Genomic DNA, 133,051 nt, shown 5'->3' on the forward strand with positions numbered 1-133,051 from the left:
ATCCAGCCAGCCATCTGCATTAACAGGGCCCCTCCGTGCGTCAGGCATGGGGCCAGCCTCCATGAGGGGGCGCCACTGCTCAGAAAGGTGTGCACACGTGAGCAACCGGGTAAGAACAGGAGGATGGCGAGCTGGGCTCTCTGCCACGGGGCCTCGAAGCCGGGGGCCGTGAGAACAGCGCCTGTCGGCCGCGCAGGGCACCGCCTGCTCTCCTGAATGGTGAGCTGAGCCGGGCTCAGAGGCGGTGTGCAGTGAGGGCTGCAGGGTTGGCTGCCCACGTGGGTGCCCACACGTGAGTGTGCCACGGGGCTCTGACTCTCTGGGGAGCAGGTGGCAGGAGTCTGGAGGCCCTCTAGTAATTGCCACGAAGCAAATGAATGTGCTCAGGAGGTAATGCCATGGCCTGGTCGGGTAGCCGTGGCCATGGAGACTGGGGCGACTGCACGGCAACTGTCGGCCGCCCAGAGCAGTGGGAGACACGGTGGGACGGGTTTCGGCTGCTCTGCCCGCTCAGCTGCGTTTCAGTTCCTGGCCTCCGGCACCCGAGTCTCAGGGTCCAGCACACACCACATGGCCCCGTCGCAGAGCCTTCCTGGCCGCCTCTCCATGGCCCCACTACAGCCTCCTGGGATAGATGGGGAAACTGAGGCTCAGGGGAAGGCTGTCTAGAGCACACAGGTAGAAAGCGCACCCCGGGCCCCAACACAGGTTTGCCTCCAGGTGTCCCCCGCAGAGTGCGTGCCTCCCCATTTCCCTGGCTTCACACAGGACGCAGAATGGGCTGCGGGGGAGGAGCCCTGCGTAGGGGGTCAGGAGACCCTGGCTCGAGGAGGAGGTAAAGGTGACCAGTGCGGGCAAAGCCTGCACCACAGTCTCCAGGCCTGGCATCCCAGGCCAGCACTCCCCCTGAGACCGCACCTGCGGCCTGTGAGCCCTGTCCCCCAGGTGGCACGCAGCACAGCACCCGCACGATGAGCACTTTGCTGCAGCGCAGCTTTTGCTGGCTGGGCCTTGATCTGCCCTGGAAGACCCGGGCGGTGCCTCTCTGCAGCTCACTCTGCACAGCTGGCTGAGTGACCTGAGCTCAGGTTCTCGACCTCTCCGGACAGGGTGTGTCCCTCTGACCGGTGGTCCCCTCTCCCAGGTCCCAGGGAAATGAGAGAAGAGACTTTCGATCTCAGCACAGGAACCGGGAAAGAAAATAGGTCGGGGAGGGGGCGGCCCAGGAACTTCCCTCGAGCTGACTGACTGCAGCCTGCAGGGTGGCACACGGCCCCGCCAGCCCTTCTCCTTTAGACCCATCCACGGAGGTGGCAGCAGCAGCCCCCGGGCAGCGGGGACAGTGCGTCTGCCTCGCCTGACCCCTCTGAGCCTTGCTGTACACCCCGCTGTGTCCATCCAGTTCCCCTGCCCGTTGCTTCTGGGGCAAGGCTGGCCTAACTGCCCCCCAGCTCCCGTGCCTGGTGCCCTGCCCCCATCTCTGCTTTCAGCAGAGGAGGGTGCACCCCAGCCCTTCCCTCATGCTGTTCCCCAGGCCTGGACCATGCACCCCAACTTCACTCAGCCCGCAGATCCTCGCCTCTGGGGAGCGTTCCAGGGCCACCCCAGCCAGACCTGGCCCCACTCTGTGCACCAGAGACTGCCCTGTGGGTGTGCTTTGCCCAGGTCCGGTGTCCCTTCTGGGAGGGGGCACTCCCCAGGGACGGGCCCCGGCCCTCAGCCTCCTCTGGTCTTAGTGTCTCCTTTGCCATGTCTACTCCTGAATGAAGTCCAGGTCTTATTCCCTGGAGGAGCCAGAAGGGGGAGCCGGCCACTTCACCACCCCCCACACCTCTCGGACCCCCCTTTCTAGGTCCTTGCCCCTCCCTCAGAAGCTCACCCATCCCCACAGGCTCCAGGCTCCCACATCTTCTCTCCCGGAGCTGCCTGCAGCAGGAGAGACGGCATGCAGGAAGGGTCTGGGACAGGACGGTGGGCTTCAGGGGGGTCCCTGGCAGACACGCCCCGCCCCAGCTCTCCGTGTCTGAGGTGCAGTGGGGGATGGAGGCACAGTGGGGGTGGGGCAGTGGCAGCGGCTGGTCCTCTGTCCAAATCCAGGTCACTGCCAGCCTGCTCAGCAGCCGTCGGTAATTAGGGACCAGCAGGACGTGGGCCGGCTGGTGGCAGGAGGCCTAATTGTCTGATTTTTCAGGTAATTAACGGGAGGCTGTCTGGCCTGTCCCCATGGGGCCCAGCATCCGCCACCCCATCCCCTGGGCAGTCCCAGCCGCCTAATGAGGCCAATTACCGAGTGGTGCCCGGGCCCTCATTAGCCACCGGAAAGGTCGAGTGGGAAAGGCCCGGGCTGGGGCCCGGCCGGCTGGGCGGGGGCTGGGCCGCCCTCCACAAAGCGGGGGCGTGCTGGCTGCCGGCCTCTGCTGCTGCCCGGGGGGGGGGGCACCCCGCCTCGGGGCCGCCCTTCTTGCCTCACCTCTCAGGTCAGCAGCTTCAGGCCAGATCCTTCTGGGGCCACGTCCTGGCTTTGTGGCCTCGGGCATGTCGCCTGACCCTCCGTTCCTGAATCGGAGATGATGGCCGTCAAATGGCCGAGGGTCTGTGGGCGCCCAGCACACGGGCTCACCCTCTTCCTACAGGGCCTCCCTCTCGAGGAGAAGGAGGCTCCGAGGGGCCTGGGCCTGCGGTCACCAGGCTGCCCAGTGCCCACTCTGTAGGGTACTGGAGTCTGAGGCCAGCGGGGACCGTCCCCTTGATTCACCCCACAGGACACTGGCAGCTGGGCCCTGGTCCTGAGAGGGGACCATCAAGGCCATCATGTCAGGGAGGGGTTGTCTAGGAGTGGCCAGACCTTTGGGACACCCAAGCCGAGTGGAAGTGGGAAGCAGGACACCCCAGGAAATGGGGGTTTGGAGCCTGTAGTGGAGCTGGAGGGCCCCCCTCTGGAGGTTCCGGGACACACGGGTGGAGTCACGCTGGCACCCAGCCTGCCGTCCGTCTGGCCGGGGCAGGAGCCCATCCTTCCTGGGCTGCTCCACGCCACCCTGGCCCAGGGAGTTGGGGGAGCGCTGTGCCTTCAGACACTGGGGTTTTTTGGCTTCTGTGGCTCCTCTTAAGGATTCTGTGACCTAATTCCGCGCTGACAAATCGCACGCTGTCCCGGCCCCTGTCATTGTCAGCTAATGCTCCTTTTGGTCCCTCTGGCAGCCTGGAATCTAGGTCAAGGGTTCCCAAACTGTGTCCCCCAGAGCCGGGTGTGGAAGCAGGAGAGGGAAGTCCCCGCCCCTCCAGCGGAGCAGCCGGACAGTGCTCTGTGACCAGACATCAGCAGCCTCTCCTGTGCGCATCGGGCCGGGTGCCAGGTGCCAGGCACGAGCAGGGGGCCCTGCCTCACAACCACATTCTGTCCGCACGACCCCCCGAGAGGAAGGGAGCATCACATTCCCCTTCCCGACGAGGATGCCGAGGCTCCCGGAGGCAGAGGCTGAGGTCAAGGCTGAGCAGCATGTCCCGGTCACACTGCTTGCGGGAAAGACCCTGGACCTGCGTTGAGCTGCTGGGGACTCGCATTCCGCAGCCAGAAAGAAAGTGAGGTGCAGGAGCTGGGGCAGTGCCACATGGATGGTGACTTGTGTCCTCCGGGCCGGGCTGTGTGGACACGGCGGCCTCTCCGCCCCCAAGGGGCGTGGGGGGGTCTGTCTGCCCGTGTGTTTCCTCCCTTCTGCCGTGGGCTCTGCTTCCCCCTTGGTTGGTCCAAACCAACAAGATCTAGCCCAGAAAGAGCATGTTTCCAGCCCCTGCTCGCCCAAGTGCTGCACTGCCCGCTGTGACACACTCCTCACGCACACTCCACACTCAGGGTCGAGGTGGCTGAGTGTGTGCGAGCCGCACGTGGGGCCTCCTCCAGGTGGCAGCCGGGGAGTCTAGGCCCCGGGCTCAGGCAGGGAAGGAGGTCCAGTCTCGCTAGGCCTGGGGCTGGCTTGGGACTCAGCCTGCGGTAGGAGTCGGGGGATGTGGCCCAGGTTCAACCTGGGCCTAAGGCTTGAGCTGGGCTCCCAGGTCAGAGGGGCGGGTTTCCATCCCGTCCAGCAGTCAGAGGTTCAGACTTGGCTTGGGGTCAGGGGTCCGAGGGCAAGGCCCCTTGCTCAGAACCTGATAAGGATAGAAAGCCAAGCTTGGTCTGGGGTCAGGGTCAGGACCAGACTGAGGTAGGATCAAAGGTCAAAGGTCAGGATCAGACTTCCTGTTCCCTGGAAGTGAGTTGGGGCAGGACCAGGGACAGAGGGTGCCGATGACACATTCCTGGGGACTGAACATGACTATGACAAGGACCGGGGGCAGAGCTGGAGCCCAAAGCCACCAGGGTGGGACTGGGGGCCTGGCTGCTCTCGGGACGAGGGCCTCAACTGCTGGGCTGTGACCCCTGGGTGACACTGGCACCAACTCCGTCTGCATCTCACTCCATGAACGCGGCCTCTGTCTGCCCTTGAGGCCGTGGGCTCAAGGTGGGCCAATGAGCTAAGGCTGTGGGGGTGGATGGTCAAGGCAAGGGTGCAGGACACCTGGCGTGGACTCGCATCCCTTCCCTGCCTTCATGGCATGGGGGTGGGGCTCGGCGGAAGAACGGCACTGTTATGGTACCCGATCACCACCCAGTCCGCTTCCCAAGCTGCCCCTGCGAGGTGGCAGTGTGGTCCACCCACGGGTGTGCAGCGCTATCCGGGGCACCCTTCCAGGCCTTGACTCTGCCAGCTAGGCTTGCTGCCTCTCCTTCCTGGGCCCAGCGTGCACAGGTATTTGGGGACAAGCCCACAGAGCAGCCAGCAGGGGAGCTGGGGGCGGAGCAGGCCAGCAGGAACGAGGCTCAGGGTGCCAGGGACGAAGCTTATCACAGGCCTCTCTGTTCTCATCTCCCCCGGGCCCCGGGCCTGGGCCAGCCTCAGGCCACCCACCCACCACTGGCGCCCCGACCCCAGAGGCCACCCTTCCACGGGGGCTTCGAGGGAACCCAGCCGAGGCAGGAACCAGGTGTGTGGGAAGGGCTGCAGGCCGGAGGGAGTGCGAGAGCCCCTGGGGGCTGGGCAGGGGGAGAGCCAGCAGAGGCCTTGTGGACAGAGGGCTGCCCTGTCCTCCCGGGACACGAAGCCTCCAGGGTTTGGCTGTGAAAGTCTCGGTCACCTCCTCCAGCTGAGCTATTAATACCCGGCTGCTCCCCACGCACCCCTGCTGGGAGGACTCCGAGTTCCTCTGGGGCTAAAAACGTCCGCGGTGGGGGTGGGCAGGCTCGCTCCTTCCCTTCTGGTTGGGGCAGCCTGGCAGGGGCTGGGGCGGGGGGTGGGGGTGGTTCCCAGGGGGGCAGCCCTGGGGGTCTCACGTAGGAGCAAGGAAGCACTCTGCTGCGTGAAGACCCGGGGAGGGGCGCTCAGCCCTGCCCGGGGGGCACCTCCGCCCAGCTGGCCCAGCTCCACGCCTCTACCCCGAAGACCCCAGCTGGGCCTGCCCCAGGTTGCAGTGGGGCCGGGGGCTGAGGGCCACTGTCTCCTCTTGCCAGGGGAGCCCTCCAGGGGTCAGTTTGGAGCCTCGGTGGGGGCTGACCTTTCCAAAGTACGGATGTGCGGCAGGGCAGGGACGCCAGCAGTCACTGCAGAAATTTGGAACGGGGGCTCAGCCGTTGGGGCCACCTGGACCGCGGGCCTGAGCTGGCTGGGTCCGGGTTGTCAGGCTCCGAACCCTCCCCTGGGTCGCCACATCATTACAAAAGGGGGTTTTGCGGTTGGTTTGGGGAACCCATGAAGCAGGTGTTTCACACACATTGTCCCAGTCAGCCGAGTGCCCTGCCCCCCCCCCCCCGGGGCAGCTGGACCAGGAAGGAGCAGCCTGCACAAGTTCTCCCTGCACCCGTGAACCCTCTCCTGGGGGGCCGCTTCCTCCCCACTTCCTGGGGCTCCAGGGCACATCATGGGGGCCTGTGCTGGTCGCCTGGGCTCAAAGCCACCTAAGGCCACCTGCTTCCTGCTGTCTGTCCCTCCTTTCCCTTGACAGACGCTCCAGGACCCAGACACAGGGCCCAGCGGAGCGCAGACGTGGCAGGGAGAGTCTAGACGAGGAGGTCTGAGCTGTCAGCCCCAGGGCCCCCTGGGCCGGAAATCCTGACAGCTGCCTGGCTCACGGCTCCTGGGCACTGGGCCCTGGCCCAGGGCAGGCGGCGGACGGGTCGGGTGTCCAGAGGAGCCAGGGACTGTCTGCACCTCCTGAGCTGCCAGGGCAGAGCAGGCCCGGTGGCTGGGGCCTGGCCTGGCCTGGCCTGGGGCGTCTTTCAGGGGCAGTCCCCGCTGTCCTGGGGGTCTGGGGGCAGATGGGTAGTCCAGTCTGAGGCTAAGAAACCTGCCCAAGAAGACTGAGGGTGTGGGGCAGACCCTTGGCCTTGGGAGCTGCTAGGGAGGATGTATTTTCTAATGGCTGGTGGGGTGTGGGATTTGTCTCACAACAGATAGGGCTCCCCAATATCCTGATCTCAGGGGAGCTCTGGACCTGCCCCCCCCCCCACAGGTAACTGCACAAGCAGCCAGGGGGCTGGTGGCTCTGCAGCACCCGGCAGGAGTCCTCTGGCCTCAGGCCGGTGACACAAACGGCCCTTCCTCGTCCAGGAAAGCCATGGCCTAGCAGCTGCCCGGGTCTTCCTCTGGTTCCCTGGCTGGACCAGCGCCTCCGCCACACCAGGGCTGGAGCTCTGGCCGCCTCTCTTTGCTCAGCCCTCCACCCCGTGCCCCTGTCTCCTCTCTGGGTCTGTCTCCATCCTTTGGTCTCCGACTCTCTCTGTTCCTCTGTCCCGCTCTCTCTGGTCAGTTCTCAGGTTATCTCAGCCTTTCTGGCACTGTTGCTCCGGGACCCTGTCCTGGTGGTGTCCTCTCTCCCCATGGGACACCTGCTCAGCCATCTGCTCCGACGCCTGCTCGCCGGGCCCATGAGGCACTCAGCACCTGCAGTCTCTGCCCTGGCCCAGGCCCAGGGGGACTGCTGTCACTCCGCAGGCAGGAGGGGGGGTGGTGCTGACGGAGGGCTGCGTGTTCGCCCTCCCCAGAGGTTCCAATGGCCCTGGGCCCTCCCTCTGCTCCAGCCTCTGGCCCCGGGCCTCCGCGGGCTCCCAACTCCAGCACTGTGGGCTTCACTCTGCACCCATCTTAGGTGGCTGGTGGCTATGCGACCCTGTGATTCCGGCAAGTGCTACACTTGGGTCCCTTCTGGTACAGAGTGGGGCCAGCAGAGTCTGCAGCGGTGGTGTTGGAGGGTGAAGTGTCAGCGTGCTTGCTGAGCTCTTGGCACTGAGCCCGGCCCAGAGGAGTGCTCGGCAGAGTCCCCGTGACTGGGACTATACTTCCCCACAGCCCCAGGGCACAGTGGGTGGGGTGGGGGCTGGGCCCAGCCCTGCGTCCCACTCTCGACACCCCCACACCTGGGACCTTCCTGTCCTCAGAGTCAGCCTGAACCCCACACTGTGAAGCTCACCAAATTAATTACAGCCGGCTTGGGGGTATATTTTTTAAGACGATTTTCCAGGGGGAAAAACACGCAGGAGCTATAATTAGTTGGGAAGAGGAAAGGAGGGCGAGTGTGTGAATCACCAGCCCCGGTGACAGACGTTAGAGCCGAGCAGAAGTCGGGGGGGCAGGGCAAGCGGCTGGGGTGTGGGTGCAGCCCCCCCCCCCGCAGGCTGGGGCCCCAAACTTCACCTGTTGCCATGAAGCTTTGACACCTCCCCTGAGACCCCATCACCCGTCCCCTTATCAAGGTCCCAGCTTGTCAGCCTCCCTTCATTTCCTGGCTGTTGTGACCGCCCCCTGGGCCTGCCCCCGTGGTCCGAAGCCCCTGAAGCTCCTGAAGCTCCTGAAGCCCCTGAAGCCCCTGAAGCCCCGCGCTGGTCCCTGCTTTCTCGCCGCTGGGCAGACGGCCTTGCAGCCTGAGGAGCAAGGCCCTGCAGAGGATTTTGTGTAGCCAGGGGCTTGGCTACACCTCCTGCAGTCGTTCTCCTGCTCCTCCAGGGAGGGCGGGGGGAGGCTCAGACTGGCTGAGGCCCAGGGACAGGCTGCCCGGCGACCCCCACAGCCCGAGTGCCTGTCCTGTCTTGGCAGCTGTGCTGAGCAGACCCTGGGCAGGGCGAGGGGCCACCAAGGCCACCGTGAGCAGGCCCCACTCTCACTGAGCCCACACCCTGACCCTGATGGGGGTGTCACCAAGCGGGAGGCACAGGACGTGGGACACAGAAGCAGCTCTTCGTCCAGCCTGGTGGTCACACAGGGCTTCACGGGGGAGCAGGTGAAAGGTGATCAGAGGCTGGAAAGGCCCGATGGCCCATCCTGCTGGGGCTGGGGCTGGGGCTGGGCGCAGGCAGCAGCAGGCACGGGGGTGGGGGTGGGGCGTGAAACTGCTGGGGGGGGGCGGTCATGACAGCAGCCACTTCCCCAGGGTTTCTCCCAAACAGCTGGAAGGGCCAGGCTTGCTGGCAGGGGTACCCTGGGGAACAGTTCACCATGTGGCCCTGGTGCTTGGGGGCCCACACCAGTTCTTTGTGCTGTTTGGGTTCTACTGACCCAAGGTCACGTCGTTTGGGCAATCAGTGCCAAGGAAGCTGGACCCCAGGCTTGCCCCCACCCCCTCTCCCCTGGTATGGACTGGTCCCCATGTTCCCTGGGGACCCCAGCCCAGGCCTGAGGGGCTACCCTGGAGCAGTGTGGCCTGTGCTGAGAGCAGAGACTCCAGACCCCCAGGGAGGGGACACTTCCTCCCAAGAGAGTATGGCGTCATTCAGCACACAGAGCCCCCTCCCAACCCCAGACCAAACTAGCCTCCCAAACCACAGGCTTCCTGTCCTCCCTTCCTCCCTTCCTGTCCTTCCTGTCCTTCCTGTCCTTCCTGGGGACCTGGAGGGAGGACGGAGGCCCAGCTCCTCTCCCTGCTCCCAGCTCACGAGGGCTTCCGGTGGGGCTGTCCCCAAACCACAGGACCGTGTTCAGAAAGGATTCTTGGCACAGACACTCTTTTGCCCTGGGGTGCAGGGATCCGCTGGTCCCAGGCTCCAGACCAGAATCCAGGCTTACGGTTGTGCCCTCCTGGGGTTTGACAATGAGCTTGGAACAGACAATGAGAAGGCCCAGTCTAGGCCAGCCCAGAGTTCTGAGGGCATGTTGGGGGTCATTCACTCACTCAACAAACACTTTCTAGGCACATGATCTCTGCCAGGTGTTGCTCTGGGCCCTGAGACACTGAGGTGACTCAGGAATGAAGGTGACAGACATGTGACCAGGCAGGGTCAGGAGTGGGTGGCGGGGGTCTGCGGGAGCCCCTGGTGAGGTCAGCGAGAGCTCCCAAAGGATGAAGGTGCCCTTAGCCAGGGAAGAGAGGGGAACTGCTCCAGGAGGAAAGAACAGACGCAAAGGCCAGGAGCAGAGAGCGGGGGTGGGTGTCCAGAAGGGGGTGGGGTGCTGGTTCCTTCAGACCTGGGGCCTGGGCAGCAGGTCAAGGGAACTTGACTTCCTCAGGGGAACAAGGGGGTGGGGAGCAGGGCAGTGGGGGAGGGTGGGGTATGTGTGTAGCAGCAGAGCTGGGCCCATAGCCCTACCTGAGGGCTCCTGGTACATTAAAAAAATGTAGGGGGCGGTGCACAGAGGAGGGGCCCCCTTCCCGACGGCCTCAGGCCTTTGGAGAAATCACCCAGCTTCCTGCGAGGAAAACATGGGGGTGTGCTGATGTTTCCGTGTGTCCTGGAACCGAGGTGACTTCCCAGGCTCTTTGCTAATTGGCTTAGGACTTTTTGTGTTTTTGTTTTTGAAGAAAATTACTGCAGATGTTGCGAATAAACACAATCATTGTATGGTGCCGAGTGCAGAGAACGGCATGCAAGCTTTACTTCCTGAGCTCAGCGGTCTGTGTCACAGACGAGGCCGTGCGTTTGGCGGGTGGACGACACAGCCCAGGAACGGGAGCGGGTGGCTTTTGGGGTTCAGGGGAGCAAGGGGTGCTGGGTGGGGGGTTTGCAGCCAGTGGAGGAGAGGACCCGGGAGCTCCTCCAGTGTCTGTTCTTGCTGGCACACTCCTGACACGGGGAACCCCCTCCTTCCCTGCTGTCTGTGGTGAGTCTGGGCAGCCCTTCCTGGGAAGGGGGAGGCGCTGCTGCCCTCCAGCCCTGCCCACCCTGGGGGTCTCTGCATAGCAATCCCTACTCTGCCCTTGACTGCTTTTCTTTACTTCCTCTGCCTGAGGTGAGGCTGGGGCCAGAGTGAACTCCGCTGGGCAGGGCCCTGGGTCTGACCTGTCCCAGGTGGGTAGCACCTGATAGTCTGTGCCTGATGGCGGGGAGGGGCAGGCATTGTCCAGCCAGCGGCCAGCATGGGAGTGTGAGGAGAGGACCCACCTGCCTCCTGGACACCTGGCCTGCTGTCCAGCATGCCCCACATGGCCCAGCCTGGCTGAGGATGCGAGCCAGTGGGCAGGGCCAACAGGTCGTTCTTTGGGCATCGATGCACAGGGGGCTGGCCCTCTGATCCGGGTGCCCCTTTGCTCGGCAGGTTTCTGCGTAGCCCCCGCCATGGGTCTGGCCCTGTGATGGCCGCTTCGCCCTCAGAAACGAATCAGACACAGACCCGATTAGCCTGTGGTCTGAATGGGGACGGGGATGACAGCAGGAAACAAAGCCCCTGCATCCTTGGCTGTCCCAGCAAACTCAGCTCCAGATTTTGGGAGCAAAATCCCATACAATCCACCTTCCATCCGGCCTCGGTGGAGGGCCCACTCGAGGTTCCCTGTGGGCCCCGCTCCTGGGGCTTGACCCGCCTGGCCCCCCGGCCCTCCAGCCTCTCCAGACCTCAACTCCCCCCACCGGCCTGCACTGAGCACTCTCGGGCTCCAGTGGTCTCTCTGGCCACCTGCACTTTTCCCACGTGGTCCTCTCTGCCGGGGAACGGACCTCTTCCCTTCCACTTGCTACCTCCTACTCAGTCTTTGGATCCGTTTTCCCAGCCTCCAGACCGTGCCGGACTCCGGTCCCTGTGTCTGCAGCCTCCCACGCTGCTCAAGGTGACAGCAACAGGCACAGCGCTGCCCATGTGTTGGGAGCCACCTCGGCACCAAACGATGGAACATACTTGGATTGGAAACCTAGGGTATCAAAGACACATGGGGAGCCGAGATTCATTCATCAGCAGACATGTCTTTAGTGCCCACTATGGGCCAGGGGTGGCTGAGTCACTAAGGAACTGACTGTGGACAGATGGACAGACGGTGCCCGTATTGGCATCAGGACAGATGAACTGCCTGTGGTAAGGCTAAGACAGGGAGGAAAGCAGGATCGACAGACTGAAAACTGACCCCTGGCCTTGAGCTAAAGGAAGGGAGGACACTGCATCCTGGGTGACGTGTGACGCCGGGCCTGCGAGCGCAGCCGCTCTCCACAGAGGCCTGGGTCGCACCTGGCCTCCGAGGCCCTGGAGGCTCCTGCCTTCCGCTGGGCCCCGGGCCGGTCACTGTGGCTCTGGGGCCAGTGTTCAAGCCGCTGCTGTTAGAGCTGGGAAGGGACAGCTCACCACCTAGCCCGCCCACTCCGACTGTGAAACCCAGCCCCTGACAGGCGCTGTCCAGGTTCACCTTGCGTCCTGCGCAGGTCACAGCTCAAAGCAGCCCCTCCTTGCTGCCAGGCCAAGGCCCAGCGTGCCCTGGTGCAGGTGTGTGTCCTGGTGGGGGTGGGCGGGGGTGAGGGCTCTGGGAGAAGACCATGAGCATCCTGTGAGAACGAGTCCTTGCCGTCCCCTCAGGGTCCCCGAGACAGGGCCAGAGCGCCAAGGGCCTGAAGCAGGAGGATGCCCGGCAGTGAGCCAGCGGGCTGCCCTGGGCCCAGACCCCTCTCCCCACCCAGCCAGACTCAGGGCAGCGGCCTGGCCAACATGAGGAGGCCCGAGTCAGCCGGCTGTGCCCTGCTGGCAGGGAGGGCTCCGAAGGACACTCAGCTCTTCCTCTGATAGGACAGTGGGCCATTTATCAGGGAGATAAGCAGTGGCCAGAGGGCAGCGCTGGCGGAAGGAGCTGTCTGTAAGAGATAACCTCTGGTCACTTGGGGGCAATGGCACAGAGGGCTCGTGTCCCCACCTTGGGCCACCCAGGCCCTGCCCCAGACCCTGCTGGGACACCCTGCCTGCTGACCTCAGGTATTTCACCTCCCTGCTGCCAGGCCAAGGCCCAGCGTGCCCTGGTGCGGGCGTGTGTCCAGGTGGGGGTGGGCGGGGGTGAGGGCTCTGGGAGAAGACGATGAGCATCCTGTGAGAACGAGTCCTGGTGGTCTCTGGGACGAGGGGCTCCTGCTTCTCTGGCGCCTCCCAGGGGTGTCCAGCCTGCAGCCGCGGGCCACATGCAGCCCAGGATGGCTGTGAGTGAGGCCCAACACAAAATCGTAAACTTATGTAAAACATTATTAGATTTTTTTTTGTCATGATGTGTCCCAGTGTATTTAATGTGCGGCCCAAGACAACTCTTCTTCCACTGTGGCCCAGAGACACCAAAATGTTGGCTGCCCCTGGAAGCCTCTATGATTCCACCTCACCATTACAGATGGGAGACTGAGGCCCAGGGGAGCGGCCTTTGGGCCGCTCTCGTCAGAGGGAGCCAGCACTGGGTCCTGATCCTGCCCTTGGCCCCCCCGCCCAGGGAGGGAGGGGAAAGCTTCGCAGAGCCGCAGTGCCGGGCCGGCCACGCCTGCGCGGCTGCCGTGCTGTCCTCCCTCCCTGTGGCCCAGACACTGCGTTGTCCTCCTTTTCCTGGTGGAGGTTCCCAGAGCCTGGACAGGCCCCGGCCCCCTACCACTCAGGGCAGCACCGCCCTGTGTGCCCGCTGCCATCACTCTGGCAGAGAACAGGGAGTGTCTGCCTCTCTATGGGGTGGGAGCCTGACAAGTGTGCAGTGAGACAGGCGGACAGAGTGCTTGCCGAGGGGCTATGCAGAGCAAAGCCGCATGAAAGGGGCTGTTCCCGGTACCGCCCGCCCGCACTGCCCCTCTGCCCCTCTGAGGCCCTGCTCCGACGTCCCGCATTTTCCTGGAGAGGAATTGGGCTTTGCATGGTTATCCCCATGCCCAGGGTCACACAGCTGTGGGCGGCAGAGCCAGGGCTCGGCCCGGCTGTCCTCTACCTTGGGACACCGCTCCACCACGAGGGCCTGCCCTGCACACACGCGGAGGCCCCTGGGGCCCTCGGCACCCCCCGACACCCCCACCCTGAGCACGAGCAGGGCAGCTTCTGGAAGGGCAGTTTTCTTCTCCTGGCAGACCTGCTGCACCCCACCTGCCTATAGCCCCGAAGAGGCCTTCATCTGCTGCGCCCCCAAATGTTCCTAGACCCCACGCTCACCCCAGCTGGAGGGCACCGGAGGGACCATCCTGAAACTAGGGGGTTCTGCTCCACTGGGAGAGGTCATGGGCGCGTTAGAAGACAGGATTCAGGCCACTGGGAGAGCCCGTGACCAGGTAGCCACGGCGCCGAGGGTGGTACGTGGGGCGGAGGAGGGGTGAAGGCCAGACGGTGCCCGTCCTGTGCTGTATGGACAGACAGACTGGGAGGCTTGAGTAACTCCCCTCAGAACCCCAGCCAGCTGTGCCTCCCCCTCAGGCCTGGCTGACCCGTCTACTTTCCTTCAAGGGGTGATTTTCCGAGGGCAGATTCCCAGGGACGAGACTGCAGGGTTAAAGGTTACCCATATTTTTAGGCCTTTTGACTCAAGTTGCCAAATGGCCTCCAGAAAGCTTCTCTGGGTCCCACGCCCTTGGTGGGGTGCGAGGCAGTTATGGGGGGAGCTGTCCCACCCCCGCTCTGGAAGTGCTGGGATACCTGGGCCCCCGACGAGACAGCCTGGACTCCCCGCGGGAGAAGGCTGCCCAGGCCTCACCCCACCCATTCCCCCCGTGGGGACACAGCAGTGTGCGTGCCAGCCCCGCCCTCCCAGAGTCTCCCGGGGAGCCCTTGAAGCCCTAATGAGCAGGGTGGGGGCGCAGCTTGGGCGAGGATGGCTTACTGGAAGGACAATGGTGGACAGAGGTGGAGGCGGCTGGCTGGGGACAGAAGGCAGAGTCAGTGGGGAGCCTTGGGGGAGCCTGTCCCTCAGCCTTCCTGGCGCTGGGCCTGACCGGGGAAGAAGCACCCCCATACCACCCACCTCGCCTACCTAGACGAGGGCTGGGGGGCCCCTCACCCAACCCAGAGAGGCCTCAGTTCCCCCACACAGTACAACTTGAACCTGGTAGAGGAGGCTGGAGAGCGTGTGTGAAGGGCTCGGCTTTGAGTGGCCGCCGCCGCCGGCCCCTGGCACCCAGGAGGCAGGATCCTCCAGGAGTGGAGCGTGGCCGGGGCCCCAGGAACCTCTCCACCCAGAGTCCAGGCCCAGATCACAGCACATGGAGCCCTGCCCTCCGAGGAGAGGCTCTCGAGACCACTGTCCTTGAGGACTTGACCCTTCCTCTCTCTCTGCTCTCCGTCCCCTGAGACCTGGCCCCAGGTGCATTGGCTCAGAACCCTGCTCCTCTGCCCACATGCAGGGTCACCAGGCTGGGTCCCCGCCGTCAGGGCTGCCTTTACTCCCCTCGGTCCTCCAGCTGGGGGCGCACTCAGCAGTGTGGCTGCTTGGACAGTGCCTGATGCATCCTGGGGCCCACCCTGGGAGTGGGGGCCCTTGGAACCCCCACAGCCCAGGGCCAGCAGGACACTGAGGGGTATCTGAGAGCGCCTGCACCCCACTCCTAACCCAATAGTGGCCCCCAACCTGGCCAGTGGCCCACCCCACCCCACGCTCCTGGGAGCCCAGACAAGGGGGAGCAAGGCCAGCGGGCTCAGGGGAGCCCTGGGCCGGGTGTTTCCTACTGATGGTGCCAGGCTCCGTCCGGTCCCCTGAAGGGCAGTGCTTTGGTCTGAGTCAGAGGAGGTGGGGCAGGGACAGTGGGCAGTGCGCGTGCAGCGCCTCTGGGCCGGCAGGGCTGGGAGGACGGGCCACAGCGGGACACAGGGAGCGGTCCCCTGAAGCCACACCTGACAGCCAGCCGGGGCGCTCGCCCTGAGCGCAGGCCCCAGTGGTGACAGTTCCAGCCCCTGGCTTCCTCCTGCCCACTGCTGTGTCTCCGCCCTGCCACTCGCCTGCTGGGCATCTTTGACTGCGCCTCGGAGTTGTCACCTGTGAAGCAGGAAAACTGTGGAACCCACCTGCCCCTGGCTTTCCCCCACCCCCATGTCAGGAACCTACCCTCCCCATTTGGCCCGTTCCTGGGGTCCAGAAAAGAGAGCCTAACGGAGCAGAGCTTCTGCCACCCTCAAGCAGAAGTGCTGACCCAGGCCCACAGGGCAGCGCCCTCCTGAGCTGGCCACGCGGACTGTTCACTGCGCAGCTCTGCCCAGCGGCGACCCCCAGGCCCTTGGTCTAACTCTCTGGGAGGGGCCCAGTCGGTTGAGCCACCTGCCATCTACCAGGTGGTGAATCATCAACCCCATGGCTGCCCGCAGGCCATGGCTGTGGGCATCCGCCACCAGGCCGCCACCCCGCCCACAGCCTCTGCTTCCTGTGCCCTGACATCCACATTCCCAGGTTTCTCCCTGACCCAGCTCTGCCCAAAGGGGGTAGGAGGCAGAGCTTCTGCCTTGGACCCCAGACTGGAGCCACCCCCTCACTCTTGGAAAGCTCCAGTGCACCCTTGCCAAATGGCCAACGGAAGGGGCATGGGGTTCAGGGTCCCTGCTGCCTGCCTTTCTAATGAAGGCGGTGGGGGTGGGTCATGTGGGGGGGGGCATCAGTCTGGGCAGAGCCCCGCCATCCCAGCCTCTGGGCAGCCAGGTGCTCGTGGAGGGCTGAGGCTGACCCCAGGACGAGCACAGAGGGCCTTGAGCTGGCTCACGCTATGGAATGACACCAGGAGCAGGGGCAGGGGCCTGAGGAGGACTGGGCTAAGGGGCCTCCTCTGCTTCCCCCACCCCTTGGGCCAGGCCCCCCTCAACCTCTGCTCTCATGGGGGCCGGCCACGGCTGGGGGCAGGAGCCCAAGTGGAAAGCCTTCCTCCTCAGGGTTGTGGCCGGGAGTGGAGCCAGGGAGGCCACCGACCTGGCCCCTCCCCTCAGACGGGGAGACTGAGGCTGGAAGGGAAGGATGGGGAGGGGGGCAGAGCTCACATCCTCATGGTGGACCCGGTTTCGGCTGTGCCTAGTGGGGAAGGTGAGGAAGGGGACAGAAACGGCCTAACCAGATGGGGAGAGGTGCTGGGTTCTGGTGGGGTTGGGCGGGCAGCCTTTGTGCCCAGGCTGGGCCGGGAGGGGGCCGAGGGGCTCCAGTGGGCGGGCAGGCGGCTGTTGATCCAACCCAACAACGATGAAACAGCCCCTTTGTCCTGCGGCGCCAAAGTTGCTATGACTGGAGGAGGCGTGACATGAAAGGGTCCTTGTTCCCACTTGGGCAGCCACTCAGGAGCTGGAGGACCAACCCAGGGCAGGCTTCGTGCCACGGCTGCGGCCCGGCCTGCCGCCCGTGGTGGTCAGAGTGGCCTGGGTTCCCAGCTCCCGCCCATGGCCAGTGCCCCCTTCCTGGGACAGCCTCAGCCCAGGGATCCTCCCACCGTGGTGCCCAGTGCCCCCCGGAGCTCCCCGGTCTCCAGTCTAGCCTCAGGGTATCACAGAGCCCAAATGGGGAGCCTCGTGTTGGGGCCAGGCTCTGCTCCCGTACACACATGTGAACCTCAGAGGCCCGGTGCCTTCGCACGGGGAGTTTGGGGGTAAAGCAGGTGCTTTGTCCTGGGGCGAGGAAACAAGTTGGGGGGCGGGGGTGACTCGGCAACATGCCCCTCTGGAGACTGGAGCCTCAGGAAACTTCCCCCACCTTGCAGATGAGCAGAGAGAGGCCCAGCCTGGGGAACTGCGCGGGCCCAGGCCACACAGCACTGGCAGGCCTGCCGATTCCTAGGCTAGACAGCCCCTCCCACAAGCCCCCTCACCAAATGGACCTCGGTTCTTTCTAGACACCCAAAGCACCCTCCTCACCAGCTCCCACCCTGATCCTGCACCGCCCCCCCCCTCCAAAATATCCTGCCCTGAGCAGCTGCCCCCTCAGACCTTTCCAAAGCCCAAACCTGATTAGGTCCCTCCTCGGCCTCAAACTGGCCGTGGCCTCCCACGTCCGGAGGAAGCCTGAGGTCTGTGCCCCTGCCCTTTGAGGCCCTCGCCATCCGGGTCTCCCCACTGAAGAGTGCTCCGCCTTCCCGGGTCCAGTCTCCACTCCTTTGCTCCCACACACCCTGCGCCCCGTCCTTCCCACCCGGGGGTGGCCCGGGTGGCTCTGGCGTCTACAACTGTTCTCCACGCCCCACCACACCCCTCCACGCTCCCCGTCCCCCTCCCTACACCTGGCACCAGGCTCAGCCTGACCCGGGCTAATTAAACCCTCCCCCCTCCCAAGGCTCTGGCTCCAGCTCCAGCTTTTTTCCCTGAAGGGATAGAGCTAATTAACCGAGAGGGCTTAATTAATCAATTAGCGTGGCCTCCAGACCCCTCCACTTAGCAGTGGCAGTGGCAGATATTTATAAACAGGACCCGCCAGGCTCTTCTCTGCAACCCAAGGGGAGGGCAGGTGGTCACAGTGGGCGCAGAGGCAGTGGGCAGGGTGGCCGGTGCCCCCTCCTGGGCACCACCCAGGCCTGAGCAGGTACAGAATCAGCAACACCTGGGCATGTGAGGACACACACAACACCTCCATGGGAACAGGTCACGGGCCTGACATCCGGAGCTGGGCAAGTGCCCAGAGGTGGCCCAGGCGGTGGCCAGGGGTTGATGATGCCCAGCTAAACCCAGCGCCCTGGCTGGCAGGGCCTCCTTGGGGGTGGGGCTGTGCGGAGAAGGCACCAGAGCCCTGGCTGGGGAAGGAGGGTGGAGGAAGAAGCATTTAAGTTAGACCACACAGGGCAAACACAAGGCCCGTAGGCCGAACCTGGCCCTCTACGTTGTTTTATCTGGACCGGCACCTCGCTTCCACCTGGGGGCAGCCCCCAGCTCTCACTTAACTGTTACATTTATACAGTCCTAAAGTTACATTTGGCCCTTTGAAGGCAACCACGAGGCTGCTGTGGCCCCCGGTGAAAATGAGTCTGACACCCCTGAGCTGGACAGAGGCGGCCACTAGCAGGAGGCGGTAGTGAAGTGCAGAAGCAGTTCTGGGAGGAGGGAGGAGCTTATGCAAGGGCCTAGAGGCAGGAACGGCAGGGGCTTTTCTCCGAAAGATGCCCCCTCCTCTGGAAGGCCTCCCGGAGCCCCCTACCTGTCAGAACCAGTGACCCTGAGTCTCTGCCCCTCTGGCCTGTGCACTCCAGGACAGCCTTGACTGGACATCCCCTCCCAAGCCACCCCCTCCACCCGAGCGGCTACCAGCTCTCTGCCTCCCTGTCTGGTCCAGGGGTGCAGCCCAATCCCTCCAAAAAAGGGGGCTGTAACTGCCTCTCTCAGACTCTGCTTTCCTGGGGAGGGAGCCCAAGTGGCGTCAGGACTGGGTGGAGTCACAGGATCCATCAGCCTCTCAGGCTGGGCAGTGAGCTGTGAGCAGGGGCTCAGGAGTCAGCCAGCCCTGCACAGGTCCCAGTCCTGCCCCTCCCTGGCTTGGTGCTCCTTGTCTGCTGGTTGGGGTAACCCAGCTCCTGCTCCAAGGACTGCTGGGACGGTGACGTGAGCTTATCATGTCAAGCCAGCAGGACTCGGGCCCCGAGCTAGGGCCGTGTGTGTGATTATTACTCTTCTGTGTGTGTTATTATTACTGTTACGTGTGTGCACGTGCTATTATTACTCTTGTGTTATTAGTTACATGCGTGCACGTGTTACTGTTACTCTTACGTATGTGTGCTATCAGTGTGGCGTGTGCGCACACGCTATCCTCACTCTTACTACATACACTCAGAGTTGCCAGGGGATCAGACGAGTCAGCAGCATTCCCAGGCAGGGCGGCCATGAGGGGCGTCTCCGTACCCCCCACAGTGACAGCCAAATGGAAAGACCAAGGGTCCTGCTTCCCTTTTGGCAACCACCTGGAAAAATGGAGCCCAGGTGTTTGCCGCAGAAAGGCCACCTCTGGGCACAAGGGCCAGACCTGCAAAGAACGCTCCACCCGGAGTAGCAGACCAGGGGTGGTGATGGCTGGGGAAGAATGCAGGCAGCCCGAGTGCCAGGTGACCAAGAGGGGCCGTGGTGTCCAGCTGCCCTCCCTCCCAGGGGCAGGGGAGAGCACTTCAGGGGCCTGCCTCCAGGACCTGAGGACAGTATGACAGGCCTTTGCTGCTGCCACTCCCGGACCAGGAGCCCCATCCCCTGCCCCAGAGAAGGGCAGCAGCCCCCAGACAGCCTCAGTTCCCGGCTCACCTAGGTCGGGGGGCAAGGAGGGCAGGGCTAAGGGATTCAGAGGGCTAGTGGGGGACTTGGGACAAGCAGTGGAGGAAGACTGAGCAAAGACACAGAGTGAGAGGGAGCAGACCTGGGCCCGGCCTGGTTGGCAGCCCTGGGAGGACACCTTGAACTCATGCTCAGACGGTCCCCAGACAGGGGCCAGCAGCATAGAAGGGTAGCTGGCGCCACTGTGACCAGGGGCCAGGGCTTGCCTGAGGGCCTCTGGCTTGTCAGGGCTCTAAATTTCTCTGAGCCTCGAGAACAAGGGCCCCTACGGGGCAGTTCCCTGGGCAGGCAATGCAAGGACAAATGTCCTCAGGGGGCCGTGCCTGCCCCCACCCCTAGCCAGGCCCCCAGCCCTTGACCCCAGCCTCCTCCGCTCAGGCAGCACTGGCTCCCGGGCTACGCCATGCCAGGCTGTCCAACCCTTGCGACAGAGCCAGGCCCTCCATCTGGGGGCCAGGTTGCTCAGGGCCGTTGCTCAGGGACATCGCTCTTCTTGCCTGTGCAAATGGGGAACCTGAGGACTGCACGAGGGAGGAGGCTTGTCTAAGTTCACGGGGCGAAGCGGCAATGGCCATCTGGCCACAGAGGGGCCGGTCACAGTTAAATGAGCATCAGCAGGATTCCCGCTCCCAAGGCCTCTGCTTCTTCCTTCTTCCTCCTGTAGGAGCCACAGTTCTTATCCCACTGCACTGATGAGGAAACCGAGGTTCGGAGAGCGGACACCTGGGCTCTGCTCTCCTGGGAAAGTCTCCGGGAGGAGGGAGGACTGTGGTGGTCTGGCTTCTCTCTGGGTGTTTGGCACGTGGGTACATAGGAGGGGTGGGGCAGATGAGCGGGGACTCCCTCACCGGCGGCCAGGGCGCCACCCTGAACTCACGCAGGCCCTGGCTAAGACTCACCGTCCTCCTTGGCTTGGTGTCTGGCCTTCGCACAGGGAGTCAGGCAAGCTGGGGCCCTCTGCTCCCACCACAAGCCCCGCTTCCCAGAGGCTCTGGGCCTGCTGGTCCTCATCTCTCCTGGCCCTCCCATGCCACAGAGGCCAGTACTCACCATCCACCTGAAGGGACCATCCTTGCCTCCTGACTGTCCCCTGTCCTGCACCCTTGCCCCTCAGTCTATTCTCCACGTAACAGCAGGGGATCTTTCGAGTGACAGCCAGACTCAGCCAACCCTGTGCCCTGGACCATGACCTGGCTCTCCCTGGACCGTCCAGCCCCAGAGAAGGGGCTTCAGCTGCCCCTTTGCCTGCAGCAGGGGCGGCAGGATCCGGGTCAGAGGAGAGAGTATGGGCATGGAGGGGCCGAGGGGATGATGGGGAGGTGTCTGCCCCTGCGTGTGTGCAGCGGGGCAGCTCCAGGGAAGGGCTGGCTGCCTGAGCCTGGGCAAATTTCTGGCGGTGGCCAGCATTCCATGTGGCCTGTCAGGGCTCACCTGGCCCAGCCAAAGACAATGGGACTGAGGGCCCATCTTCCCTCGGGAGTTCGGTGATGATGGTCTTTCACGGCCATGCTGTGGGGGAGGTGACCTCACTTAGGCTGCACCCTGGAGACGGGAGGCTGGAGTCAGAGGTTGGTGGCTCCTCCGTCCCTGGGAGACCTGTGTGGGCTTGTTCTGTCTCAGAAATGAGGGCACTGTGTGGGTGGGTGCAGTGCATGGCCACACATGTGTCTCTGGTCCTTCCCAGGACTGAGGCAGGGGCCCAGCCTGATGGAGGAGACAGGATGTGGGGAAGCCTCACTCTGCCGTCTCACCCTGTGACACCCCTCTGCACCTCGCTCTTCCCATCATCATGGGCTGGGGGAGCAGGAGGATTCTGACCACCCCCTGGACTCAGGTCTGCTGGGTACTGGGAGTCGGGTGGGCTGATCGGGCAGGCCTCTAGGGGGCAGTGAGAGGGCTGTGCCCAGCTGAGGCCCAGAACAAGCAAGGTAAACGTGTCAAAGGGCAGACCCCCCCCCAACATGCTACCCAGGCTCCTGGGGTGCCCAGAGATTATGTTGGCATCTTCCCTCCAGACACACCTGGGTCCCCATCAGGCTTTGGTGAAGGGCTGTGTGCGGGGGCTGCTGTTGCCCCCACACCTGTCTAGATGCAGACAGGCAGCCCAGCGCAGACAGGGTCAGGGCAGGCCTGAGTGTGCCAGGCAGTGGCAGCAGCCAGGGAGGGGCCGGGGCCATCTCGGGCTTGCTGCCGCTGCCCGCCCCCACCTGCCCCTTCACGAGGGATGGCTGTGTTTGCGCTCTGGGAGGGGCCTCGGGGGTGGTGGCTCTCCTAAGGGCTGCCCCCCAGGCTCCAAACAGGCCCGCCCCAAGGAAGTGTTCCCATCTTCTGTGGTCTTTTCATCACCTCCTGCAAGGTGACTGGCCCGCAGTGCTGCAAGCCCCTTCTTGTACCTGGCTTAGTCACCGCTGCTTGGCACCTGATTCATTTCTCAGAGGACGAGGGAGGACCCTGCCCCCCAGCATGACATCACTGAGCTTCCCTCAGGCACGCACCCACTCCTGGGCCGGCCCAGCCAGCACCGGAAATGGCTGTGGCCTCAGCCAGAGGTGTCCTGGGCTGCACAGGGGAACAGCAGAGCCAGAAGGAGTGGGGCACAAGCTCGGAGATGACCATGAGCCAGACCAGAGGGACCCCGAAGAAGTGAGAAGCTGGGCCCCAGGGAGAGAACAGCAGTCCGGAATAGGTGTGGCCTAGCCCCAGGTCCCAGTGAGCTCCAGCCACAGCCTGGCCCTCTGTTCCCACTCGACCAGAGCCGCAGCTAGGCACAGGGCTGAGGTGCAGGTTTCTACAGTGAGGACACCGAGGGTCAGAGAGGCCACCCGGCCTGGCAAGGCCCCTGTGAAGGTGGCCTCACTCCTGGGGCTGCCTCCCTCCTTCTGTGCTGGGGCACGCTGGCACTGCCAGGCACTTACTCAGCCCGCCCAGGCTCAGCTCCAGCCGGCGCCGGAGGGCTTCCCCAGCCCTGGCCCAAGGCGGTGAGAGGGAACAAAGGCCCAGTCTCTGCCTGCCCAGCCTCCCGCCCCCTTGCTTGCCCCTGGCACAGAAGGACCAGGGCCCTCAGGAAGCGCAAGAGCAGAAGTAGCCCTGGCCCCTCTGCCAACACTGCAAGCACCCCCTCCTCCCCCAGGCCTGCTGGCTGCACAGCAGGCTCCCCCTTCTGAGCAGGAGGGGCGAGGGGCCGGCAACCACATGGCTGGGACTCAGACCTAGGTCCCTTTGCTCACCGCCCTTCCCTCTCCCTGCCTCCTGTGCTCAGAGGTGTGGCTGGTGTGGTCCGGTAGCTCCAGGCAGAGGGGCAGGGACAGAGAAGGTAGAGCCTGGACAGCTCAACAAGCGAGTCCCAGGAAAGGGGCCAGGGGGCCCTCACCCTTCCAGCCCTGCCTACTGACTCACCTGCCGCTCCGGGGCCAGTCTGGTGCTGGCCACGAGGAAAGGATCAAGTCAGGCGAGAGGCAGAGACGGGGAAACTACCCACGCCTCCCAGTCCCTGACTGGGGTCACTCATTCCAACTACAGATGAAGGAGCCAAAGGCCCCTCCGGAGCCTCCCAGTCCGTCTGTGACACGGGGCTGCCAGCCCCTGGGGGCCTCACACCCCCAGGCCCCTTCCCTGCTCCTCCCAGGGCTGGCAAGGAGCCCCCAGAGGGGCCGCTTGGGTGCCAGCTCCCCCTGGGAGGCCCAGGCCGACCAGAAAGTGAACACGGAAAGCACTGGGTGGGCGTGTGCAACTGGCCCCACTGACAGACGGAAACAGGCTCAGGATGGGGGCTGTTGGAGGCCACCTTGCCCCAAAGGGGCAAAGCAGGCTGACCTGTCCCAGACCAGGTTCCATGTCCCTCTGGTGTCCCAGAGGCTGCAGGGGTGGGGGAAGAGGGTGATGAATATGCACCCCTACCCGTGCACAGGAGCAGTGGAAGGTCAGGTCCCGGGGGTTCTGGGGCACAGAGTGCTGCGGCAGCCTGGGCCCGAGCTGGGCGACGTATAAGCAGCCAGCCTTCGGTGCCTCTGAGTGAGCAGGGGCTTGTCCTTGAGAACTCAGTCCATGAAATCTCTCCAAGCTCCTCCTGTCCACCGATCAGCAGAGCCCACAGAGAAAGCCGGTGGCCTGGCTGGGCGTGCCTGGGGGCCGGAGGAACGCCCACATCAGCTTCACCAAGAGGGGTGGCAGCTCCTCTGGCTGTGGGCACCTCTGACCGGTCAAAGCAGGTGCCTGGCAGGCCCTTGGCACCACCTCACACAGAACAGGTGCTGGGATGTGGGCCCCAGCATCCCGGCCCCCGGCGGACACCACAACTCACTTTAAAGAAAAAATAATATTTATTTGCAATATAAACAAAGTCCCGTTGCTGGTCCGGGATATATATATATATATATGTGTGTGTGTATACATAAGCAGGGTCACAAATTTTCCTTCATAACACATCATAAAGCAAAACTGGCCGCCCTCTTGGCATACTCTCATTTACACAAAGCGGATGCATCTTTCTGGGTTTTTTTTTTTTTTTTGAAAGTAAAAAAGAGAGAGAAAGAGAACCATGTACAGCACGGACGCTTTTGTCGGTTTCTCGAGTGTGGCAAGGTGTGGACCCGCTGCCTGGAAGAATCCCTGAAAACAACCCCGTGAGGTAAGATGCAGCGGTGCTGAGCGCCGGCTCGCGCAGGGGCCCGGCCGGCCGCGCCCGCCCCGCAGGCCTGACGCCTGGTAGAGCTGCGGCTGGAGAAGGAACGCAACTGGAGGAGGGTAACGGAGTCCGTGGCTTTGTTCTGTAGGTGTTGGCGGCAGGCTGCGGGGGACAGAGCCTCACACCCTCTTGCAGGTCCATTTTCGCCCTCTGAGCCTGCCCCGGGCTTGCATGGGGATGAAGGTCCTGGTGGCAGAAGGCATGGGTGACGGGACGGCTGGGCAGGCTTCCACTGGGTGAGGGGGCCAGGAGTGGCAGCAGAACCAAAGAAACAGCCAGGGCGAGGGAGAGAAACTTGGGGGTCAGGGCTGGACCCCCACCCCTGGAGCTTCCCCCGACACTGCGTCTCCACTCTCAGTCACAAACAAACAGAGAAAGAGACAGAAGTAGTGGGTTTGTATAGAGAAGGGCCCCCGAAGGGCCGAGCCCAGAAGGCCAACGCTGCTGCTTGACAGCCCCCTGCGGCCCTGCGCCAGCAGGACAGCTGCAGGGCCTCCCGACTCCTCCGCGGGGAGTCTGCAGGGACCACTGGAGGGGCTGGGCAGGGCGGAGAATGCAAAGACCACTCGTCCGGCCTGCCTGGCAGAACCTGCAGATGTCACCACAGGCCACTGCAGGTCACATCGGTGCCGGGCCAGGAGACTGGGCACGACAGAGGTCCCACGAGGAGATGGTGCAGGCCACCCCTCCGAGAAGGGCCTGCTGCAGACACAGAGGCTTCACACATGTGCAAAACGCATTTGGTCAAGATCAACACCGGGTTTGTCTTTCCCATTAAAAAAAGGAAACAAACAAACAAAAAAAAACCCAACAGTAATTGCTTTTTGAAAAACAGAACTGAGAACACTTCTCTCTCTCTCAGGATCAAGAAAGGGATGAAATACTGGTTTATACAATTCACTGTTGCATGTCACCTGAAAATAACACTTTTCATTAAAAAAAAAAAAGATTGAGAGGCCCACTGTCTGTGACCACTGTCTGTGCTCCAGGAGGCTTGGGTTCACCTGCCAAAAGGAAAAGTGAACTCGGGTCCGTGGAGGTCTTTAAAAAACCGCCAGACTGGCCGGGCATCAGCAGGAAGGAGAGTCCCGGGGGTGGGATGAGCCGTTCCGGAGCCCCGCACAGGGCGGCCGGCTGTGGGCTCTGCCTGCCCGCCCTGGGACGGTGGGGCGGCCCAGCCGCCTGTCAGCCTGGGCCCCTGGGCACAGGCGATGTCCGGGTTCCTCAGGCCTCCTGCGAGGGCCCGGCCCCCTGCCCACCCGTGCCCCTGGCCTCACGTGGACTCCAGGGTGTTGAGTGGGAACAGGTTGTGGTTGGTGGGTGTGGAGAAGTAGAGCTGCTCACTGGGGGTGTGGTTGTCACACGGGCTGCTCAGCCCCAGCGTCCGCTCGAAGTCCAGCAGTTGCCCCATGAAGTTGAAATTGGGTGAGATGTTGGACTTTTTCCTCTTGACAAAGTCGTAGGCATCATTGAGTGACAGGTTCATCTTCTGCATCAGGTAGGCCACCGTGACGGTCACCGAGCGGCTGATGCCTGCCAGGCAGTGCACCAGGACACCGCACTTCTTGGAGCGCGCCTCGTCTGGAACACACAGGTCAGGGACACATGGGTCAGGGAGGAACCTCCTCTAAAGAACCATGGGCAGGGTTGGGACACAGATGGCGGCGGGTCACTGGCTGGTGCTGCCTGACTCCTGAGAGACCTGGTGAAGTCCCCCACAGGGGTGGGACAGCACCCTGAAGTGAAGGTCAAGGGCATGACTGTGGAGACCCCACATTAGTGCCGTCATTGGACATCCTTGTGCTTCCACCTACTCATCTACAGAATGGGCCCTCTATTCCCAGAGGTCTTGTAGGGACCCGAGTGACAGCTACGACCACTGCTAGTCCTAACGCTGCTACGGTGGTGTGTGCCTGAGAGCTGAGGGTGTCCCTGGCAGCCTCTCAGGACGTCTGCACCATGACTCGTAAGCTGATTTTATAAATGAGGAAAGGGACACAGAGGCAAAGTGACAAGCCCAAGGCCACACAGTTCTCCTAAGTCATGGCACCCACCATAGCCAGCTCATGATGTGGGGGTGGGGACTGAGCTCATCCTCCTGGGGCCCCACGGGCACCCCCTCCCCAAGGGGACATGGCCAGGCCTGCCCAGCAGTCAGTGCCGCTCCTGAGCAGCCGGGCCCTGGGACGAGGGCCACACCAGGGCTGCCGCAAGTGGGGTGTGCCTAAGTGGGCCCAGTCCCGCACTTCCTGGTCCCCCCAGCAGGCCCAGAGGCCCACCCCATTTGGCCGACCCTGCCCCGCCTGGCCCCCCAGATCTCTGCCTCGCACACAGTAGAGCTCAACAGCTCTGGCTGACCCACAACACCTCCATCTTGTCATCTCTCCTTCCCTCTGTGCCACAGCTACAAGAGGGACACGGATTAACAAGAGGTGGCCCTGGGCCCTCCAGGTCCCCACCTCCCTGCCTGTGAGCCCTCTGGGAGCCAGGCATACAGCTGGCACTCAATTGGTGTACTCCTACACACTGACCCATGGGTTCTCAGATGGTCCCTCCTCTGGTGCTCACGCCTGCGCCGGGCAGAGCCTCCCCTGTGTCCCCACTGGAGGGTACCCAGGACTTAGCATGCAGTAGGTGCTTCATCCAGACTCAGGGACTAAGCAGGGAGAGACCAGCAGGGGAAGGCAGATGTTGCGGCTTCAAGTGGAACTGTGTGGTCTGACCTTGAGATCTGGGGCAGAAGCGGGTGGTAGAAACGAGCCCCTGGTGATGACACATCAGGATACAGCAACGCCTGGCCCCCAAACCCACTCCCGTGTGATCCAAAGCAAAACCGCTTCCTCTGGCTTTATTTTTAGTTCTCTCAGGGTGTGGCTGAGCAGTGGGGGGCTGGTGTTGGGTCTGGTCCCACTGAGTGCTATGATGTGTGGGCCTCAAGTCCTCCACTTGCCAACTGGGGACTAATGTTCCCCCTGCCCTTACACCCTGTTCTGTCCCCATCCCAGGTGTAGAGGGGTCTTCAAGAAGGATAAAGACACCCACAAGCCAGGCTCAGCCCTGGGGGATCCGGGATCTCCCTCCACTCCCCTCCCTCACTGGGGGAGAGGACAGTACTGAGGCAGGCCACAGCCCCAGGGGCCGGGTCCTCCTGCTCAGGACTGGGAAGCTCCCAGCAGCCCCAGCCCTGGCCCCAGCCCCTCCCCCAAGCCTTGGCTTCCTTCCTTCCTCCCTCCCAGCCAGGCACCTAGTTTTGGTTCCCAGTAAGCGGATGAGGCAGCGAAGCCTCCCACTTCCTGTTATTAAAGCTAGCCCAGCCCAGCTGACACCAAAACGCCCTCCGCGGAACAGGACTGCCAGCAGGAGATTCTGCCCTGGCCACTGCCACCCTGCCATCGGAGGCTGGGCAGAAACACCAGGCTCCAGGAACCCACGGTCTCCATTCACCCTGTATCCCTTCCCTATCGTCTGGGTGAAAGGGGAGCCCAGGGAAGATGACCTGCAGGCCAAGAGCCTCCAGCTGGCTGAGGAGGAAGCAGGGTGGGGGGGTCAGAGATAAGCCGGAGTCAGCTGAGGCAGGGCTGGAGGGGCTCCGAGGGCTCTAAGCCAGAGAGCAGAACTCGCTGCTCCGGGGGAGGCCTTCCTCAGCCTCCTCCTACATCCTCTCTGCACCCCCCTACACTCCGAACAGGCGCCACCGGCTGTGGGGACCATCTGGGGCCCCACCAGGCACTCTGGGGCCCCTCATTCCAACAGCTGCCTGTCTCGAGTAGGCCTTTGGCTCCAGGCCACACTTCAGCCCCCTCAGGTACACTGTAAAGCCCAAACGGGCTCCGTGACAGCCCATCCTGAAGAGACACGTGTGCTGAGGCGTGATGCAGAGCCAGCAAGGCCCGTGGGAGGTCTGGGAGCTGTGATGTTCCAGCTTGCTCAGCCCCAAACAGCAGAGCCGGGAAAACCCAAGCTGGACAGTAGAGCCCACAACGTGCCCAGGACTCAGGGGGCTGACTGCTCGACCCCAAGGGCCTGGTGACTCACAGCAAGCACGGGTACACCCATGGGCACATGCTGGCACATGCAGGGCGCACACAGGCCTTGACAGGCCCAGAGGTACCCAGTCAAGTGAAGACGACACACCTGGACACGCCCACCCACCCCACCCTGAGCACAGCCACACCTACCGATGAAGCTAATGGCCTCAGGGAAGAACTGGGAGAGGTTCTGGCTCCAGTGGTCAGAGATGGGGATCTGCTTGTAGGTGAACTCGCCGCCGTGCTCAAAGGCGTTGGGCAGGTTGGGTGTGACATTGAGGATGTACTTGATGCCGTACTTGCCAAGCACGTCCAGGTTGGTGGAGTCCTTGGCGCAGCCGAGGTAGAGGTAGGGCAGGATCTGGACAGGGAAGGCTGGCTGGCTGGACGGCACTGGGCTGCCGTCAGACTCAGTGGCACTGCTGGGTAGCTCTCGGTCGGACTCGCCATCTGAGCAGTCCGAGCTGATGCGCAGGCCCCCCAGGCCCAGCACGGAAGTGGGCGGTGAGCTGCTTGGCGAGGACGAGCTGTCCACGTTGGTCTCGCAGTGCTCTGAGTACTCTGTCTGGAACTTGTTGAAACCACCTGTGGCCGGGGCAAGACAGGGCCTGGGTGAGGGGCTGCTGATGCCACCGGCCCATGCCCCAGGCCCAAACGGGCTGCCATAGACTGACGGTGGCCATGGGTCCGAGTGTCAAGCACCATAACCATCAACATGGGCCACACCATGTACATTACATGTGCACCTTCTCCATTTTCTCCCCATCTATCCAATGACCCACTTCACAGATGTGAAAGCTGAGGCCCCAGGAGGTGAAGTCACGTGCCTGAGCTCCAGGCCATTACTCATGAGGTTTCAGGGCCCAGCCACAGCACTGCCCTCAGGGCGCTTGAGGACAAGCTCTAGCTTATTCCTCTGCCGCAGCTTCTTTGTGCAGCTGGCACCCAGGGGTGCCCAATAATGGCTCAGTGATAAAGGAAGGCAGACAATCCCACCGCAGGCCAGCACCTGTGGGTTTGCAAACCTCTGTTACAGATGAGACTGCAGAGGCCAGAGGTGTGTCTGGGTCAGAGACAGAGAAGGCATGGCCTCCTGACCGGGAGTCCACAGCTTGTCCCCCACCCTCAACCAGAGTCAGGAAGAGCAGAGTGAGAGTATTGGCTGGTCCTTTCCCCCAGCCAGCAGGGACAGGTTCATAAAAGAGGCCCCAGCTTCACAGAATTCCCCCCACTTAGAACCCAAGACTCCCCCTCCAAGCCTGGGACTCACGGAGTAGGAGGGCCACTGGGGGCTTTACAGGGACAAGAAGTGGGGAATGCCTTGCAGCAAAGCATGGGCCCTGCGCCCGAGGGTGCCGCAGGCCTCCCCTCCCTGCCCCTCCCTTCCCTGCCCGCCCCGCTGCCAGCGAGAGGCCATTTTGGAATGTTAATTGGAAACACCGGCTGCAGCCACTCGACCCCCCCCCCCAGTGTTGCCTCCCCCTTTTGCAAGCTCTAAGCAGTAGGCTGGGGACAGGGCCCGGGGAAACCAGGGCTGGAGCAAAGGATACTACTCACAGCCAGGCCCACATGCCTCCAAAAGGCGATGATCCCCAACCAGGGAGATACATGCGGGAATGCTCAGAGTCCCCCAACTCAAACAGTCCCTATGCCCTGGGGGTGGTGCTGAGAAAGGATCCTGTCTGAACCCTGGACTTTCAGGGACGTGCATTCCAGGCTGGAGGAGCTGGACTTGGGTGCCCTGTCGCCTTTGGGGGGTGGTGCCCTAGGAGGGGCCCCTCCCTCCTCTGAGGGGCTCAGCTGGAAGCTGAGCGCTGCCATGGCGCCAGCAACAGTTAAAAAGGAAAGCCCAGAAGGGGAAAAGTTTGTTCAGCCCTCTGGAATCGTACCCGGAAAGGGATGCAGAGGGGGTCCCCGACCGGGATAAACCTCTGCGGCAGGGCTCCCGGGAGAGGCGGATGTGGGCCGGGGGCGACGTGGCGCCTAAGGGACAGGCTGGGCGCGCGGACAGAAAGCGGCCTCTCGCAGAGGCGTCGGGAGCCGCAGAGGATCCCTAATCCAGGACGGGGTCTCAGTGCTGCCCTCACCTTGGAGGTAGTAGGCCTGGCAGCCGTCGTCGCGCAGCTTTTGCAGGAGCAGGCCAAGCACTGAGGCGGGAGCGCCAGGCTCTGGTTGCCACTCGGCCGTGGCCTCGTCGTAGAGCAGCACGGTGGCCGCCTTGCAGCGCGTGGCGAAGCGCTCCTTGTCGGCGTGGTTAGGGATGATGGAGCGGATGGGCAGGTTGCCCTTGCGCAGGCGGCGCAGCATGAGGCCCGGGATGGCCAGGTTGATGGCCGTCTCGATGTGCGACGACTCGAAGAGCTCGTGCGGCCGGCAGTCAAGCAGCAGCAGGGACGCGCCGCCCCGCACCTCCAGCTCCTCCTGCAGCCACTCGGCGCTCTTGCACGGCATGGCTCCCGCACCCGTCGTTGTGCCTGTCCCGGTGCCCGCGCCAGACCCCGCACCGGGCTCGGACCCCGCCCCGGTGTCCCCAGCCGCCGACGTCCCCGAGGCCGACATGTGCGCCCGCGCTGGGGGGCCGCGGAGCTGGTTTTTCATGGGGAGTGCGGGTGGCCCGGGGCCGGGGCCGGGCAGCCCTGTCCAGGGACAGTGCCCCGGCCGCGCGGGCCCCAGCCGCGTCTCCGGGCGCCCGCCTCCCGCCGAGCTGCGTACCCGCCGCCCCGGCCTCCCGGCCTCCGTCCCGCCCGGCCCTCCGCGCGCGCCGCGGCCTGACAGCCCCAATTAAACGGCGGCTCGGGCAGCCGCGCGCTGAGGCGTCCTCCAGGGGGCGGGGCTGCGGGGCCGGCGCCCCGGCTTAAAGGAGCCGCGCTTCCGCCGTCCCTCCCCACGGGAAACGAGGGCGCGCTCCCGACCCCGTTTGCCCGGGCCTTCGCCCCGACTCAGTGCCGCCGCGGTCTCGCCTCTCCTGGAACTGAATATGACCCGCCTAGAGGGCCGGGTCAAGACGCCCTCCCGGGTCTCCTATAACCTGTTAGGTCGCTCGACTCTAACGGCGCTACAGGGAGTGTTCTGAGCCTGACCTCCCCTCGCCACATTCATTAAGAGAAGCAGAGTTCCACGAGGACTGGGCGGTCACGCTGAGCCCACCTCCCCTCTTCCTACCTGTCACCCCATTCATTCATTTTTCTCAGCGTGTTCATTCAACAAAAGGAAATTGACCATTTACTACGTGCCAAGCACTGTGTTTAGGCGGTCACTATTTCAGGTGACTGCAGTGTGCTTGTGACGGCTACGGGCTTCGAGACCTGTGTGAGAGGTCTCACCCCACCTAGCCTGATCGGAAATCAGCACCCGGGCGACTGGCAGAGTAGGACGGCCCAGGCCCGTGCCACCCACAGTGGGCAGGGGTGGAGAAATCCTGGAAAGGACCAGCCCTGGGAGGAGAGAGGGAGCTCTTTAAGAAAGCTTTTCAAGCTGGGTGGTGACAGACGCGGAGTGAAGCGCCACGTGACTTTTCCACAGGGGCGGGAGGGCAGAGGAGCTCCCCTTTACAGTCAACTCTCTTTCTCCTACCTCCTTCCCAAAGCACCAATCAGCTTTCGAGATAGGCGGGAGTGCGCGGCGCAGATGGCCAATTACGGCCGAAGAAGAGTGTAAAGGAGGGGGCGGGGCTCGCCTCGGGTTCCACCCAGCTCGGGAATGGGCTGGGTCTCCGTAGCCGCTCTCTAGCGGGCGGGGCAGAGGAGGTGAATGGAGCCTCAGGTAGCGCTGGAACAAAGCGGCTGGACTAGAGCGGCGCGCGTGCGCAGAGCCTGCCGCGCTTTTTTGCAGAGGCTGGAAGGTAGCGGCTGGACTCGGTGGTTGGTCTAGTCCGTCCCCTGTTCGGCAAAGGGCCCCCACTTCCTTCGGGCTTACCCCTCCCACTCTGCTCAAGGCTAGTCGGCTCACCAACACCTCGTCTCCACCTCCCTCTGGAGGGAATGGGGTCCCTGCAACACGGGGGGCTTGAGCTTTCTGCGGACCCGAAGGCACAGAGAAGGGCGGCCCTGGATGAGTTCCGCTCCCGGACAGCCGTGTTCCCTGCAAAGAACAGTCTACCTGAAGCGTTCCATCCCGGGCCACAGGGCTGGATCACAAAGAAGCAGGGGTCTCTCCCGCCGTCACAGCCCCAGAAAGACCACAGCATCCCGGCGATGCTGGGCAGAGCCTAGGTCCCTGGGGTCCTGGGACCCGTGGAAAGAGCTTGCAGGGGTGAGGGGCCCAGACCCAGGGTCTGCACTGCCACTTGCTGTCCCGCTCTGTGGTCCTCACCTCTCTGGGCGTCGGTGGCCCAGGTGTAGGAGAGTGCTGGCCTGGACAGCCCCCAGCCAATCCATCACGAACCTTGCGATTTAGGAGGGGGCCTTTCCGAGGCTAGACCCCTTGGCTGGCAGCCCAGGAGCTGGTTGTCAGGGAGGGAGGCAGTACTCAAAGAAGAGGCATGAGCAGCAACCCCCCCACCTTCCCCCGCCCCCAGGGGAGAGAGCCTGCTGGCCAGGGAATCCTTCCTCAGGAGCTGGCCACTGCTCTCACTAGCTGGGGCACAACGGAACTGGAATCTCCCCTGCACCCCCACAGTCCCCTCCCCCACACATAGGAAGAACCACATACCCGGAGAGGGGAAAGGATTCCCTGCCACCTTCGAGTGAGCTGGGGCGGCTCTCTGGTCTCCACTCTGCACTCAGCCTGGCCCCCATCTCCTGCGGTTCCAAGTGAAACCCTTCCTGCAGCCTTAAACAGCTAGACACAATGCGTAAAATAGACCATGGAAAGCCACCCTTAGGTGTGTGGGGCCCGGGGTCTGGGGTGGGCACAGAACCCTCTGACTTACATGGCCTAGAGCACAGCAGGAACCTGCCTGTGGTCAGACAGCAAGAGGCTAGTGCTGTTCCTGCCCAGGGCCTTGCCCTGCAATGGTGAGCCTCCCTCCAGGATGCTGGATGAGGGAACCTGGGGCCCCGTGGGGCCTTGGGGTCAAAGACACGCCCCCTTTTCAGGATTGTGGTCTTTCCTGCAGGGGGGTGGGGGGGTTCAGACCCTTTCTCACCTGCAGCCACTAGGAGAGGAGCCTGCTCAGCAGGCCCCTTCCCCGTCCTGCCATCTGTTTCCTCCTGGCTCACCCAGGAGCCAGGCTCAAACCCAGAGGCCTGTTAGGAGTGGCCCTCCCTGTCTGCACACATCCAGCCCTGGAACCACCAGAAGGGGCTGTCCCTGCAGGGTGAGGTGTGGCCGTGATGGTGGGACATTTGATGTGGACCGAGCAGATGTGAACTGGGCTGCACCCCCATGCACGTGTCTACGTGGTTTAGTGACCCAGCAGCTATGTCACAAAAAGAGTAGAAGCAGACTTTCCTTTTCCCGCTGGTGTCCGGGGACTTCTTAGAGATGGGCCACCATGTTTTGAGTGGCGTTTGCCCGAGGAAGAGGAGAGGAGGAGGGTTGTCAGTTCCCTGCCCGTCTGTGCTGAGATACTACCACAAACTTAGGGTGTCAGCTTCCAGGAAGGCAGGTGCCCAGTAGGAGTCTATTTCCCATCCCACCATGAGTGCAGAGCAGGGGCTGGGGCAGGCCGAGCCCTGCAGCCTGTGGTGCCAGCCTCTGCCCAGGGCAGCTGCACCTTGCTGGGGGAGACGTCATCAGAGCCCTGCTCCAGGCCCAGACCAGGAATCATTCTTCTTGCTCCTGAACCTTGGGACAGCTTCTTTCCTGCCCTTTGGTGAGGTGCTTGCCTGGGTTGCAGTCAGAACAGGTGATATCTGAGAAAGGCCAGGTGGACTGTGGAAGGCCTGATGTGTCCTCTGCCCTGAACAGGAGCCCTGGCTGTACACACCCATACACACACGTGAGGACACACACAATACATAGACCTACCTGTCTCTCCATAGGTGCTTGCAGACATGTGCGGGTAGACAGAAACACACAGACACAGAGCTGTGCTCAAGGGTGGAAATGCACAGCACATAGGTGCATGCGCACAGACCCCGTGTGTCTGGGCACTTGCTGCTCTCTCTGGAGGCGTGCCCACAGAGGGTGGTTATTGACAGGCAGGAGCCATGCTCCCCTTCCCCCGCCCTCCCGGGCTCACTCCGCCCTATTAGCTGGTGTTGGGGTCTCAGGGTGACAAGCTCTGGGTGAAACACAGTGGAGCTGCCAGGCTCTGGGGAGTGGCCGTATGGCATGGGGAAGCTGTTGCCAGCCTGGGTGCCAGGGAGCCATGTGCCTGTTCATCCTCTCCATGTGCTGCCCAGGTGCATGGGGCGGAAGAACAGGGAGATGGGGTCCTGCGGAGCAAGTGGCAGACAGGGTCACACCCAGAAACATCAGAGAACAAGCCCCGGCAGGATGGCAGCCAGGGCCTGGGAGATCTGGGAACTCTCCACAGGTACCAGAGAAGGTAGAGGGAGAGGAAGACAGCCTCCCTCCACTGGTGTTCAGGCCTTTCCCGAGCACCTGCCCCAGGCCAGGCAATGTGTAGGGCAGTGAGTGGGACCTCAGAGGGCCGACATAATTCCTCCTTCCCCCATCTCCCCACGGGGTGGCGGCAGCAGGCCCTTGGCCAACGTCCCCTCATGGGTCCCTGCAGCCACTCTCCCAGCCACATACCCAGCCCACTGGGGCCAGCCTAAAAATAGAAAATAGAACATGGAAAACAGGGCTAATGTTCACTAGGCTGTGGTGCTTTGTCCCTGGCAGACATTACTAGTCAATCACAGCACTTTCTCACTGAGCCAAGTTCTGGCTTCAAAACCCTTTGAAGCAGGCCTGACCAGTGACTGGCTGTGGTAGACCAGGGGCTTCGGACCTCAATCATCAGACCTGTTCCCTACGGCCTCAGTTCGTAGCCAGACCAGCTGTGGCTCCTTTACGCTCGCCCCTAGCTCACTGCACCGGACCTTCTCCTGCTGCCTCCTCCTCGCCCCAGACACAGCACTTCCTCATTCCCTGCCCCCACCCTCTGGAACTAGCTTCTCCCACCCCAGAAGGACTGCCCTGCCTGACCTCAGCTGAGTCGCTCCTTCTCCTGATCCTCCCCCGTGGGTCCCCAGGTGCCCCCTCTACCCACCTCAGGGCAGTTCAGCCTGCAGGAGTCTGGGGAGGGTCAAGGCCTTCCTTACTACCCCACTCTCCCTCCGTTCCATGCTCCTGTTGGTAGGGGTTCCCCTAAGAGGGATGGGGGAGCCCTGGCCGCATAGTTCAGTTGGCTGGGGCATTGTACCAATATGCCAAGGTCTCAGGTTCGATCCCCAGTCAGGGCACATACAAGAATCCACCGATGAATGAATGCATCGATAAGTGGAACAGCAAGTTCACATTTCCCTCTCTCTCAAATCAATAGATTTTAAAAACAGAAATTTAAAAGATAATAAGTAAACAGGAGAGATGGGAGTCTGCTGGGTTGGTCGTCAGGGACCAGCACGCCTTCCCAGCTCTGCTCAGGGCTGGCTTGGGACTGAGAGCAGGTGGGCCTGGCTTCCGTCCTGGCACAAGGGTCACGCGCTGCGCTGCCGTTTTCACATGCTCAGTCCTGCCTTTGCCCTGTTTCCCCAGCGAGGCGAAAAGAGCAGGGCTTGTCTGTTCCACAGATGGGAAAGCTGAGGCCTGAGAAGGGAAATGTCTGTTCTGAGGGCCTGGCTCCAGCCCCAGCCAGTTACTCACTCACCCACTGGGCTGGGCTGAGTCATGGTGGCCCAGGTGATGGGAAGGAAACATAAACACAAGCAAGTGGAAGGAGTGGTCTGGGGGAGGGTGGGCGGCCCTGCCTGGGGCTGCCCGCCATGAACTTCCCACCAGAGGCTCTGGACTGCCCAGGCTCAGTTCACGCTCCCTTCCGGCCCCGTCAGGGCTTCCCATCAGCCCTGGGAGGGATGTCAACCCATTTGATGAACGGGAAACTGAGGCTCGTGGTTACAAATCAAGCTGTGACAAGGGGCTGGGGCCCGGACTCTTGCAGGAGGAGGTCCAAGCACAGTCCACAGGGAGCTGCTGTTCTACCAGCTGTCCCCATGCCCGGGGCAGCGGGGGCCACCAACGCAGGGGAACACACCAGAGGCGCGGGCAGCCACTCCCCCCACACAAGGGGCCACTTGTGCCCAGCTTAGGCACTGTCAAATGCCCTTTCCGCACCCGTCTGCCTGACCCTTTGCAGGACCCAGTTTCAGTCCATCTTCTCTCTGCCTCCTGACCAGGCCAGGCCCTCTCCCCTGCTCCTCAGCCATCTCCCCAGCCTCCTTTCAGCTCACCACTCCATACAACAGTCCCCTGCCCCCAACCCCAGCTCCAGGGGTCTGTGAGAATGTGAATCGGCCCTGGCCCTCCCCTGCGCCAAAGCCTCCCACGGTTCCGGCATGGAGTCCCCCTCTGTGGCCAGTGTGGCTCTTGGGGACCTGGCCCTGTTCCTCCCCTGAGTGGTCCCCCAGCCCCACCCCTCCGATGTCCTCCCTGCTGTCTCTTCAGGGTCTTTGCACACACTGGCTCCTCTCCCGGAATCTTCCTCTCCCAGCTCTCTCCTCTGCCTCTTTGTCCTTCCCCAAACACACCGTGCCCCAGAGCCAGAGCAGGCACCTGGGAAGTGGCCCAGCCAAAACCGGAACTGGCCTCTTTCCAGACTCCGGCAGTCAGCATGTGTCCAGCGTGTGACTTACACCTCCGTGGGCTCTCCCTGCCTCAGGGGTGGTGCCCGCAGCCTCTCACTGCGTCCCCACCTGGGCCTTGCCGACCCTGCATGACCCGCCCTCTCCAGCAGCGATGTTCGCTGTTGCCAGAGGTCTCCCCCCATGTCTCATCCCGGCCTCACACGGTAGGTAGGCCGCTGTTTCTGGTTCAGCGAGGGCTCCCCTCCCCTGTCCAGGAGCTGCTGATCCTCAGGGGTCCCTGAGGCCCAAGCAAGTCTGGGGCCCAGTCCTGCACACTACCACCCGGCAGGGCGGGGGGCTGCACTGGGTGGGAGGCTCCGACTCGGCTGGGAGCCCCTTTTGCTAGCACTGAGGCCTCGGAGGGCCAGGAGAGGCTGATCGACAGCCCCTAGGAGATTTCTGTGGGGCTCAGAGGAAGGTGGAGTGAAGGCAGAAAGGATCCAGGTAAGTGCAGGTAGGCCAGTTCCCTGCCCCCAAGCCGCAGGTGAGGGCCAGAGCCCTTTGCTCATATCACCTCCCCAGAATATTTATCTAGGTGATGTCCCCTCCCTCTTAGGACACTGCAGGCCTTCTGGCCAGCACCCCATGAGCCCACATGGGGCTCTGAAGGACTGAAGGTGGGGCTTTGGGCGGGGAGCGGGTGTCCTTAGCTGCCTGCCCATCTGGCCACCAGATCACCCTTGGCCTCCTGCTCCGAGCTTCTGATCCTTCTGAGGCCGCCTCTGCCAGGAAGGGCCTGGAGGCTTGGTGGTTGGGGCAGGGGTGGGACGCAGGAGGGCATCCCAGGCAAGCCGGCCCCACCAGGGAAAAGGTAAGGAGCTGTGGTGGGGTCGGGAGAAGGGGACCCCAGGTCTGGCTTTGCCCAGCCAGCCTGCAGGTTGGGAGTTAGGGGGGCCAGCTGCGGCAGGCTCTGAACTGCACAGCCGGTCCGACCTGTGAGGCTGGGCGGGTGGAAGAAGAAGGCTGGGAATTCCTGGGGCGCCTGGCGGGCGGATGTGCCAGAGGCCTGGGCTGGCTCTGCTGCGGGGGTGCCGAGAGGCGGGTGCTGGTAAGTCTCTCTGTAGCTGCCAGGCCTAATTGCCTCATTAGCTTCTGCCTGCTGCCCAGGCCTGTCTGATCCTTTCCCCATCGGCCCACACAGCCCTGTCTTTCAGGAATCCCTCCTACGAGGCACTGATGGTGACAGTGACAGTAATGATGTGACCACGATGAGGCTGGGGAAGTGTCCTGGGAGCCAGCTGGCCTGGTCTAGGCACGAGGTTGCTAGATTGAGGCCTCAGCGCCCAGCCCCGCTGCAGGTGGTGGGCCCGGGGCCAGCCTATACAGGCTCAGCTGTTCGCACCTGCCTGGCACTGGACGGGCGGCGTGTCAGTTCCCAGGCAGGCGAGCCTGGTGGCAGGAAACAGTCTGGGGATTCTCCTTCCTGGCCTGGCCCTGCCCAGACCTATTCCTGCCATAGAGGCACATGCCCCAAGACCTTGGAGACTTGTTCCCACAAAGAGAAGGGTCTCCTGGGAGAGAGAGGGGCTCCAATGGCCTCTGAGTCTCAGGGCATCCAGCAGCCCCCTGAGGTGGGGATTGGGTGGACCAGGGGCCAGCTCTGCCTGAGGTCCCCGTCCCTTTGCCCCACCTCAGCCATGGCGTCTATATTCTCCTGTCAGGAGGCAGCTCTGTCCTGACCCCACCTCCACATGGGACAGCCTCTGGCCTGCGCCCAAGGGGCGGTGCCGAGCCTGGGGTGGTGGGGGTGAGGTGTGCCAGAGCCCTCCCTAGAAATCTTCTCAGGAGCCTCCGCAGCTTCCCCAGAAGCACCGGGCCTGGTCCACCAACACCGGCTGGGGTACCGGCTGGAGTCCCCGGCCACGGCACCGCAGGAAGTGGAGCCCCAGCAGAGTGGGGGACACAGTCTGCTGCCTACCGCGGAACCAGGTGGCCCCTGGAGGTGCCCCAGACTCCCCATCCACAGAGTGGGGCAACACCTTCTGCCCACCTAACTCCTGGGGTGCAAGGCAGTCGACAGGGTCTACACTGGAACTGGAAGGGGGAGGAGCTCTTTGGCCTAAGGTGCTGGGCATGGGGCCCCAACCACCATGCGCTGCTTGGCCTGGCTCAAGGCCAAGTGCTGACCACCTGCTGCGTACTGACCTGGGCACAGCTGGATAGTCCGCTGTAGCCCTCAGATGCCCAGGGTATGAGCACGACATGTGTGTTGGTGTTGGGAACCGCTCTGCCTGGTTTCAGGAGTTGTAACCGCCCTCCATGGATAAGGCTGAGTGAGTGACCTCTGGACTGAGTCACAAGGAGACGAAGCTTGTCTTCCTGGCAGGAGCGCTGCTTCTGCTTCATCCATCTCTGCCCCCAACACTTGGTGGGCTAGTCAATGACGGGTATGACCCCTCAGAGGGGGGGCAATCTAAGCCAGACACAATCACTTGGGAGGCCCTCAAGGAAGGACTTGGGGGGCTGCAGCAAAGAGCAGGTGATGGACCCTCACCCCCCACTGGCTATTCTGACATAGCCTGAGTCTCCATTTCCACCTGGGAGAAGCACTTCCTGGCTCTAACCCACTTAAGCCTAAAAACCTATGATGGGGAAGGCGGTGCATCCCTCTGCAGGCTAGAGTGGGATCTGGGGTGATCAGGCATAAGAAAGAATTCACAAAGTCCTGTGAAGCCTGGTTTACTGAGTGCTTTCATTCATATGATAAGGGTCTGAGCAGGAAATGAGTATGTCTCCCAAAGGTTCTGCAACCTCCTTACCTGACAGACACTGACTCAGATTAAGCCCTCAGATTTCTTTGAAATGCTATCCACTGTTTGATCCTTGCCGCCTGACATTGATTGATGAGCTTCACCTGTGTTTCTGTGCGTTCCAAACCTAATAAAAGTCCTTGAGGAAGGGGCTCTTGGTCCTTTTCCTGTGAGACCGACCACCTTTCCTCCCCGAGCAGATCATGTCTTGGTAGTATTATTTTCATCCGTGGCGGATGGGGGCACTTTCGGGGACATGTGGGGCAAAGTTTCCCCCACGTGTTGGGGCAGGCAGGGCATAGGTAAGATATGGGGGCAGCGGGGTGAAGATTGGGCAGCTTGACTGGGAGACCTGGCTCTAACATTGACTCAATCACCAGCCTCCCGCCTCGGGGGCTCAGTTTCCACTTATGATGAAGTGGGTGCGGTGTATCGAGCAAGACTCTGGTGAGCCGAGAGGAAACAGCCCTTGTGCCTGGAAAGTGGGGAGAAGGCCCTGGGGGCAGGCGGTGACCCCCACCCCATGGGAAAGCCACAGAGTGTGGGGGATGGAGACAGGAGACAGCTGCGTTTCTGAACCTAGAGCCGGTGGTGGCCCTGTCCTGAGGATCTCGTGGTGGGGGCAGTGCCGTGGACTCTCCCGACACCCAGGGCCTGCCCACGCAGGTCCCATCCTGTGGGCAAGGCTCTGCCTCTGTGCCCACACCTGGCCACCCACCCAGCTGCCCTCCCACGAGGAAGGGTAGGGAGGAAATCGGTTGCCAGCGCCCTGGTGTGGCTCCGGCACGTCTCCACCCCTCAGCCCCTGCTGCCTCCTGCCCACCCTTCCTTAGTCGTCACCCCTTCAGTCCCCACCCTCTGCTCAGCCCCAGCCGGAACAGCGCCTGCTCCGACCTCGGTGGGCCTTTCCCAGGAGGCCGTGTGGGCCCAGGCCTCCTGCCTCCTGGGGGCTCTCGCTGCAGAGTTGTCCTAAGTGGGCTCTGGAGGGCCCGCCAGGCACACCTCCAGGAAAAGGCTCCTGTGTGGCCAGATGCCCGGGAAGGTTGGTGAAGTCTGCGGCTCCAGCTGCCCTGCCCGGGACTGCGTTCAAGGCCCTGACAAGGCCCGCGGGCACACCGCTGGCTTTGCTTTGTTAACCTGGCCCTTCCCAGACTCTGCGACCGACCGCAGCATCAGTTCCTTACATGACCTCCACAACCAGCTCACGGGACCGTGCCCTGTGCATGTCCTTCTAGGGAAAAGACCGCCTCATGTTGCCCAGTAGCCACCCACACCACATTCTCTTCTCTGCCCCGGGGTTTCAGGTGGAAAGCTGGGGGCCGTCAAGGTCGCAGCTCAGGGCCCCTGAGGCACTCCAGGTGCCCCGAGGTCTGCTGTGCCGCTCTGTGGGATCTGCAGGGCTCCCAGCCTGGCTCCCGGGGAGGCTTCTGTGGCGGAGTGGATGCCAGGGAGCAGGCTGGGGAGGAGGGAGCCGAGCCCGCCGCCCCGCCAGCCTCAGCCAGCTCTGGCCATGCTGGACTCCCGTTCTCCAGCATGCGGCTGCACAGGGCCACACAGGGGCCACACAGGGGCCACACAGGGTGTCCCCCATCCCCGCACCGCCCTCTAAATGGGGGCTGTGGAGAGGGCCCCTCCCCACGCCCAGGCTGGAGTTGGGTTACAAGCCCTGAGGGTCTCCTAATGAGTTCCACATGCAGGGATGAACGGCTTGGAGAGGAAACGAGCTGGGGAGGGAAGAGGGGCCTGAGTGGGGATTAGAAACACGTGTTCTGGAGGAAGCCGGGGGAGGGAAGGGAGGGGAAAGGGCAGGAGAAGCAAGAGCTGGGGAAGACCTTACCCCCCAGGTCCTGGCGCCACCCCTCCCCTGCAAGGTTGATTCCAGGCTCCCAGGCCCCCGCAGGAGACCCCAGGCCAGTGGTCTGCGGGGCGGCTGGTGGTGGTGGGAAAGACCCCTTAGAAGGCCCAGTCTTCTGCTTGAGACAGAAAAGCCCCAAATCCTTGGCCCCACTCTGCTGGGGTTCTGAGCCATTTGGGCAGGACGGAGCCAGGCCGGTGGGAGGGGCCGTGGCTGAGGAAGCCCCACCACAGCCAGCCAGCAGTGACATGCTTATTCAGGTCCAGCCTCACTTCCCCGCCCCCCCAGAGACCCTGGGCACACTCACCCCGCCAGCCCACACCCTCGCCTTTGCCCCCATCGGCTAGAAGGTGGGCGGGGAGGCCTGGCGTGCGGTTGGCTTCCCCACCCTCCCTCCCTGTCCAGTGGGGGCTGTGCACAGGCCCTGAGGTCGGCCGGGCGGCTGGAAGCCCCACTAGGGAAAGGCTGTGTGGGGAGCCCTGCTGCCAAGTGGGAGGGCACTTGGTTGGGGAGCAGAGCCTGAGGGCCCCTCACAGGAGCCCCCGCTGAGCCCGGAGTGGGCCTTGGAGCCATCAGGGCTCTGGTGCTGGGGGCCCAGCCCTGCGCCCCACCTCCCAGGTCATGCGTTGGAACACAGCAGGGACAAAGCCTACCCTTCAGTTCGGTGTGTGATGTGTCTGATCGAGTCTCCCCCACAGCCCCACGAGGCCACTCCTGCTCACTCCATGTTATGGGTCAGGAGGCTGAGGCACAAAGGGGGAAGTCAGAGCATCCCTGTCAGCAGGAATGGCTGATGCAAAGGCCCTGGGGCCCGAATTTGCCTGGTGAGGTGGCTGATGTGGCTGGAGAGGAATGAGGGGAGAGTGGCAGGTGACAGGAGGTGGGGGTGGGGGCAGGCAGGACCCAGGAAGAGGGCGCCACAGCTGTGGTGGGCGCTGCAGCCCCTGGTGGGCACAGTGGCCTGTACTGGGAGGGGGCTGGGGAGCCATGGGGAGGTGCGGAGCAGGGATGGTATAAGCTGTCTTACAAGTTTTCTTTTTATCATTTGTTTTAATCTTACAGACTCAGGCTGCAATGGAGAACAGATGGGGCGGGCCCAGGGCCAAGCGGGGGCCAGTTGCAGGGGAGCCCTGGCTCCCTGTGGGGGCAGACCCAAGCCCCCGGGGGGTGTTGGAAGGGCCCGCACCTGGCCTGCCCCAGCCCGAGGCTCTCTTCCCTCACCAGAGGGGCCCACAGGGTTGAAGGTCTCCAAACCAGAGGCATGTGTCCCCAGCAGGAGGGCTCAGGACATCTCGAAGGGCACGGGTGGCCTCACAAATGGCCCTATTTCAGAGCACACGCCAACTACTGGGGAGTTGGAGCCCATCCCAGGGCCAGGGCAACCCTGGGAGCAGAGGCCAGTGTCACGGCTCCAGCCAAGAAGCCACCCCTGCAGGGCGGGGACAGGGGCGAGGCCAGAGGCCAGCCCACGCCCTCGGCAGGAAGTGCCTGCCCAGTTCCCAGTGAGCGGCAGCGGGCCGCCGCTGGGGGGCCTGGAGGGCCAGAGATGCTGCTTCTGTCTGGGTTTGGGGGCGCCTGCAGGGCAGCCCAGGAGTGGCTGTCATGGTGGGGAGAGGCTGGGCGCCGAGCTGGCTGGGGGTGGGAAACATGCTGCCTTGGGGAGCATGCAAAGTGCTTCCACCCTGACCCTGGGCACCAGGGCCTGGCTTTGCAGTGGCTCTGGCCAGGGTCAGAGTTTGAGGGGCTAAGGGCAGAGGTGGGGTGGGGCACCGCAGCTGCTCCTGGGAAAGCTGGATAGTTCTGGACTCTAGAACTTCCCACAAGGGTGTTGAACTCATTTTCACCGGGGGCCACATCAGCCTCGAGGTTGCCTTCAAAGGACCAAATGTGATTGGAGGACGGTATAAATGTAACTACACCTTAACTAGGGGCAAGGAGTTCGGTGTTGCTGCCAGGTTGGGTAAAACAAGGTGGAGGGCTGGATTTGGCCTGCAGGCCTTGTGTTTGTCCCTGGTGTTCTAGAGAGATCTGCCAGGTCAAGGTGAGGTCCTGGCCCTGGGTGGAGGCTGGCCAGGGGAGGCCAGAGGGCCAGAGGCCAGCTGAGCAGAGGGCCTGTGCCCTCGGCCAGGCCTGAGCCAGAGTAACAGGAACTAGGCTGATATGGGCCAAGGTGCTCAGGGGTGTCCATGGCTCTGGTCAGTCTCCATCCACAGGCTGAGTGCAGGTGCCCAGCTGGGGAAGGATGGTGATGGACAGGGCCTGAGACGCACACAGCACTGGCCAGTGCCCGCAGGCCAGGGCTCTGCTCACTAGGTGTCCACAGGTGGTGGCCGGATCCCCTTCCGGGCACACACACTCGTGCCTGAGAGAAGCTTAGGGCCGAGAAGGATGCCGCAGGAGGCTGCGAGGTCCAGTCCTGCCCGGGTTCCTTGCCCCGGGAAGGGGTGTGGGTGGCCAGCCAGAGGCAGCCTCGCACAGTGGGAGCGCCCCTGGCCTTGCTCTCTGTGGTTCTGCTGGTCGGTCGGCTGCGGTGGGCTGCGATGCTCCCAGAAAGTGGGATGATGCCCGAGACACCGCCAGCCGCCCCTGCCGCCCCGGTGGGGTGGTTCCCCCTTGCGGGGGCAGGGGTGCTCGGCAAGAACCCCAGGGGTTTTGTCCCATTGAATGATCACATGCCAATTAAGGCGGGAGTCATTAGGGACCGTCCCAAGCCACTCATGTAGGACCAGGAGGGTGATGACAGGGAGCCGGGAGGACAGGCTGGGATGACTCAACGGGGCAGGGTTTCCGGGATTCCGGGCAGTCACACCCCTACCCCAAGCCCGCGGCAGCCTCACTGAGAAGAGGTGGGCCTGCTCCTTCGGGTGTGGGGGGCTGTCCTGAGCCCCTGCCTCAGGCTCAACCCCTCCTCACCTCAGGACACCCATGGCTGGGACCAAGGGGTCAAGTGGACATAACTGGCCACCTCAAATCTCACAGCCAAGGAGCCCTCGGAACCAGCCCCCATCCCCATTGGCACAGGGGCCAAGTTCCAGGAAGGGGGCCCACAGGACAAGGTGGCTGGCGTGTGGTGGGGGCGCCCCTCAGGACAGTTCACACGGGGTGACTGGAGGGGGTTCCAGGCACAACTGCCACCGCCCGGCCCCCTCCCGGAGTCCACGCGCTCTCCCTGGGCCGCCGGCTCCCATCACCAGAGCCCCAACTCCAGGGAGCCCCAGCCCCAGGCCCGGCACCACCACAGGCTGGCCTGGGCGTTCTGGAGTCCGGAGAGCCAGCATGGGGTGGGACACCAAGGCTGGCCCCTGAAGCTGTGTCCCCTCTGAGCAGACTTGGGGCTGCCAGAACTCTTTCCCTAAAAGCCCCCAGGGACATGGGACCATGACCCGCCATGGCACCTGAAGGCCTCATCTGCCAATTCAGACAGAGGCCCACCAGCTCATGTGCACACCGGCAGGGCCACATAAAGGACTGTAGCAGGGCCCTGGGGCCTCCGCAACTGACTGAGGCCGCAGCCTCATCCTCACCTGCCCACAGCAGGCCCTGCTGTCCTAGCGGGACAGGTGGTGGACGGCACAGGGCCTGCTACAGCACCTGGCTTGTCATCACCTGGAGGGGGCTTGTCACCACCTGTCACCACAAGAACCGGAGGCCACGTCACCAGTGGAGACCACACAGAGGGACAACGGCAGCGCCTGACCCTTGACCCCCGCCTGCGGCCTTCCCCCGACCCAGCTGGGAGAGGCAGCGGGCATCTTCTGGTCACTCGCCAGGACCTGGCACAGGCGTTCGGCCCTGTTCCCACCTGGGAGCCGCGGAGGCCACAAACTTATCAGGGAGTGGCACTGACAGCTCCCGGGAAGTCCAAGCGCCCCAGCCCCGGCAGGTGTGTGGGGGAACGGAACCCTCCCGGCTGCCTGGGCCCAGGGCCAAATGCCGAAGGCTTGGACACCCAGACACGTGGAAAACATTTGCCTGGCCTTCCCACGTGGGAGCAGAGGGAGCCCGGCCGGGGCCAGCCAGGAGCAGGAGGAGGGATGCAGGGGCTCTGGCTGTCCCCGGCCCCGACACCCACAAAGGTGTTCTGGGCTTCAGAGGGGATCCCGGCAGGGGCCTCCCAAGTGGCCATTTTCATTTTTGCTTTGTGGGCCCTGGGGAAGGGGGCTGATTAGGCCGCACTCAGGAGCCATTTATGACAGCTTCCATAAAATGCGTTTTAATGTTGAGACTCATTCCCCCCTGTGCACGCAGAGGAAGCCAGCAGGTCCCGAGTAGAGCGGAAGTCACAGCCGCTGCGAAGCCAGAGTGTGGGCTTCTGGGTAAACCCGAGGGCCCGGGCCCACGCGGGGGCTCTGTGGGGGGTCGGCTTTCCAGGAGCAGCCCGGGTCTCGGCTGAGTGGCGAGTGGATTAAGGCGGCTTGGGGCTCCCTCCCCTGGGGAAGCTGGAGTCCCAGGGCTGCTTAGAACTCTGGGTGGCAAACATTTTCAAGTGGCTTTGTGCACGGGTGGCCGTGCCGATGGGGCCTCCTGTGCCAGGCGGAGCGCCTCTGGGTGCAGGCCACAGGGCAGGCGGAATGGCACGGCCCCCAGGCTCCACAGGGACACCATTCCCACAGTGCGGAATCCCCTCCGTTTATTCACCCGAGTGCCACAGTACCAACCCCCGCCTACCCGCCCCCCCAAATCAAGTTCCTGATTCCTGCTCCCCCGATCACGGTGTTGCTCTCTGCATGATTAGCTGCTGGTTCTCCAGGCACTGCTTCAGCTTGTCCTCTGTCAGCGTCAGCCGCTGCTCCAGGATGGAGACCGTCTGAAAAACAGCAGGTGCGCAGGCTCAGGAGGTGCAGGGGCCGCACGCCGCCCTGGGGATCCCCTCTGCCGGTCCTGCTCTGCCCACACTCCCAAGGCCAGCTGTTGGCTCTTCCTGCCCAGGGTCCTGCCTGCCCCGCACCTCTGGTGGCTCTTGGGACAGCTCCTGCCTTCACATCCACCCACCCTCCCGCCACACTGGTGGTTGTTCTCGGGTGTTTGTAGGCAGGGGGAAGACACAGTGAGAGAAAGGCGGCAGCAGGTACCAGAACCCTGCTCTGGGTTGGTAACCCCCAACACAGCCGAGGCCGGGGTCCCCAGGCCTGGCGGTCTGGAGTTCTGGAGCAGAACCACCTCCACCCCAGGGCCAGGCTGCCCATGAATAACCAGACACCACCAGCCACGGTCATTCCAAAGGTGAGAGCACCGCCCCCTCTGAGGAAGGCACCCCACCTGGGTGCTCAGGGCCCACGGCGCAACCCTCCCCCTCCACACCAGGAGGCCTCTGCCCTTCCCAGTCCAGTGAGAACCCCCCGCAGGACCGTGCCACTTGGGGTCAGGCCCCAGCTCCCCATCTCTGAGCCCGTGTCTCCCTTGGGGACGGGAAGGGCGCCGCTGAGCTCACAGCTCCCCTGGAGACCGGGAGGGAACTGAGCACAGGCCCAGCTGCTCTGCCGACCTGCGCTGGCCACTGGGACCACACCTGTCATCCCCGTGGCTTCCGGAGGCCGAGGTTTTGCTAGAGGGGCTAGTCCGAGGCCCCCAAGCCCTCTCCCCATGGGCTTGCCCCACCTGTCACGCCCACCCTGCCCCTTGCTGGTGGACGGCTGGGCTCACCATTTGCTCCCCTTGCCAAGGGCTGGCCGAGCGCCCATGCGTCAGCTGAGAAACAATCTCCTAATTCTCCCCATTTGCCTGGGGCTTTCCTGGGAGGTTTCGCCACCTCCCCCGAGGGCTCCTTGGAGGCCCTTGGCCTCCGTCCAGGGGACAAGCACCTTCCCTTTCACACACCGAGTGAAACGCTGAAGTCCTAGGGCGGGAGTCTCCACTGGGGCTGCTAGTCCTACACGAGGCCAGCCACTTGTGGAGGCTGCTCCTCCCAGTGGCCAGCCCCTCTGACTGAGCTGGCGGGGCCACAGCACAGGCTGAGGAGTCCCTGCCTGTGGACTAGGAACTGTGCTCTGAGGGGCAGAGCTGGGCTGAGATGGTCCCAGCCCCCCCCCCCCCGCCCCGCTATGCTGGCTGCTGGCCGTGAAGGGGTCTGCATCTGGTGAAAGCGGCAGCGGAAACAGCCCCGGGCCGGCCGACAGTGCATTCCTGGAAGTTTCCACTGGCTGCTGAGACGCTCGCACTGAGCCAAGCGCCAAAACCATTCTTCATCCAGACGTTTTCCGATGGCCCCGGACACCAGACCACGGCAGGGGAGCATTTTCCTTTACTGCCTCCTCCTAAGCTCTTCCCGGGGACCCACTGTCCTAATGCAGAGGCTGTGGGTGTGGGGCCACATCAGCAGCAGGGGTACCGTGCATTTTCAGAGGCCCCCACTTTGTTCCATGGGGCCCCCCACTTCGTCGCAGTGGAAATACGGCCACTACATTTGTCAATAGTGAATTTCTTGAAATAGAAAAACACTGCCTACTTCCCATCCAGCCCCGAACCAACCGAGGCCGCCCAGTCGGGGGCCCTTTCTTTGGGAGGTTTGGGGGTGCTCCGCAGCATGTTATAGACAACCAGGTTTAAAAAGAGTCCAGCACCTCTCAGCCCTGCAGCTCTCAGGCTCCGCCCTCCCCAGCCAGGCTTCTAGGTTTGGGCTCCGCCTCTCCGCTCCCCCCTCTGCCCCCAGCCCACTCTGGCAGCCACCACGCGGGGACCCTGCCCACCAGGCTCCCCCGCAGGCTGGATGGACAGGCCAGGGAGAGGAGGGTGCGTGTTAGGATTTCTGTGTTAGCGCTGCATTCTCTGCTTCGCAATTGTTCTTTTTTAGTTTTTTAAAACCCCACTTGAGGACATTTTTTCACTGCTTTTTAGAGAGAGAGGAAGAGGGGTGGGAAAGAGAGTGAAAGAAACACCAATCAGTTGCCTTTTTGCAGGCACCTGGACGGGGGAATGGAACTTGCAATCTGCGTATGTGCCCTGCTGGGACTCAAACCCATGACCCTTTGGCCTATGGGACGATGCTCCAATCAGCTGAGCCGCACTGCCCAGGGCCAGAACTGTCTTAGCAACCTCACTCCAGCCCCAGCCATATGGAGAATGGTGCGAAGCAAGTCCTGGAAACGCTGGCCCGTGAGCGTGCAGATCGACATGCCTTCTCTCCACCAGGGAGAGTATCCCAGGGCTGGGCAGGCTCAGGGCTGCTGGTGCCCAGGACACCACCGCGCCACCGCACTGACCGGCTGCCGGGGCCAGGGTGGGGGGGAGAAGGGAGAGCATCCGTGAGAGGTTCGGGCTGTCTGGCATCCCCAATAGCATCTCGTGGCCTTGTTCACAGCGGGACCTTCGCTGGTCGGCTCAGAGCCACAGCCCCACCCCACGTGCCTGGCGCAGGGACCTGTGGCCTCAGCCTGCCTGGGCACGCTGGGCGGCAGGAAGGAGGGCGAGGAGCACTACCGGGCCAGCACCCCGCGGCCCTAAGCCCGTGTGGCCTGCCAGGCGGCTCGCCTTCCTCCTACTCCAGAGCAGCAGAGAACCGGCCTTCCCAGCAGCCCCGACCCATACACCCTCTTACCTTACCCTGTCCAGAGAAACAGGGGCCAGAGGTCCCGGCCTCTCAGGAAGGCCCCAAGGAGGGGCAGGCTGGTGACAGGTGCCAATAAAGGAAATGGCTCTGCCTGACGTGGGCTGACAAGTCCAGGGTCCTGGCCACAGTTCAGACCTGTCTGGGCAAGGTGGCCAGGCAAGATGGCCCGTCCCCAAGGCCTCCTGGCTGCTGGGCTGGGGCCGCTTGCTCAGCTGTCTTCCAGCAGCCAGGCCTGGGTGCCCTCATACCTGGGCAGTGGGACTCAGGCTTGAGGGGAGACCAGTGGGACGACCCAAGGCCGACCTCTGGGGGGCGCTCTAACGCTCTGCTCCAGGGGCTGCTCCCAACACACTGAGTACCCCTCAGCAGCCCCAGTGCCATGGCCTTCATCACCCCCATTTCAGGGTGGAAACTGAGGCACGGGGACATTGAGCAACTTGCCTGAAGTCACACTGCCACAGGTGACGAACATGAGCCGCAATCTCCAGTGGCCTGGCTTCAGAGTGTGGGAACCCTGTGCCTCCTTGTCCCCACTGAGCACGTGTAAGGACAGGCCTGGCGACTGCCTTGCCATCACCTGCTCTGGCCATGCGGCCTCAGGAGACTGGCCTGTCCCCCCGACCCCATGCCAGGACGGCTGGGCCGGCACGGGCTCCAGACAGGGCAGTCTCAGTGTGAGGCCCTTCTGAGCGGGTCAGGCACCAGGCGGCCGGGGAAGGAGCCAGGGCTGGCACCACGGTGACTGTGCTGGAATTCCCAGGGGTCTTCGGAAGGCCAGCTACAGGCCTATGGGGCCTGGGACGGGGAACCCTGCTCCCACCCCCTCCCATGGCCACCAGAGGCCCGGACGGGCCACTGCGGGTGCCCTGTGTGGGCCGAGGCATGTGCATCCCCATTGGCCTCCACTCCTGACGTGTGCGGCAGGGACTCTGGTGTCTGTGGTGCCGTGGGGCCCAAGTGGGGCTGCAGGCCCCACCGCGGGGAGGGTCCCAGCGGCATGGCCTGGCCGGGACCCTCTCTGAGGTCTGCGTGGGTCAAGGGCAGAGATGCGCAGGCAGTAGGGCGCTCCCCGCGGGGAGGAGTCTCCCGAGAAGGGGTGCATCAGTCGGCACCCCCCTGGGCTGGGCCACCCTCTCCTCGCATCCTCACAGCCCAACCCCCCCACCTTGTACACCCACAGCACTCGTTCCGGCCTGGTCTCCTCCGGAGGGGGGCTTGTCCTGCACCTTCTCATGGCCTTCCCCCAGGTCTCACTTCTGCCTCCTCTTCAGGCCCCTTTCTTGCCCCCTCTCACTCTGTGTTTGGGGACAGATGTCAGTGTGGCCCCCCTCACTCCAGGGCCGGTGTGGCTGACAGGCCTGGGGAGGAGCGCTCCAGTGGGGCCGGGGGGACCAGAGGTCTTTACTCACAATGTTTCGTTAATATTTTTCTAAGTAAAAAAAAAAAAAAAAAAACCCATGGCATCATATTTGTTTCTGGTGCTAGTAAATTTTTAAAAATGCTTTTAAAGGAGCCCTGGCTGGTGTAGCTCAGTGAATTGAGCACGGGCCTGTGAAGCAAAGGGTCGCTGGTTCGATTCCCAGTCAGGGCACATGAGAGGCAACCACACACTGACGTTTCTCTTCCACTCTTTCTCCTTCCCTTCCCCTCTCTCTAAAAATAAATAAATAAAATACTTTAGATAAAATACTTTAAAAAATGCTTTTAAAGAAAATGCAAATGGCAAGTTAAATTAGAAAAAGAGAAGACAACTCAAGATGGGTCAGGGAAATGCGTTCCCAGTACAAGCTACAGCAGGCCCCACTCGGAGGCAGAGAAGAGCGTGGCCTACTCCTGGAAGCACCAGGTGGCCAGAAGGGTAGGTGTGGGGTAGCTGGGCAGGGAAGAGAGTGTGCCGGCCACAAAGGAGGTGGAGGAGGGGCCTGGGGCCCGTAGCCAAAGAGAGAGAGGACCAGGGAAGCCTCGTGTCCCTGGCACCGCCTTGCCAGACTCCCAGGTCCGAGCAGGCAGAGCCAGGGGAGGGGGGCCCTTCTCAGCCTGCTGGCTCCAGAGGGAGGCCCCGGGGGAAGAGGCTTGGCCTGGGGCTGCCCATGGCTGCCTGGTCCTCCCGTCGGCAGTGAACGGAAGGGAGTGAACGGGCACTTCTGAGCAAACCACCAGCCGCCCTCCAAGCCAGGTCCCTCCCAGCAGTAGCCTCAGCTCCCATATGTGCCCCAAGAGCCGATGTAGTGGAGAAACCAGAGCCATAGTTTCTACCAAGCCCCAAGGGCCAGAGCACAGCCACGGCCCTCCCGACACCGTCCACTCCCACGGTCGCTCAGGTGCCTGCCTCGTGCGGTAAAGAGACTGGCCCCTAGGGGCTTCCACGCACTGACGGGGCCCACAGCCGGTCCTGTTTGCACTGGCTTCGGTCCTGGCCTACAAGACTGACAGAAAACACCGTTTTATAGGAAAGCAAGAACGAGGGTGAGCAGCCAGCCACTCCAGCTGCACCCCTCAGGGGTCTAACCAGTCACTCACAAAACACTCCAAAGGCGCAGGTTTCCCCCCTGCACACCCCCCACCCCGCCCCACTCCAGGCCCACAGCCTACTCCGGTCAGGGCCCCGCTCAGACAGTGTTGGTTCTGTGGACAGAAGTCCCTCCTGGGCCTCTCTGGACACCGAAGGCGGGTGGCACTGAGGTTCAAAGGACAGCTGGGCCAGAGGGCCTCTTTCTGGCCACACAACCCCCCCCCCCAAGCACCCTTCCTGGGCTGGGGCGCACAGCAGGAAGGGGACCTAAAACTGCCCTGGATGGTGGCTTGGCAGGCAGCCGGGAGGCCAGGGTGGTGGTGTCTGAACGGAGAAGATTGGGAGTGGAACACGAAGGCCCGAATGTTTGGCCGGGGGGGGGGGGGGGCTGCTGGGGCAGGAGGCTGTGCGTGGGCAGAAACTCCAGCCCAGAGAAGCGTGTCTGGCAGAGGTGGCCTCTGGGCAGGGGGACGGGGAGCACGGTAGGGGCTGCCGGGGAGCTGCAGACAATCTGTGGTCGGATCTGCACCCAAGACCCCTGGCCGCTGCACCGGGCCAGCCAGGGCACTGCCTGAGGCGTCTCTGCACAGGCCCGGGCAGCCCACACTGCCCCAGCACGCGTCTCCGGCCCGGGTGCTGCCCTCTCCATCCCTGTCCCTGTGCTTTGCCTTCCCGGTGATGCCAGGGCCCCTCTGCATCGCCTCTGCCAGGCCCTGTCCTGGCCGACAAACCCGGGGCTCGGGCACTCACACGAGGCACAAGGCCTCTGTGCCTGTGATGATGCTCTTCCTGCCCAAGCACACCCCCCAAGCTTTATTCCAGCCCTCATCCCCCAAGAAGCAACCCCAGCCCCAGCCCCTGTGCTCAGGAACCTGCCCTTGCCCCCCAGCGTATTGTGGCTGGAGCACGGGTGTGGGTCCTTGGAAAATGCTGCCACTGTGTCTCCTCGCCCCTGCCTTGTCATGTATGGGAAACCGCAGGTTCCAGAGCTGCACAGCCTGGGTTCAAATCGAACTTGACCACTGACCTGCTGACAGACTTGGATGAGTTATCTGACTCGGGCTTCAGACTCCTCACCTATACACGGAGTCTCTCGTAGAGGTGCCGCAACACTGTATTAACGGCCAGTACTTCTGTGGCACTTGTTCTGTGCCCAGCTGGGCCCAGGGCTGGACTGCCAGCAACATGGCTCCCCCAGCTCTTACCTTCATGGGGGCCGGGTCTGAGCTGGGCTTTTGGGGTAGTCCTGGGCACTGGGTGGGGGGGGCTTGATGAGGCCCTGAACAAACCAGCCTGGGGTCAGGTCCAGGAGTCTGAGCCACCGGGGCAGGTGGCGGTCTGGTTGCCCCTCCTGTGATGGAAGCTTTCCTTCTGCTCACTTCCAGCCTGCAGTTGAGGTGGGCTCCCCCAGGCAGATTCCCCAGGGGGCTTGGGTGCCTCAGTAGCCAGATCAACACAGAATCCAGATTACTGGGGGACAGAGGGTCCCAGCTGCCCTGGGCCTCAAGAAGAGGGCACAGTCACCCAGCAAGGTCACTGGGGCACCAGTGCCAGGCGGCAGGCAACCTCCTGGGGTTGGCCACCGGCTTGGTGCCCGCCTCGGCTGTGCCACACAGGACGTCGACTTGCCTTTGGCTTCGTTGCAAAGATGGAAAAATGTGGAATTAATCTTCCCTGTAGCGTGGTTTGACTTCACTCAGACTCGAAAGATCTAAAACAGATGCGACCGAAGGGGCTCTCTGCTGTGGGGCCTGGTGCGCTACCAAAGCAGCGGGGCTGCTGGGACCAGTGCCTGCTGGCTCTGCCCTGTCTCCTGCCGGCTCCATCTCTGTCCCTCACCGTCTGCGTGCGTGAGTGGGTGCGTGTCTGTGAGTGCTCGCACATGCATGTGTCCACATGTGCAGGGCCAGCCAGCCTTCCTGCACCAAGGCCCTGTGTCGGCCCCTGCCTGCGTCTACGCTGACGGCTCCAGGCCGGGGAGAAGGCCAGCCCTCCGAGTAGCCTTCCGGCGCTGCATGGATCTGATGCTGCATGGACCCGACGCTGCACGGGGACAGGGGTTTGCCTCCTGCTTCCAGGCACGGCCCCTGGCTCATGAGAGGGGCAGGCTGGGTGCTGAAGGGACACGTACTGTGAGCACTGGGGAAGCAGAGCGCAGGCCTGCGCCAGCCAGCCCAGCTGCTAAAGGCAGCCCTCGTCTGCAATGCCACCCCCGCCCAGGCCTTGGATCTTGTGGGCTTGAGGGGACAGAGGGGAGGGAGGCGAGGGTGGGCAGGCTGGAGGGGCCCTGCCAGCTGGCTTTGGAGGGAGGAGATCTCCAGGCCTCAGCGGGAAGTGGAGGTGTACCCCTTCCCACCTTTCATTCTGATGTGATGAGCACCAAAAGCTCCGTGTCCTCAACTTCCGAGGGGAAGGGGCGGGGACGCCCTCCTGTGTAGGCGTCTGCCACGCTAACCTGCCCAGGATCGCGCACACAGCTGAATCCCCCACACACTGAGTTTCTGGAGCAGCGCCTCCCAGTCTCTTCGGCCCGGCGACGACCTGTTTAACAGCTCTTCTCACCCCCAGCCTGCCGCTAATGCACCGCGATCGTCTGTCCTGGGGCCTGCAGTCCGACTGTGTGCTGTTCTGCCTTGTCTAGGGGCCAGGGCCTCTCTGCGCCTGCACCCCCGCCTCGCCCCACTGAGGGCCCGCTCTCTGTGGGAAGTACGTGAAACATGGTTTTCCATCGCTGGATTAGCCGTGTGACCAAGGAACCCTGGTCGTGATTTACTTTCCTTGTGGTTTTACAGCAACTCCTTTTACATAAACATGGGCTTTTCCACATTACCCCCAAAGGAGAAGCAATAAAAAGTGAGTTCTCTCACCACCACCCAGAAAACCGGATGCTCCCGTGACCTGCAGGGCGCTAACCCCCCGCACCAGGCTGAGGGGGTGGGTTGAGCCACACACCCACTGACACTGGCCTGCGTCCAAACTCTTCTCTTCGCCAGCCCTGGGCAGACCCCACGAAAGCCAGTGCCTGACAGAGACAGGCCACAGGTGCTGAGGGCTGGTCCCTGCTGAGCCACAGGCCCTGCTGTGCTCTGACCCCAGGGGCCGAGCACAGGGCGGGAACCTTGGCCTCGGCTGCCTTCTGTGCCCCATTTCTGCAGAGGCCGACTTGTCCGACAATCCGTGTGAAGGAACTGACCTACCGAGGCCTGACAACACAGCGGCCCCGTGCCAGTGGGGCGGCTCCCGAGCTCACTGGAGGCCTGGCTGACCTCGGGTTGCTGCCCCACTGACAGGACCCACTCAGGGACAAGAGGTCTCATGGTGCCCCTGTCCTGGAGAGCACATGCCTCTCATCGCAGCCAGTGTCTGGGCTCACTGGTCCACCAGCCGGACCCAGACCGCTCCCCAGACAACGCGTCCTGCTGAGCTCGAAGCTCCACTCTGCCTTTTCTCCACCGGCCATGACCGCAGTTGGGGCCGCAACAGCCCCCGCAGAGGGCAGCTGGCCAGCTCTGCTCTAGCAGTGCCTTCTCTGCAAGGGGCCAAGGGCCACAGGCCGGCTGCGCCGTCGTCACCGGCAGAGCCGCACAAGCCCGTTGGGAGCTGCCCGTCCCAGCCACAATACTCACACGGGCCCTTCCTTGTGGTCTGGGCTTGACTCTTCCTTGGAGAGTGCTTGGGCCCCCAGAAGAGCGAGAGCAAACCTCCTGAGTCCCCTTCATTCCCCTCTCAGAGTGAGGCCCTGCTCCCTTCCCCTCACTCCAGGCCCGTCAAGCCTCACAGGAAAGCCCACTCAACCTCGGCCATTCCCAGGCCCCAGGGGAAACCGCAGCCGCCCGGAGCCCATCTAGCTGACGGCAGCCTTCCAACTGCAGCTTCTCTGGGAGGGGGTGCTTTCCGGCACAGCCACAGAGGGATGGAAGACCAGGATCCTGTTGGCCCCCGTGCAGGGACACACATGAGCTGTCCTGGTCCCAGCCCGGCCCCGGGGAGACACACCCTGCCCACGCCCCCGTGTGCAGGCTCCGGGGAGCTGGGGGGTGGTGAACTGCCCAGAAGAGCGGCAGGCCTGGGGAAGGGCCGAGGCCCAGTGTCTCTGGCACAGACCAGAGGGTGCCGCATCCCTGCCCCCAGGAGGCAGCCTCTCAACGGAAGAAACAAGTCTCTCATCACCCAGTCCCACGGCAAGGGCTCGGCTGTCCTGAGCTCGACTCTGGCCCAAGGGCAGCCCCTCACCGTCTACGACTCCAGAGAGGACAGCCAAACCCACTGGGAGGAGGCAAGCTGGGGGGCTGCATGTGCTGATCTGGGGGGTGGGGCACACCGGTGACTTGCAGCTTCCCCTCCACTGCAGGCCAGGCACTCCTGGGAGGATGCCCGGGGAGAGGCAGCTCGGACCCCCAGGGTGGCAGGCAGCTCGGTGCCCCTTCCCCACCAGCATGGAACTACACACCTCCCCTGAGCAGCCCATCAGACAGGACCCTGCATGCGGTGCGGCAGGGCGTCTCGAAGAAGACGAGCCGTCCTCTCCGACCCCCCCTCCCCCCCCCCGCAGCGAATAGGAGAAACCCCTCGGCCTCGCTGAGTGGGCGGTGCAGTCACCCCAGCCTGCGAGGGCAACCAGCGCCCACCCCCACTCCGCACACGGAGGAGCCCAGCGGCCCCCCGTGAGTCACAGAACCTGAACACGACGACACAGCAGGACTGCGGCCGCCCAAGCCGGGGGTATAAGAACCAGTGGGAGCAAGGATGCCACAGCTCGCTCCTCAGAAAAGGCAGCAAGATGTGAAATTGGAGCCAGAAGTGACTCTGCTGTAGATTTCCGAGCCAAACCCCCAGCTGCTTCGGTGGTCCCGGGCCCCGTCTCCATCCCCGCACCCTGCCAGGCTGTACGAAGACCCAGAGTCAACCACCCGAACCTCTGTCCCTCAGGAGTCTGGAGGCAGCGGAGGGAGCCCGGCAGGAGCCGGGCGGGAGCCGGGCAGGAGCACTCCAGCTGTGGGAGACGGCCCCTCCCTGATCACTGGTGGTTTTCTAGCTTCTGGCAAAGGGACTCATGTGTCACTCAGCAACATCCCCACGAGAACACGAAGGGGAATGTCGGGACTGTCTGGGTACCCACTGAACGCTCATCTCAACCAAGCAGACAGGCCTGGCAGCCACGGGGGCCTCGCGTGGGTGGGAGAGGAAGCTCCAGGGAAGAAGGCCTGAAGGGAGTGCCAGCCCCCACCGTGGGACAGACAGGTGGGCGGTCCTCAGGCCTTCCCTCTGTAGAGGACACCCAGCTGGGCCCAGGTCCATGTGGCAGGAGGAGACAAGGCCAGGCCAGAGCAGCCGAGGCTTCTGGCTCCTGGTCCCCGTGAGCCTCAGGGGTTGACTGCCTTGCCCAGGAAGAGGGCACCTGGGGACCACAGCACAGTGTGCGTTCTCTCCGGGGGGAGGGCTCCGAGAGGAAGCAGGGGGCGTACCCATGATACACAGCCCCCGCCCCAGGAATGGCATGAAGGGTTGTGAGGAACGGAAAGTCTCCCCAGGGAGAACCCAGGCTCCACGGTCCGGAGACGGCACCCAGAGGACGGCTGCCGCAACAGCATGTCTCCTTGCAGGGCTCCCGCCTCGGCCTGACACCTGGTCTGGGTTCACGGCTCCCATCTAACAGGGCTGTGACCCATCCCCAGTTTTCAACAGTACCCCGGACTCCTGTCCCCGTCACCTCCTGGGCCAGACTCTTTCCTGGACCTGGGGGCAGCCTCCTCCTCACCCCCGCGTCTGCCACCAGCCAGACACTAGCACCTTGCCGGCGGCTCACAGTGGCCCTTGGCCTTGAGCCCAGCAGTTACAGGGTTAGTGGGGCACCCACTCCTGCCACTGCCGGGTCCCCCGGCCACACCACCCCTCGGGGGAGGTGGACTTACTGCTCTGCTTCCGAACAGCCAGCACCCGTCCAGCACACTCCAGTCACCGGGCAGGCCCACTGTCCCACCCCACCCTGGAGGAAACAGGCTCTGGGGGTGACGTCGACTGCCCAGGCTGTGAATGGTGAACTTGGCCCTCAAATCCAGGAGGGCAGCTGTGCCCAGGCTCTCTCCAGAGGGGGCTCACTGGGCTGAGCAGCGCAGCCTGAAACCCAAAAGGGGACCTCTGTTCCCCACAGCTGCCAGGGACATGCAGGGCCGACTGAATCCTGGCTGCTTAGAATGTGGTGCTGAGCTGGGGTCAGCGTCCCAGGGCTCAGTTCAGGGACCAGGGACGTCCCAACCTGCAGCCACACACAGAAGGGCCAGGGCAAAGAGCGTGCTCTCTGGCCACCACCTTGGGGGCCCGGCTTGCTGGCTGTGATCCCCGAGTGCCACACAAGAACCCCTGGGAGGCGAGGTTTGGTTGGCAGGCGGACTTCCCGATGGAGCCATCCTGGGGTGGGTGGCAGGGGACAGAGTGCCAGAGAGGCCCCAGCCACAGGTCAGGCCGCCAGAGAACCTTCACCTACTCTGTGGATCCAGTTTCTCCCCCAGCTGCTAACACATAAACTTCCATGAGCACTCCAAAAATGGGGATGGGAAACATTTTGTTACACTCTTCGGGACCCAAGGGCACTATTTTTAACCGTCTTCTCAGACTTAGTTTTACTTTATCCCATGCGGTCCTCGTTGGCCCCACCCTGACGTCTCCCTGGGTGAGCCCGTGAAGAACGCGGGGCAGGTGCGGCTGCTCCTGCCAGGACTGAGGGGGATTCTTAGCACACCGCTCCTCTCTTAGCACAAGTCTTAGCACACTGCTCCTCTCTCTCTCTCAGCATGCGCCCGCTCCGGGTGACCAGGTGACCGGTTCGAAAAAATGTCCGCACGATGCGCCACAGTCCAGCTGGCCCCCAGGCACAGACGCAAGACCTGTCCCGCAAGGGTCCTGCTTTCAGTGGGCCAAGCGTGCGCCCCAGCTGGGACACCAGGACTCGCTGTGAGCCACGTGATGTCGGGGCTTCTCCCACTCAGCCCAAACCCAGAGGTGGGGAAAGGCCGCCACGCCGTGTCCACTGCTGTCACAGACTAAGGGCTTCTTTGCGTCCCCCCACACCCTCGCTCTACCCATGAGTGGGGCTGGGAGATGGCCGTCTGCCTGCCAAAGCCAAGGAAGGAGGGGCCTGAGGACTTTGAATCCCGCCTTGTCCGCCCCCCATCTTGCCACTGCCCCCTAGATGTTCCCGGCACCTCAGCCAGAGCAGCCCCTCTGCCCCAGAAGAAACGCCCCCCAACACGCCTGCCAGGCTGGCGCCACCTCCGGTCATGGTCATTTACCTGGACACTGCCACCCCGACGTCTGCTCTGCACCTCGAACCCATACACACTCCACAGGGCCAACGAGGGTCAGCCCTGGGTGGGCACGCCCTGGCAGGATCTGGCACTGGTCATCTGGGGGTCCAGTGGCTTGTCAGGACTCAGGCAGCTCTGAGAGCCAGGGTCCCAGGCAGGCACTGCCGTTTCAACCACTTGGGCTGGAAATGGGTCCGTCACAGTCACGATTCTGAGTGTGGACGGCGGGCGGAGCTGCGCGTGGCCTACCTGGGTGAGGATGTCCAGCTGGCCCACAATGTGCTCTAGCGTGCTGGTCAGTGCCTGCGGCACGCTGCTGGGCTCTGGCGGCGGGCTCCGCACCGACTCCTGGCTCCTACCTTCGCCCGCGGGGACGGGGAAATCCACTTCCGGCTAAAGATAATGAGAGAAAAGGGGGCCTCAGGCCTGAGCGAGTGCTCGAGGGGGCACTGGCAGGAGCAGCCCCTCCAAGGGGCTGGGTGGAAAATCACCAGCAACGGTGAGAACAAAGGCTCCAAAGGTCAGGGAGAAAAGGCCACAGCGGGGACCCCCAGTCCAGGCCTGCACGCCCTCTTCCAGGCCTTCCCCGCAGAGCAAAGGCCCTGAGTGAGGGGGGTCAAGCGCCTAGCAGTTGGGACTGAGGGGTTGGGGAGTAGGTGGGCCAGAGAGCACTCTCAGCCGTGGGCTAGAGGCCCCGGCTGCTTCCAACGAGGCTTGGAGTTCCTGCCAGAGATCCTTCGGTCTCCAAATGTAGAAGCCAGTCCCCCAACTCTCCACCACCAAGGACCGTGACTTCATAAGGGGACTCATGCTGGCCCCATGTGTCCCCCAAGTGGGGCACCCACAACCCCCCTGTGGACTTGTTCCCTGTGGGAGTGACGTGCTAGGTGAGGCCCAAGCTCTCGGCTGGCCCTGGAGCCCTGGAGCCCACCATGGTGGCCGCCCTGGGCTCAGGGGCCTTCCAAATGCTGCCACGTCACGCCCGGCTTCACCAGGCCCCCAGGGCTCTCCACCAGCTCCGGAAGCCAACTCCAGCCCTGACCAGGCATCCAGCTCCAGCCTGCCTCCCCTGCCTCTGCACTGGGAAGACGCCCCACAGTGGTGGGCGGCCCCACCCCAGCCGGCTCCTCCAGCCACTGCATCTCAGGACCTGGGCAGGACAAAGCAATCCCAGCTCTCCCCAGGCCCGCCACCCACCCATGTCTGTGTCCCTGCCCTGTCTCTCGCCTGCACTCATCATCCCTCTGCCCTCTGAACCCAGGAGAACCCTGGGCTCGAAGCTTGCCAGCTACCCATGCACCACAGAACAGCGGTGGCCTGCATGTTTTCCTATATTAGGAAAGTGTTCTAATCTCCTGGATAACAAACTCTTGAGTGTACATCAGCTTGAACTTGGAAAAATGCGGGCCCTGGTGGTTCGAGACCTGAAGCCAGAGGGGATTCCTGAAAACAGAGCCTCGCCACCAGGATGTGTGCTGCGGTGCGGGGCCCCTCTGTGAGACCCCACCCACAGCGCGGGGCTCTACGTGTCCGGGGGGGGGGGGGGGGGGTCAGTGCGCTTCAGCTGTGAACACCAGAGGCCCAGCCCGAAGGGGAGCGTTTCAGAGGAGGCCTCCCAGGCCTGCACCTCCCAGCCACGGCCCTCAGGCCCAGAGGCTCTCTCGGGAGGCTGCGGGGCGGAGGCGAGAGCAGCAGCTTGGCCCACGCCGAGCCCCAGCAGTGAGAGCCCCAGCAGTGAACGGCTGAGAGACCTCCACCCCTCCTCTGTGAAGTGGGGGTGACGACCCCCGCCCTTCAAGGAGCTGGGATGGGGAAGTGCTCGTCTGAGACCGCCAGCAGGCCTTTCTGCAGAAGGGACACGTTCACAGTCCTGTGCCCACTAGGCCCAAGGACCCCAATTTCAGACCCTGTCCTCTCGGCTCCCTCAGGAAAAGCCCCCAGAGGAAGGGTGGGAGCCAGGCACCCTGTACCCTGACAGTCACACCCTCAAGCAGCGGGCAGATCCTGCTGCCTGCTGTGCAGGAAGGAGGTGATGGAGGCTCTGAGTGTTTCTGCAGAACGGTCCAGAAACCGCACAGGGGCTCTTGAGGCAGAGGGGGGTGGGGGGCTGTGGGGAGGCGCTGGCCTCAAGCCCCACTCTTGAGGGCAGGGCCCTGCCGCTGGGCTGCACCTCTGGCTGGGCACACAGTCTCCGTGTCACCCTCACCAAGACACAGTGCCCCCCCCCCTCCCTGTGCACTCTCCTCAGCAGATGGCACAGCACAGAGAAATGGCACTCACCGCCGTGAACTTGTCACCTGGGTGCCAGCAATTTGAATGTGTCACTTTGTTCCCCTCTACCCACAGTCCTTCACAGCAGGCACCACTAACCTGCTTCGTAGGAGGGGGGCAGGTTCAAGGGGGTTGAGTGGCTCACTCTGAGTCACCCGGGATGGGCGGTTCCTGGGCGTGGGGCAGCCTCTGACAGGGCCCACCACCTGTGGTTTTGCCTCCACGGGCCCGGCTGCTCTTCCGTCCCCACAGACACCCCCAGCCGCTCAGCGTGACACTTTCTGGGCCATTCCCCTGCCCTCCTGCCCCGGAATGCCTTCGGGCACAGAACTGAACATAGAACAGGCCCTCTGCAAACAACCAATGCCACAAAGAGCCAGCCCCACCGTGGCGACATCCCTGTGCAGCGACACCTTCCCAGGACCGGGCCGGCAGCCCCAACCCACCCCATACTGCAGCCCCGCACCGGCACTCCGGGGCTCTCTGGAGACGTGGTATTTCCCTGAGAGCTGGGCAAGTAAGCGATAAAGCGGAAATGAGGTGACGGGCGAGACTGGGAAGACATGTGCACAGGGCTGTGAGCAGTAACGGCGGCAGGACGTGCAGAGCAGCGTTTAAAGGGAAAAACCGTAGACACTGAAATAGAGAACAAGGGGACAGTGACCAGAGGGGAGAGGGAAGGGAATTTAAGGGGGGCAGGGGAGAGGGATTTGGAGGAATAAATGTGAAGGACACAGGGACGAGAGCTGGGGGGGTGGAGATGGGAGGGAAGTGGGGAGCACAGGACGGGGGGGATTGGGATGGGAGAAATAGACAAAAAACTGTACTTGAAAAATAACTAAATAAAACTAAAGAATAAAATAAAGAGAAAACCGTATCAGCACTTTGCCAATTATCGAAGGGTCCCAGGGGCCGCCTGGCGGCTCTCGGTGCCTCACAACATTCACCCCCACACACACCTGTGGGGCTGCACCAAGTTGACAACTGACTTCCTTTATTTTTCTCTTAAAGGTTTTATTTCTTTAGAGGGGAGGGGAAGGAGAGAGGGAGAGAATATCAATGTATGGTTGCCTCTCATGTGTCCCCTGCTGGGAACTGGCCTGCAACCCAGGCATGTGCCCTGACTGGGAATCAAACCGCGATCGTGTGGTTCGCAGGCCCATGCTCAATCCACTGAGCTACACCAGCCAGGGCCCTTCCTTCCTTTTAAAAAAATGTTTTGGTGCTCTATTTACAGTTGTTAGAAAAAAAAAGATTGTATTTATTTTTAGAGAAAGGAGAAGGGAAGGAGAAAGAGAGGAAGAGAAACATCAACATGTGGTTGCCTCTTGTTTATTCCCTACTGGGGACCTGGCCCACAATCCATGCATGTGCCTCAACTGGGAATCGAACTGGCAACCCTTTGGTTTGCAGGACACTCACACCACTGAGCCACACCAGCCAAGGCAGTTGACCACTTTCATTGTTGCCAAATCTTAACATCGAAACAGAAAAACAGGTGCGACTTGAAGTCGAGGACAGAGGACCCTGTCTGACTCTGCAGAAAGCTCACCTGGGGTCCCAGGTTCCCCTACTGCCACCTACAAACATGTGTTGGCTGGAATCCCAGGAGAAGAAAAGAGACATTTCTTTTAAGAAAGTTTGCTGGTTTATCTGAAGAGTCTTTATTTCTCCATTCCTAAAAGATATTTTTGCTGAGCATAGAACCCTGGGTTAGCAGGCTTCTTTCCCCTTTGAATACTCTGCAGAGGTTACTTAAGTGCCTTCTGACTTGTGGGATTTCACGTGAGAATGACTCTGTGACTCCAACCTTTGACCCCTGTGTGCAAGGCGTCTCCTTTCTCCGTCTGCCTTCAAGCTTTTTTTGGTTTTCAGAAGCTTCAGTACAGTTTGTACTGGGTTTTATTTTGTGTTTTTCTTCAGCTTTCCTGTCATTTCTCCGAGCTTCCTGGATCTGTGGTTTGATGCCTTTCATTGTTTTTAAAAAATTCTTGGCTGTTATCTTTTCAATAGCACCAAACCCCCCCAAAAAACGTGTTGCTTGTTTCCTAGGGCTGCTCTAGAAAATGGTCACTTGGTGGCTTAAGACAACAGAAACTTATTCCCAGAGTGTGGAGTGAAGGTGTCGTCAGGGCCCCAGTCCCTCTGGAGACAGGAGGAGAGCCCTTTCTCGCCTCTTCAGCATCCCGGGACCGCGGGGCCTTGGTGCACTCCAGTCTCCGCCCCGGCTTTCCGGCCCACCCAGCCATCCAGGATGCGCTCATCTGGAGACCCTCAACTTCATCACAATGACAAAGACCCTCCCCAAATAAGGTCACGTTCATAGGTTCTGGGTGTCAGGGCAGATGTATGTTTTTGGGACAGGGTGACTGCTCGACCCACTGTGGAATGCTGAGATACAGATCGAACCTCACAGACACGACGTCTGTTTGCTGACCTCAGCGGTGTGACACAGGGGTGAGGACACAGGGGTGAGGACACCGAAGGAGACCAATGTCAATGAAGAAATGCGCCGCGTTCTGGCACTGCAGGCTTAATTGGTTTAAGATGTCCAAAACCACCTGCCCGAATGAAAAAGCTGATTCTAAAACTTACAGGAACAGGCAAAGGAAGGAGGAAAGCCAAAACCGTTTCTGAAAAAAAGGAACATCGGAGGACGCACCTCTGGGTGACTCTTGACACTCAGGCTGAAGCCACAGCCCAGAGACGTGCTTCAGGTGAGGGCACACACAGAGCCACGAAACAGACAGGATCCAGAGGCAGACCCACGGATCCCAGGCCCATTAATTTTTTAAAAATTTTATTTATTTATCCTTAGAGGGGAAGGGAAGGAGAGAGGGAGAGACATATCAATGTATGGTTGCCTCTCGTGCATCCCCTGCTGGGAACTGGACCACAACCCAGGCATGTGCCCTGACTGGGAATCGAACTGCGATCCTTTGGTTCGCAGGCCTGTGCTCAATCCACTGAGCTATGCCAGCCAGGGCCGTTAATTTTTTTTTAAGATTTTATTTATTTCTAGAGAGAGGGGAAGGGAAGGTGAAAGGGAGAGAAACATCAACATGTGGTTGCTTCTTGTGTGTCCCCACTGGGGACTTGGCCCGCAACCCAGGCATGCGCCCTGACTGGGAATCGAACTCTGGACCCTGTGGTTCACAGGCCAGCACGGCACTCAATCCACTGAGCCAAACCACTCAGGGCCAGGCCAATTAATTTTTAACAAAGTTGCACAAACAACTTAGTAGAGGAAAGAGTATTTTTAACAATTGCTGGAACAACAGAATCTCCACATGTAAAAAAAATGAACTTTGGAACATAGCCTGTATCTTGTACCATGTTAAAAAAAGTAACTCAAAGCAAACAAGCAAGCAGAAAAAAAAAAAAACAAAGACACTGAAATAGAGAACAAGGGGATAGTGACCAGAGGGGAGAAGGAAGGGAAGTTAAGGGGAAAAAGGGGGAGGGATTTGGAGGAACAAATAGGAAGGACACAGGGATAAGAACTAAGGGGGGTGGAAATGGGAGGGAGGTGGGGAGCAAGGGGCGGGGGAGGCTGGGATGGGAAAAATAGACAAAAAACTGTACTTGAAAAATAACTAAATAAAATTAATTATAATTAAAAAAAATTTTAAAAAAAAAGTAACTCAAGGGACTTCGCCAAGATGGAGGCATAGGTGGAGACGCCGTGCCTTCTCACACAACCAAGTTTAGAGACAACTAAATATTAGCAACAGAAAACATAGCCAGAACACAGAAAATTGAACTTTTCGGAAGTCCGTTAACAACAAATTCTTCAGCCTGACCGGTAAGGGGAGAAACCAGCAGCTGGCAGAGTGGGGTTGCACAGGAAAACTCGGTCAGACGGACTCAGGCGCGTGGAACCCAGGCGCAGGGTTGGAGCTGGTGGGCAACTCAGCGAGCGACCAAGCGAGTGACCTCGGGGAAACAGCGAGGGAGCAGGGCCGCGGGTTGACTGTGGTTGCGCATTTCGGGCGCGGATAGACAAGCGAGGGAGTGGGCGATTGGACCGGGACCCAGTGGGTCCCCGCGGCAAGCGGCAGGGAGGGGGCGCCACCATTTCCCACCTCTGACCCCACCTCCACATACAGCGTCATAACCCAGCGACTCTGAGTGGCCTGGCTCTGGTGAACCACCTAAAGCTCTGCTCCTACCCAGCGGCGAGAAACAGCAGAGGGTACCGCCATTTCCCTCTCTGACCACACCCCCACATACAGAGTCACAACCCAGCGACCTGGGAGTCCAAGGCTCTGCTCCTCATACTTAACGGGCGCAAACAGACCAAAAATGGCTCAAGAAGAACTCAAAGCCCCAGAGCCTATAAATCTAAGCGATGAAGAAATAGCAAAAATCTCAGACGCACAGTTTAAAACACTGGTCATCAGGATGCTCACAGAACTGGTTGATTATAGCCACAAATTAGAGAAACATATGAAGGTGAAACTAATTGAAATGAAAAGAATTGCACAGAAAACCAATAGCGATGAAAAGGAAACTGGGACTCAAATCAATGGAGTGGACCAGAAGGAAGAAAATAATGGCCAAACAGAAAAGAGTGAAGCAGCAAGAATTCAAAGAAACGAAGAGAGTCTTAGGAACCTCCAGGACATCTTTAAATGCTCCAACATCCGAATTATAGGGGTACCAGAAGGGGGAAAGGAACAGCCACCAGTGGAAAACTTATTTGAACAAATAATAAAGGAGAATTTCCCCAATCTAGCAAAGGAAATAGACTTCCAGGAAATCCAGGAAGCTCAGAGAGTCACAAAGAAGTTGGACCCAAGAAGAAACACACCAAGGCACATCATAATTACATTAGCCAAAATTAAAATGAAGGAGAGAATCCTAGAAGCAGCAAGAGATAAGGGGAAAGTCACCTACAAAGGAGTTCCCATCAGACTGTCAGCAGATTTCTCAAAAGAGACCCTACAGGCAAGAAGGGGCTGGAAAGAGGTATTCCAATGAAATACCTCGTTAGATTTCATGACTACAACCAAGACTGCTCTATCCAGCAAAACTTTCATTTAGAATGGAAGGACAGATAAAGTGCTTCTCAGATAAGATCAAATTCAAGGAGTTCATCATCACCAAGCCCTTATTATATGAAATGTTAAAGGGACTTACCTAAGAAAAAGAAGTTAAAAAAACATGAACAGTGAAAGGACAGCAAACTCACAGTTATTAATAATCACACCTAAAACAAAAGCAAACTAAACGAACAGCTAGATCAGTAGTGGAAACATAGAAATGAAGATCTCAAGGAGGGTTAGCAACAGGGGAGTGGGAGGAGGAGAAGGAGAAGGGGGGAGAAGGTACAGAGAATAAGTAGCATAGACAGTAGATAGAAAATAGATGGGGGGCAAGAATAGTATGGGAAATATAGAATCTAAAGAACTTGAGACACATGGTCATAAACTAAAGGGGGGGTAATGGTGGGGACAGGGGGGTAGGGTGGAAGGGAATGAAGGGGGGGAATAGAACAACTGTAATGGCATAATCAAAAAAAATAAATAAATTAAAAAAAAAAAGTAACTCAAGCCCTGGCTGGTGTGGCTCAGTGGATTGGGCGCGGGCCTGTGAACCAAGGGATCGCAGTTCGATTCCCAGTCAGGGCACATGCCTGGCTTGCGGGCCAGGTCCTAGCAGGGGACACATGAGAGACAACCATACATTGATGTTTCTCTCCCTCTCTCCTTCCCTTCCCTCTAAAGATAATTTTTTTTAAAGTAACTCAAGATGGATTGTAGACTAAATGTAAAGCCTGGAACTATAATGTTGGCATGCGTTTTTCTTCTAAAATACAGGGAAAACGTCTTTGTGACCTTGGGTTGGGTCACAAAGATTTCTTAGATATGACACCCAGAGCATGATCCACAAAAGAAAAAGTTTAAAGATGAACTGCATCAAAATTCAAAACATTTGCTTCTTGAAAGACACTGTTAAGATGAAAACACAAAGCACAAACTGGGAGAAAACACCTGCAAGTCACGTGACAGGCAAAAGACTCAGATCCAGAATATACAAAACTCACAAAACCAATGAGAAGACAGTCTAATTAAAAAAAAATAGGCAAAAGATTTGAACAGACACTTTGGCAAAAAAAATATAAAGATGGCAAACAGACACCTACAGTGATGTACTATAGCCCTGGCCGGGTAGCTCAGTTGGTTAGAGCATCGTCCTGAAACACCAAGGACGTGGGTTTGATCCCCGGTCAGGGCACAGATAAGAATCAACCAATGAATGCGTCAGTAAGTGGAATAGCAAATCGATGTTTTTTTCTCTCTCCCCCCCTTCCTCTCTCTAGAATGAAAAGAAAAAATGGTGCTCTATGTCATTAGTCATGAGAAAAATGAAAGTTAAAATCTCATCTATCGGAGTGGTTCAAGTCAGACCGACCGACCACGCCAGCAAGGAGGCGGAGACACGTGACCTGCCTCACACGGCCAGGGAGCAGGCGAGATGGGACGAGCTCGCTGGGAAGCAGTTTGGCGGTCTCCCCAAATGACAAATATGCACATGTCCCAGCCATCCAACCCCTAGGTACTCGCCCAAGAAAAGTGGGATACACGTCCACGGAAGGACACACACGTGAGAGTTCACAGCAGCTTCGTGTGAGAGCCGAAGACTACGAACAAGCCGATCTGCACTAGCAAGAGGACCAACCACCGGACGGTGCACCCGCAGCAGTAAAGGGAGTGTGCCAACACAGGCGAGTCTCAAAGTGGCGAGGCGGGTGAGAGGCCAGACCGGAGAACACGTCACTGTGCAATTCTACTTCCATCAAACTCTGAGCCGCACACTGGGGCTGGGGAGGAGGGCGGCCGACTACAAAGAGGCACGAGGCACCCCGATCACGGCCGTGGTTGCGTGACTGTCAAAACTCAGAGAACGCTTCACTCCTTTACGTGTGACCGTCACACTCACGTGTCACAGAGCCCGACACAACTGAGATGCCTTGGGAGCACCGCCTGCTTATTGACACGGCAGTGACCATGACGCGACCCGTCACTGCTGCTCTGCTCCCAGGGTGCAAGTCACCACCCCTCTGAGGGCACCCAACGGGCCAAGCACAGGCTGCAGGTGCCCGGGGCGGCCTGTGAGGTCCCCTGCTGGTCTGGCGGCAGGTTCCAAGTGCAGAAAGCCAGTGTTATGGCTCGGTGCTTCCAGTTCCCAAAGCCTCGGTCTCCCTGGCAGTCAGCACCTGTCTGTCCCCAGGCAGCGGCTGTTCTGTCTATAGACATCAGGCCAGCTGCCAGAAGTGGCTGCAGTTTTCCCACAACAATGCCACGAGCTGACTCGACAGAGAGACCCCTCAAGTGGGTGGGTGGTCAATTATTAAGCCCTGCTCAAAGCAGAGGTTACTCTTTGCCCCCTGGTCTCCAACACTGGACCCTGCCCTGGCCCTTCCCCGCCTGCTCCAGAAACAGGCTCTGCAACAGACAAAAACATCCAGGAACTGGTCCGTGGCTTGCGTCTGGGGCAGAAAGAGGACAGGGAGGTGACCCAGGCCTAAGGTCTGGGTGTCTCACTGGTCCCACCTCCTTGTAGAGACCCAGGTGGGGAACCTGTCTGGCCACCGCCTACTTAAATCACGAAAGCATGTCACTGCTTCCAAAGCAGGGCTGAGTGCAGAGCAGAAAGACATAAATGCAGACCCCCCCATGAAGCCTTTTCAACGGAGCCTTTCATGGGGCTGCTCACTGCAGTCTGCTGAGAGAGGGTGCAGGTCCTGGCCACCGGCCCCTCTCACCCTGCCCTGCAGACCTGTGCCTTTGCCAATCGGCCTCCATGGCAAGTCAGCCAGTGTCCCTGGCAGGCGGCCTCCCCGTTTTCTAACCCGGGGCCTGGCAGGGAGAGAAGGGAGAGACAGAGAAAAGCCTGGCTGTCTTCTCAACTCCGGGCTCAGAAGGAAACGAGCAGCGCCTTCCCCACGCGTACTCGTGGACTAGACTACGGCAGCCTCGTTCGCCTGGTAACTCAGGGTTCCGCCCTGCAGTCCCACGAGAGGAAGCTGCTGGTTCTGAACGGAGCCCAGAACCCAGGGGAGTTCTGGTTTCTCAAAACCATCACACTGTTTGGCAATCTTGCCAGTGTTCTTTCCAGCCAGCAGACTGAGCCTGGCCTTTGGTGACGGCTGCTGCCCTGGGGTGTGAGTGTATGAGTGTGCACGAGTGTGCAAGGTGCCTGCGTCTGTGGCTGAGGCCCGGGGAAGACCTTTCCTGCTGAACACCACCTGCTCTAGGAGGGCTGGCCGTCGCTCAGGTCAGTTCCACAAACGCGACCAAGCACCTGCTCCGGGCTGCCAGCTCCTGGCTGGGAGACAGAGGCACCCCATGCTGAGACTGAGGCCACTGCAGGAGGGAGATCAAGGCAACTGATAAAGCCCATGTGTCAATTGTACCCTTTTTGAAAAAAATAAACTGCTTTGAATAATTTTAGACTTAGAAAGAAGTTTCTAAGTCTAAATAGTAGAGAGCTTCCATCTATTCTTCTCCCAGGCCCCCCCTCCCCCCGCTACTGTCATCTCACATCACTGTGAGGACAGAGACCACCCAGGCGACCAGCACGGGCCAGTGCCATCGGCCACACCGAGGGCCCCACTGGGCCCCCCAGTTCTTCTACCAATGTCCTGGACCCTGAGGTCACAGAGCCCCACTCACTGCACTTAGGTCCTTCTCCTTCGTCTCCTGCAATGGAGCCAGCCCCTCGGTTTCCCCCGTCTTGTGACCTTGACCCTTTGGAAGACCACTAATCAGGTATAGGGTCAAATGTCCCTCGATTTGGGTCTGGTACTTTCTCGTGACCAGAGCCAGGTTATGCATTTTTTGACGAGAATGTCACGGGGCTCATGGGAACAGGGCAGGTTGGTGGCGGTGCTGACCCCTGACTGGCAGTGTGGACCTCTCTGCCAGGTTTCCCCAGGGCTGAGTCACGGTGCTCCCTGTGTGGTTCATCTCGGAGGGCTGTGGCTTTTCAAAGGAAACGTGTGGCTGTCATTACAACTCTTTCGCGTCAGCCCGGCTTGCTGGTGGCTGCAGCTGCCCCACAGATGAGAGGCCCCCGTGACGACGAGCGGTGGGTGGAGCGACAGGCCGGGAAGGCGTGGAGGCTCTCAGTGACAAAGAGGAACAGTAGCCGTCTATTTATAGATGCACTTGAAGACTGCTCATTGTAACTACTGGAGTCGGATTTTTGGAACCTGGGGAACAAAGGCTGGCTATTTTAAACTCTGCCTGCACTTAGTTCAATGGAGAGCGTGAGAGGCCCCAATCACACCTGGGCGCCGCTCCCAATCTGAGCAATTCAGTTTGTGCAGCATCTGGGGCAGGAGCAAAGCCTGCCTCCCCCGTGGCCCCAGGTGAGCCAAGCCCTCAGCCCCTGCTGCCCGAGGGCACCCCCAGGGCCTCCCAGCTCCCGTCCTAGAAAACAGCTCCACACACAGCTGTGTGGGGCCCAGCGACGTCACCTCCCTCCCTCCCCTGCAGGCTATGAAGAGAAACAGCACCCCCTGTGGACAGGCCGCTGGCTGGAGTGGGCCTACCTGCAGGACACACCTCTGGGCTGGGACGAAGATGTTCTGGGGCTCACAGTCACATGTCCCTGAGGGCGGAGGCAGGTGGGGCGCAGAGGCTCCCCCAGCCCAACTCAGGCTCTGGACTGAGACTCTGCAGCCACTGCACCACCAGCCCACGGGGGGGAAGGGGGACGTGGGTTTTCTCCAAGTCCCACAGCCTCATTCTACGTCCTTCTGCGCCGACAGGAAGCACCGAACGCCAGTCTCGACACCATGGGGGAACATGTGACTAGGGACCAGGCGTCTGACACTAAGGAACTGTCTGCTTCGTGGAACGCGATAAGAGTGTTGCAGTTGTGTAGCCGGGAACCGCCTTTACTTGGGGTGAAACAACATGTCTGGCCTGGGACCAAGTGAAGACACCCCGACTCTCTGAGAAACGTGCAGAGACCAAAGAGCTACGAGGGCGAGTGCTGACGCTCGGCAGTGGGTCCACGGGGTTCATCACACCTTTCTCCCTGCCTCTGTGCTACTCAAAAACGCCACAACACAAAGATTTCTTGTTTTGTTTCAGTAATAATAAGAAAGCTCCTGGGCCATCAGAATGAGCTGTAGAGCTGACTGAGGCCAGGTGAGCAGGGCCCCGAGAGAAAGTGGGGCACAGGGTCTCCCTGCTCAGCGTCCTGGCCTTCTCCAGCCCAGGAGGCAGGTCTGTTAGCACTGCCACCGAGAAAGCCCCAGACGGCACCTGCAGCATCCAGTGCACCTGCAGCAATGCCTGGACCTTCAAAGAAACTAATTTTAAGATAATCTCCATGGAAACCCTCTATTCTGACTTTCCCATGGTAACCGGTGAGAACATAAACACAGTATAATCCAACACCCTTACACCACATGGGCAAGGCTGCCATCCAACCCGGAAAATATAAGCTGCAAAGGGATTTTTTCCACTGAAAGCAAGAAGAAGTGCTGGAACCTCTAGCCTGGACCTGCAGGTTCCGGCCCGCTGCCTCGCCCAGCTGCTGCCAGACCACCCGGACCCCCTGCCTCTGCCAGGCTGCCACACCAGGCCAGAAAGTGGTCTCCTCCATTTAGCCTGAGACCCTCAAAACTACCAGAAAGCAAGAGCCAGGGCCTGTCCCCAGGCTCCCACGCTGCACCCACGCTCCCCACAGACTCGTGTCCACTGAACTCAGCCGTCCTGAGAGACCCCTTCCAGACACATGCTGGGCACCACAGGCGACCAAGGACCCAGCCCTCTGGCACATGGGCAAGGACTGTGAGGAACTGACCCCAGGGGGGAGGGCTGCCCCAGCAAGCACAACCTGCTGTCCATCCTGGGAGGACTGCCCGGAGGGGGTGCCACCTGCAGAGCTGAGTGTAGCTCTGCCGGGGCAGGGAGGACGACCCAAAGCATCGCAGTCAGGATTGAGCAATGGGGTCTATTGCCTCTTAGGGGTCGCTTCTTCCACTTTCCGGTGGCAGGTTTGAAAAAGCAGCGTGGAGAAGGCAGGGAGACACGGGGAGGGAGGGAGGCTCAGAGGCCAGTGGTCTCAGCTCCTACCCACCCTCTCTGCTCTGTCTCTCACCTGCGACCTCTGGGCTCTCCTACGGAGAGAGGGCTTGACAGCACAGCCTGACCAGGCTGCAGTGGCCCTGGGGCCAAAACAGAAGCACTCCGAGGAAGAGCCCGGCCCTGCCTGGGGGCACGGGCCTCGTAGAGAGCCGCACACCACCAGGACCTCCGGCCGGTTGCCCCGTGGCTCAGGGTCACTTCTTCAGTGCAGCTGTGGAATCCCCACTGGCCTTGAACCCAACTTTTGGCTGCTGGGGGGAAAAAAATCCCAAGCAGTCCTAAGACCCTTGAGAGAGAGAGAATGGAGCTCTCAAAGGTGTGTGTAGGTGCCCAGGTGTGTGTACCAGGTGTGTTGCAAAGCACCCAGAGCCAGAGGCAGAGCCACCAGGCTTCGCCGGGACTCCAGAGCCAGGTTCATCTATCTTCACGGCACTGTGACTGTCTCAGAACGCCTGCCCTAGATTTCTGCGACTGTCTCCTGGTGGTGTAAGTCACTAACTAACCTTCTTCCTAGAAGCGGGCCGCTGTCCTCCAGTGAGGGACCCACTTGGCTGCAGAATGAACAGGACGCTCCAGTGGCAGGAGGCTCCCATCAGCCCCTCGAGGGGCAGCTCAGAGCCCACCCCACCCTCTGTCCCCACTGCAGTCACTGGTCATCGCCGTCCCAGGGCTTGGTCCCTCTCTCCCTGTCTAGAGGCACTTCCCCAAAAGGCTCCACAGAGAGGACCCTCCTCTGGTGGGTCAGATGTAGAGCCACAGCAGCCAGGCCGCCTCAAGGCCAAGTGTCAGGCACTGTCACCTGCCAGCTTCCCCAACGTCCTCCATGCTCTGGAGGAGGGGAGCTGACCAAGACACCCGACCCGCAGGGCCGAGGGCAGGAGGGAGGCGGCCTGAGGATTCAAGACCAGGTGACTAGGGGGATGCAGCAGCACTGGCGGACGGGACGGGACTGGGACAGGACTGGGACAGGGAGCAGCCCGCAGGGCCCGCGGAGAGCTGCACTGGGCCCCACCCTGCCTCTAACACAAGTCCTGGCTGGAAACGAAGCCACACTCTGCCTGCCTAGCGGTGAACAGAGCCCAGTAGGTGCCTCTGGGTTTGAAGAGCCTGTGGGGCAGCGCCAAGGTTTTCTTTCAACACTGTACGGGGAGCGGGACCCAGGACCTGCTGCTTTCTGGGAAGAGGCTGCTGGCAGCTCTCCAAGTGCCTCCTAAGCTGTGGCCCCTGGGGCCACAGAATCTCCCCTCCATGGACAGACCCTTCTCCCGCCATCCCCACCCAGGATGCCACGGTCACACGGGGAGCCGGTCTTCTGACAGACCGGGGACCAGTGTATCAGCAACACCTAGAAGAGTGTCAGAAATGCAAACCCGTCCGGAACCTGACACCAGGGTGGGGCGAGCTGTGTCCATACCAGCCATGGGGTGACTCAGGGAGCCGCCATGAGCAAGCGGCCTCTGGCAGTTGTGTCCAGCTCGGGCAGGCCTGCCTCCTCACCGCACTGCCCGCAGGCCCGCTGGATGGCTGCGCCGCTGCCCACAGCGGCCTCGCGCCCGTCCGAGGGCCCCACTCCAGCACGCGCGGCAGTGCTCCACCGCCTGCCTGGGAGCGGCCCTGGCCCCGTCCCAACACAGCCGTAGCCTCTGGAAGGAAAAGGAGAAGAGGCAGTCCCGCCTGCTTCCCAGGGTGGATACACAGGTGGCACTGAGGGGAGGGCTAGCCCCGGCCCTGGCCAGGGGCGCTGGAGTCCCCGGGCTCCTCAACTTTGTGCAGCTGCACTCCCCTCAACCACTGTCTGGGGATGTGCGGTTTCCAGCAAAAAGCTTTCTAAAAATTGTACAGTTTGGTAACGGATATTGAGTCTGCTCTAACTTTAGTATCCTCTGTCCCCCCAGAAACAAAGAAACCCAGAGCACCCCCGATGACTGCCGTGCAGGCGGAGGGGCCGTGCAAGTTAGCCGAACTGCGGCATCCTGCCGGAGGGTCTCGGTCACCCGGCCCGGCCACAGCGCAGCGGTCCCCTGCAGAGGAGCCGGGGAGTGAAAAGCGCCCGAGGGCTGTCCTGTAGGCAGGCAGGGAGACAGCTGGGCACGGAGGCCCCGGATCAGCTGCAGGGGTTCCTGGAGCGCTGCGCCTCGTGGGGCCGAGGGCCGGGCTCGCCCTCACAGCAACGAAGCGGGCTGTGGACAAGACTGGCTCTCCAGCCTGAGCCCCCAGCACATCAGGAGGCACCTCTCAGCCTCACAGACGCCCGAGCCCGGGCACAGGGCACCTCCGACTCCCCTGCTGCCCAGAGCCCCCGTGAGCAGTCTGGAAGATTCGGAGCCAGAACTGAGGTCGGGGCAGAGAAGAGAGGCTCCTTTCTAAGACTTGTCCGTCTGAGGTTCACTCCAGCCCCGAACATCCACAGTACCCCATATCTGCCAAACATCCCTCAAATCCACACTTCTCCTCGCTACATAAAGCAAATGCCAGCCAGAAACTTGTGTTGTCAGCAAGAGACCCACGTTCTTTATGTTCCCAAGAGAGAAAGCAAATCTACGAGGCAGGTGGGAACAGGCCCCTCCCCCAACCCTAAAACTCCTTAGACTTGGAGCCTCCTCAGTGAGAACCCAGGTCTTCAGCAGCCACCACCCAGGACCCCCAGCACCTCAGCATCAGCCAGATTCAGGGCCAAGACCCCCTGGGCCAGGGGTCAGGCCCAGCTCCGGGCAACATCCTGAAGCAAGGGTGCGGGAGCCGCGGGGCCTCTGCCTCCGAGCCAGAGGGGCCCAGAGGAGGGGGACAAGCCATCCTCAGGGAGAGCAGAGCCTCCGGTCGGAGACCCTCAGTGACCACGGCCGCCTCGAGCATGGGCTCGGAGGTCCTGAGCACCTGGGCCTCCCATGAGGAGGTGCGGCCCCTGCTGGGCCACACGAGGGCGGCGTGCAGAGCGGAGCCTGCATGGAAAACGACCGTGGTCAGAACGGCCCGGGCCTGCCCGCCAGCCCTCACGCTGCAGGTTTTGAACGCCACCATCCTGCCTGGGGGCAGGGGTTCATCCGGCTCTCCATCGGGCAGAGGAAGGAAAAGAAACATCTTAGAGACAGCTAAAGCCTGGTGAGTCCTTGCCAGGTGCCGGGCATGGTTCCAAGCTCCCACTGGCCTGTGCCACCTCATGAAATCTCAGCAAGGAGGGCCTGGCATCTCCCCTGTGAGTAGAGCAGAGAAAGGCCGGTCCTAGGAGTCAAGGTTACCACCTGCACTGGAGGACAGGCAGCCCAGGGAACTCAGGAAGTGGGTTTTCAGTTCTACTGAATTCTAGAATTCGGTACTCTCCCCTCCCCCACAGCACGACCTTCCTTCCCACTTGCACATGGGCTCAGAGAGACGTTTGGAGGAAGGGCAAGAATAAATCAGATAAATGAATATTTGCTGCTCAAAGTGGTTTTAGAATCCTTCCGTGGTTGAGGCAGAATCAGTCCCAGGGCAGCTGGGATTTGAGGGGCAGGTGCCAAGTCCAAGGTCAGCCAAGATCCTTATGCCTCAGCGGCAGGCCTGTGAGGATGTGCGCTGGAGAACCAGGGCCATGTGGGGAGCAGAGCTGACCGCCACACGAGCTGTGCAGACGGCCGCAGGGCCCCACACGAGCCCCCGGGAAGCATGTGTCCGTCTGCTCAGACCCCTCCAACCACACGCACTTCAGCCCTGTAGCCTCTGCCCGCCTACAGCCCTGGAAGGAGGGAAAGCTCCCGGCCACAGCCCCAAACCCCTTCATCACAACTCAGTCAAGACTGGAGAGAAAATGGAGCCCATTATTCTCATTCTGAAGGGCTGGGAAATGGCTTTTGCTTTTTATTCCCAACATGAAATGGGCCTAAAAATAAGCTGTGAATTTTAACCAGAGATTGAAAATAGCTCTGGCAGTGAACAGAGCTCTCTTCAGAGTGGGCTCGAGGGCAGCCTTCCGAGATGGAGGGTTCCACGCCACACGCGGGGCCAGGTCTAGGCAGGGGTCTCCAGGGCGGAGGGGCTGCCCTGCCCTGCTCTGCCCTGTGACTTCTAACTGCCACACTCTAATAGGCACATGGTCAGGAATTCAAGGCCCAGCACCTGGCCCAACGGTCTTCCTATAGCCCTCAAATGCCCAGGCATGACACATGGGGCTCTGAGGCCAGGGCCAAGGCCCAGTGTGCGCAGAGCTGGGGGCAGGTCCCAGGCTGCAGAGCTCGTGGGGCACAGCGGTGGCACTCGCAGACTCTTGGAGAAGCGAGCCCCTGGCCCACCTCCAGACTGCTCACTAGGTTTGACCCGGGTGCCAGGCAGGCCCACGGAGGGCAGGGCGAGCATACTCTCCAATGTGAGTGACCAAAGCCAAGTTCTACGGGTCTTTTTCTGTTATTTAATATCACCTCTGGAAGACTCCAAAGTCTGAGAAACCAAATGTTTGTACAAAATGGGCCTGTGTCAGGAACCCAGGCTTAGGAAGGGGGTGGCTTTGCCTGGAACCACACAGTCAGGGCCCAAGACCCCAGAGCCCACGCGCTACCCTCGACATGCAGATGCCCGCAGGGCTGGGCTGTGGCCTGAAGGCAGCATGGGGACAACCGGCTGTCCCCAACTCTTTGAGCATCTGCCCGCCATGCCCACCCTGCCTGTCCCTCTGGCTTCCCCACCCACAGGCCTCTCCCTAGATGGTGAGGCCGCACAGCTCGGGAGAGAAAGAGTGCCCCACCTGCACCCTGAGTCAGGACTGAAGGGATGAGAGGCAGCTTGCCCAAGTAACTTCCCTAATTACTCTGGAAAAGGGGCGCAGGGCCCCCGTGCTGGTGGGCACCAACCTTCCCAAGATTCAGGTGGCACCCTCCCCTGGAAGGGAGAGGGTGGGAGTGTGTGGGGGGGTCCCTCTGCAGGAGCCAAAGGCTAGATGGACTCCAGTTTCCTGGTTCTATTCTCGGCCAGCCTTGGCTCTTGGGAGCCTGGGGCGAGCTGCTTCCTGCTGTCCGGGCTGTTTCCGGGTGTGGGAGAGGCCCGCTCCCTCGGAGGCCGGGAGGGACCTGAGACCCTCGGGCTCCACAGCCTCGACTTCAATGGTGAGTTCCACCAAAGCCGCATGCAGTCTCGCTCAGTGAGGCCTCATCAGTTACCTATTTCCCCCAACGTATTTGTGAGAAACACCATTAACTGTTTGAGTTCAGGAACACTGAACGCCCTCTTACCAACAAAAGTACTAAAAATGGTTTGTGGCCGAGGAACTTCCTCTCCACGGTTCAAAGGAGAGGAAGCGAGAGTGCTGGGCGGCCTGAGCCCAGCCGGCTGCGGCTCCAGTGCCGGGCCCTCCAGGAACCGGCGGGCCTTGGCCCAGAGGGCGCGCCGCGGCCGCACCGCAGGCCCTGCCAGCCCCCGTGCTTCTTGCCTGTTCACTGCCAGTTTGAAAGCGGCACCGCAAGGAACAGAGCATCATTGCTGGGTGACGAGGTCTTACTAGGGTCCCTTCCCTGTGACCAGCCTCAGCCCCCAACCCCCGCCGTCCCTGAGCCTCCTGGTGCTGTTCACTGGGACCCAGGCCACCAGCCCCCGGGCTCGGACAGCCCAGCCAGGCTACTCACCAGATGCCTGGAGGAGCTGGCCAGCGTGGCTGGAGGCCTCTGCACTTTCAGGACGTCCCTGTAATCCACGACATCGAAGTTGCTCTTCCAAACCATCACCTGCGAGACCAACGGGTACCCAGAATTAGAGAGAAGCCCTCCAGTCCTTCATGGAGAAAATGGGCCAGGACAGGGCACTGGCCTCCCCCTGACACCCCAACCCAACTCTGGGACCTGCCCCTCCTCCCCAGAGAGCAGGCTTTTCTCCTGGACGCGCCCCCAACAGGTTTCTGCACTCGTGGGCCCTCCTGCCGGGACTGTCCCAGGTCCACGCCCCGTGGAGCTGGGTCCCCAGGCTGAATCGTCCACATTGGCACCACCTTCTCAGAGGGGCCTTCCCCCGCCCGCACCCCAACAGCTCCTTCAAAGCACTGGGGCCGCTCGGTACTGCTTCTCTGTCGCCCTTCTTTGTTTGTCACATCTCCCCACGGAAATGAGAGCTCCTGAGGGCCGAGGCCGGGCCTGTCGCGCTGTGGGGAGTGGTCAACACATGGACTCCGACCCAGACCACTGGCGCAAGGATCCCCACTCCAACCCCGGCTCCATGCCTCACAGCTCTGAGGCCTGGCATCAAGGAGAGACGGTCTGGACGCCCACCAGGTCAGGACCCTCAACACCCTGAGGCTTCCCAGATTCCAGGCTCTGGGCCAGACCCCAGGGACAAAGTCAGACCAGGGGAACAGGTCATCAGTGCTTAGCCGTCTGGGCAGGAGACACTGAGGCCTCAGCACACAGGATGACAAAGTAGGACAGACGTCTTCACACATGCCCTTTACAGCCATGGAATTGGGACACGTCAGCCCCTGGAACAGCACACAGGCAGGTCGGGAGCAGAGGGCGAGGGCTGAAACTCAGTTTTGTCCCCCACAGGGTGGGTGATGGGGGCCTGCCCCCAGGGCTGCCGTGCAGATGGAGGCAGAGCCCCTACCCTGCCCACCCCGCGAGGCCTGCCATCTGTCTGGTAACCCTCTGAGCGAACCTTCATCGGGAGCAGGAGGCCACTGGAGACCAGCCGCCCTGGCCGCTCCCTCCTCCCGACAGTGTGGGCAGGGTGGGCTTCACGCCTCTGCCACCAGGTTCAGGAGACCTGCCCCGGTGAAAACCTTGGGGCCCAGGTTTGAGTGCCCCACTGGCTGTGGCCTCCCGGTCCCCTGCCGGTCCTGGGCAGCATCGGCAGAGACCCCTAGACCACCCTCACTCACTTGCTCATCGGAGCCTCCAGAGGCAAAGTACTCCCCTGTTCTCGAAAAGGCAACAGCGGTGGCCGGACCCTGCAGGACAAACAGGACAGAACAAACACCCATGGTCACTCTAAATCCTGAAATGCACAGGGAGATACCTAGAGCTGGTGGATGCAGACATGGGACAGAGGCTGAGGGACCTGCGGGTGCTCAGGTATAAATGTCGGCTACCCTGAGACCTGTGACAGGCCCCCGAGCACCAGTGACAGGACCGAGGCCAGGCTGGGGGGCTGTGGGTGGGCAGAGGGAACTGAGCAGCCCTGCCAGGCCGGCACCACTGTCCCCACTTCCCGGGGGGGCCAGTAGGCAGAGAGGCACGCCAACTTACCCAGACCTGGCTTTGGGACCAGGACTTGGCCCTCTGGCGAAGCTGTGCCCCGCCCACACCACCCTGCAGCTGACCGGACAAGTGCAGAGCCCCAAGGAGGAGCCAGGCTGTTCGTGCAGTCACGGAGCCCCAGACAACCTCAGAGGCCAGGACCAGGGCAGGAGGGAGGCTGGGGCATGGGTCACCAAAGGAGCAACAGGATGCCACTCCCAGGGAGGGGATGTGCCCGTTCTGGCCTCCCAGGTGCTGAGGGTCCCACAACCATCTGAAGAGTGATGCCAGGCCTGAGCAGTGCCCAGGGAGAGTTTTCAGCCCACCACCACGCACCATCTCCTCCCCACTGAACTTTCCAGAGGAACGCTGGGCAGGAGGGAAGCTGTCCACCCACACTTCTGGAATCTACCCATGGCTCCTCTCCACGGTGCCCACGGTGGGGTGCTAGAGAGAGGCTAAGTTCAAGGCCAGCTAACCCCAAGTTCTGGGCCTGGCTTGGAGCCCTTCACCTGCATTGACCCCTAGTCCTGGGGATGGTTTGTGCGCTCACCCTCCCTAAGGGGCAGCAACACGGCCTCCAGCTGAGCCCGTCCCTGGGCCAGGAATCACAGCAGCCGGCAGTCTTGCACAGCTACCCACAGGACAAAGGAAGGGGACCCATCGTTCCCTGTGGGACCCCAGGCAAGTCTGGCCAAGTATGAAATTGCAGGGCAAAGCTGCACGACCAGGGCCCGAATGTGGGCTGGGGTGGGTGGAGCATCACCCGGAGACCCTTCAGGTGACAGTGCCCGAGGGCTGCAAGGTTAGACCTACGGGTGTGCACGTGCGTGTCTAGTTTCAGGTGATTTTCACTGGGTTCTTGGAAACCTTTGTAATTCCCATACTTTGAATTTTTAACAATATGTGGCGTTGCTACATTAACATAAAAACAAAAATGACAAAACTTATTTTCATTTTGAAGAAAAACAAAGTGGGAAGAAAAGAAACCAGTACACAGAGCACCGTAAATGCTGGGCTCTTTGCCTGCCCACTGAGGAGTGGCAGGCTTCCAAGAAGTCACAGTCACCTTTCCTGTCATCACCCAACCCCCAGATGCCAAACTGGGGACAAGATGATGGAAACCAAGCAAGGGTGGCAGCAGCGGCCAGCAGCCCGTGGCTCAGCGGGCTGTTCAGGAGCAGAAAGCAGGTGCTGGGAGCTTTGCTGGCAGGAAGTGCGAGAACTCTCCTTGGAGTCCACCTGCTGGGAGACTCCGAGAGCAAGCTGCGAGGGGAACCCCAAGGCATGAGGCCTGCAGTCCCCGCCACAGCGCCGTGCACCAGGGGCCTCGGGGTTGCTGGAAAGAGGCGCCTCCACAGGCTGCTGTCCACCCATCTGCGTGCCTGTTGGGGGTTCCCGGGGCACTCGGAACACGGCACAAGCGGGCCCTGGGCCCGCTGCAAACCAAAGTCAGCCTGCACCGTCACAGTGCCAACCCCTGGCCAGCCTTCGGCCCCCCGCCCAGCGTGCCTAGCCCTGCGGGCCACCTGCTGCTCAGACTCCTGCCGGGGCTTCTCCTCCTCCGCCTTCCTTCTGAGCCTCCTGAATTCAGCTCTTCGCCCAGTTATTTTCGGTCTTTCTTGGTTTTAAATAAATTCATTTAAAGCTATAAATTTGGCTCTGATTATCATCTCAGCTAGATTCCAAAAGTTCCCAATGCGCAATGCTCTCCAGGCCGTTCCCCTTCAGGCGGCCAGCCCCAGCTCTGAGGTTCCCTCATCCGGCCATCAGTGACCAGGGCAGGCGGTCCGGTTTCCAAACCCAGGGGCTCGACATCTCTTCCACCACCGACTGTGGTCAGACAGAACACACGGTTTTTGAAACTGTTCTGCCCTCTGGTGGCTTACTCCTTTTGTTAGTCACTGCTGACGAGTTCGTCCACTGGCTGGTGCGTCCGTGACTTGAGTGTCACTGCAGCTCTTGGCTGGGCCTTCAGCAGCGTGCAGCCCACCTGCCCGACTCCTGGAGGCGCTCACCTGCCTGGGGTTCTGCCCCCCCCCCCCGCCAGGTCCCCCCCACCGCCTGCCCAGTGAGAGGATCCTGCCCAATCATCACAAGCACTGGATGAAGCCTGGCTCCACCCCTCACCAGCCCGACTGGCCCTGCCCCACCAGCCCTGGAGCTTGGGGGACCGGCGCTCCTCCGTTTCACCACACGGCCCCTCTGCCATGCCAGCCTCCGGACTGAGGGGTCTATGCTAACCAGTTCCTTCCCTCTCACGTGACAAGGCATCAATGGAGGAAATGTTAAAAAGGCAAGCCAAAGGGGCCCATGCTGTTCAAATCTCACAGCTCTTGGTGACTCTCACCCTGCAGCCCTGCAGCTCGTCCAGACCTCTCCGCTCCCCCCACCCCTCCTGCCTGCCCCCCTGCAAGCCTGAACTTTGACCCCTGTGCCACAATAGCTACTCAGGCAAAAGCCCAGCCAGGTACCCCCACCCACCACCACCTTGGAAGGGTTTTGAAGTTTTTCAGTGGCTGCCATCGAACAAACAGGAATGTCACCCCAGATGCCCAAGTCAGAGGTAGAACAGCCACAGCCCAACGAGGCCCGAGAGGCCTCTGGAGCGGGCACCCTGGTCTCTTGCCCGAGCCCAGGCCGTTTCTTCCGCAAACCCTGGGAGGCTCCTACACTCGCTCGCCAGCCTCTGCAGTGGGCTGGCGGGTCCCAGGGGGCAGCCCTGGGTGAGGAGACCTCAGGGAGGGACTGCTGCCCAGCAATGCAGAGGCTCTCTGCTGACCACAGCCAAGGACACCCGCTCCCAGCCTCCCACTGGGGGCTGCAGGCAGGGGCGAGGGGGCCAGGCACACAGCGGAGTCACTCAGGTTGAGGCAAGTGTGCTTTTACCTCTTGATGTTCCTTCACCTCCCCAGGAGGCGCCCCATTATGCAAGCCAGAAGGTCTGACTTCCCTTCCCCAGAGCAGCCTGAAGGCCCCTGGCTCACTGCTGGCCCACCCCCCTCACCCCTACTGGGTGAGGCCCCTGTGGCTTCTGTCCTAGCCCCAGCAGAGGCCCCAGCCTGAAACAAGCTCCCAGGCTCCGGGCAGCCATGCACTGGCTGCTTGCCCACACCCGGGCCGGCTGGGGTTCCGGGGGCAAATGCCGCCTGTCGCCACTCGGCTGCTCCACCGCAACACAAACACAAACTGCACAGCCGCGAACACCAGATTTAGCTCCCACCCCCGGCCCACCCACCCTCCTGTCCCAAGCAGCTCTGGGACGTAAATCAAGTGAGCATGGCTTGAGATGCTTCAGAAAATACTGAAAAACAAATCTCTATTTCTAGCACGCTGCCTGCACGCGCACCTCGCAGGGCTACGGGGCCCTGCTCAGGCACCAGGTTTCAGGCAAAGGAGGCGGAGGTGGTGGGAAAGCCTTCCCCCTCCGCCCCTCACCCCACTGCACTGCACCGAGGCTCCCGTGCAGCCCAGAAGCCACACACCCGGCCCCCATCTGTCCCGGATCCTTTGGGCAGCAGGGACGCCCTCCCCTCCTTCACTAGGAAGGCTTTGCAGCACCTCGGAGAGGGCACGGCCCCCAGCCAGCCCGGCACCCTCAGACACCCAGCCAGGCCTCCAGGACTCAGGCCCTGGAGAAGATGGCCCAACGGATGGGGCGCTGAGGGCACCTCACACAGACCTGAAGAACAAGGGGCCGGCAGGCCACACCCACTCAGGGCAGCAGGGGGAAGGTGTCTGGGTCAGGGAACCCCCGCAGCCCACCCATCTGGGGACAGAGTTCAGGGGCTGTGTGACAACAGAGAAGCCCAAGTGAGAGGGTGTTCTGGGGGAGATGAGGAGAACCCTAAACAAAATAATAAGCCAGATAAACCTTTGAGGGACTCTGTGGGTGGGTGGGCAGAGGAGACAAGGGCCGCAGCCCACAGGGGGAAAGGCCGGTGGCTGTGTCCCTGTGCCCACCAACCAGGACTAAGGCATCAGGAACCCCCACCACAGCCTCAGTTTCCTAACAAACACCAGCGACGCTCCCAGGCACCAGGACTGCGCCCACTACGACAACTCTGAGTGGCCTTCCAAGGTGCTACTGCCCACAGCAGCTGGAGGTCACGATCCGAGAGCGGAAGCACAAGGAGGCTAACATCTGTGAGGACCTGCCTCGAGGTGCCCAGCGACAGATACTCGGCCTCTCCTGGGGTGAGGCCGGAGCGGCCGTCGTCCACGGACAAGGGTATACCCAGCGAAGCCAAGGGCTGGTCCATGTCCCAGAGCAGGGGGCATGGCCTGACCCTGACGCCCCAGCCCTCTCCTCCGGCCCAAAGCCTCCCCGCAGTGAGGCTCAGGCTTCCTTGGCTGCACAAACTGGGAAGCCCCTGGTTTGCCAGCCCAGAATCCAGGGTGCAAGCTGTGTGTTCCTGAAAACACTGGGGTGTTTCCTTAGAAAGCTGCACACAGTCACCCACCAGACAAGACAAGGCCGTGCGACCCCTTCCCAAACGAACACATCCCAGCACCTGGCCTCCATCAAAGAAGCTGGCAAAGGCACCTGGTGCGGGCTCCTCAACAGCCGGCACCACCCGGAGCCCGCCTGGTGCTCCAGGAGCTGAGGCAGGGCGGGAGGGCCAGGCGCCACGTCTGGGCTGCGCCAAGTACCGGCCCGCTCTATTGGCTTGCCCCCGGCGGGCAGATGCAGCTGGAGGCAGAGGATAATAGGTAGGGAGGCACCTCCGACGGGCCCTGCAGCCTGTCCTGCCCCCACCATGCAAAGGCTCTGTGCCTGCTGGAGCTGTCTTTGGACACCTGCCGCCTCTCACTGGAGGGTCATCGCTAAGCCCGGACCAGCTGGAGTAGCCAGGCCGTGGAGGGGCCAAAGCTCGAGTTGGTGGGTGCCAGCAAAGGGCCAGCCCCACTCCCTGGTCCACCACCCAAATCGACTTGGGTGCTGCTCAGCCCGTGGAAGCCTCTTTCCAGTCACTCGGCCCCCAGGGGCAGCCTGGTACAGTGCCCACGGGCAGGGCCTGTTGACCTGGGACGGCCCTCTGCAGCTCAGAGCCCCAGAGCCAAGACCGCTGGTCGGAAGTGCCAGAACTCCTCGGGCCTGCACGAAATGCGTAACTCACGCCCACCCTGCCCCACAAAGCAAGCCAGCCTCACACGGGCCAATCGTGTGCCAGACACTCTCCAAACTGCTGGCCTGGTCAGACTCCTGGGCTGCCCCGCTGCCGTGAGGCCCCGCACACAGGCCGGCCCCGAAGACTGCACTGGGTGACCCTGCTCTCAGCAAGTGCCTCTGCCCTGGAGCTCAGGCCTGAGGGGACCACTGCATGGCACTTCTGGCCTCAACCCAGCTAAGGGAGCCAGGCAACAGCACTGCCCCCCACTGACTCTCCCTCCCTGCTCTCACTGCTGCTGTGCTCCCCCAGCCCTGACCTCAAACAGGACACTCCCTGGCACGGAGCGCCCCCTCCTGGCCAAGGTGTCACCCCAGCATCGCTCCCTGTGCTGGCTTCACCTTGGGCCTCTGGCTCCTCTCCCACCTGTGCTGTCCCTTCTCCAAGGTGGGGAACAGGGAGCCCGCGGGGCTGCTGCTCCACTGGCAGAAAAACGCAAGTCTCCCGGCCCCCAGCCCACTCAGGGCTCTGCCTGGAGACTGTCACTAGGTGGTCCTCCAAGTCTAAACCAAGGTGCCGCGGGGTTGGTCCCCTCCTGCTGGGCCAGAACGGGACATGCAGCAGCAGACCTGGGACACACGCTGCCTGGGACACACGAGTGAACGTGGCGGGCCTGGTTCCCTCCCGGCTCTGCCCCTCGACCGTGCCCCTCCGCCTTGAGACCCTGCAGGTGCGGCCCACCCTCCAAGCCTCTGTGTCCCCATCTGGAATCAAGAGTGCTTTCAGATCCGCCATCCTCATCTGTGTGACAGAATCTCTGGGCACCTGGGACCAACTGGGAGGCCTGGGGCTGCTCAGCCACAAGCTTCAGGAAGCGGCTGGGGGCAGCTGTGCTCAATGAGACACGAGCCACCTCCCAGGCCAGAATGTGAAAGCCCAAGTGGCCCCCGAGCCCAGCGCGCACCTTTCTAGGAAGACAAGGAGGGAACCGATGTCATAGCGGGAGCCCGGGAGGACTCCACACCTGCGTAGACACTGGGGTGGGGCTCCAGCCTGGCCCTCCGCTGCCCCTCCTGGGACGCCCCTCATGCACCCTCAAGTCAGGACCGTGGCGGAGGAGCCGGAGGACAGCACAGGCTCAGCCTCTGCAGATTCTCCCCCCCCACCCCCACTCCCGGGGTTCAGCAAAGCAGCCCCGCTTTAGCCCACTGGCCCTGGCTGGGGGGCTCTGTTTTAACAAACTGCCCAAATCCAGGCTGCTCAGCCACACCGTCCCACCTCGGTAAAGCACTGTTGGCTGACTTCATCCCCGCAAACCCAGGGCTGGAGCAGACCCTGGGCACCGAGGGCAAGGGCTGTGCTGGGGCAGCCCTGTTCTGCACCTTCACGCCTCGATATCCGCCCAGAGACCAAACGCTCTGGTCATGATGCTGCTTCCCTGCCATTAGGATGTGTCCAAAAGGACATCCTTTCCAGCCAGAGGGGGCACAGGATGCCAGCCAGTTCTGCCCAAGTGGCCACCCGTGGGACCCAGCACTCAGCTGCCACCACCAGTCAGGAGTGCCTGACAGGCTCACTGCTTGTCTAGGGGAAGAGGAGGAAGAGGGAGAGGAGGGGGAGGAGGGAGGAGAAGGGGGGAGGAGAGAGGCAGGAGAGTCAGACCTCTAGGAAGAGGCTGGGGGCTCCCAACCCTGTGCCCCAGAGTGGGGCTGGTGTTGTGGGTGCCCCGGGGGAAGACCTATGGCAGGGTGACGCGGAGCCCATGTTTGACAGGGACTCTGAGGTGGGGAGCAGAGACACACCTGAGCCGCACGCTCTGGCTCCCACGTTCGCTTGCCAACCTGGTGGGGAGGTCGACCCCCCTTCACCAAACCATCCAGGTGCCGCCTACGACTCGGCCCGCTGCACCTGGTCTAACTCGGCTCCGCTGTCACGGCTCTGCTGACCTCCTGGGGAAACCCTGACTCCTAGGCCACGCGCCCCAGGCAGTGGGACGGTAACATCTGCTTTGTGGCCCAGGTGCCCAGCCCAGCAGCTGGGAGCGGGTGAGGAACGACAGAGGGCACAGTGAATGGAGGGAAGCTCGGGTCTTCCTTCTTCTCTCCTCTGGGCACCGGGGGCTCGGAGCCTGTGCAGCCACTTCCCACTCTGCACCCCACGCCACCAGCTGCCCCTCAGCCTGGGCCCCGCCACGTCCCATGGCAGACACAGAACTGTGCAGTTTCGCCTCCAGGAGGACGACTGACAAGGATCTCAGACTACCAGGTGGGCCAGGTGCACGAAGAGCCCCCACAGGGGAGAAAAGGCGCCCTGGTGGTGGGCTGCGGCTGCGTGCTGCCTTTCCTTTTCGGGGGGAGCAAGCGAGGCTGCAGCAGGCGCTGGTTCCCCGTGCCCTCCTGGCTATGGGATCCGAAACGATTTCGGAGCTAGGTCACTGCCTGGCCAAAGAGCTGGCTGAGGTGGCTCCTGGCAGGACCCACAGTCGCCCAGCCCAGCGGCTGTATTTACAGCTGTGCCTGCTGGCCGCCCTGCCCTGAGCACCAGCAAGTCTGACTCGGAGCACAAGGGGCCGCCGGCCACAACTGAGGGTGGCAAGCAGCCTTCAGGTGCCTTGGAAGCAGGAGAAAAGGCCCATGGCCCACCTCAGCCGTGGCAATGACCCTGATGCCTGACCCTGACAGCAGTGGGCCCCGGAGAGCCCTGGACTACACCTCACACTCGGCTATCGGCCCCCTCGGCACAGCCCGTCCCCTCTCCCCCTTCTGCCTGCCCCTTCCTGCTCACAGGTGGGGAAGGGCAGACGGGAAAGCCCCACGTGACTGGGGTTATCCTGATGCCAGATGCTCAGCCACAGCTGCTGGGGTGAGCTGGGGGAGGGGTTAAAGGCCACCGCCAGGCCAGCTGCTGGAAAGAACAGAGGCACCCCCCACCCCCCACCAGAGCCCAGGGACTCCCAGACACACGTGCAGGAAGACTCCCTCCTGCTGAGTCTCCATGGCTACGTGGCTGCAGGACCCCTGCAGAGGCAAGTCAGGGCACGGGTTCCAGGGCTCCACTCAGGTGGGACCAAGGAATGCCCGAGGTCACAGGTGGACAGTCAGCACTGAGCCCAGGGACAGTCCAACAACTGCGTCCAGGTGACTCCCGCCCTCACCCCCACAGCCCCTTCTCAGCTGTGGGGCCCAGCACAGCACCCTGACACAGGTCGCGGGTCTGGTGGGGGGTGGGGGCGGGAGCGGGGGAGGGCAGACCTGTCTCTGCACCTCACCCCATGGCCCAGGCAGGGAGGGGCCATGGGAACAGCTTCCACAGGCTCCAAGGGAGGGCAGCCCAGGGACCCGGCCCACTTGGGCCCTGACCCGCCCCTCCGTGCCTCGCAGGCCAGCGCTCTCACCTGGTGCCCATGGAGCGTGTAGAGCAGCCGACCCTCCCTGAGGTCCAGGATCTTCAGGGTGGAGTCACTGGAGGCGGAGGCCAGGTAGTTTCCCGACGGGTGGAAGGAGAGGGCGTTCACCGCCGCACTGTGCACTGGGGAAGGGACACCATTAGGCCCGGGCCGGGAGGCCGGGGGCACTGCTGCGGCCTGAGGAGCGGCCATCAGGGCCAACAACGGTGAGGCTGGGGTGGCCACCGCTCAGAGGGGCTGTGAGGACCCCCACAGGGGTTGCCCAGGACAGTGGTGCCATCCACAGACAAGAGGAGACCCATCTGGACAGAGGGCAGGCGGCAGAGGGCAGGCAGCGGAGGCCCAGGGCGGTGGAGGCGTGTGGCTGGGCAGAGGGACAGAGTGACTCCCCCAACCCTGTGCCACCACACAGAGCAGAGCGGGCGCTGCACCATGACACTGCCTCCCATACGGCCCTGGCTATCCCCCGATGCCTCCGCCCCACAGGACGGGTCGGGCTGGGTTTCCGGCCCACCCTGTGGCCTGAGCCAGCGCCCGACGCCCTGAGCCTGTGTCCTCCATCACAGCACCCATGGGTGAGCAGCACTGTGGGGGTGCTACCAGGTCGAGCCTGGCAGAGTGCTGCAGAGTGGGCCCCTGATGTCCCTCTCCACTTCCCCAGACGTCCCCTGCAGCAGCCGGCCCTGCCGTCCTCCCCCTCAGCAGCTCCACCTGGTCCACAAACTGCTTCTCCCACTTTCCCAGCCCACCCCCCACCAGCTGTCCCGGTGTCCCTCGCTTCTCCAAGACCTGGCCGCCCAGCCCTGTTGGCTCCCCAGCTGTGGGACTTTTCACCCCTTGTTCTCCGTGGGTGGGAGAGACTTGCCCACCTCTCCCCTTGGCTTTGAAGTTCCTTGCTCAGTCACCTCCTCAGGCAAGCCTCCCTCGACCCCCTGTCCGGGCCACCCCTGGCTAGTCTCCAGCCAGTGCCCTCTTCACGGCAGCCTCTGGACTTAGACAGAGTGCCCGAGACCACGTGCTCCACCAGGCAGGGGCTGCGTTGGGCCCTCAGGCGAGTAGGACCCAGGTAGGCCACATGGGGACAGTGACGTGTGGACCAGCAACATCACAGCTTTGTTACAGCTTCTCAGAAAGACCCAGGGCCTTCGTGCTCATCACCCCGGGCCTGGGGAGGGAAATCAGAGAAACGAAGATGACCGAGAGCCCTCGAAATCGGAACTGCTGCAGTCTCATGGCAAATTCAAAACCAACCCCATTCTGGCACTGCCGGGCCATCTGCGGGACCCCTGCTGGGCCAGGGAACACAGCCACCACAACCGGCTCCACGGCACAGGCCCAAGCTCATGGGGGAGGCAGCCAGGGCCTTGCATTCACGTCCGACACTGTCTAACCCAGGGCTGTGGGGGAGGGCCTGCACCCTGAGGGTTTGACAAAGCTGGTGGCAGGGGGAGCAGAGACATAAAGCCACAGCCAACCCCAGGCAGGGACTGAACAGGCACAGACCGACCACAGGCGGTACTGAAAGAGCATCAATGACAGGGTGACCGTCAGTAGTCGCTGTGGAGGGACACACACACATGTGCAGGCCCGGAGAGGAAGGACAGCAGTCAAGGGACTTTTCATTTCCACTCTGCACACCTCCCAAGAGTACTTTCCCCACCGGAAGAGCCCCCAGGACAGCACAACTGCAGGAAGGATAAGACATGAGTCCTTCGTGCTGGGAGGCAGGAGACCCCAGCCCGGCTGGGCTGATCCCTCGGGCCCCTCAGATCACCACCTGCAGGCTGAGAGCCAGGACCACGCATGCCCAAGGGCTGCTAGGCTCCCCAGAATGCCAGTTTCCAGCGGCAGTGCAGTGGGGCAGGAGGGGGCAGAGCACTGTGAGAGTCCTGCCCACCCAGGACCCCTGGGCTCCCTTAAATGCCACTCCCAGGACACACCCCCGCCCAGGACAAGGGGCAGGTCTCCAGGAAGAACGCAACACCAGGCCCACCTGAGACAAAGCTGGCAAAGGAGCAGTGGGGGCAGGAGACTGGACCAGGGGAGTTTAGGGCCCCCAGCACCACCAGGGCATGAACGCCACACTGGGGCCTCCCACCTGGATCAAGGCTGCTCAGGTTGGGGATGTCTCCTAGAGGAAGGGTACAAGCCCTGCTCCACCACAAATGGCATCAGTACCAGAGGCTCCTGGCTGGCGGGAGGGGGGCCCACAGAACCGTCTGTTCCCAAGAGAGCTCAGCCTGGCACGCCAGGCGTGGGGACGATGCCCCAGGAGGGGCGCCAACCAGTCTTTCCCACGCGCCCTCCCACCTCTTCCACAGGCCCCCTCCAGCCTGGGGTGGCCCCTCTGGCTCTAGAGAGGGTGTGGGCCAGCCAGGGAGGCCTCGTGGTGAGAATCAGGCCCACACAGCAGCCCCGCAGAGGTTCGACTACCTCCCAAGGGGGTGCGTTGCCCATCACGAGCCTGACGAGTGACTGTCCACAAACAATCCATTTTCAACAAGCCCAGAGTGGCAGGCCCTGGTCTCAGCTCCGTGGCAGGTACCAATGGTCACAATCGACAGATGGGGACCACCTGGAGACAGTTGTGGGTTCCTGGCTATTACCCCCCCAACCCTCACCTCTATCCCAAAGATGGGATTCCCAACTCTGGGTCAGAGATACACCGACATCAGGATTTGACAGGTCACCAGGGGCCTGGGAGGGTGGGACGGAGGCCACAGCAGACCCTGCCCCTAAATGCTGGGGAGTGGTCACAGCTTGTGGGCAGCAGCGGCTGAAGGAGAAACCTGGCTGCCACAATCCACTCTGCCCACCCAGCTCCACATGCAGAGACCGTCTGCAAACCTGACCTGCTGCCTGCTGGGCTGCATACTAGCCAAGGGGCCTGGAGGAACCCCAGGTACCCAAGCAGAAGGTGCTTTTCTGGGACAGTCCCCACCCCCAATGCCAGTACCAAGGGCTGGGCTGACCGCACCCAGAGTGGCCTCTCAGGATCGGCAGCTGGCACTGCCCATGACCTGGTGGAGCCGTGGATTTGTGCAAGGAAGGGGCCCTGATCCCAGCACCCAGGACACGCTGAACACTCCTCCCCGTGAAGTCACGTCAGTGCCGTGCAAGGCTGGTGCGAGAGGGCCAGCGAGGAGGCCGGATCAGGTGGACAGCCTTCTTACCAGCCCTTTCCGTCTCAAAGTGACAAAGGATGCAAGCTTGCCTGCCGGCTGCACAGCTGGTTTAAGCCCTCTGTGACCACCCCTGGGGCAGGGTGGGGGCCTGCCGAGGCCAGTGGACTGAGGCCCAGGGGCTCTGGGCTGCAGCTGCAGCTTCAGAGGAGGGTCGAGACCTCCAGGTGCCTGAGCGAGTCAATGACTAGAATCAACAAGGAGCCCAGCGCGGGGTGCAGGCGGGCAGACGCCAGACTCGGGGGGCCTTGAGTTGGAGACCCAGACTCACAGCTTCCTGCTGCAGGACCATAGGCCAGCCTCAGTCTACGCACCCCCAGCCCCCAGTGACTCGGGGGAATGGCAGCTCCATCCTGCTGATCACCCAGGCCTGTCCCTGGATGACAGACTTGCGTGTGCCCGGACGCCATAAGGCAGGCCGTGGTTCTGGGACCGGGACTGCTGCTCAGCAGTCTGAACAGCCTTCGCGTGGGCTCGGAGCATATGGAGCCTCACCCACCTCCGCAGGGACGGGCGCTTGGGACGCCGCAGACCCGCCCCCCGCCTCCCCCCACCTGGGAGATCAGAGCTGCTCCCCACAGTGATCGGCCAGAGCCAACCAACTCTGCCTGAGACAAATGGCACTGGCCGCCTACTGCAGCCCAAAGTGACTCCAACCACCCAACCCGGGCCAGTAAGTGCCCTGCATGCAGCACAGCCACGGGGCAGCTGGCTACACACACCACAATACTATGAACAAAGTTCTCGCAAAAGAGCCAACAACCTCACACCCCCAAAGCCCACACCAGGGTGCCTGGTGCTCCCCGAGTCACCCGGGACACTTTGGCTGATACGGTATCCTTAAACTCACTCCCTTGGGGATCCAGGACAGGAAAGCACTCAGGCGTCTGCTGCCAGAGACCTGGGAGCCTTTCTTAGAAGATCAGCCTGCAATCAGAACCCCACCCCACAGAGGGTGGGGGAGCATCTCCAGGAGCAGGTTCTACTGCGGGGGCAGGACCTACCACCCCCACCCACTGCCCAGCCTGAGGGATCAGGAACCCCAGGGACTTCTCTGCAGCATCCCCTTCTCTCTTCCAGTGCTTGCGCCACCCCCTCCTGCCCACCCTCCGCACGAGACCCCATGATCCTTCACTCCCAGCTGTCGCACCCCCCCCCACTCCAATGCTGGGGGAGGGGCCTGCCCCTCCCCAGAGCTCTGCAGACCTTCTCCTCCAGGGCCCCTCAGTTGCAGGGACCCAGGATGTGGCCTCACCCGGTTCATGCCCTAGGTCCCTGGGCCTGCTCCGCCCCACCCTGACGCTCAGCCCTCACCTAGACACCGGGCACAGACAGCCCACCCACCAGTCACACAGGCTCTTGGCTTCCTTCCCAGGCTGCTCTCGGCACTGCTGTCCTCATGTGCCCCGGTCCCTTTGCTCGAATGACGGACCGGTCCCGGCACAGCCAGCCTGCCTGCACCTTTGGAACATGGGCCAGATCTTGGCATCCAAGGCCCTCCCGTGTGGGTCCTGCCAGCACCAGGCCAAGTTCATAACCCAGCACCGGGAGGCTGGGCCCCTCCCACCACGCCCCCCCTCCCGCCCGGCACTGTACCGTGAGCCTCAGAAACCCATAAAGAAGGCACTGTTACCAATCCCTTCACCTAGGGATCAGCCCCACCTGTCCCAGCCCTTCCTCCGACCCACCCACACGCCTCCACACCCGCCCACGTTCCCTGGTCTCCAGTCCAGGCCTGGGGCAGAAGAAAGGCCTCTAAGCCTGGTGGGGAGGGAGAGGCATGGTCTCTGATGAGAAGACAGACCCCAGCAGCTCTGTTCTAGAAGTCTCTGAAAGAGGTCAGTGACAGACCCCAGGGAAAGCCCCGGTGGCTCTTGTGGCTGGCCTCTGCCACCTGGTGGGGCTGTGGGGTACTGCAGGCTGGCCTGGCAGGAACACCACACTCCTGACTCCAGACTGAGGCTCAGCATCCCGTCAGCCTCACCCGCAGTGCACCTGGCTCCCGCTTTGCGCCAGGCACTCTGAGTCCTCCACACGGACCACTCAACATCCTGCCCACACCCCTGCGAGGCAGCCCTGTCACTGTCCCAGGAAGCTCAGGGGCTGGGGACCCCACCGGGAAGCTGAAGCTGCTGCAGTGCCCACCCTCTGCCGTGAGCTTTTCATGACTATCGCTCCTCCTTCATGGGAGGCCTGTCACTCTGGTGACCCCAAGAAAGTGCTGTCCCCAAGCCCCTAAGAACCAGCTGGGAGGGGATTGTGGGGGCTAGGGGGAGAGCTCTGAACCACGGGCCCCACACCTTTGTTCAGCCACATCTGTCTTGTTTTCAGGTGTGAATTTTTAGGAGTGAGCCCATGAACTTTAAACTCAGTCCCAAGTCACCGATCCCAGTTCTCTGCAGCCAGCTCTGCTCTTCCTGGGCTCGGCCCCAAGCCCACAGGCCCACCAGCCATGCTGCCTCCCAGGTCCTCCTGTGGCCCCAGGCCCACGGCCGGTGACTTGAGCTGCTGCCTGGTCACACCTGCTCAGACAAGCACTGCGCCCGAGCACCTTCAGCTACCACACCCAGATCACACAGGGTCTGCCCCCGCCCCCCACCCACCTCGACTGCCTGAGGCCCCCTGCCTTCCAAGGGCTGCAATTAAATAAGGGGTACAGCCCAGGGCTGGCCCCTGAACCCGAACCCAAGCTAAACTGACCATACAGCTCATGGTCTCACATCTGTGGAGGATACCGTGGGACCCCAGGCAGCCAATGTCCCACCAACACTGACCTCTTTTGACAGACCTGTCCCCTTTATGGGTCAAGGGTTGTCACCTTGGACCTGGAGGGCAGAGCCTCCATTACAGGGAGAGGCAAGTGGCACGAGCAGCCCGAGAGGAGCCCTGGCCAGAGAGCCATTGAGGGCTCTGCCTCCAGCCGAGCCATGACTCGTAAGTGGGCACAAAGGGCTGATGAGTGCTGGGCAGCACCAAGGCTCCACTCGGGAGAGCCATGCCTCAGAATGCAACCCCGGGAGACCCCACCGACCTGGGGCTCCTCCCCACCTGTAGGGCTGTCCTTAGGCCCCTGTTAGCCCCCAGTGACAAGCCAGACGCTGGCGGCCTGGGTCCAGGCGCCTGCACGTGGACACTCACACTGGTAATGCTGCAGCAGCCGGTGAGTCCGCACGTCCCACAGCTTCACCGTGTTGTCCATGCCAGCAGCAGCGATGCACGTGCCACTAGGGTGGAAGTCCACGCAGGTGACAAAGCTGTAGAGACAACGCCGCCGCAGGCTAAGGAGCTCTGCACCGGCTCGGAGCAGATGCCAAAGCCCCAGCACGGCCCCATCCCACACCTGGTCATGCTGTCCACAGACGCTCCCTCCCTCCCTCCCTGTCTCTGCAGCAGGTGGCCGCAGAAGAGCGAGGAGGAGCGGGCAGCAGCAGTGGCTGCAGTGACCTGAGCTGGACTCACCAGAAAGCGTCACCTTCTACACACAAGGAAGGAAAGCAGTCTTTAGACCGAGGGCCAGCTGGCTGTTCAGGCTTTTGGGGTCCCTGCCAGACACGAGGGCCCTCACCACCCCCATGGGGGCCTCCAGGCTGGTATGGACAGCTCTCAGGAGGAGCCCCGACAGCAGGGGCAGAGACGGGGGCTCATTTAGGGACCCAGAGCAGTGAGTCCCTGCGCAGATGCAGGCTCCTCCCCCTCCCGATGACAGGGCAGCACTAACGGCCAGTCTGCTCCGAGGCCAAGAGGACCCTTCTGCTTACAAAGCCCCTGCCACAGAGGACACACCCATGTGCCTTTTGGGGTCTGGGCACAACTGCTTCCAGACAGACGTGTCACAGTCCCGAGAGCCAGAAAGTGAAGGGAAAGAGGCGCCCCATGAATGACGCGCCCCATGAATGACATGCCCCGAGGCTGCGCACTCCCCTCACTGCCCAGGATGGGGAGGAGGTTGAAGCTTCCAGCCACACAGGAGAAGGTGGGGCCCGGAGCAGCAGAGCCCTGGTCGCCGGCCTCGCCGGCACCTCCGCCCACAGGCAGGGGAGGGTCTGGGGACTCACCCGCCGTGCTCGCAGTATGTGTGGACGCACTCCCGGCTGGTCTTGTCCCACAGCTTGACGGTCTTGTCATCGCTGGCGGACACGATGAGCCGCCCATCGGGGGAGAACCTGAGTCGAGCAGGGCACCAGTCGCACCGCAGGCTGGCAGATGTCACGGGCACCACACACCGCCTCGCACGGCACCGCCCATCGGCTGTGCCCACTACCAGCACCCAGGGACCAGCGGGGCCACATGCCCTGCTCTGACCCAGCGACCCTCTGAGGTGCAGCAGATGCAGCAGGCACAGCAGGCCCCCGCCACTGCACACGGCACGTGGCGGTGCTCACACTGACCGCTGGTGCTGCTTGGCATTACAGCCAGAGAGGGTCAGCGGCACACAGCTACCAGCAGAGTGGGGGTCCTGGGGTGCCACTGCCAAAGGACAGTGCAGGCTTGACCCTTATCTGTTGGCCTGGCCCCTCCCATTCTCAGAAGCCTGATGGTGAGACCTCTCAGAGCACTCAGGGACCTCCCAGGACAAAGGAACAGGTGCTGTGGAGAACAAGTAAGTTGCATGGGTCCCCAGAACACAGCCATAGTCCCTGACCCTGGATTCTATGGGGTCCAGTGTCCCCAGATTCCAACCTCTTCCACTGGAGAAAGACTCGACAGGCGAGGTCTCTGTCAAGAGGACAGAGACAGCTGGGAGCAGGCAGACCTGTGTCTGCGACTCTGGGACCTGGGAGGCCCTCTGCGTCAGCCCGTCCCACGGCACTGCCACCTCTGGCAGCTCTGCAACAGAAGCGACCTCGGGCAGAACATCCCCAGGACCGCAGGCAAGCCTCCGTGCCGGAGACTCAGGTTCAGCCCGGCTCTGCCATTTGCCCGCCATGTGCCCGGGGGCAAGGTCCTGCCCCATGCTGAGCTGCAGCCTGCTCACCCCCACGACAGGGTGACACTCCCCAGCTTGTGGGACTGCCAGGCAAAACCAAAAGGCAGTGGAGGGAGGCGGTGCAGACGTCACCTGAGTGTGGCTGCTGTTCATTGGGGGCCCTGACGTGTCACCTCAGGCTGCGTTGGCCCAGATGTCAGTCACCATAGCTGGCCACAGGATGACTGATCTGTCACACATCAGCTCAGCAAAGCTTCTTTACCACTCACAACATCAGAGCTATCACTGTTCCCACCGGCCAGGCGAGGGTGCGCTCCGGAAGCTGGAGGAGCGGCGGTCCGCCCTGGGTCCTGAGGCCCCCACCCCCCGAACCCCGGGCTCCTTCCGGGGCCCAGGGCGGATGCTCACCTGGCACAGCGGACCCAGTTGATGTGCTGGCTCAGGGAGAAGAGGAATTTCTGGCGATGAGTTGACCACACCTTGACTGTCTTGTCATCGGAGGCCGTCACCAGGGACTGGCCATCGCTGCAGAAGTGGACGCTCCTCACAGTGGCCGTGTGGGCACGAAACACAGTTGACTCGCCTTTGCTGTGTAGACAGGCACCCAGAGTCGGTGACATGAGTGCCACCAGCACGGCAACACTCTCACGCCTACCTGGGCCTGAGCACCCCAAGACCCCCAGGAGCAGAGCCCTGGCCACCAGGCAGCCCCCTGACAGGACTCGGATCCACCCCAAGTTCCCCTCCCAAGCCCAATAGGAGGGCCCCAACTGAAGCCTCAGCTTCTGACAGCACCTCCTCGGGAGGGGGGGAGATGTCCCCGTGACCAGTCCGGAGCCAGGGTGGGGACACTGCTGGCACCAGGGCCTCAGACTCAGACAGGTCCCTCCCAGTCTGTGACTCACACGTTGGGCACCCAGATGCGGACAGTCTTGTCGCGAGAACCCGAGGCAAGCAGGTGTCCAGAAGGGGAGAAGTTCACAGAGGTGACGGCGTCCTTGTGGCCCGTGAAGCGGTAGGCACGTGACTGGGGCTTCATGTGCCAGACCATGAGGCACGAGTCCATGGAGCCGCTGGCTGAGGGGAGCAGGAACCCCGTGACTCCGGCTCTAGCAGGCCTCAGGTCTCCACCGGGACTTTGGGGTGACGATGGGGACGGGCTACACTGCCAGCGAATGCTGACCAGGAGTTTGGAGCAGGCCCATGTGGGAACCAGCTCAAGAGATGCTCTTCGTGGCCAACCCAACCCCCCTCAGGTGGCTCCCAGGTCTCCCAAACACACCCTGAGGCCCTGGGGAGCAGGTCCCCCCAGCCCTGGGACGAGAGCCCAGCCCACTGAGATTTTACCACTGAGAAGCCCAGAGGAGGTCCCCAACATGGACCAAAAATGATTTCAGTTTCCTATTAATCTCAAGTGATCACAAAGCCAGCAGCCCCTAGCAGGAGACCTCACGGTAAGATGAAGGGGGAATCCTGCCCCCATCCCCAAGCAGCCAAGTCGCAAGGGGCACCAGGGGGCACAAACAAGGACAGTGCAGGAGGGGCACACCGGGCCCTGCTCCACACCCTTCTCTCCGGTAGGCATCTCCAACTAGGCGTGCCCACACTACTGTGGATGACGGAATCAATGGAGACCCACAGAAAGGACCCAAGAGCTGGCTGGGTGTTCAGGGAGAACCCCAAACCCAGTCCCACCCTCAGAGGCACTGCTGACTTTGGAAGCCCCCAACCTCTCTGAGCCCCCGCCTTCTTGCATGTAGAAGGGAGGTTGGGAGCTGGAAGCAAGAGGCAGGTCCAGGCAGAGCACGTAGGTCCCCATGCCCGCCCGTGCCACCCTCCCAGGTGGGAACTTGGCCTTCTCGGCTCATAACGTAGCACCTGGAACAAGGTGGCCCCCACTCTTACCCAGCTGCTTCGAGTTGAGATTGAAGTCCACACAGGTAACTCCATCTCGGTGTCCCTTAAAATGCCTCTCCAGCGAGGGGTCCTCCTGGGGGAGACCAGGTCAAGCATGTGATAGCTGGAAGAGAAGAGGCTTTCCCAGGGCCCAGCCGCTCCCTGTGACTGCCGGGAGGGCCTGGAAACGCTCACGGCCCGGCCCCCAAAGGACTGTTAGAGCTAATACGCAAGTTCAGCAAGGGCGTAGGGTACGTTGCCAACAGACAAAAATCAATCATTTTGATGTCTTTTTAAAGATTTTATTTATTTTTAGAGAGAGGAGAAAGGAGGGAGAAACAGAGCAGGAGAAACCTCAGTGCGTGAGAGCTGCAGTGATTGGTTGCCTCTCATGTGCCCCCAACTGGTAACCTAGCCTGGCAACCCAGACATGTGCCTGACGGGGAATCGAACCAGCAACCCTTTGGTTCTCAGGCCAGCGCTCAGTCCGCTGAGCCACAACAGCCAGGGCTGTTTTAATATTTTTGTACATCAGCAATGAACGATCTGAAACAAATAAGATAACAATTCCATTTATAATATGTTTTTTAAAATTTAATATACGGGTAACTTAAAAGAAGTACAAAATGTACCCAGTGAAAACTCTATCACTGAAGGAAATTTAGAAAGAAGTACTTAAATGGAAAGGCATCCTATCTTCATGGTCTGGAAAAACTGATATTTTTAAGGTACAATACTCCCCAAATTGTTCTACATATCAACCTAATCCCTAAGAAAATCCCAGATGCCTTTTTTTTGTGTAAATTGACAAGCTGATCCTAAAACTCATATGAAAATATAAGAGAGCCAGAATAAAATTGTTTTTTAAAAACCTTTAAAAAAAATCAGCCCCTATAGAAACAGCTTGGCAGTTCCTCAAAAACTTTACACAGAGTTTTTATCAAATGACCCAACAGTTCAGAGCCAGCCCCTGAAAGAACTGAAAATGTGTTCAGACAAAAACCGGTACTCATTCATTGTTCACAGCCTAAGACAGAAAGTGGGCGGCCTGGCATCCTCCGTGGGTGAATGGACCAGTGACATGTGGTCTGCCCAGGTTACACGTGGCATTTTTCAGCCCTGAAGGACACAAAGCTCTGGCACATGCTACAACACGGATGAACCTCGAAAACACACTCCTAGTGAAAGAAGCCAGTGCAAAAGGCCACATTTTGTCTGATTCCATTTATACAAAACATCCCAAACAGGCGAATCTATAGACACAGAAAACAGATCGGTGTTTGCCAGGAGCTGGGGGAGAGGGAAAGACAGGGAGGGAGGGCAGTGACCACTCATGAGTGTGGGGGTTTCTCTGGGGTGACACACTGTTCTGGAATTAGACGGTGACAATGGCTGTGCAACACCACGAAGTCACTAAAAAGCACTAAATTTTATGTTTAGAGGGGTGAATTTTATGGTATGTGAATAATGTTTCAATAAGGTTACTTCTTAACTGAAAGAAAGAAAATCAGGGTGTTCCAGCACCCCTCATCTCAGGAACCACATCCCACACGTTCAACCTCACTGTGGAATGGCCAGTGAACCCAAAGGTCGGCCCCGGAGAGGCCCCTGGTGGCAGCAACCACCATCTCCTCTCCACCTAGTGGCCGCGGAGCCCAAGGTCAAGACGCTACTTAGGAGCTAATACACCAGAGACTGCATCCAACAGCAGCTCCTGTCCTATCACTTGAGTTTGATCCCGGCAAGCAAACCTCTCCCCCTGCCCAAAATATCAGACACCTCAAAGAAGCATTTTGGGTGCACCAGGGAGCCCATCAACGCCACTGCCATTATACAGAGCTATACCCAAAACAAAGGTCCCCGTGGCCCAGTGCCCAGCCCCACCCCCAACACACCTGCCTAACTCTCCCTCGCAACCAGAGGGAGTGGCAGCTGGGGGGCGGCCCCCAACAGAACAGCAACTGCCTCACCTGAGTCTCTTGGAAGAACAAGATTAAGATAGTGCTCACCTCTAGGCTCAGTGGGCAGAGGCAAGTTTAGGTCCACCCCTGCAATCTCCCAACACCCTCTGCCCCAGTCCCAGGGGCTCTGTAGTTCATCCCCCCCGCAAAGGTAGTTTATATATTGGGGCCGGGGGAGTGTCTTGTGGGAAGAGCACACTATATTAGGGGTCAAAATGCTTTGGTCGTAGTTTGGGCCCGCGGCTCAACTCCTCGGATGCTTACGGGGATCAAAAGGTCACCACCCAGCCTCCCAGACTCTCAACCCAGGCAGAAAGCCAGGCAAGTTGGAAACCACCTCTCAAAACAAGGGCTGTGGAGTGCTCCCCGGGGCGCCCACTAGGTGCCCCGACCCAGCGCCCTTTGCACAGAGAATAAACTGGGGCCGAGAGGTCGGGCTCGGAACCCGGAGTCCCACCCGCCGCCTCGCCACCTGCGGCCAGGTGTCCATTGTCCAGGGGGGAGACTAAGGTAGCACTTACCGGACAGGGCACAGCCATGGTGGGGCCCAGGGCGCCCAAGGCGCCGGAGGAGCCCGAGGTGGCAGCGGCTGCTACCGTTACGGTGCGTTCAGTTTCCGCGCCCCCAATCACCGCCAATAGCAACACCGGTTGCGTCCCCGCGCCCCGCCCACAGCCATTAAAGGGGACGCAGCGACTTGGCTATTTGCTCCGCCATCGGAAGCAGAGCTGTAGGCCCGGTTCCACGGTGTCCACTTCCACTTTTGCCAGGCCACGCAGCCTACGGATTGCGCAGCTAAAGACCCTGCCCACCGTCAGTCATCCTCCCTGAGAATTTAAAAAGCCCTGGAATGAGAAATTCGCCCCACCCTGCCGTAGCGCGATTATAGAGTCGACGAGCCCAGCCCTCTGGGAAATGCAGTTCCAAGAAGGCCGCCATCTTGCGTCTGGGTGAAGCTGGAACTACATTTCCCAAGATGCCTTGAGGGAGTAATTGAGAGCCCGGGATTACCCACAGCGGCGAAAGTATTAAGGATCCCGGAAATGAGTCGTACATTTTCCTTTAAAAGCGCTCGGTAGGCCTTTTTTCTCCAGTCAGTACCTTATTAAGAGCTGATTGTTCGCCCTTCTGGAATTCTTTAAATGGCTCATCCCTCTAAATGCGCTTAAAACAGTGCCGACTTATAAAAACACCAGTCATTCTGACAGCTGTGGCTCAGTTGATTGGGTTTCGTCCCCCGCAAGCAAAGCGACGGGTTTCTGGTTCCATTCCCGGTCGGGACACATTGCCTGGGTTGCCGGTTTGTTCTGGGTCCGACTGCCTACGAGAGGCAACAGAAAGATGTTCCCTCTCATATCGATGGTTTCCTTACTCTCTCCCTCCCCTCCCCCTCTCTAAAAATAAAATTAAAGATTTGTTTAAAAATAAAAATCTTCAAAACAAAACAAACCACTAGTCAAGTCACTTGGAACCACAAGTTTGGAGTGGAGAGACCTAGGTGCCTTTCTCAGTTCTCCTTTGTATGTGGCTTCTGGGAAAAACAGCCTTGCTCTGTGGGCCTCGGTTTCCCCGTTTGTAATGTGAGGGAGTGTGCTGCAGCCTGATCCAGCCCTGCGAAGCCCTTGTAAATTAGTAACATGCCGGAAGGGGAAGGAGACAAGCCCGGAGCCTGGCCACCAGAGGCCGCTGCTGCCCACTTTCTGCAGTGGGAAGGTCCAGCCTCTCCAGACCTTGCTACTGGCGTCTTCCCAATCTGGAACTGACCTGGGCAGGTTGCAAGATTCAGCGAACTTCAGTGGAGTAAAGAATGTCCAGCCTGTAGGGAAGTTTTTTCGAGTTTATTTGAGCCAAAATTTAGAGGACATGTCTGGCAGCAAAATCCAAAGGGATTGAGAAAATGCTCGGAGAATGGCAGTATTGCAGCTCATTTTCTCCGTTAGAATCAAAGGAGGAGTAAGGAGGTTTACGTGAAATCCATTGGTGGTAGGTTAAAGAAGCAGGAGAGAGCAAAGTGGGAAAGTCTCTAGGACTGGATACAAAGCAAGATGGAGAAACACTTCTTTCACATTGGTGGGTGCAGGATGGCTAATTAACTTTCACAGTTAGTAGAGGTGGTGTTCAGGCAACAAAATGACAGGGTGGCCCTGTGTTCTGGTACCTGCACTTGTGTCTTCCAGGGGTCTGGAAAAGCACTGGACATTTCAAAGGGATGCTACCCCGTATGCATAAGAACTATGGATAGGCTCACTAAGGTCAAGCTTTACCCTGTTCAGGAAGCTATTGTAGGCCTGGGACGTCACTACCTGCCATTGCCCGTTTAGGAATGTATGATCAGGACATCCTGTGTGGTTACTTTTAGTCACTGAACTTGTTGAGGGCTTGTGGGGCTTATAACACAGCCCTTTTGTTGTTTACACCCCCATCATCTCCCCTGGGCTTGGCCCCCACCCCACCACTGATTACAATCCAGCCCGGCCCTGGGGTTTCTAACTGCATCTGAAACCTAAGATGTAATACGGGACCTGCAAACCAGAGCCTGATTCAACAGGCTCAGAAACACTCACTCACAGAGCTGGAATGTGGGGGACTGAGTCTCTCCTTTGGACCTCAAAGGTCTAAGCCGGACGCAAGAAGCAGACCACGCCACTTCTCTGAGCCTCCGAGTCTTCAGTTGTCCAGTCTTCACTGTGATCTGCCATAGAATTGGTTCCTTTATGTTAGGAATGGTCAGGCTCATTTAACTGAGATACTGTGAAATGCTCCTTAAAACAAGTGTAGTATCACTGACACCCTGAAATTGTTCAACACTGTTCACAGGATGATGTTCAAACCAGGGAACACCGGTGGTCCACAGGAGCTTGTAACTGACAAAACTGAATTTAGAGAAACTCTCTGTCAAGCAATTTTCCAGCGTCGGGTCTGCTCTCAGTGAGAGGCACTGGAAGATTTTACTCATCTTGCCTACTCATTCCAGGTCCCACTCTCTTCTATCCTTACTCATCAGGGAGGAAGAGTGGGGCTGCCTCACCCTCTCTTGCTCATTTATTCTCCAAAGAAATGCAATGGACCGATGCTTCCCAAAGACAACCCAGGATCCTCGGGCACTGCCAGCCTAAGCCAAGATTGGCGCCTCCATTTTCTGACCCAGCAGCCCCCACCCCACGTCCCCCCATCAGCTCGCACTCCATTTCTGAGTAGAGCCTCCATGTTGAGGGGGCTTAATGTGGGAGGTACCTCAGTGTTGGGGGGACCTCCACGTTGAGGGGGGCTGGAAGACAGCTTCTTTTTCAAGCCCCTTTGTGGCAAGGATGTCTTTGTCCTGGGTCAAAGTTCACAGACGGGACCTGCTATGAGAACCCCCTTCCGTGTCGTCACTCCCAGACCCCCCAGCCACCCAAGGACCAAGAGGGTGGGGCAGAGAGAGAAGGAAGAAAGGCAGGGATTACCGCACCCACATAGCCCAGCCCACCCTGTGCCCGGGAAACCGGACCAGCGCTATCAGGCTGCACCGCGCAGGCCGGCGGCTGGGAGGCTCAGGCGGGTCCGCGGGCGGGTCCAGGCCCTGCCTCCTCTGGGCTGGGCGATCGGTCGGGAGTCACGCCACTTCTCTGAGCCTCCGAGTCTTCAGTTGTAAAGTGATCATCATAAGATTGCCCCAGTGGGGGAGGGAGCATTTCATGAGCTGTTACTTCACGTCAGAGCCTGAGGCTGAGCGGCCACAGGGCGCACCTCCTCTGCACCCTGGCCCACACCTCTCTGCCTCTGCTCCCACCCCTCCCCCCGTCCCCTCCCCCAGCTGTCTCTGCTGCAGCCACGTTAGCCTTCCCACTGTTCTCTGAGCCAGAACGTGCCAAACACTCATCTCAGACAGACTCCTGCACTGGCTGTTGTCCCAGTGTCCTCTCAGCTCCAGCCACTACGGCCACCAGGACTTTGCCGAGACACCGGCCTCTCAGCGTAGCCCTCCCTGACCACCCTACTGACAATGCCACCTGCCTTCCCCTTCCCTGCTGTTCTTTTTTTTTTAAAGGTGTATTACATTTGTTTTAAAGATTTTATTTTTTGCCCTGGCTGGTGTGGCTCAATGGGCTGAGTGCCAGACTGTGAACTGAAAGGTCACTGGTTCAATTCCCAGTCAGGGCATATGCCTGGGTTGTGGGCCATGTCCCCAGTTAGGGGCATGCAAGAGACAACCAATGGAAGTATATCTTGCAGGTCAGTGTTTCTCTCCCTCTCTTTTTCCCTCCCTCCCCCTCCCTCTAAAAATTAATAAACATCGGTGCAAGAGAGAAACATCAATCACCGCCTCTCAAACATGCTCTGACTGGGGCCCGAACCCGCAACCCAGGCATGTCCCCTGACCAGGAAAGAACCGGCGACCTTTCAGTTTGCTGGACGATGCCCTCCCACTGACCCACACCAGTCAGGGCTCCCTGCTTTATTTTCCATTGGTGACTTATCACCATCTGACACATTGGACCTGCTGGTTCATTGTCTTCTCCCCTGAGAATGTCAGCTCTGGGGAGCAGATGTGCCTACGCCGATGTACCCGGGACAGAGTCCAGACAGAGTGGGGGCACAATAAAGATCTGCTGTATAAACAAACGACTCGTGACCAGATCGCTCGCAGGCTGCAGTGGAGTCTGATGGGCAGGACCAGTCCTCTGCGGGAGAGAAGGGGAAGGGATTAACCAGGAAAAGCTTCTCCGTGGGAGCAGAGAGATCTGAACTAGGGAACATGAGTAGGGTGTAGGCTGATCGGAGAGAAGGTGAAGGACCATTCCAGTGCAGGGAGCGGGAGGGAGGTGAGGCCAGACCTTGGGGAAGAGTCTTTAGGAACTTGCTTGACCACCCTTCAAGGCCAGGCAGGTCCATGGTGTTCATACAGACAGAAAAATACTCACAGAGCCGTTGGGATGCCTGGCACGCCTTTATTCACGGGTGAACAAGCCACACACGCTGCAAGCTGTGTGTCTATCTGCACGTTTCAAGTCATGGCCCTTGCTCCCCAGCGTGGCACCCATTGGGGCACCGGTGCCCTTGCGTGTCTCTCATCATCATTGCCCCCAGCAGGAGTCCCTACCTGTTTAAGTACTAGAGGGGAACAAAGCTGGAAAACTGCCAGAACATGACGTAACATAATATAATTCTGCACATGCGAGCCCACTTCATGTTATGGGAACAGTTTATCAGACCCCGTCTCAAGGCTGTGAGAACACTGGGTGTCAGTCCCCTCCGAGGCTGTGGGAACACTGCTCCCCTTAGCTCCCCAGACCCCTGGGTGGGGAAGCCAGACTGCCTCCACTTACCCTACAGAGTTGAAGACTGGTGGGCCCCCAGCAGGGAGAAGATGGGGTCTCCTGTTCAGCTGCGAGTGTGTGCCAGGGAGTGCTGGAGGGGATCATGGGGTAGAGCCAATGCGACAGGTTGAGGGGGCCTGCTGGGGAGAGGGTGGGCTTCTGCAGACCTGGGTTTTAATCGCAGGTGCAACACCAACTTGCTGCGTAACTGGGCACGAGGGCTCACCCCCCAGAGCCTCATTTCCTCATGTAAAATGGAGATCGTGTGGGAGCCATGACAGAAGCGAGGTGTATCAGCTTCCCAGGGCTGCTGTGCTAAAGTACTACAAACAGGTAGCTTAAATCCGTGCGCAACAGAAGTTTCTTCACTCACAGGGCTGGAGGCCAAAAGTCAGAGGTCAAGGTGTTGGTGGGGCCATTCCCCTTTCCTGGCAGCCCCTGAGTTCCTTGGCTGGTGGCTACATTGCTCCGGCTTCTGCTTGCTCGACACAGTGACCTTCTCGATGTGCCCCTGAACCCCAATTTCCCTTTTTTTTATAAGGGCCCCAGCCATGGGTTGGGGCCCAGTGTAATCCAGCAAGACCTCATTTTAACTTGATTGCGTCTGCAAAGACCGTCTTTCCGAATAAGGTCGCATTCACAGGTACCTGGAGTGAGGGCCTCACGCTCTCTTTCTGGAGGAGGAGGCAACCCTGGGGCGCAGGGTTGCTCTAAGGATTACACCACAGGCCTGGTGCTTGGTAAGCTCTCAACAAACTGTAGCTTTAAGAAGGGCAGGGCCCTGGCCGGGTGGTTCGGTTGGTTGGAGCGTTGCCACCTCACACCAAAATGTTGCGGGTTCAGTTCTCAAACAGGGCACATACCTGGGTTGGGAGTTTGATCCCCTGTCAGGGTGCGTACTGATCTGTGCTATGTATGGGTTGTGGCCCAGGTGCCCAGTAGGGGGCGCACGAGAGGCAACCACACATTGATGTTTCTCTTTCTCTCATAGTGAACATGTCCTTGCGTGAATATTTAGAAAAACAAAAGGCAGGAGGGGGCAGGTTGAGGAGCTCAGTCTGGGGGACGCTTCCTGCAGACACCCAGGACGAGCTCACCCGTGTCGATGCACAAGAGGCCGAACCCTGCTCAGCGGGTTATACCCAAGACTGTCCTACAGGCGCCTGATGGGGCCTCAGCCTGCAGCCCACCTGCCGGGCAGAGCCATCCAGAGCAAGACTCAGGGCCTCCTGTCAGCTTCCTGTGCAGCAGGACCCCAAGTCAAAGCCTCGCTCATCGGAAAATTCCTTGGGAATCCTGAGCAAGGTCACCACTGACATCAAGTGTGCATTCAGGGACAGTCCCCACCCCCAAGGCTGCCAAACCGACAGCCTTGGCTTGACAGAGAGGACCGGGGGTGGGCAAACACAGCCAGCACAGCCTCTGTGGGGGGACGCGGGACACAGAATCAGGCTCTGGTGACCCCGGCAGAGGTTCTGAGCAGCCAGCCACCCCCCAGCTCACAGAGAGGGAGGCCAGAGGGGCCTGCCACTCTCCCCCCGCCCCCGGTAACTCCTCTGCTCCGGGCAGGCAGACGGGCAGGCCTGGGCTGACCCTCCTTCCACCGGCTGCCCAGTGAGGTCACCCCAGGGCCAGGCCCTGCCACAGGATGCTCTGTGAGCTCACTAGGGTCACTGTGGGCAGCTGGCTGAGCTGAGTCCATCTGCACCGCCATGACTCTGGGATGTGTCAGAGACCTGGAGTGTTCCAGGGACAGGATTCAGGTTGGCACTGATAAGGTTCATGGAACCAGCGCCAGAGCCAGGCAGCTCACAGGGCTGTGCCTCCACCCCAGCCTGGGCAGCTCTCCCCTCCTCCCCGCCCCACCCAGGGCACCAGACCCGGCATAAGATCAGAGAGCCCCATTCTGTGCCCCCTGTGTGAGGCCCCCCGTGGCTCAGGCCTGGCTGGCTTGGGGAGGCCCCCGAGTGGTTCCAGGCTCCATCCATTTCAAAAGGGTGTCCAACCTTTTGGCATCTTTGGGCCACCCTGGAAGAAGAAGAGTTGTCTTGGGCCACACATTAAACACACACACACACTAGCCCAGGCTCATGTGGTTCAGAGGATTGAGTTCTGGCCTGTGAACCAAAAGGTCGCTGGTTTGATTCCCAGTCAGGGCCCATGCCTGGGTTGTGGGCCAGGTCCCCAGGTCGGGGTGGGCGAGAAGCAACCAAGCAATATATCTCTCCCTCCCTTCCTTTCTCTCTAAAAATAAGTAAACAAAATCTAAAGAAAAGAAAGGTTTAAAGTCAATTTATGGTTTTGTGTTGGGCCACACTCATAGCCGCCCCAAGCCACACGCAGCCTGCAGGCCGAGCTGGAAACCCCTTATTAAGGGCACCTCTAAACTCCCTCCACAACCTTCCCAGGCACCAGGAGCAGAGCCGTGAGCAAGGATCTTCCACCTGGATGCACAGGGTGGGCCCTGGAGGGTCTCTGGGAAGAGCAGGGCTGGCAGGATGGGGTTGAGGGGAATGAAGGGGCAGGAGGGAGGGCTTGCCCACAAGATCTGGGCCCAGGACATCACAGGACAGTGGGGACGGCAACCACAAAGGCCGAGCTGGGTGTGTCTAAGGGACAGGAAAAGCCAGTGTGGGGGGGGTGTCACCTAAGAGGGTGGGCTTGGCAGACTCGGGCGAGGGTGGGGAGCAGAGGCGGCACTTGCTTCAGACAGTCCCTGCGGGCCACTGGAGATAAGAGGAGTGGTTGGCCAAGTGTGATCCTGGCAGCAGCCCTGAGAACATGGAGAAATGCAGGTTCTCAGGTGCCCTGCAGAGTCTGGAGCCCTGGGGTGGGGTGCAGAGCCCTCAGGGATCGCGGGGACCTCTCAGAAGCTCCCACGCCAGGGGCTCGGAGGAGAAAGCGGGCTGGGGGTGTGGGAAGTGAGACTCCTGCTGTTGGTCCTCAGGAGGCTCTGCCAGAGAAACCTTGAACTTGACACCGTCTCACCTTTGCTCGGCCCAGCCGAGTTACATAATGCGCTTTCCTTACTCAACCCCAGAACATTTTTTTCCCAGGGAACACCTGTCAAACACCCTGAGCACCAACAAACACTACTTCAGTTGCACTTTGGCTGCTTCCTTTCACCCCAGCCCCCCCGCCCCTCCCCCACCAAACTAGGCAATGAAGTGACCAATGAGAAGAGCACAAATCTCGAAGTGCACAGAATGGTACTCCTGACTGGACTGGGGGCATTTACAGACCCACTGACCTTTCCTGGGGTGGACAGCCTCACTCCTCAGCTGCCCTGGGACACCCCACACCCCCAGGGGTCCGGGAGGATCAAGAACAGGAAGGGGAGGCAGGGCCGGCCTTGCTCTTCCTGAAATATCGACCACCTCTGGTGCTGAGTGCCCACCGTGCCTGAGCCTGGGGCAGAGTTACGGGCAGCTCCTCCAGAAGGTTCTTTTTGCTTGGAGGCTTCAGTGGGTCCCAGGCGGTCAGTCCTGCTGTCCCTGTCCCCAAGCCGGGCAGCACTCCCTCTGTCCCTGCAGCAGACAGCCATGCATCGGGCCTGGCTCAGGGGCCCCTTGGAGGCCTCAGGCACAGCTGAGCTGTCCTGCCCTCCAAGGAAACCTTGCCGGGGGCCTATTCATTTGCAAGAGGCACGAAGCCACGAGGTGGAACAGAGACTCGGGGCCAATGGCCCTGCTCCAAGAAGTCTGGGAACCAGGAAGTGCCAGCCAGTCCGCAGGATTCTGGCCGTCCCCAGGAGGAGTGCCAGGAGAGACTTGGAGGCACAGGTCCATTTCCTCCCTGCCCCCTCATTAGACAGGTGGAAAATCTGAGGACCTGAAAAAAGGGAGTGTGACAGTCAGGTCACTCACTGACTGCAGTGCTCTGGGGGCTTCCTGGGTCCCCACTGGTCCATGAATAGTTTTCCCGAGGAATACAGGGCCACAAGGCAGCTGTGAGCAGGACAGCCACAGAGCAGCCGCCTGAGGGAGGGGCAGACAGAGCGCCCACCAGTCCTGACCTCAGGGATGCGGGTGGGAGAAGGCGTGGTGAGGCCTCACCCCATGACACTAGTGAGCACTTTTTCTTGGGGGGGGCCGTAAGGGTGAGGGGTGATCCAGAATACCCAACCTGGGACCCTGCACTGCTCAATACGTGTGGTTGTGACACCGCATATGACGATGCCGCAGCCATGGTGCACACGGCTGTCCTTGTGTGTCTGCCTGTGACGATGTGACTTGGCAGCTACGTGTGGCTGTTAGTATGTGTTGTTGTCCCTCTGATGACAGTGGCTGGGCATGAGGTAGTGACTCCAGCACCTATGGGCCTGGGACCATGGGCCGAGATCTAGTGGCTGTACCGGTGAATGTGCCCAGCAGGCCACCCTGGCAGAAACCAGGCCCCGAGAAGACTTAGCAGTCACATCAGAGCTGCCGGCAGCTCTGTGAAGCATGGGCAAGGCTGGGGAAACTTTCCTAGGAGTGGTCACCGGATCCAGAGTGAGGGCCTCCTGCTGCACAGCCACAGTCATCTTCCCACGTGCTGGCCACACGTGGGGCGGCCGAGGGGTGGGCAAGACTTGCCCCTGCCCCGTGTCCTTTCCTTCAGCCCCCACCCCAGCTCCGCTCCACAGGCCTCGGTGGGATCCTGGTTGCACATACAGTCCACAGGCCAGGCACGGGGTCGGAGACGCCAGCCCCAGGGCAGGCACGGACAGAGGTGTGGAGGAGGGTGTGCAGGTCCCCGAGAGGGCCCGTGAGAGCCTGAACCTGGAAGAGGGGAGGGGCCTTGGCAGGGTGCTGGGGACAGGGGCACTCACAGATCTCCCTAGAGCAGGTTCTCATAGGGGCCCAGGCAAGCAGGTGCCCGGCAAGTGACCTCGCTTGGACTCCCTGCCCAGTTCCGAGCTGTGTGCCAACTGCTTCCCCATTTCCACACCTGCCCCTTTGCTGACACAACCTGCCCACAATCTGCCTCGTCACTCAGCCTGAGAACCCCAATGTGCATGCGTTTGTGGTACCCAGTGCACCTGCGTGCATTCACCTACCAAATGCACGCATCCATTCATGCACGCTCGCACCTGCTTACTCGTCCCTTGATCCCCTCCTTCCACAAATGCCTGCTGAGCACCTCTGCTGAGCTGCCAGCCCAGCTGACCCCCCAGGCCCCCCAGGGCAGAGCAAGGAGGGCAGAGTCCCAACGGACCTCAATGTGGGTGCCTCAGAAAAGAGGAACCCAGTAGCTGGGTGGGCTGGTGGCCGTTAGCAGGAGGGAAGCTCCGAGCCGCTGTCACAACCAGCCCACCGCACAGGGCCAGATGGGCTTGGGAGGTTAGGTAAATGTCATGGCTGCCCCCAACCTGGGTCTGGCACAGTCCCCCTGCCTGAACCTCAGGGTCGGCCTCAGCTGGGGCTGAGCCCCGAGGCTTCAGAGCTGTCCCCCAATCCCAAACCGTACAGCATGGTCCATTTCGGCTGGCTCTCAGGGCCCCTCTGCTCCGTCCAGACAGCCGTGCTGCCCTTCACACCCATTCCCACCGGCTACACCAGCCTCTGTGACCTCAGAGAGGGCTTGGAGGCCTTCTGGCTCCTGCCCACTCCCTTCCCCCAGGGTCCTTGAAGGCCTGGAGAGCCCAGAGCCCATCTTCTGTGTACTGTCCCCTTCCTCCACCTTGTCACTGAGGCCACCTCACTCACGTTTTAGCAGTATGATGGACACATCCAAGACCTCCTTGGTGCTGGGTGCGATGTTTTGACGTTAAGTACAAAGACCAAGGAGCAAACAAGGGGGGTGTGTTTTCCGAGAGCGGCGCTGGACACGTGGTGGGGGTCCGCAGAGGTGCTGAGTGAGCGGGTGGGCTTGAACCGTCTGGGCCGAGGCCTGGGTGTGGGAGCTGCTCTGTGTGCCCGTGAGACACACCACTCACACTCTCACTGTGCACAGACATGATCTATTCAAACCAATGTTTTCCTTACTTAAAAAAAAAAACAAACCAGTAAGAATTCAAAGTACTCACACAAAAACCTGGATGTGAGGCTTTTCTTGAAAAATGGGAAGAAGGCCTGGCCGTATGGGCCTGTGTTGCTGGGGGTGACAATGACCGGAGCTAAGATGTGGCTGCCCCTCAGCCCAGGGGCCCCAGGGCACCTTCTGCCCTTCCCCTTCTGGCCTCCAAGGGCTTCTGGGCCTCAGGGACTAGCCTGCTAGGCCTGCAGAGTGGGGCAGTGGGGCGGAGGAAGCCCCCCCCGGGCAGGGGCGGCTGTGCAGCCGAGGTCCTGGACCACTGCACCAACGAAGACTCTGAAGCCCCCACAGGACCCGGACAGCTCTGGGGCCTGGGAATGTGGGCATCTCAAGGCCTGCTAGTGTTGCATAAGAAGCTGTTGACTGTTCAACACCAGTGGGGCCCCAGCAGTGTTTCTGGCCTCCCTGCCCCCCACCCTGCTCACTGCGGCTTAAGGGCCTTAGACCCAAAGGTCACCAGGAGAGGGGAGCCACAGTGGCCCCCTGGCACCTAGACCTGAGGGTCTTGGCAAGGAGATGGGTGACAGGGTGAGGACCGTGAGAGGGGAGGGAGGGCAGGCCTGCTTGGACCCTGACCCAGCTCTGAATCTGGGGACAAGTCCCTTGCAAGCCTCAGTCCCCATACCCGAAGCCCCACACTGTGTGCCTGCCCCAAGCACAGAGACAGCGTCTCCGTGAGACCCCGTGTCAAGCTCCTGAGTGCAGCGTGACCAGTCAGCATTCTGCTGAGAACCAGAGCCCACTTTTCAGCGTTATTGTAGGAACTGGCTCATGTGAGTGTGGAGGCTGGGACCTCGGGCAGAATGCGGCCTCAGCATCTGGCGAAGCCCCTCCGGGGAAACTGTCTTTGCCCTGGAGGCCTTCAGCGGGCCCGCAGCACGGGGCTGCCCTCGATGCCGAGGACAAGCTCCTTCCCGACTGTGCACTGTGGACACTAATCATGCACTAAATTCCTGCATGGCAACAGCTGGTGTCGGACGCAGCGAGGGCAAACCCCGCCCAGTCCTCCGTGGTTGCTAAGTTGGCACGCGGCAGGTGACCATCACAGAAAGTGTTGCCCCTTTTTTGTACAAGAGGAAAGTGGAGCTCAGAGAGTCTGTGCCAACTGCTCAGGGAAAGCACAAACACAAGGCAGAGAGCTGCTTCAAAGCCCAGTGAGGGGTTGATGAGAGAGCCCCTGTGTCTGCCCCCACCCTGGAGCTGTGGCTGTGGAGGAGGAGGCAGAGAAGGCCTGCTCCCCACTGTGGGGGCGAGTTTCTGCGCTGGAGTGCAGGGCAGAAACCAGCAGTGCCCAGGGCCCCTCTCTCCCTCCCAGGGGCTCCCAAGGACAGAAAGAGAAGGGTAGAAGGAGGCCTCTGCCAGCCCAGGTGCAGGGGACAGAGAGGAGCAGTGTCCACCAGCATGTGGGGTCACAAGGACCCCCCTGAGGCCCTGGCTGCCCGCCCAGGGGTTCCTGAAAGTGGGTGACTTCCACTAAGGTGGGCTGGCTGGCTCCCTGGTGGGCACGGCCCCCTGCCTCCCTGAAGTGGAGGACGACTTCCACCGTGATCTAAAACCCTTGATGCAGCCCCAGCCTCACGTCTGCCAGCTGCCTGCATTGCCGTTGGTGGAGCACTGGACTGGAAGGCAGAGGTGAGCCACGTGTTCCACTCACTGGCGGTGCAACCTTGGGCAAGTTACTTAATCGTTCTGAACCTCTGTCCCACGCAAGGGCTAGTCATCACGCTGGCCTTCTGCTTCGAGAGCCAAGGTTACATACATAACACAGTGCAAGGCCAAACATCTGGACCAAGTGGGTACTGCTGCCGTACTGCTCACGGTAGTGCCGCCCTCCCTGGCTGCCTCCTTCTTGCCCCATCCACCCGGTACCGCATCCTCAAGACTCAGGCACTCTCTCCCCACCTCCCTTCTGCTCCAGCTCCCTGGAGAGGGGTGCACGGCAGGCTTTTAAAAATGCCTCCAGGACCAGGGAGAAGTGAAGGCCCTTGTTCTGGTTAAGAGTCACATCATGGGTAGCAGCTGGGACTCGGCTAGCCCAAGGCCAAAGCCACGTGGAGCATCAGCAGCACACACTGGAAGTTTGGTCCATCTTCAAAACGGTCCCACGTCCCCTCAGGCCTCCTTGAGGGGACAGCGGCAGGACTTCTTTCCTGTCTGACAGGGTGGAAGCTGAGGCCCAGAAGAAAGCAGTAAGCTTTCTCACAGTCCCTCAGCCACCTGACCTGCAGAGAGGAGCACTGCTAAAAGTAACTCCTGCATCCTAGAGTGGGAGAGGGTGGTGTTCTGGGGCCGGGGTTGACATTTTCCTCCTGCCTTGACCGCTGGGCTGGTGCTGCGTGCAGGAGCTCCTGACGGTGTGGATGACGCAGACTCAGGGTGGGGGTGGGGAGGGAGGTCAGGCCCAGTGTCATCCCAGAACGGGGCCTGGCGGTGCCTGAACTCAGCAGCTTGGCCTTCGCGGTCCAGGGCCAGAGTGATAAGATGGGTGTGTACCGCAGCTTCCATGGGGAGACAAGTCAGGAGTGAGAAGGAGAAGAGGGAGGGAGGGCTGGAGGGAAGGAAGGAAGAAGGCAGGGGGAGGGGGAGAAGGCAGCCTGAGTAAAGCCAGCCAATCATCACAACTCCCCCGGAACCAGGCCACCCAGACACAAGACAGAGGCCAAAACGGAGGTTCGGGGCACCGGGCAACGTGCATGGGTCATATAGGCGCTGAGGCAGGGTTATTCCTCGCCCCTCTTGGTCTCCAAGTGGAAACCACTTTCTCAAAATGTTACCCCCAGGACACTCCATCAACCCGTTTCCAGGAGAGCAGCCTGATGAAAATGCAGACTCCTGGGTCGGCCTCTAGGGGGTGTAGCCCGGTACCTTAGTATGCACTTTGTCCAGTGCCCCAGCGGGGGTCTTGAGCCCTGACCCTGGGAAGCTCTGGGGCTCTTCTACGGCTTTTCTGGTTGACCTCCTGGCCCCAAGTCCCTGCTGCAGCCCAGCTGTTGGGGCTGACTCATAACACGCACTGCCCGAACAACAGACCCGGGGCTTTCCCACTGCAGGCTTCAGCACCCCATTCCCGCTGCTCGTCCCCTCTGAAGCCTTCCTGGCAGTTGGAATCCCCCTCCTTCAGTGCCTGTTGGAGTAATAGCCTCCTCCTCAACCTGGAATTATTTACAACATCCGACTTCGTTGGCCCTCCCTGCAAGTCTGCTTTGTTTCCCAACCTTTCCCTCTATTAAACAGGAAACTCCCAGAGGGCTTGAGACTTGTTGGTTCAAACAATGAGCCTCTGAAATCCATGACTTCACCTGATCCTCCCGCCGACCTCAAGTGCCAGGGCTGGGAGAGCCTGATGGCAAGGAAACCCAGCCTCTGAGGGCGGGAGCCTGGCCAAGGCCAAGCCAGAGTCAGAGCTGGGCTGGAACCTCGTCACATCCAGCTCCACTGGCCAGTTCTGTGCTGATCTGCCTCGGGTCCTGTCACCAGCCCTGTGAGGCAGGCAGGACGGGGTTCGTGGTCCCATTGTTCAGATAAGGAAGGTGAGGCCCGGAGAGGGGCAAAGTATTAGACAGCATCTTTGCCCTGTTTCCACTTCTACATGTACTTGGGTCTGAGCCCAAGTGCAGACCTTTTCTCTGGACCCCCTCCAGCTGATGGGCACTGCCCAGGGCCCCTCAGCAGGAAAGGGCAGAGCTGGGTCTTGGGCTCCCAGGCTAAAGCCTTCACCAGGGCTCCTGGACTGGCCCCAGATGCCTTCTCCGACTCACCGTTGGCTGGAGACTCAGAGAAGGGATTGGGAACTGTGCCTGAGCATAACCTGGTAGCTGTCACTCTGGACCCTGTCCCTCTTATTAATGCCTAGCTGAGGAAGGGGCAACGTGGATAGCCCTTTCCCTGAGTGTGAAGGAGGGCAGCCCCAAGCCTGGCACAGGCCCAGACCAAGCCAGCCTGGGTTCAGCTGGGAAGGGAGCACAGCAAGGCCGCATTCCTGAGAGGGATTTGCCAAGCTGTGCCTTGCAGGTGCCATCTCCCGGACGCTCAACTTTGGAATGGGGTCTGAGCCACCCAGCCGGTGCCCAGGGTGGTCCTCAAGGGACTTTGGACAACCCACAATGAAAAACAAAAATAATAACTTATCTGTGTCGACCATAACAGTGTCAGGCCCTGTGCTTCCCCGCCCCCGCGCCGCCCTGAGCCCAGGTGCTCAGAGCCCTGGGCTGTGCGAGCTCTGTCCAGCCCTGCTCCTTCTCTGCATCAGGTTAAGCTCCTTCATCTCCGTCCAGGAAGCGCCACCACTGGGTCTCCTTTTGATTCTGCGCCTCCTCCTTGTCCTCCTCACTGCGAGCTCCCCCCTTCAGCCCCCTGCACAGCACCCGGGACCACCCCACCCTCGGGCAAGCCAGCCAGCAGTGAAAGCAAGCTGGCTGGGGCAGACTACGGTGCTGACCCCCGTGTTGGGCCCGCCCTCCTGAGTCCCAGTCCCGGGACTGCAGAGCCCTCCAGTTCCCCGCGGTCCCCAGCGGCACCTGCCCTCCGACTCTGCCCTTTTGGAGCTGGCGGTGGGGGGCAGGGCTCTGGAGCCTGGAGCAGTCGCCGGGAAAGCCTCGAAGGCGTGCGGGAGAAAGTCATCCGCCCTCCACCCTGCCCTCCTTCCTTCCGGCCCACGATCCCGGGGACCAGGGAGAACCCGGGGCTGGCCTGACCCACGGGTGCCACCTTGGCGGTCGGCTCCCCAGCCGCTGAGCGCCGCGCCTGCGCGGAAGCAGCCGGTGCCCATGGCGCATGCGCAGTTGGCCCTTTCTGCTGTATATTAGTCCGACCGCGTCCGGGGCCGGACGGTTTTTGTGGACAAGGGCAACGGTCTGGTACGAGTCGTCGGCTTGGACACTCGCCGCCACCGCCTCCACCGCTTCCTCAGAGTGACCGGCGCAGGTGAGAGCCTGCACTCTGGGACCCCGCGTGCCCTACCAGCCCGCGCTGACCCCGCTCCCCGGGTCCCTGGGGCCCCATCCCCCACCGCCCCGGTCACCTGCCGCCCTGGGTTCAATGTTCTTCTCCCAGACCTTCGGCCTATTCGGCCGCGTCCTGACCTTCCCCGGTTACTGACAGCTTCTGGATTCCTTTATTCATACACCCCACCAGGCTATTCCGGAGCCCTCGACCTCGGGCAACCTCTGAACTCCCCCTGCCCTGGACCACTGCCTCGCGCCAGGCCCCCGACCGCGAGTCCCCTCTCCCCTGGTCTTTTCTCAGCGGTGCCCAGCGCCTGGGGAAGGCCTGCCTCAGGGACCCAGGGCCGGCTGGGTGCCGCCCGAGGTCCAAGAGAGTGGGGAATCCTGTAGAGCCCTTTCAGCCTGCGAGTATGACAGTGGCTTCTTCCCTAGCTTCCCTTCATCACTTGGGTGTGGCCTGAGGTGTCCTGTCCACTCTGTACCTCTTCCTGGAAGAGCCTCTCACCTCCCAAACCTGTTCCCGGGTTGTTCCTCATCGTCCCACCCCTTGTGTGTTAAGCAGTGCCTGCTCCACTTGGTAGAGTTGCTTTGCAGGTGCTTTGGTAGAATGGGGACCCAGGCAGAGTGTGGCCACTGCTCCTTAGTTGCGTTCCCTGCCCGTGCTGCGCTTAGACATCTGTGAGTGAGGCTGACTGGTACCCCAGAGGACCCTGGCTGTGACCTGCGGACGACGCCTGAACCCAGTGACCTTTCAGTAATGTTGTGTGGCTATTAACAAGTGCTCACATCACTCTTCTTTCTCCAGGATCAGTGCACCTCCCGGACATGGAGACTGTTGTTCGCCGCTGCCCATTCCTGTCCCGAGTGCCTCAGGCCTTTCTGCAGAAGGCAGGCAAATCTCTGTTGATCTATGCGCAGAGCTGCCCCAAGATGATGGAGGTCGGGGCCAAACCAGCCCCCCGGGCTCTGTCCACCACAGCAGTGCACTGCCAGCAGGTCCGGGAGACCCCTCCGGCTAGTGAGAGTGAGTGTCCTTAGCAGGGAAGCAGGGTTCAAGTTCATTCCTAGACTGGAAGCAGCCCCAGTCCACAGTGGTAATGGGGGGCCTCGCCAACCAGGGGGTGACTCAGTGCCAGGGTCAGTTCTTAGTGTAGATTATGTCACGTAATTGTCGCCCTAATCTCACAAGCTAGGCCCTTGAGGTTTCCCACCTGGAAAGGCGAGGCGGTGACCGGTGTTCCGTGCGACAGGGTTTTGGAGTGCTTGTCAGTGCCTCGTTCCCCCGGGGTGCACAGTGGGCGTCTTCTGTTTCAGCCCGTCCTTCATGAAGGGTTTGGCCCTTTGGCTTTTTTTGTTTAAGTAGACTATTTTAGAGTTGTTTGAGGTTCCTAGCAAAATTGAGGGGAGGATTTTGGGTTTTAACAGTTACGATATTTTTTTTCTGCTTTGTCTCTTAAAATTGTTTTTTAAAGATTTTATTGACTTACTTTTAGAGAGAGGAGAAGGGAGGGAGAAATAGGAAGAGAGAAACTTGGATGTGCTAGAGATCCATGGATCGGTTGCTTCTTGCCCGCCCCCAGCTGGGGACCCAGCCCAACACTGAGTCATGTGTCCTAGATGGGAATCAAACTAGCAGCTTCTTGATTTGCAGGCTGGCACTCAATCCACTGAAGCCACACCGGCCAGGGCTAAAATTTTTTATGTGTGTGGTAAAATGTATGTAACAAAACCTACCATCTCAATACTTTTTTTAAGTTCCTTTTTTATTTTTTATTTTTCTTAGTTTTTAAAAAAACATTCTGTTGTCAGTTATTTTTAAGTGCACAGCTCGGAGGCAGTAAGTAATTCCCGTTGTTGCTCATCTCCAGAGTTCTTGTCGTCTTGCAAAGCTGGGACAGGCTGAGACTCTGTCCCCATTAAACTCGAACTCCCGGTTCCCTCCCCGACCCAGCAGTGCTACTTTCTGTCTCTGTGGATCCGACTACTCTAGAGCCTCCTGTGAGTGGGACCACACAGACTTTGTTAGAGCGGGTTTGTCTAACACGCGTGTCTTTATTCTGTGTGCAACTTTTACATTTTGTTTGTAATGAAGAGATCAGAGTTGGATTCAGTTTTGGCCTGGCTCTGCTGGGAGAGGTGCGGCTTTTCAGATCTCACGTAATCCTGGAGAATGCTGCTCCTCACAGGCTGCGCTCTGGCTGTGGGTATGTGAGGAGGCAACGTCTTTCTCTTTACAAAGGATTTCGTCCTTTGCAGAATTTTTTTTTAATCTTAACATTTGTTCAGGAGTTATTTTTCCCTGAACAATGAAAACCCTCTTGTACCAGCAAGCCCCTCGGCCTGGAGGAGTAGCTGCGTAACAGGCGGTTTGTCTGCTGGGCAGGCTGCTGCGCGTCCATCAGGGACGGCGCTCACGGACTCGACCGGCTTAGGCAGATGTTTATGGTGAAAACAAACGCATCTGCTGAATAAGAAAAAGGCTTTTTAAACTTGCACATAGGGAAAGAGATAACATACCCAAATGTATGCAATTGTTATGTTGTTCTAAATTGATTTTAGAGAGGGAGAGGGAGAGGGAGGGAAAGAGAGAGGGAAACATCATTCTGCTTATTCGTGCGTTCATTGGTTGATTCTTGTATGTGTCCTGACCTGGGATTGAACCCACAACCGTGGCGTATTGGGACAATGCGCTAACCAACTGAGCTACCGGGTCAGGGCTTGACATGGTTATATTTTGAATGACGGAACTCTTCTTTTCCTGGCCTTCCTACATTGAGTATTACGTATAATGAGTGAAGTGAATGTCAAAGCAAAGTTTTTATTTTTCTTTATTGATGTTTTTAATGCCCCCATAAGGGTCTGTTTTATTGACGTGAGAGAGGGAGGAAAGAACATCGATTTGTTTTTGCACTTGTGCGTTCATTGGTTGCCTCCCGTACGTGCCCTGATGGGGGATCGAGGGCACGGCCTTTTGATGGATGGGAGGACACTCCAACCAGCTGAGTCACCCGGCCGGGTCAGAGGAATTTAAGTGTATTGCGACATATTACCCAGGTTGTAGGAGGGGCTGGCCTGTGACTCACAGGACCGCTCCAAAATGAGAAGAAAGACTTCTCCAGAAGGAAGGAGTGAATTTGCTCACGGGGGGAGCGAGTCAGGGCCCACAGGGCGCATCAGCGGGCTTGGATGCACTGAGATGAGGAAGTACCGGCAGTGAGGTGTGCGTCTGTGACGCACTCACAACTTGGACTTTCTCAGACAAGAATCCAACAACCTTACCCTTGGCCTGGTTCCTTTTGTTAAGAAGAAAACCAACAGTGTGTGTGTCAAGAAACAGCAAGCTTCTTTGCCAAGAATCTGTTAGAGCCCTGACCGGATGGCTCAGTTGGTTAGGCATCGTGGGTTCGGTTCCCGGTCCGGGCACATGCCTGGGTTGCAGGTTTAGTCCCCAGTCGGGGTGCATGCGAGAGGCAACAGTGGATGTCTCTCTGTCTCCCCTTTCCTCTCGCTAAAAATAAACTAAAGTCTAAAAAAAACCCAGAAACCAAAAAAAAATCTATTTGGACACTATTAGCAGAGAAGAATATTGCGGGAGCGCTTCCCTCGACCCCCAGGAGCATGTTCTCACAAAACATGCCAAGCCTACTCAGGGCAGGTTGACGGAAGTACCTGGCTCAGGGACCCCGGGGCTGTCTGCAGTGAGAAAATGCCGCCTCCCATACGTGCAGGTGAAAAATACCAGGTGCTGAAAAGGCAGCTGGACTGTGCCAGTTGCTCCTGGAGGCAGGGTGCAAACCGCTTCGTTAGCAGAACCTGATGAAAATTAATTTGAATAAATTTGTGCCTGGGTGGTGGGGTGGAGTAAGTATCAACCTGGGGTCCTTCAGAGAGAAACAGGTGGTTTTCTGGGTGGTGCGCCGCCAGGTCTGGGTGCTTCAATTCTTCCTTTACCCCGCAGAAGACAAAACGGCAAACGCCGAGGCCCAGGCAGCCCCGGGTGGATCCCAGCAGGCTCCAGATGGCACGCAGCGCCCTGCCGGACACCCGTCGGCAGCCACGGGCCAGGGGGCCGCCAGCAAATGCCCATTCCTGGCAGCCCAGATGAGCCAGCGGGGCAGCAGCGTGGTCCGCGAAGCCAGCCTGGAGCTGCAGGAAGACGTGCAGGAGATGCGCGCCGTGAGGGAAGGTAACAGACGGTTCGGCCCCGGAGCGGAAGACTTCCTCTTGGCTCTTGTGGACCCCAGAGTATTTACAAGCTGCTATTAGGGTAGCTTTTGTGTAAACAGCTTCCTCTTTGAGAGCCAAGGAGGCAGGTAGTAAGACAGATATTTGGAGGAATGCATTGCGCAATGGGGACTTTCTCTGTTGTGAGTATACGTGTGACCAGCTTTTCCAGTAACCGCCTGGTTTCTCTAAACATCCTTCGGGCACAAGCTGGTCCTAGCTCCCCTTTGTATCCCTCCCATCATCTAGTGGGGCAGAAGGGAAAAGGCAGTGTCCTGCACTGAGTGACGGTCTCAGGACTCCCCAGCCGTGTACGGAGTGGCAACCTTAATAACCCAGTGCAGCTGCCCCCCTGGACACTGAGGGCCCCTGGAAAACGTCACTAGCAGAAATGGTGCCTTTGGCTGGGATTGTTTTCTGTGATGAAAACTGAGATTAGAATTGGGAGTGAGATGGGCTGGGCTGGGGAAGGCTTGCAAACCCGCTAGGGAGCTGCGGACGTCAGTGTTCATTACAGCTGGCGGAGACCCTGCCTCTGGCCGCCCGGTAACTGAGAGGGAGGAAGAGACACTTCCTACACTCGGGCGCAGCTGGCTGAGGTCCTGGTGGGCTTGGCCAGCGTTTGTGGCGACGAGCCTGGGAGGTGCTGTGAACTCAGAAGAGAATGCTGGTCCCCTTTGTCTCTTGTTGGTTGTGATGCAGAGGTTGCCCAAACCTCAGTGAACCCCAGCGTGATCAGCGTGAAGACCGATGGAGGAGAGCCGAGTGGTTTGTTGAAGAACTTCCAGGACATCATGCGAAAGCAGAGACCAGAGAGAGTGTCCCATCTGCTCCAGGATAACTTGCCAAAGTGTAAGTCCCACTGCTGTTTGCCTGGTGAGAAGAGAGTTTAGAACTTAAACAAGCATCAGATTGAACATCGAGTTGCATGAGGGATGTGGGTTAAAAGGCACGTCCCTTGCTCGATGCCAGCAGGTGCTCTGGGCAGACTGAACCCAGGCCCTGCTGGTTTCCTGCCTTCTCTCCCCTAACACCTGCCACTGCTGCTGGCACTGCAGTGACCTCTTGACATTCTGGGTCTCAGGATGAGGACACACAGGAACTGTGCCCAGTCGCTGAGCAGATGAGCAGGGATGGGAACCCCGGTCTCTTGCCAAAGCCCAGATGCGTTCCTCCTGACCGCTGCTGTGCTGTGTTTTGTTTCCTTTTCAGCTGTTTCCACTTTCCAGTATGACCGTTTCTTTGAGAAGAAAATTGATGAGAAAAAAAACGACCATACCTACCGAGTGTTCAAAACCGTGAACCGCAGGGCGCATCTGTTCCCCATGGCAGACAACTACTCGGACTCACTCATCAGCAAGAAGCAGGTGTCCGTCTGGTGCAGCAATGACTACCTGGGGATGAGCCGCCACCCGCGGGTGTGCGGGGCGGTCATGTAAGTGGCCCCCAGCTTTCGGACCCCGTTGCGGTTCTCGGCAGGACGCTGGGGATGGACAGGGACTGGATCTGTTGTGGGCGGGCATCTGCAGCCAGAGCAAAGTACTGTCTGTAGCCTGGAAAAGTGGCTGCAGGTGCCTTTTAAAGAAACCTAATGCGCAAGCAGTTGGGGGGCCCAAGGTTCAAGTTTGCGGGTACATCACACGTCCACTTCCTGCCACTCGGCGCGAACAAGTGAGCCTTTCACATTAGGCAGCTTCGACTGTGGCCGCGGGTGGAGGAACGCAGGCCCAGCAGCGCCGGGCAGGGGGTCGCCTCCTTCGTGCCCTGCGGGCGAGGGTTGCTCACCAAACTCTCCAAGGGGGCTTGAAGAAGAGGTCCCTGTCTGGGGTTTAGTGATGCATCTGCCCTGACGTCATGTGGCTGGTTGGCAGAGGCTTCGGGTGGCCACCATCCAGGATGCGTCTGTGGAGACAGATGTGTTAGTGGAGAGGATGTTTGCCAGAGGCAAGAAACCTGAGCACATTAACTCAGCTAGTACTAAGTACTCAGGTCACTGCTACATGAGCACTTGACATCCCCTGGTGGCATCGTTGCCTGTGTTGCGACCCCCTCCCTTCTCTAAAGGTGAAGGTAGTTGACAGTTCTGGCTGCAGACCGGGCAGTGAGTGAGCCCCTGGGCCCCCAGAAGTCTCGGGCTCCCGGATCCCTGGGGGGGAAGGTGGTTTGCACGACGTTCACACCGCACATGAGGCTTGTCTCCTCTCCGCCGTTCTCTCAGGGACACTTTGAAGCAGCACGGTGCTGGAGCCGGCGGTACTAGAAACATTTCTGGGACCAGCAAGTTCCACGTGGACCTGGAACGGGAGCTGGCCGACCTCCATGGGAAGGACGCGGCCCTCTTGTTCTCCTCGTGCTTCGTGGCCAACGACTCTACCCTCTTCACTCTGGCCAGGATGATGCCAGGTAAGGGGCCTGCGCCGGGGGCCCGGGACAGAAGCCCCCGGTTTCTCCTACCCGTGGTCAGCGCGGTCCGGAAACATTGCACAGGAAATGCCAGAAATAAATAACTCGCATTTTGAATTGCATGCTGTTGTGGGTTGTGGGATGAACTCTCCCAAGTCCCGCTCGGACTCACACGGGACGAGATGCATCCCTTTGTCCTGAGTCCCCACTGTGGACCTGCCGGTCCGTCAGTCACTATCTCAGTCACCGGATCACCTGTCAAGACGTCCCAGTGCTTGTGCTGGAGTCACCCTTACTGATGACGGCACCGTGCGCCAGACGGGGGGTGCTGGCCCTGAGCCAGGCCAAAGAGAAGCTGCAGGCACTTCCTTTAACCGAAGAAGTACAAGTTCTTAACTGAAGAAAAGCAGGTGTATGCTGAGGTGGCGGAGGTCCACAGTAGGAGTCCTCCGTCTGTGGGGTGGTCTGATTTTTGTCAGACCCCCTTGTAGGTAGGTACGTGCGGGAAAACACTCCGTGGGGTCAGCACTGTCCGCCGTTGTTTCAGGCACCCACTGGGGGTCTTGGACTAGGCCCCCTTCGGAGAACGGGGCTGACGTGAGAGGAATAGTGACAACGGAGGAGGTTCACCAGAAACGCTCAGTGAGGCAGAGGCGTGTCCAGCAGCCGTTGTTCCTGGGCCGCGAGTGCGTGCCACCTGCTTGTCCTCAGGCCCAGTGGGATGTGACCCCGGACAAGGGTTGCTTTGGAAGTTTCAACCCAGTGGCTTTCGATGTGCTGTGTGCTCTACGAGAGTCTCGTGGAGAGCTCCTCTCATCGCCTGTGGTTGTCTTTTGCCTAAGTTGGAGCGAGGCGGCCAGGTTTGAGAGCAGATGGAGCCCTGGCTGGTGTGGCTCAGTGGACTGAGCACCAACCTGCAAACTAAAGGGCCACTGGTTCGATTCCCAGTCAGGGCACATGACTGGGTTGTGGGCCGGGTCCCCAGCAGGGGACGTGCAAGAGGCAACACGTTGATGTTTCTCTCCCTCTCTTTCTCCCTCCCTCTCTCTGAAAATAAATAAAGTCTTTGAAACAAGAGAGAGCAGGTGGAGAGCCTCCTGCAGGGCCCGGGCCTGCTTGCTGGTCACCTGGCCAGAAGGGACCTGGAGCGTGGTGGCTTTCCCGAGGGGGCAAAGGCAGCGGAGGCCGTTGTCCTCGGCTGCCTAGGAAGCAGGTTGCCTGAGGTACAGAGGGCAGCAAACGCCACTGCTGTCATTCCAGGCTGTGAGATCTACTCGGACTCCGGGAACCACGCCTCCATGATCCAGGGCATCCGGAACAGCCGCGTGCCAAAGTACGTCTTCCGCCACAATGACGTGGGCCACCTCAGGGAGCTGCTGCAGAGGTCCGACCCCGCAGTCCCCAAGATCGTGGCCTTTGAGACCGTCCACTCAATGGATGGTGAGTCCGGGTGGAGGCCAGCTTGAAGCTGGAGTGAAACACTGGGCCCTTTACAGATGTGTTTTTGGCTTCGCAGTTTCTTTTCTTTCAATCGTTTGCTAGGATTTTGTAGTTGGTGGACAGTGATAGGTTTGGGTAAAGGTAGGTTTTCCACTCTGGCTTCTACTTGGCTCTAAGGCTCCAGGATCATCTAGAAACTGGGGGAGTTCATTCCCCCCCCAGTAGGAAAGATAAGGTGTGGAGGCTCGGTCCTTGCTGAGCTTTCCCTGGAGCGGAGCCTGGCGAGGCGCCAGCCCCCCAGAGTGGCCGTGTCTGTCCTCAGGGGCGGTGTGCCCGCTGGAGGAGCTGTGCGACGTGGCCCATGAGTTCGGCGCCATCACCTTCGTGGACGAGGTCCATGCCGTGGGGCTGTACGGGGCCCGAGGTGGCGGGATCGGCGATCGGGACGGAGTCATGCCGAAGATGGACATCATCTCTGGAACACTCGGTATGTGTCCTCTGCATGTCCACACCGGACACTCACTCCACTGCCCCAGTGCGGCTACAGACGCGCAGGGCCAGCTGGGGCCAGGTGAGGGTACAGCGAGCCTAGGCCTTGTTTGGGGCAAGGGTTTGTGTTCTCGGAAGGGGTGGCTCAGCCCCACAGCACCCTTGCAGCCCCGGAGGCTTGGCTCCCAGAACCAAAGCGAGTCCCACTGCAGTGGCACCTGCGGCCCTCGGGGCCTGTCCCAACGGTGCTGCGTGGGAACCGATCTCCACAGCTCCTTGTCACTGAGAGGCAGGGTCTCTTGGGCTGGGCTCGGGGCCGCACTGCCCGCGGGGTATGAGCGCTGCCCGCCGCACTCACTTGCTCGTGACCTCGGGCTGGCCGCTCCCCGGTCTGCTGCACGCAGGCTCCGCAGCAGCGGTGACAACAGCACTAACCTCCACTTTTGTGGAGAGTGAAGGAGTCATGTGGAGACAGCTCCTGTCCACGTTCTCTCCACTTACGGGACCCAAAAGAGATGAAGATGCAGAGAGTACAGATTCGGGATTTCAAGTTAGTCAGGCAGTTGGAGACCCGCGAGGCAGCTGGTGAAGGAAGGGCAGGTGGGAGAGCGCGCTCTTCAGCACTGGCGCGGGGCGGGTGGACTGGAGGGCCGGGGTCCCAGGCCAGGGCCCCCGTGTGAGGAAGCCCTCGTCCACGGGTCTGGGCCCCAGCGGCTGTCATCTTGCAGTGAGCTCTTGTGACCTGGGCCCTGACAATGCAGGGCCATCAGGGAAGGAGGAGGCTGGAGAGGAATTTCCCGCCCAGCCCTGCACGGGGTGGGGGGGGGGGGGGACCTGCAAGGTCAAGGACAGCACAGGTCTGTCACTGGTCTCAGAGGCTCTGGAGTCCCCGGCCCTGACACCTGAGATACAGATTTGAAAAGGGGCTTAAGGACTGAAAAGCAAGGCCGGCCCTGAACTCACCTGAACAGGTTCAGAGGCTTCCCACTGGTCTGGCAAGTGCTACTCGTCAGAGTTCTGTGTTTACTTGAGCAGGAAACAGCACGGCCCCACCAAATGGTTAAGTGGCTCCCTTGGGTGACAGTCCGGGCCCCAGGGTGACACTCGCAGTGAGAGGCGAGTCCCAGGAGCGCACACTTAGGGCCAGGCTGGGGCCGCCAGCCGAGTGGGGAGGCTGCTGCCGTGCTCAGGCTCCTGGGACCAGACGCCCGCTCGGCTGTGGGCTCTGGGTGAGACCCTTTCACAAGCTTCCTCAGTCTTCCCCTTTCCGAGATGGGGGACGTCCTTCTTCAGTCTTAGGGTGGATTAAGGAGACAGAGAAGGACGTGCCTTGAGCCCCTGGGGCACTGCAGGGCTGAGTGGCCGCTGCGTCCTGAGCCGCTGCCTGCTCTGCTCCCAGGCAAAGCCTTCGGCTGCGTGGGCGGCTACATCGCCAGCACCAGCGCGCTGGTCGACACCGTGCGCTCCTACGCGGCCGGCTTCATCTTCACCACCTCCCTGCCGCCCATGCTGCTGGCTGGGGCCCTGGAGTCTGTGCGGATCCTCAAGAGCCCGGAGGGGCGGGCGCTGCGCCGCCAGCACCAGCGCAACGTCAAGCTCCTGCGGCAGATGCTCATGGACGCCGGCCTCCCCGTGGTGCACTGCCCCAGTCACATCATCCCCGTCCGGGTGAGAGCCGCTCGGGGCCGGGCCCTCTGTCGGGGCCGTGGCACGGGAGCCCAGCGGGCTGCAGCGGGGCCCCTCCCCAGGGTTTGTGTCTGGAGAGCTGAGGAAGCCGGCCTGTGGCCCACTTCCACGTGTGGCTTCCTACTCGGTCGTTTTGAAGTAGCCCCAGTCTCACGCAGCGGCCAGACAGCCCCTGCATCCCCGAGGGTCCAGGCTGGCTGGTGTCAGCTGTGGTCCCTGTGCCACTGCGGTGCCCACAGGAGCCTGGGCAGCCGACTCCAGAAATCTTCTCTCGTGGCTTGGGCTCCTTGTCTGCTCGGGCAGCGCCTCTTCCTGTCCCCAGGCCTGTGTGCTCCGGCCGGAGCCGCCCCTCCCCTCGCTGAGCAGTCCCTCAGCCTCCCCCCTCAGAGGTGGTCTGTCCTGCTCTGGCCTGACTCTCTGTCATCTTCAAACCCAGGTGGCAGATGCTGCTAAAAACACAGAAATCTGTGACGAGCTCATGAGCAGACACAACATCTACGTCCAAGCCATCAATTACCCTACAGTGCCGCGGGGGGAGGAGCTGCTGCGGATCGCCCCCACCCCGCACCACACCCCGCAGATGATGGACTACTTCCTAGGTGAGTGCCGGCAGCCACGCAGAGCCATCCCGTCACCGGGAGTGCTCTCGGGTTGCACAACTCAATGCTACTTCGGTGACAGCTTCACCGTCAGAGGCTGCAGGGTCACCAGAGAAGCCCTGTGGTAGCCCGCCATGCCACCCACTGCGCCAGTGCCCCTTGTCGGTGACTCAGGACGCACTGGGACCACCACTCTGGGGAGCAGAGGGCGGCCTCCGAGTGCAACCTCGCTCTCCTCTCTCCCCCTGCCATGCGTGGTCCCTGAACCAGCCCCCCACCCGGCCCCTTCTGCTGGGGTGGGGACCTGGGCACGCTGTGTGGAGGCCGTGTGGTTTGAGGCCTAGGAGTCGTTCGTTTCTGGAGTTTCCCGTTCAGTACTTTCAGGCCACGCTGACCGCAGGCAGTGAACGGCGGGTGGGGGCTGCTGTCCACCCGGTTGCGCCATCTCCATTGCCTGGTGCCAGTCGTGCCGTCGGCAGCCACTCCCCAGTCTCTCCTCCGGTGCCACCGGCCCCGTGGGACCCGCGGCGTGTGGCCCGTGGCCCTGCCTGGCTGCGCTCACAGCCATGCTCTCCGGGGCTGCCCAGGCTGTAGCGGGACCCATGCTTCCTCCCTCTCAGCGCCAGTCTTCCTCGGCTCCAATGCCCCCCAGTGGGTGGATGTTGGGGTTCCCACTTTTCTTTCTTTAGGATTTTATTTAATTTTAGAGGTGGGGAAGGGAAGGAGAAAAAGAGGGAAAAAAACATCACCGTGTGGTTGCCTTTTGAGGGCTCCCCATTGGGGACCTGGCTCACGACCTAGGCATGTGCCCTGACCGGGAATCGAACCAGAGACCTTTCAGTTCACAGGCCACTGAGAACACGCCCTTTTTCACTGCTAGGAAAATAATGGTCAAGGTTCGGGGCGGACGTTGTCATTCCTCTTGGATGTACGTTCCCTCTAATCTCTTGCCGCTTGGCCCTCACAGAGAACCTGCTGGCCACCTGGAAGCGAGTGGGGCTGCAGCTGAAGCCGCATTCCTCGGCCGAGTGCAACTTCTGCCGGAGGCCGCTGCACTTCGAAGCCATGAGCGAGCGGGAGCGAGCCTTCTTCTCCGGCATGAGCAAGCTGGTCTCCGCTCAGGCCTGAGCACGCGTGGCCTCGGCCACCCGCCTGTCCCCCACCCTGTTGTACCCACAGAGTCTCCAGGAGTGTCTCTGTGGGTTAAATTATATTAAATTTTAATGTATAGCAAAAGCATGGTTCTACAGAAAAACTCGTTTAAGGGGTGCATCCTCCTGTGTTTCGCTGCCAAACCAGAAAGTCCTTCTCTTCATCCCTTTACGTTCGGTCTGTGTCGCTGAGATGGATACAGCGTTTGAAAGTGCCCTGGCCCTTGGGTAACGGCTTCAAACCCTGGGGGACGGCAGGCCTCCTGCTGTGCCCGGATGATGCCGGCTGCACCTGGAGGCGCGCAGCCACCAGAGCCACCTGGGCTCTGACAGTAGTCACTGCCGCAGCGGAGGCTGGGTTCGCTTTCTGTTCACTTGCCTGCAATCCCCACCATGCGCACGACACCCCCCGGGCCGTGCTGCAGCTGCCTGCTTCCCTTCCCTTCCTTTCCCAGCTGCTGCCTCAGCCTCACACTTCCCCGAAAGAGCTGAGCCGCCAGCCACCTGTGCCTGCCCTGCCAGGACCACCTCGTCCTCACAGGACAGCAGGAGGGCATGTGCTCCCCGCCCCCTGGACCCCTTCCCCCAGGTCCTGGCTGCCCCGCCACTTGCACATTCCTGCCGCTTGCTCCTCCGTCACAGGTATCTCCACTGCAGCCCCAGTGGCCTGCAGCAGGATCTGTCACTCGCCTCAAAAGTAACCGAGCCTGAGTGCCCTTTAATGAATGAGTGGGTGAAGATAGGGCACATGTATGCAGTGGAGTATTACTTGGCCGTGAAAAAGGAAAGGGCTGCTTGCAGCAAGGTGGATCTTGAGCACATCAGGGTCAGTAAGGTCAGACAGAGATGCCAACTCTGTGACCTTGCTCACCCAAGGGGTAAAGTAACAGAAACTAGATGACAGTGTGGTTATCGGAGGGCAGGGGCTGGGGGCAGGTGAAGAGGGTGAAGGTGAAGGGTCAAATACAGGGTGACAGGAGGGGCTAAGACCTCAGGTGCGGAGCACAAAATGGGGTGTGTTACACAGTTTTATGTACACCAGAAATTCATATAACGTTACCACCATTAACACCAATCAATGCCTTTAAAAAGGAAAAAAGGTCTCCCTCAGTCCCCTCCTGGCTGCCGCTCGGCCCCTCTCTGCTGGTCCCTGACCCCTGTGGAAACTCGGACACTCTGCCTGTGGCCAGTGCTGTGGGCTGCCCGCCCCCGGCCTCTGCACAGCTCTCCCTGTGCGCTCCCGGCTGCCTTGCACCGATTCCCAGTTATGGCCGTGCCTAGCCCGGGTCCTCCGTCCAGCTTCGCGGCACTGTCTGCCGACCACCACCCCGGGCCGCTCAGGTGCAGCGGGTCGGCTGCTCCTCCCTGTCTCGCCACCACCCACCCATCGCTCGGGCCTCCCGATGGGAGTCAGCTGTCGGCCCTCACACGGACCCGTTAGCCAGTCCTGAAAGTCCTACCTAGAGCGTAACCTCGAGCCAGGCCACCTCCTGTCTCCCCCACGGCGACCATCCGTCCACTCATCCTGCCTCCCTCCTGGTCGCTGCCCCAGCCTCAACCCTACGTGGCACCTGGGAGCTTTCCTTTTCTTTTCAAAGATTTTATTTATTTCTAGAGAGGGGAAGGAAGGAGGAAAGAAACAGCAATGTGTGGTTGCCTCTTGCACGCCCCCTAGTGGGGACCTGGCCCGAAACCCAGAATGTGCCCTGACAGAATCAAACCAGCGACCTTTTGGTTTGCAGGCCGGCACTCAGTCCACTGAGCCAGACCAGCCAGGGCTAGGAGCTTTTAAAAACATAAGTCACAGCACTCATATTTTCTGCACCCCTGCAGAAAACGGTCCTGGGTTCTCTAGTTGCAATCAGGTTCAATGCCAGATTCCTCCCCCCACAGCTGACGGGGTTCGCTGGGCTTGCCATCCCACCTCCATTTCTCTCTCCACTTCACATGTTGGTGTGCACCCCTGGACCTCGAAAACCCCAGGAGGATCCTGGCCCCCAGGCCTCGGAGGCGGCCACTGTCCCTCTGCCTGGTTCTCCCACCTTGGGCCGCCTCTCCTGATACAGGACAAGGGGCCCTGCGGAGACCCTGCCCAAGCCCCTGGCCAAGGCAGCCCCTCCTGGGGTCTCACCAGCATTCGACCCCCAACCATCCATGGTGCCCTGCAAAGCCCGGTCACCGTCACAGTGACCCTTCCCTGCTGCCCATCTGCCCCTTTCTCCTCACTTCTGCAGCCCCCGTGGCCAGCACAAACCCAACACACAGGAGGCTCTGGGCCTGTGTGTGCTGGGTGAATGGAAGGGACTGTTCCAGCCCAGGCTGCCATCATGGACCCCAGAGACCCCACGGACAGACATCCACTGCTCACAGTTCTGCAGGCTGGGGCCCCAGGGCCGGCTGACCGGGCGCCTGGCGAGGGCCCTTCCCGGTCCGTAGGCCGCTGCTTCTCGCCGCGGAGCGAAGTCACGTGACCTTTTCCTCAGACCTCGGTTTTCCTCTTCTCATGAGTCTGCCAATTAAAGTCCCACCCCCTGACCTGACCCAAACCTACTGTACATCCCAAAGGTCTCAATGCCATCGTGTCGGGGATGGGGCTCCCACAGACAAATCTGGGGGGCACGGCCCGTGACAGGGCCGATGGCAGCATCTAAGCCTCGCTTACCAGAAGGAACAGTTGAGCTGGAGAAAAACCGAGCAGCTGGCGGACAGAGAGAACCCGCGGCCTGCTGCCCACTCTCAGCTCTAGAAAGGGCCGCTGTGCTGGGTCCCTGCCTGCGTCTGCCCTGCCCTGGACAGAGCTCGGTGGGGACTTGCTCCCATCACAAAGAGCCACACGTCCAGGCAGGCCACGCAGGCTGAGAGCCACCAAGGCTTCTTTCTGCTCTGGAAGCCAGCCTCACTCTGCTTCCCCCGCTGCTTCCTCCAGAGGGAGGTCTCTGGGCGTTTCCTCTCGGCGCTGCGCCTACAGCCCCTGGGCTCTTCCCCTTCCCACGGGCTTTGTCCTCTAGCCCAGCCACTTCTCCGGGGCTCAGTGAGACCCAGCTTCCTTCCCACGAGTGCGAGCCAGTGGGGTCCCCAGGTTATCAGCAGGACATTTCTCCTTACTGCCCCTGGGGGTTCCAGAGGGTGATGGGGGGCCTGTAGGAAGTGGTGGCCTTTGTGAATGGCTCAGCCTCTAAAAAGAACCCCTGCGTGACAAGGTGCGATGCTGTGGGAGTTTGCCAAGCACGTTTAGAAGCTGAGTGCATTACGTCAGGTGTCCTGAGGGGGAAAGGGTGTCATTTGCAATCCTCCCATTTGCTCTCGGGTTGCCCTAAGCCTCACACCCACACCTCGGGGAGTCTAGTACTCACTGCTCCCCAGTAGCAGAAAATCCGAGGCAACATCCGCGTCTCGGGGGCTGCCCAGCCCCACTCCGGCTTCGTGCACCTCGGAGGCACCACACCCTTCTTTGGTCCCAGTTCAGTTGCTCTGGGTGGGGTGCCTGGCTTGGGAGGAGCGCTCTGGAAGCAGCACCAGCTGACGGGCCTCAGTGCAAGCCCCTTACCTAATAGCGACGACCCAGGATCACCTGCTGCATTCTTCAGACCTTCACACTCCTCACCCGGAGTCCTTCTAACAACAGTGGCCAGCCCCATCTCCAGACGAGCAAAGCAAGCCTCCAAGTGGAGCGCTGCCTGCCCAAGCTAAGCCAGGTGGCAGAGCCATTACCCCAGGTCATCTGAGTCTCATCTCTTCCCATCCTGCAATGGTCATGGCTGAGTGTGGAGGAGAGGGCCCAGGGCCCACTGTGGGCACCTTTTCCCCTCTGGGCCCTCCAGCCCCCAGCCCAGCTCCCAGCTCCCTGCCCCCCTGCCCCCGCCTCTTTTAGGATACTCGAGGTCGGGGAGCTCTGGCCCTCCAAAAGCAGTAGACAAGAGCCCATGGTCCTACCACTGCCCCCATCTTTATCTCCAAAATGTTCTTCTGAATCTGCCGCCCCCCAGAGAGCCAGGCCTGTGCGTGTGAGTGGGGGTGGGGTACGGGACGGCAGCCTCCCCCAGCTGCTCCGAGAGGCAGGCAAATGGTGTTTCCCACACAGAGGGCCCTGCTTCCCGCTCCTCATCCCAGCCGTGGCCGGAACTCTCCCAGCGCTCAGAAGGGCGCTCCCTCAGACTGTGGCCTGGAGGACAGTTCTTGTTTTCTTCCTTCCCACACTGTCCACCCGAGGAAGGGCTCGGGACCACACCGAGACTTCTGTCTGCTCCTCCAGGAGACAGCTTGGCCCTGTCAGGACAGGACAGGGTCCACGTGGGGCTTCGGGTCGGTGGGTCGGAGACCCTCCTTCTGTCTTCTTTCAGGCAAGCAGACACCCGGGGACACCAGCCCACCGCAGGGGCCCCTGTGCCAAGTCAGAAAGAGGAAGGTGGCCACACGTCTCTCCCAGCTGTGAGGGCAGAGTGCACACCCCACCCCCACCCCACGCAGTGCTGCCCACAGTCAGTCTGCAAGATTAACAAGCCTGCAGACCCCCACCCCCACGTGGCCCTGACCAGCTGAGCTGCTCTGCACTGGCCTACCCAGGCCCTGGCTGGGGCGAGGTGTCTCTGCTCCTCTCTGGGCAGCTTAGGCTGTGGCGCAGCTGGCCCGTCGGGCCCACCCGCTGTTTCCCACAGACTTGTGGAGTACAGACCTGGACAGACTGTAGTCAGACTCGAGTCGTGGGGCTCCCAGTGTTGTCCCCAAGTCTAGCACACACATAGCCCTCCTGGTCCCGGGGGGCTGGGTCTCCCAAGCACAATCAGTCACGAGAGGCAGAGGCAGGGGCAGGGAAGGGGTGCCCCAGCTGTACCTCCAGGCAGAGGCTGGCCTGGGTGTCCCTTTGATGTCAGAGAAGAGACCCCGCACGTACTCTAGGTGAAGCAGAAAGGGGTGGATTTTGAGCTCATGCTGGAACCTTCCAGGGCTCCCCGGTCCCTGCTGCGGGAA

The 133,051-nt window shown here is 60.8% G+C and overlaps 3 protein-coding genes across 3 annotated transcripts; 1 reads left to right on the plus strand and 2 right to left on the minus strand.

Annotated features, from left to right (window-relative positions):
• Nucleotides 1-23,727: 23,727 nt before the first annotated feature.
• DUSP7 (dual specificity phosphatase 7) lies at nt 23,728-30,909 on the minus strand. The gene is made up of 3 exons (XM_037128577.2): nt 30,227-30,909; nt 28,290-28,724; nt 23,728-25,692 (listed from the first exon to the last, which is right to left on the minus strand). Exons 1-3 carry the CDS (start codon nt 30,735-30,737, stop codon nt 25,385-25,387), a joined length of 1,254 nt encoding a protein of 417 aa, XP_036984472.1. The 5' UTR covers nt 30,738-30,909; the 3' UTR covers nt 23,728-25,384.
• Nucleotides 30,910-45,618: 14,709 nt separating this feature from the next.
• POC1A (POC1 centriolar protein A) lies at nt 45,619-100,773 on the minus strand. The gene is made up of 11 exons (XM_037128628.2): nt 100,352-100,773; nt 97,879-97,963; nt 96,879-97,050; nt 96,382-96,561; nt 95,102-95,209; nt 94,185-94,300; nt 87,853-87,986; nt 78,990-79,058; nt 77,749-77,847; nt 59,028-59,171; nt 45,619-46,223 (listed from the first exon to the last, which is right to left on the minus strand). The coding sequence occupies exons 1-11, from the start codon at nt 100,367-100,369 to the stop codon at nt 46,125-46,127; spliced, it is 1,224 nt and encodes a 407-aa protein (XP_036984523.2). The 5' UTR covers nt 100,370-100,773; the 3' UTR covers nt 45,619-46,124.
• Nucleotides 100,774-115,938: 15,165 nt separating this feature from the next.
• Nucleotides 115,939-128,171, plus strand: ALAS1 (5'-aminolevulinate synthase 1). The gene is made up of 11 exons (XM_037128451.2): nt 115,939-116,071; nt 116,897-117,115; nt 120,050-120,277; nt 121,018-121,167; nt 121,528-121,750; nt 122,534-122,718; nt 123,979-124,158; nt 124,481-124,645; nt 126,047-126,315; nt 126,770-126,932; nt 127,900-128,171. Exons 2-11 carry the CDS (start codon nt 116,917-116,919, stop codon nt 128,058-128,060), a joined length of 1,923 nt encoding a protein of 640 aa, XP_036984346.2. The 5' UTR covers nt 115,939-116,071; nt 116,897-116,916; the 3' UTR covers nt 128,061-128,171.
• The last annotated feature ends 4,880 nt before the right edge of the window (nt 128,172-133,051 follow it).

Source organism: Artibeus jamaicensis, unplaced genomic scaffold (assembly GCF_021234435.1).
Source record: "Artibeus jamaicensis isolate MK-2021 breed Jamaican fruit bat unplaced genomic scaffold, CSHL_Jam_final contig_519, whole genome shotgun sequence".
In the NCBI taxonomy this organism is placed as follows: Eukaryota; Metazoa; Chordata; class Mammalia; order Chiroptera; family Phyllostomidae; genus Artibeus; species Artibeus jamaicensis.

Excerpts from the sequence above, each read along its gene's own strand:
- POC1A (XM_037128628.2), bottom strand. Across the intron at positions 96,562-96,878 it reads CGCATCTGGGTGCCCAACGT|CAAAGGCGAGTCAACTGTGT; the intron begins GTGAGTCACAGA and ends CTGTCTACACAG. Across the intron at positions 87,987-94,184 it reads GCTGCTGCAGCATTACCAGT|TGCACAGTGCGGCGGTGAAC; the intron begins GTGAGTGTCCAC and ends TCCCTTCCCCAG.
- ALAS1 (XM_037128451.2), top strand. The coding sequence starts at position 116,917 with ATGGAGACTGTTGTTCGCCGCTGCCCATTCCTGTCCCGAGTGCCTCAG. Across the intron at positions 121,168-121,527 it reads CCAGGATAACTTGCCAAAGT|CTGTTTCCACTTTCCAGTAT; the intron begins GTAAGTCCCACT and ends TTTCCTTTTCAG. Across the intron at positions 124,159-124,480 it reads GACCGTCCACTCAATGGATG|GGGCGGTGTGCCCGCTGGAG; the intron begins GTGAGTCCGGGT and ends GTCTGTCCTCAG.
- DUSP7 (XM_037128577.2), bottom strand. The coding sequence starts at position 30,737 with ATGAAAAACCAGCTCCGCGGCCCCCCAGCGCGGGCGCACATGTCGGCC. Across the intron at positions 28,725-30,226 it reads CCAGGCCTACTACCTCCAAG|GTGGTTTCAACAAGTTCCAG; the intron begins GTGAGGGCAGCA and ends CCCCGGCCACAG. Across the intron at positions 25,693-28,289 it reads TGAGGCCATTAGCTTCATCG|ACGAGGCGCGCTCCAAGAAG; the intron begins GTAGGTGTGGCT and ends TGTGTGTTCCAG.